General features: G+C 42.2%; 3 protein-coding genes across 9 annotated transcripts; 1 reads left to right on the top strand and 2 right to left on the bottom strand.

Annotated features, from left to right (window-relative positions):
• The first annotated feature begins 213 nt into the window (after positions 1-213).
• On the top strand, positions 214-58,912 carry MFSD2B (MFSD2 lysolipid transporter B, sphingolipid). Of its 2 annotated transcripts, XM_063442114.1 has the most exons (14): positions 214-280; positions 15,249-15,371; positions 16,450-16,574; positions 23,978-24,101; positions 26,919-26,997; positions 27,692-27,870; positions 43,331-43,421; positions 44,163-44,281; positions 47,211-47,300; positions 48,204-48,284; positions 49,758-49,867; positions 51,898-52,041; positions 55,368-55,544; positions 58,613-58,912. In XM_063442114.1, the coding sequence occupies exons 3-14, from the start codon at positions 16,567-16,569 to the stop codon at positions 58,647-58,649; spliced, it is 1,239 nt and encodes a 412-aa protein (XP_063298184.1). In that variant the 5' UTR covers positions 214-280; positions 15,249-15,371; positions 16,450-16,566; the 3' UTR covers positions 58,650-58,912. The 2 variants fall into 2 exon arrangements, with proteins under 2 accessions (XP_063298184.1, XP_063298183.1); XM_063442113.1 differs by lacking the exons at positions 214-280; positions 15,249-15,371; positions 16,450-16,574; positions 23,978-24,101 and having other exon boundaries at positions 26,951-27,005.
• A 3,275-nt stretch (positions 58,913-62,187) lies between these two features.
• WDCP (WD repeat and coiled coil containing) lies at positions 62,188-101,659 on the bottom strand. 6 transcript variants are annotated; one of them, XM_063442107.1, is made up of 7 exons: positions 101,565-101,657; positions 93,415-93,461; positions 91,102-91,190; positions 90,570-90,629; positions 83,834-85,742; positions 72,145-72,259; positions 62,188-62,939 (listed from the first exon to the last, which is right to left on the bottom strand). In XM_063442107.1, exons 4-7 carry the CDS (start codon positions 90,596-90,598, stop codon positions 62,773-62,775), a joined length of 2,220 nt encoding a protein of 739 aa, XP_063298177.1. In that variant the 5' UTR covers positions 90,599-90,629; positions 91,102-91,190; positions 93,415-93,461; positions 101,565-101,657; the 3' UTR covers positions 62,188-62,772. The 6 variants fall into 6 exon arrangements, with proteins under 6 accessions (XP_063298177.1, XP_063298175.1, XP_063298176.1 ...); XM_063442105.1 differs by lacking the exon at positions 93,415-93,461; XM_063442106.1 differs by lacking the exon at positions 101,565-101,657 and having other exon boundaries at positions 93,415-93,724.
• On the bottom strand, positions 98,739-99,977 carry LOC134586141 (uncharacterized protein DKFZp434B061-like). The gene has a single exon (XM_063441649.1). It carries the CDS (start codon positions 99,975-99,977, stop codon positions 98,739-98,741), a length of 1,239 nt encoding a protein of 412 aa, XP_063297719.1.
• Positions 101,660-121,896: the final 20,237 nt, after the last annotated feature.

The following is a 121,896-nucleotide window of genomic DNA, read 5'->3' as shown; positions in this document are numbered from 1 at the left end:
TATTATTAGTTACACTGTAATAGTGATACATGTTACACTGTGACAGTGAATATTATTACATGTTAGACTGTTATAGGGACACTGTGGTCAGTATAGCTTTGCTGGTGGCCCTCCTGTGCCACCAAGGCCACCCTCCCGTCCTCCCCAGCCCCGCCCCTGTGGTGGCAGCCCTGCCGGCTGGCCGCTCCCCGCACACACTGCCCCTGACATGGATCAGACAGTCCAGCTGAGCACAGTGACCGCCAACACCAAGAGGCAGCCTCAGCGCACGGTGCAGCAGGTAAGGAATGCCACTCACAGCACGCACCCCACATCATTACACCGGGATCACTTACTGTTTACGGATGGCTTTTAATACTGAGGACTACAACTCCTATTATTATTAGACCTCTTAGACTGGCTGACTGATGGGGGATGCAGTTCGAAGCAACCTGCTCTACAACTATAGCAAACTCCAACACAGCAATAAACCCCCATTAAAAAACAGTATATATAGTAGCTATCCATTCACATATAAGGAGACCCCTAACACCGCTATAAACCCCCATTATATACATTTACATAATATACCCATATTATAAACATATACATAGTATCTATCCATTCACATATAAGGAGACCCCTAACACAGCTATAACCCCCATTATATACATATATATATATATAGTATACATAGTATCCATCCATTCAGATATAAGGAGACCCCTAACACAGCTATACACCCCCATTATATACATAGTATCTATCCATTCAGATATAAGGGGGACCCCTAACACAGCTATAAACCCCCATTATATACATAGTATCTATCCATTCAGATATAAGGGGGACCCCTAACACAGCTATAAACCCCCATTATATACATAGTATCTATCCATTCAGATATAAGGGGGACCCCTAACACAGCTATAAACCCCCATTATATACATAGTATCTATCCATTCACATATAAAGGGACCATTAACACAGCTACAATCGCTCCACACACATATATATATATATATATATATATATATATATATATATATATATATATATATATATGTGTGTGTGTGTGTGTCTGTATATATGTAGAGAGAATATTTATTATATAAAGCCATCTCTCTGGTGACACTGTTACAGTAAGATAGTCTGTCCCATGTTAGATCCCTCTTGCTACATGTATCATATGATAATGGTTACAGAGTGACTTTCACTTTCTACCATAAAATGTTACTATGTCCTGGATGAACACTGAATCATTCATTAGTTTACATGTGGGAAGGGAAGCTTGTCACCCTGCGTTGTGTGTGCGACTCTGTGTGACATGTGTCACCTTGTGTGACGGGACTCTGCGTGATGTTTGTGATCCTGTGTGACATGTGAAGTCTGTGTGACATGTGTGGCTGTGTGTGACTTTGTGTGGCTGTGTCGTGTGTGACTTTGTGTGATGTGTGTGTGTGTGTGTGTGTGTGTGTGTCCCTGTGTGCTGTCTGTAACCCTGTGTAATGTGGGTTACTCTGTGTGATTTATGACGATGTGTCCCCCGTGTAATGTGTGATGGTGTATGAAATGCCTCCCGTGTGATGTGTCTCTCTCTGTGATCTGTCCCCCCTTGTGTGATGTGTGACTGTGTGTGATGTGTCCCCCGTGGAATATGTGTCACTCTGTGTGTGATGTCCTTTGTGAGATGTGTACTCAGGTAGTGAGTGAGGTCTGATAGTGCTGTTTGTACAGGTGAGTTTGTATTAAAGGATCGTGTTGTCTCAGCCATAGACCTGGGTACCAGTTACAACACACAGCTCACATGCTGGGCATTTAATGGATCTATTCTCAGTGTGAAATAATAAAGTAATACAATGTTTCAGTTATTTTAATTCATTGGTTGATTATAAGATGAGAAATCTTATTGCTGTTGGAGTGATTTAATATTTTTAGTCCATTAATGATTAAAACATTCAGCAGTCCATGGATAACATATTAAAGGTTTAACCAACCATGATCCATGTGGATACAAACATGCACACACACACTAACCATGACAGTACATACATGATCTACACATGCAGACATACCTGTTCCACAGCCAGTTTGTATTTATTGATTTAGCCTCTATTTATACAGATATTAAAATAATTATGGCCAACACAGCATGTTTTAGTAATCCATCCACCCCCCCCCCCCCCTTACAGGAGTGTCCATATGTTATGATGTAATGATGATGTCATGGGAACTACAGAATTTTCTGTATTCGTAATATTCCACAGGCTGGTCAGAGTTTTTAACCCATTCTTTATAGACCTTCAATAGTTCAAACTTTTTCCTCTTTGGCATAAACTTGGATCTGTTGTTGAATCCCATAAATCCTGGTCAATGATTGATTATGAAGAAATAATTTGAAAAACAGACTTTTATTGTATATGTGTCAATAGCTCACACACAATGCACAGTCACTTGGATTATATCAGCTCTCCACCTGCCAATAGGTTTCTAGTCAAACATTCCTCCATTGAGATTCTGGCTTTACTTAAAACCTGTATAGTTAAAAAGGTGGATACAGAGAGAGAGAGAGAAATATTGGTGCAAAGTTCTGAAAGTGGAATGGTTACCATGGAAACCATGGAATGTTCCTGCTGATTGATCTACTTTTAGAATGTTGACTCAGAATGGCTTTTAATACAGATGGATATAGTTGGTGATTTGCCAATGCGTGATTTGCTAAGAATTCAGATTACATTCAAAGTGAATTTCAAATTATAGACTAAAATTCCTGAATCTGAAAGATTCTTTTCATGTATTTCAGTATGGCTATATTTCCTAAAATTTAAAAAAGCTCTTTGAAATTGTAAAAATTAACACTTTGGGATTAATTCATTCAACCCTAAATTGTAAAGAGGTGAAAATTAAAATGTTGGCAAAAAGGATTAATCTTTTCAAGTCATTTCATTTCAAAGAAATGTTGCAAACTGGTTTTCAGTTCCATTTTCCAGTTTCATTTTACTAAACTAAGAAATGTGAATCCATCGTGAATTCTAAGTGAACTTCTAATTTAAGGCCAAACTAGCTGCTGACTAGGACAATTGTTTCCGGTCAGCTATTTTTGCCTTAAATTTTAAATTCTCTTTGACTTTGAATTCCTGATAATTCTCACTTTAGTGGATAACCCCGGTTGGTCTTTAGTGATAATAAACCACTTGCCTTAAAAATGACACAATTACTCTAATGTTTATGCAGTGCCACATCCATGTATATCCCACCCTTGTCACCCCGGGCTTACTGAGAACCAGTATGGAAAGATGGCGTGTAATAATGGGAGATAAGAGAAGTGGGTTCTTATCTCTTATATGCAGCTTCCCACTCCCTGACACAGGGAGAAAGTCGTCTCGATTAATAGAACGTCCCTTTATGTGACTGACAGATAAAGCTGTCAGTCTTTCAAAAAGCACTGAACTTAGCTGGTTTTCTCGAATTTAGAAGTTCTAGCAGAATTGAGATGAGTCATATAACCTTGTGCATTCTCTATTCAAACCTCACGCATTGCAGCCATTTCAGATGGGGGGGCATGCTTTAATAGGGCACTAAGAACCATTACATTACGGCTGTTTTGGGTGCAACCCTCCTTTTATTCCGGTATCTTAATTAACACTGCAGCAGTGGTAGGTGGGAGGTAGAGCATACCTCCCAGGATGGGGGGAGAATGGGGGGGGGGGGGCAGGCCTTCCAAGGGGACATCACATGACACAGATTGCGCCACTAGTGATTCCCCTAAATGAGTGAGCCTGGCCCGTAAAGTTGGTGAGTCCACCCACTGAATGGGCGTGTGTGCCTGGCGTCAAGCATGCTTGGCTCTCAGGTAGCCACCTGACCAGCCCCCTGCTTGTAGGACCATGAACAAAGCATTTCCTGCATGGTCCTAGTGCCTGCTGCAAGGAGCGAGCATGTCTAATGATACGCTCACACTGTGCTGCCCGGGAACAGATCCCTTTTTAATAAATGCATTTTTTTTTTTAGGGTAGTGGGGCCAAGTGGGTCAGGATTCAAGCTCCCGTCTCTCTGTGAGTCCCTGTGTATATAAGCCAGGAGCAAATAATATATCACATTACATTCTCCCTGCGGGAGCAGAAGTGGTGTTTCAATCTAGTCAGGGTCCTGCTTCGTTGCGATTGGTAATTGTCCAGTTTAGGGAGCACATAGCTAATAGACCTGCGGCTTGAGACTAAATTAACTCACTTCTTATGGAAAGCATATAAATTAATCTGTTAATAGCTTTCCCTCCCCACAAAAACCAAGTCTTCATTGGTAACTATACTAGTAACCTACTTTATCCCGTACATGAAATACATCTTACCCTTACATTTTGTGCCACGTTACCCCACACCCCCTAGAATGTAAGCTCATTAGAGCAGGGCCCTCAAAACCCTCTCTTCCTGTGCGTCCAACTCATCTTGATACAAATACGTGTCTGTTACTCCACCTATTGTACAGGGCCATGGAATTTGTTGGTGATTTATAAATAAATAATAACTCCAAATAGTAGTTGTGATGGAGCTCCCATACTCTGACCATGTACCTCTGCCCAGTCCTTTTAATAGGCGCTTTCAGGGACCCTGGAAATGCTCCAGGCCAGTAGCGGAAGCTTGACTAGGGTCTCTTAGGAACTCTTCCAGGACCAGGCTGCAGCTCTCCCCTTCTAGGAAGGTATTGTCCCCACTGCCTTCTTTTGGATCAATAGCAAAAACATATGTGAGGACGTCTGAACTTGATGGACGCAAGTCTCTTTTCAGCTATGGAACTATGTAACTGCCTTTGCCTCTACATTTCCTCTCCCAGACAGGTATCCGCACCTCTGCATGTACTGTGATCAGCTCCTGCCTTTACAAAGGCACTTGTGGCTCTCAAGCCTTACTCTTTTGAACAGACCAATCGCCCATCCGACAGGTCCGACGACTGTCTTAATGGGATCCTTAAATAAATCAGCCAGGACACACAGTTCCAAATGGAACTAACACACATAGCTTTATTTTTATTCAGGACTAGCCCATATACACATTATAACAAACTTACTGTGACAACCTCAATATAATATAAATAACCAAGTAATATGGGGAAACATGCAGGAACTCATAACAACACACTGAAATAATTATAAAGGTTTTTTGTATAAAATAACTAACAAGAAATATTTCACCTTCTTGCAGAATTCATCATATGCAAATCTACCGGAAAATGCTAATTAACAAACCTAGCTATTCAGGTAGTGCATATAGCTATTTCAGGACCCTTACAACCAACACATGGCACTGTATTGGCTTCACAGTAAAATCCACTTAGTTGGTTGAAAGCAACATCAGGAGAGTAGAGCGAGGTTGAAGGAGGAGCGAGGGTGAGAACAACGGAATTATCACTAGAGCAGATAAGCTTTAATCAGTGTGGGACGGAGGGAAGGCAGACAAGAGCTTCCCCATGCAAGCTCAGCCTACTAGGGAGGAGCTCTGACATCTGTCGGCAGTGGTGTAGTGAGCACTGACAACAGACCTTTTTATGTACAGAATTTACATTAGGTAGTCCGGACACAATTAAAAATATCTCCGGAAACACTGCACATACATACTCTTACCACCATAACAACTTCAAAAAACTGAAGTGGTTGTGCTGGTTGGAGTAACCCTTTAATTTGCAGTTTAGGAATGACCCTCATGGTGCACTCTGAGTCAGCCACTGTCGGTCAATCAGCAATGAAATAAAACCAGAAATACTGGGTTGTAAGTTGTCGTAGGTAGGTGAGCTTTCCACACTGGTTCGGACTTACAGGATACATGGTCACTAGACAAATAACACAGACTTGAGATATCTAGAAGCTAAAACGGACGGTAAACAGGAATAAGGCTTACAGTTAATGCAGGGTTTAGGACTCCGAATCCAGCAATTAAACTAGAATCAGATTACAGGAAGTCAGGTTTACAGTCAACAGGTGCTTAGATAGGTGATTCTTTTACATAGGACCAAGGAGAACAGACCAGCTTGTAACTGGACCAGCTGCAGGAGCAATAAGGAATAAAGCAAAGTGTCTCAGAGCAGCCAGCAAACAACAGAAACGTGACTAAGACATGGAATCCAGGAGCCTGTCCGTGAACCTCCCTCTGCTGGATTCCATTCTATCCGGAACACAGTGGTTGTAGTCGTATTCTACAGAATAGAATGCAATGGGATTGTATAAAGTCCATAATAAGGATTGGAAATAAGACAGTGTGAACTGCAAAGAATGACCCTGATTTAATAAGCTTCCCAAATGATTCAATAATGTTAGAACAACTTTAGAAATGGTTTATCTAACGGAATTGAATAATTTAGAAACATTAATAAATTGATGCTAAATTAAGTACAATAAAAATCACTGTTTAGGAATATTCCCCTATTGAAAACATGTATGTATTTAATCATGCATTTTTCATTGTATATCTAAATACAGTTTGCAAAAGCTGCAGATCTCTGGTCTGCAGCCAGGGCCGCCATCAGAAATTGTGGGGCCCCTAACATAGCTCAAGGTCTGGGCCCCCGGGTGCCCACCTCCAAGCCCCGCCTCCAAATCCTGCCCACAGGAATACACATACAGACACAAAAGGACACAGACACACAACAGACACAAATACTGAAACAGACATACACACATATAGACACATACACAGATACAGATACACACACACATACTCACATACTGACACACACATATACATACAGACATACATACTGACAAATTGACATACATACACATAAATACATACTGACATACATACATAATGGCATACATACACATACATACTGATATACATACATAATGGCATACATACACATACATACTGATATACATACATACACACACACACACACACACACACACACACACACAAACAGATACCTACTGACATACACACAGACAGACAACATGCATACTGACATACATACCGATAGATATATACATACACACATACATACTGACATACACACACACACAGACATACATACATACATATATACATACTGACATACACACCTACAGATAGATAGACACATACACACATACAGGCATACTGACATACACACACAGACATACATACTGACATACACACACACAGACATACATGCTTGCAGACATACATACTTGCAGACACATACACAGACATACATACATACTGACAAACAGATATATATAAATACTGACATACACACACACATACAGATAGACACATACACACAGACATACATGCACACATACATACTGACACAAACACAGACATATATACATACTGACATACACACAGACATACATACAGACATATATACATACTGACATACACACACATTCAGATAGACACATACACACATACATACAGACATACATACATGCATACTGACATACATACATACATATATACATAGTGACATACACACACACACAGACATACATGCATACTGACATACATACTGACACACACACAGACATACATACATACTGACATACACACAGACATACATACAGACATACACACAGACATATATATACATACTGACATACACACACACACAGATAGACACATACACACATGCATACACACAGACATACATGCATACTGACATACATACACACATACATACTGACACACACACAGACATATATACATACTAACATACACACAGACATACATACAGACATATATACATACTGACATACACACATACATACAGAGACATACATGCATACTGACATACATACTGACATACACACATACATACATACAGACATATATACATACTGGCATACATACACAGACATACACAGACATACATACACACATACATACTGACACACACACACAGACATATATACATAATAACATACACACATACATGCATACTGACATACATACACACAATCATACTGACACACACAGACATATATACATACTGACATACACACACACATACAGATAGACACATACACACATACATCCAGACATACATGCATACTGACATACACACAGACATACAGATAGACACATACAAACATACATACTGACATACATGCAGACACATACATATACACACACACTTCATTTAACAGCCACCCTCCTCTTACCTTTAAGTTACAGGAGGGTGGCTGGGGATGATGGGAGTGGATGCCTCTGGTGTCCTCTGCTCTCCCTCTGCTCTCCCTTTTCTCCGCTCTCCGCTCTCCCCCCGCGCGGAGTAAGCTGGGAGGAAGTGACCGGCTGTCACTTCCTCCCAGCAGCACTTGCGGTGTAGCCGCAATTTTTTTTAAAGGGGCCCGGTCGCGCTATTACGCGGCCACAGCGCTGACCGGGCCCCTGAAGATATAGGGCCCCTCGGGTGGCCCTAAATGCTCGGGCCACCTGATGGACCCCGGTGTAGATGCACCTGCGGCAGTTTAGATGCTCCATGTGGGGCCCGGATGGTCGGGCCCCCCAGGGCCGCTGGGCCTGTGACATCCACAGGGCCGGATTAAGAGCACACTGGGCCTGGTGCTGACAATTATGATGGGCCTAATTACGGAATCTTATCGACCAAAAACATTAAAACAATCATACCTCCCAAGCGTCATGTATCTGATGGAGATGGTGCTGGAGGGTAACTCATAGGATGCAGCTATAAAAAAACACATACTCTATGCAAATCTCTCTCTAATTTATATCTTTCATCTTTCAATTAAATCCATAACCCTTAACAGCAGTGTCCAGTGAAGCAGGCAGTCAATGGGCGGGGTAAAAGGGTGGCCACTGGTGCGACTCACGTGACCAGACCTGCCAAAAGGGGAGAACATGCCCAAAAAGGGGGCAAGTCTGTCCAAAGAATTTGAAGGACAGCCTGGCATGAATGCATGTCAGGCTGCCTGCCAATCATGCAGGCTGTCCAACTAAGGGCATACTATGCAGGCAGCACCCTGAGCTTGACATAAATGCGTCTAGTAATGCGCTCACTCAATGCTTTCTAAGGACTGTCCCCTAGCACTCGATGGTCAACTTGTCTCCTTACCTTCTTACTAGCAGGCAGAAGTTCCTGGTATATAGTCTGAGACAGATAAAAGGTGTATGTAGGGAGTGTAGATGAATGGGGACATGCCACAGAGTTAGAGAGACCAACATCTGCATTACCTAAACTAATTTTATTGTCAGCCAGTCCACACAAGTTTTGTTCCCATACATCCCTCTTAAGCTTCCAAACTTAAAGGGACACTATAGTCACCAGAACAACTACAGCTTATTGTATTTGTTCTGGTTAGTAGAATCATTCCATTCAGGCCTTTTACAGTAAACACTGTCTTTTCAGAGAAAATAACTCCACTGGCCACTCCTTAGATAGCTGCTAGAGGTGCTTCCTGGGGCAGTACTGCCTAGTGTGCAGCACTGCCATTCAGTGTCTCCACCCTCGGCATGCAGACACTGAACTTTCTTCATAGAGATGCATTGATTCAATTTATCTTTATGTGGAGATGCTGATTGGCCAGGGCTATGACTTGTGCTGGCTCTGCCCCTGATCTGCCTAGTTGACAGTCTCAGACAATCCTATTGGGAAGTATTGTAATTTGCTCAGACCACCACTTCTGATGATGTCAGCAGACAGTCAGTTCAGAGGCAGAGCCAGCAGCTGCAGACTTGAATACAAGTTATATTTTACTATACTTAGGGAGGCAAGAAGGGGGCAGGGTGGTGGTTTTAACATAATAGGGTCAGAAATACATGATTGTGTTCCTGACCCTATAGTGCTACTTTAAGCAAGAGTATGTGAAGAGTAGTTAAGGTTGCCACCTTTCTTGGAACAAAATACCAGCCTTAATCCTTTGTATAATCACAAGGAGTGACATCAGAGAAAATTCTGTAAAATCACCAACAAACTACTCACAGTTTTATTCTGCTGTATAGATGGATTGCTCCCAGTGTCTCAGTCTCGCAAATCACCCAGTGTCTCAGTGTCCCTATGTATCACAGTGTCAGTGTCCCCATGTTGCCCAGTCCCCTAGTCTCCCAGTGTCTCAGTGTCCCCATTTCTCCCAGTGTCTCAGTGTGTCCCCATGTCACTAGGACACTGAGAGACATGGGAACACTGAGAGACATGGGGACACTGAGACCTGGGGACACTGAGAGACCCGGGGACACTGGGAGACATGGGGACACAGACATTTAGGGAAACTGGGAGAAATGGGGACACAGACACTAGGGACACAGACACTGGGAGACATGGGGACATTGAAACATTTGGGGACACTAAGACACTAGGGACACAGAGACATGGGAACACAGGCACTGGGAGACTATGGGACACTGGGAGACTAGGGGACACTGGCTGGGAGACAGACACTTGGGGACACTGGGAGACATGGGGACAGTTGTGGACATAGACATGGTGACACTAGGCACACAGAGACATGGGGACACTGAGACACTAGCGACACTGGATGGGGGACACTGGGAGAAACAGCGTCCCCATGTGTCTCAGCATCCCCGTGTGTCTCAGTGTCCCCAAGTGTCTCAGTGTTCCCAGGTCTCCCAGTGTCTGTGTCCCCATGTGTCCTAGTGTCTGTGTCCCCATGTGTCTCCTAGTGTCTCAGTGTCCCCATGTGTCCCTACTGCCTTTCCCCCCCCCCCATCCCTCACTTATCTGAGCTGTAGAGCTGCTGTCTGGACTCTGTGCTGTGTTGCTGGTCCCCACGGATCAGTGAGTAGTACAGAGAGGCAGGGATATGCATAGACATAAAATACTAGACGCCGCATTGACTGCTACTTCCTATTGGCGCTGATGAGCCGCGGGGCCGCCATCTTGGATCGGTCACAGTGTGATCTGCAGCATAGACATATATAGAATATATATGTCTATGATCTGCAGAGCAAGGTCCTCAAAGTAAACATGGTTAGTCTTAAAATCCACCCGGAGGGTTTATAGATCCAGTAGCATGATGTTTAATCCTGGGATATTAAATAAAATTAACTGACATTTGCTGCTTTAAGACCTCTGTGGTTATTTACGTTATCGACTAAGTTTACTCAATACATTGAAATTATTTGAATTTCCAGATTGAAACTATGCGTTGCATTTGGATTTAGGGTTGCTAAAATTATAAGTTTAGTGAACTAACCCCACAATCTATCATCTTAATATACATTTTAAAGTGGGACTGGATCTTTGCCTGATTTGTAATGTATTTACTTTTCACCTATTTTTAACTAATAGTTATTGACTGATCTGAGCATCAGGCCAACTTTCCTAAGAACAAAAGTAAAGCAAAATAAATAAAAATAAAAGATGAATATTTTTCTCTTTAAATAGGACTAATATAATAATACTCTCTATTGTTAAGTAAATTCCAAATAACTTGGGTTATCACTGGTAGGACCAGATTTCTCTCCCACCTCTAGGCACAATTATTTTGAGCACTTCTTTAATTAATTAGTGGGTTAGTCATATGGACAGAGGAAAGATATGGAGGAGCCAAGGCAAAACATGTTCGCATTCATTGCGTTCTCCCATGGCCGAACCTGATAAAGGTTGTCCAAGTCCCTAGGCAGGATGTCATCTTGATGCTCCTTCCTAGAGCCCTGGGCTCTGTTCTGTGAGTGTTGTGTGTGGTGGCTGAGTGTTGTATGTGCCTTAAGGAGATTGTGTGTTGTGTGTGTGAGAGTGTGTGTAGTGGCTAAGTGTTGTGTGCGTATAGGAGGCTGAGAGCTGTATTAGGTTGTTTTTCTTTTGCCCCACTGCTTCCTACATTTTTTTGCAGGAAGGCGATGTTATCCCTTGTGGTCCAGTTGAGGCCATTTTAGACAGGATCCTTGGTGGTCCAGAGGTGAGCATTGTGGTCTGAACCAATATCAGATGCAGGTCATTTTAAGGGCCCCCTTGTGATCTGGAGCTCAGTCAGCACTGGATGTGACACTGTCTGAGTCATTGAGAAGAGCCTAGGGACCCTTTATAGCCAGAACTGGAGTTACAGGCTCAGACAGAAGTCCATTGGGCCTCCTTTTGAGCTTGGGCCCTAAGCGGCTGCCTTTGCAACCTTACAGTCAATCTGTTCCATGGCCTGAGTCATCTTCTTGTGCATTACAACAAGCCGTATGCCATTGATACATTGCACTAACTAATGTGTTATTATTGTACAGGTTTACTTGTGCAAAGCATACATTTAGAAATGTTTGATTACTGAGATAACTAGAATGGGAGCCGTGGCAGGTCACAATATTTTGTTGGCAAATACAGCTGGAATAGAGGGGCTGTTTAAGCATCGTCCAAACAGCAGAGACTGCAGCAATCCCCAAGGCTGCTCAGGTGCAGGTCAGTCTCAGGACAGCAGTTACTAATAGGTGTATTGTCTGTTTCAAAGTAAAATATTTGAGCAGTGCTTTCAGTGGGGAGAAGGGGTTTCAGCTGGGCACAGGATGGAATTGATGACAGTAAGATAATAGACTGGCTAAGGAGTGCAACTGCTACGTGGAACGGTAGACAGTACAGGAGTTCCGCTCAGTCGCTCTGCAACGTCAGAATGTTTAGTAAAAAATTCCTCATCTCTACGATATACAGGACATGACTGAAAACAAGAAAAATCTTAATGTATTTTGTAAATAAATAAAGTAAATGCATTTGTTTTTTTTTTTTTGTTTTTTTTTATTCTTTTTTTTTTGCAGTGCATATGAGGGTAACATACAGGCACGTGGTACCCCAAAGGCAATCCACATGCATATTTCAAAACAAAGAGTACAAAACATGGAGAGCATTATGGTATGGTAGTACAGTGCACTATATATATATATATATATATATATATATATATATATATATATATATATATGAACAAGCTTAAATCATGCTGTTTAGGCATTTTGTAGATTGAGATTTTATCAACATCAAGATAAAATACAGGAAGATAGCTTTGCAATAGAATTATCAGTCGCTGCCAACGTCAGGTTAAACAACACAATTTGTTTTTTTCTTTTAAAAAGACATGAAAACAACGGCGTGTGTATCATTAGCAGTTTACGTTAGGCATGCTAGGCTAGTAGTGAATATGTCAGATTTAGTTACGCTTAAGTGTGTGGTAAGCTCCATAGTATTGTTCTATATAGACAGGCTAATACAGTTTAATTATAAGCGGTACACAGGCTAAATGTAGAGAGTTCGCTTTAACACTATCACCTCCGCCGACCGGAGTCACCCCTTCAGCCTCTGCGGGGAGTTGACGTCTTGACGGTCCCGGCACCTCATACACAGGGGGAGTAGTAAATGCATTTCGTTCTTTCCCAAATGGCACCAAATGAAATTTGTTCGGTGTTCAATTGGACTATTTGACCAATATTCATTTTCAATCGAAATTAACAAACACCTCAATTCTAGTAAATATTTAGCTTCTTCTAAAAACAAATGAATAAGTTAATTTCCAAATCGTACAAGACACAGTATAGTGGTGGGGCTTTTGGTACGTTGAGCTCATTGTTTCTTTATCAAATCATTTGAAAATGGTTCTTGCACCATAACCAATGCAACATCTTTTAGAAATTATAAGCCTCACTGAAATGTTATGTACCTACGTCAGGTAGTACTTGGAAAATGTTCAATACATCTCTCTCTATCTAAACAAAATAGCTAAATACAATATCGGGATAGAAACTAGGACGGGAAACCCCTTTCAGTACTCTTGTAACTATGCTCTGTTTAGTACACATTTATGGATGGAATGTATATATCCTTGTAATCCAAACTATAATAACTGTCAAACATGTCATTATTGTTTTATATTTATAACCTTTTTTAATGTATTACTATATTCGTTCATTTCATTTGGGAATTGTGGGAAATTGGCTGAATAGCATAATAAAAAATAAAAATAATAATTTTCCATTCTATATATTTATCCTAAACTATTTGAGTCACTTGCGCACCAATAAAACCTTCAGTATATTATTGCCTGTAAACACACTATGTCAATAAATTGTGTGATGTGGTTTAAGAGCAATTCTTCTCAGCCAGTGAGCTGTACACAGGCTCTTGGAGTGTGGTAGGTAGATATTTTTAAAATACTTTTTTAAAATTGGTTGGGCCTATATCCATGTAATTTTCTGAATTATTCTCAAACTTTCCCAAGCTAAGCAATAATCACTGTTCCCCCAAGTGCTCAATTACTTCCATGCTTAAGATAAAACCTAGATCAGGGGTGGACAAAACTTAGATTAGAGTTGCTGCAGAAATGCAACACTTAAGGTTGGCAAAGCACTATGGGAATTTTCTTTCAATACAATATACACAACAAAATTGATAGTATCAATAGTTACAGTATCCTCAGACACTCACAGGGTTGTTAGTTAAAGGAACACTATAGTGTCAGGAATACAAGCATGAATTCCCCGACACTATAATTCTAATATCACTATTTAGCCACCTTTATTCCAGCACCGCGCGAGTCTGGTCGCAGCTGGCTCCGCTTCTGCTCGGCCTACTTGGCTGAGGTTATTAAATGTGACAATCTCAGCCAACTCAATTTCCCATAGGAAAGCATTAGAGGCTATTGCACATCTTCTCAAAGAGATGCATTCAATCCATGTATCTCTATGGGGAGCATTTAGTGTCATGCTGAACGTCAGTGCTGCACATTGTGCAGCACTGAGCCAGGAAGCGCCTCTAGTGACTGTCTGAGTTACTGCCACTACAGATGTTTCTAGGCAGTAATATGAACACTGCCTTTTTTTCTGAAAATACAATGTTTACATTAAAAAGCTTGCAAGACGGTCAGTAGACACTAGAACAACTACATAAAGCTGTAGTTGTTCTGGCGACCATAGTGTCCCTTTAACTATAACATATTGATTTTGACCATGATGGATTGCTTCCAATAAGGAAATAAATGGAAAGCACACAGTATAATTGAGGAAATTCAGACTTCAGTCTTTAGGTTTTCTCATTAAAAAAAATCCTTTTATTATCACTCTTCTTAAAAACACATATAAAAATTACCCCCCCCCAAAAAAAAAATCGGAAAAATGGGAAGTAAAGAGATCACCACATTTCAGGCATGTTACACGAACTTCATCGAGATCCAGCCTCATGGGAGTTGTAGTCTTGGAACATCTTTGGTCCTCTCTGCCTGCTGAGGACAGAATTGCCATAAAAGCAAGCTTTCCCTGTTTCCAAATATGTGATCCTAATTTCTTGCAAAATTCAAAATAATAATAAAAAAAACAATATGTAAATAGTATCATATTTTGTTTGTCTTTCAGGTGAACAATCACAAGCTTTCAGTGTTCAGCAAGGTGTGTTATGCCATTGGTGGAGCCCCCAATCAGGTGGCCGGAAGTGCATCCGCATTCTTTCTACAGATCTATTTGTTAGATGTGGCGCAGGTAAATGACATCATCACGCTCACGCATATACTTCAAGATATTTTAAAGGCATATCAAATAAAATGTTATGTAGCTCCTATGAAAGAGACAGCTATTATATCCCACTACAACAGTACTCTAAGCAGCTTTCTAATAATATATCTAGGGCCTTCATTCACCTCATGTCCTTGACAGCCTTGAAATTATGCTGATCAGCTATTTTGATTAACAATTATTTTCTGACAGCAATGTAATATATCTCCAAGTGTGGACCTGAACCATTGCCTATGGGCCTGCCCAGAGCTGCTGGTTTTCTAGGAAGTTTGGTGATCTACAATTTTGGGATTCTAAATCCTACTGGAGACAATCGTCATGTACTGGAGAAGGCCGAGGTGAAAAAACCAAAAGTCATGACCGGTTTACTTTGGCAGAATTCTCCCCACCCCCATAGCCAGTCTATATATTTACCATAGAGATAAATTATATAGTTAATCAAAAATTCTGATATATTAACTTCCTACCTCCTCTCTGATCCAACTTCACCACACCTGCTTGGACCTCCAGTTCACTTGCCCTTTGCCCATTTATTGATTTGATCTTACTTGCTTGGGAACATTCCCCACGACACTGTGCTGCATAATTAACTCCAATTATGGTGCATTGTCACAAATTATGTAATTGGAGAACGGATTTCTCACTTATTACAGGAGACTAACAATGACATGATGCCAAAATTAGAACTGTGGCCTTTCAGGATCCCACTCTGGGCTTTAGCCTCTGCCATCCCCTCTACCCCCTCCCCCCACCCTCCTCCCAGTAGCACCCCTGCATTAAGTTTTGACCATTATCATGTCATTATCATTATCAATGTAACATTGAGAGTATTATTTCCACAGTGATACTGTGTGTCAATGTTTTGTCTTTGTCTGTCTTGAATGAAGACATGTAAAAAGAAATAATCTAAAAATGCGTTGCTAGTACACAGAATATATAGTAAATCATTTTTCACATTTTTGTAAAACCCAACCATTTGTTTAAGTTTGTTTTATTGTAATGTAATTCTTTTTTCAATTGATCTTTTTTTCGTGTCTTCACCCAGATCACGCCATTTGAAGCCTCTCTTGTGCTGTCCATTGGCAAGACTTGGGGTGGGATTACAGATCCTGTTGTTGGATTTTTCATTAACAAAAGTAGATGGACGGGAATCGGACGGTTGATGCCATGGTAAGATGCATATCATTATATTTTGTGATGTTATTATTTTTTATAATACTTTTTTTTTTTTTACCAGAATGATCAGTGATATTATCACAGTTTATTATGTATATGTTCAGCTGTCGATTCCCTCTTTCTCATATAGTGAGCTCACCGTTATGATATCTTATTCCTCCTGACATTTCATCTAGGTACAGAGGAATATTTTAGTTTTATTGGTATGGCTGGAGATGGGGGAAAGGGGTGAAGGTATTCTGGACCATTTTAAAAGAATTTATAACCTACTGATTTGAAACTGAGAACGAACTGAAATGAACCATGCATTATATTAACGATTTTTTAATGGATCACTCTATTTTAAAAAAAATATATGTATATATATATATATATATATATATATATATATATATATATATATATATTAAAGATTTAGTAGGTTAATTTTTTACATGGGTTGCTCCATTTAAAAAAAATAAAAATTAAAGTTTTGGTAAATGGCATGATAATCAAGTTCAGAAAAGGCAAAGACAGGGCAAAGATTGAAAATATAGTTAAAATAATAATAAAAAAATCTTCAATTTCTCCTCTTCTTTGTATATTTTCTCTGTGCTGACTACCAGATGCAAGGAACCCAGCTGATTTAATTGATTGACAGGGAGCTAAGTGAAGTCACTCAGTTTTAGGATAAATATGTGTAGATTACTACATTTATTTTTTTACAACTCACAAATGCAGATGCAAAGAGCACAATAACTGCTACCATTTCCTGTAGGATATGAGGTATGGGTACAAAAGAATTTGCCCCTCCTGAATATTGAAATTGGTAATGGGAGGTGCAATGTACTGTTTTGCAAATAATTTGATTGTGAATTTATATCAAATATAAAAATATTTTCATTTGGGAAAAAAGTTTACAAGTTCTACCTCAGTCCCACATGCATGCCATTAATTATTCACCTCAAATAAATCCTATATACAGCACTGCATACACTATGGGTCTTTATAATTCTCTGCAAATTTATATACAGCTGTGCTCAAAAGTTTGCATACCCTGGCAGGACAGGAATTGTGACATTTTGGCATTTATTTACAAAATATGACAGATCATGCACAAAAATGACTTGTAATGAAGGATAGTGATCATATGAAGCCCTTTAATTATCCCATAGTCGTTTTGCTCTTTTAAAAATCATAATGAGAACAGAAATCTCCCAAATGGCCCGGATCAAAAGCTTACATACCCTTGAATGTTTGACCTTGTTACAGACACACAAGGGGACACACACAGGTTAAAATGACAATTAAAGGTAAACCTGTGGCTTGTTAAATTGCAATTAGTGTCAGTGTATAAATAGACAATGAGTTTGTTAGCTCTCACGTGGATGCACTGAGCAGGCTAGATACTGAGCCATGAGGAGCAGAAAAGAACTGTCAAAAGACCAAGGTAATGAACTTTATAAAGATGGAAAAGGATATAAAAAGATATCCAAAGCCTTGAAAATGCAAGGCAGTACTGTTCAATCCCTTATTACGAAGTGGAAAATTCAGGATCTCTTGATACCAACCAAGGTCAGGTAGACCAAGAAAGATTTCAGCCACAACTGCCAGAAGAATTGTTCAGGATACAAAGAAAAACCCACAGGTAACCTCAGGAGAAATACAGGCTGCTCTCGAAAAGACGGTGTGGTTGTTTCAAGGAGCACAATACGACAACACTTGAACAAAAATGAGCTGCATGGTTGAGTTGCCAGAAAGAAGCCTTTACTGCGCCAATGCCACAAAAAAGCACGGTTTCAATGTGCCCGACAACACCTTGACATGCTTCACAGCTTCTGGCACACTGTAATTTGGAGTGACGAGACCAAAATAGAGCTTTATGGTCACAACCATAAGCGCTATGTTTGGAGAGGGGTCATCAAGGCCTATAGTGAAAAGAATACCATCCCCATTGTGAAGCATGGTGGTGACTCACTGATCTTTGGGGGGGGGGGGGAAGGATGGGAGTGAGCTCTAAAGGCATGGGGAATCTTGTGAAAATTGATGGCAAGATGAATGCAGCATAATATTATAAAATACTGGCTGACAATTTGCATTCTTCTGCATGAAGGCTGTGCATGGGACACTCTTGGACTTTCCAGCATGACAATGACCCTAAGCACAATGCCAAGTTGACCCTCCCGTTGTTACAGCTGAAAAAGGTGTAGGTTCTAGAGTGGCCATCAGTCTCCGGACTTTAATATCATCGAGCCACGCTGGGGAGATCTCAAATGTGTGGTTCATGCAAGACGGCCAAAGACTTTGCATGACCTGGAGGCATTTTGCCAAGACGAATGGGCAGCTATACCACCTGCAAGAATTAGGGGCCTCATATACAACTATTACAAAAGACTGCATGCTGTCATTGATGCTAAAGGGGGCAATACACAGTATTTAGAACTAAGGGTATACAGACTTTTGAGCAGGCGTCATTTCATTTTTTCTTTGTTGCCATGTTTGATTTCATGACCTACAGTTGAATATAAATCCCATAAGAAATGTGTTTTTTTTTTGTCAATCTTTCTTTTATTGAGGCATGTGGTTATGGTGGTACAGAATAAAGAGAGGGAGACTTGCAGGGGTTATACAGGTTAGGATCATCATAACAAATTACAAAATCTCCTAGAATTATCAGCCTCAGTTTATATTTTGTAAACAAGCTTAGAACATTGAGTTGTGAAAACAGGTGGACTGTAATATATGTCTTGGTTATCAAGCTTAATTAATGTAACGTTGATACATCAATATAAATGTGAGTATATCCTGCAAACAAGCTTGGTTCATGCGTTAACTAGATCAGCAGCAACATAGATAATACCTACAATGCAGTAAAAACACTAGCGACCCCATTTAGCTAGTGCACCTGTACCTATGCGATGTCAAACAGTTCGTTCCTTCACTGTAACCTGCTAAGGTAGAGTTGCTTATTAGTATATAGTGGTTGCGCCTAAGGTTATAGATATTCTGTGCAGTGAGTTACAGGAGTGAATAATGACTGCCTTTTGGTACAGACTATGCGATGTAGTCTGGCACAGTCTCTACATTTGGGCCTATAGGGGTACAGTCAGTCTCTGGGTCGGTCCACCTCAGTCAGTCGATGCCGGCTCCGGAGGTTTGGCAGGTGGGTCTGGGACATTGGCAGGTGTTGTTCTTAACAGGTTTAGATTAATCAATCAGGTACAGTGGAGTGTTTCAGTATGTGTGTATAAAAAGGGCGTGTGTCAGGGTTATGGCGTGTGCTGAGCAGGCTAGGTACCAAATGTGATGTTTTGCCGTGCTTGGCGGTCCCATAGTGTGGCGTTAAGTGTGCTCATTAGTATTTAGGGGAGTAACATTGAGAGAGCTGCCCCTGGCTAGTGTTTAGTAAACAGTGTACATTCTTGACGTGATAGGCTTTCATGCCCTTTGTGATATTGCTTGGACAGAGTTATCTCCCAGGTCTAGTGAGTGTGTGCTACAACTGTGTTTGTCATGTTACCTGCGATGCAGGGTGGAAGACATGCATAACATTACGCTCAGTGTCCACAAGTGTGTCCAGACGCCCAGTAAATCTTGTGGTCTTTCTCTTATACTATGGAGTGGCTATCATTATGACAGTGTCCCATTGCAGTGAGTTCACTAGGCCCCATCAGAGTCGTTTACCCGATGCCTTCTTTGTAGAAGCTGAGTGTGTCCGGTGCTGGGTTTCTGCGTCCTGCCGCTGTGTGGGTGTCGATGAGGATGTCCTTCCAGCCCCAGGCTGGCATGCAGGCCTGCATCTTCTGGCCACAAACTCGGCTACCACTAGGGCCCGGGTTTCCTCCACGTGTGGGAGTTGCGGAGGAGCAGGTAGTTTTCTTTCTCTTGCCATGCTTATTCCTCTGCCCGTGTGGACGATGCTTCTGGGCTCCCTGCCCTTTGGCCTGCAGCCCGGGTGGGCTAGGTTGTGTGTGGGTGGGTGGTTGAGGCGACGTTATGCCCAAGGACTTTCCCTTTACTCCCCGCCATCCGCGGCTCCGCTCCCCCGCAGGTATCATGGGTCGGGCTGCTTGTTGCCGTTTCATGAGTGTGTCCCAGAAGCGGTTCAGTATCGCTTCTACACTCTGTAGGGGTTCATTCCGTGGCGTTGGTGTCTGTTTCGTGTTCGCCATGTAGCTTGCGGCGAACACGAAACGAACACGCCATGTAGCTTGCCGGCCGCCATTTTAGGTACTCCCTGTGAGGGCCTGCAGCTTTGCGCTTTAGGATTAATCTTGTGCTGCTGTCTCGGCTGGTTGCTATAGGAGTCAAGTGGGGACCGGGATGACCCCTGCCGGTCCGGGGGGGGGGGGGGGAAGGAGGCAAGTGCTTTGAGGGGTCTTTACTTGGCTTTACCATCCAGGAGAGCAGCCGTCTCTCCCTGGCTCGGTCATAGGTAGGCCATATATGCTTTGTACGGGTTCCCGGGCAGTGTAGGTCTCATTTGTGCGTTCATTCGATCCCCGTGGGTTTCCCCGACTCGTTGTGTGCCTTCCAGCTCGTGTACGTGTCTGTTTTCGGGGTATTTACCCCCAGTTTAGTTGCTTTTGTGCAGGAGCTGATTCACAGCACGTCTGACCTGCTCAGCAGTTAGGCTCCACCCCCCAAAACAAATGTGTTTTGCCTGCTCACTCACGTTTTCTTTAAAAATGGTACATATATTACCAATTCTCCAAGGGTATGCAAACATTTGAGCACAACTGTACATCACAGTATACAAACTGTCTGCTTCAAGTACATATAAACATAGCACTGCATATCTCCCTGTGATAATCTTCCTACACACAGCACTACATACAGTGGAGACCTGGAGACATGTTTTAACTGTACATTGTATATGATGCATACATGGTGCATGTTTATCTAATTAATTGCATACATAGCGCTGCGTACACTGGAGCTGTAACATAGCACTAAATACACTGCAGATGTACCAAAATACTTGTTATATACATCACTGCATGTTGCCAAAATGCTTTTTATATACAGCACTGCATACAATACAGGTGTACCAGTCCAGAATACATTTTATACACTGGAAGGAATACTCCTCGGGTGGCCCAGAACACCGCTTGTACACAACACTGCATATACTGTAGGTGTACCAGAATATGTTGCTCCACACTTTACATGTTTACAATAAGGAAATAAAACAAGTAACAAAAAGATATTTATATAAAAATGTATATTAGCATAGAGGTGTAGAGGAGCACTCCTCATATGCTTTGTAATCCTCCCACTTAGGAGAGGTGAAAAGTTATAGCAGGTTGCACGAGCAGTACACAGGTAGAGTCGCAAGGATAGCTAAGAATTAGAGTGCAAGTTTTCAAGACGACTTGTAACATTTCTAAAAAAAATGTATCTCTTTGAATCTGTTTACCTTGTCACACACGAAAAACGCCAGCAATAATGTCATTGAATCACTCTTCTCTAATATATTATAATTATTATTCTTTATTGTAATAATTATATCATTATTGTTTAAAACATATTTCACAAAGCTATTCACAAAATAGGTGGAAAAAAAACCCGAATCATTGTAACAAGACAAGTTAGACACAGAGGGACAGGATTATTTGTGAATACACGAACGTTCCCCTCCAGACACACACTGTATTTGTCGAATTTCCATGTTGCGTAATACTGCTATTATTCCAAACCAGGAAGTTACACATCACCTTGTCTGGGGCAGGCCGAGCTCAGGCAGACCTTGCTAGAACCGTCTGTTTCACTATCACTGCAGAATTAGTCGATGTAAACATCACAACATTGTCCATTATCCTGTTGAGTACCAAAGAACTGCACGAAAAGGTTCCAATTGTTCAATGGACCTATTGACCTACATTGTTCTTTTGTCATTTAAAGAGGATTTTTTAGTTTATTTTATTCAGATCACTATATCCAAAATAATCAGCTGCTCCAAGTAATTACAACACACAAAAAAGGGATTTATTATGGCTTTTAGACACCAATTAATGTTTGTTTTATTTGTGAGTAAAACCAAAGTTCATTTCTAGGCTACAAAATAGCAATGTTTTGTCTGTTGAAATAGGGGATGTAGTTGAGAGTTTGAGGGTTCCGTGTTAAAGGGACACTCTGTATCTAAGCCCCAATCCCTTGCCAGCTACTGAGATAATGCAAGAGTTTCAGTATTAGATTTGGACCACAATTGCATGCCAGCTGTGAGTTAAGGGTTTCCTTTTCTACTTTAACACATTAAAATTGTCATATTTGTTTTTGCAATTGCCTTAAAAGCTTGAGATTGGATGTTAGTGAACAGACTCACAGTTTAGCTGTCCAAAGATAATTTTACTCCCTGTTTAATCTTTAGTATATTCTTTCTAAACAAGACAACATGACACGGAGAGCGACATGGAGCAGCTGTAAGTAGGGAAAAAGTTCCTTAACGTCAATCAATGAGTTTGATTAATAAACTTTGGAGTGTGAAAAATGCCAATTTGTACCAAAATTGCTAAATTGAGGAAAATCCATACTCAAAAAATGTAAATGACATTATTAATTCTTCAACATTACTAAATTGTTAATAAATCCCCTGGATATATTTAGAAGCCGAGACACAACCTCCTGAAGGAAAACTATTGGGTGAAATAAAGCCCATTTCGCAATCTTTAATGGAACTTTTCAATATAGCCTTCTAAATGTATTTATTGGAATATAGTTTAGTAGTGTGATAGACAGGCAGACAGACCGACAGATAATACACAGACAGACTGACTGATGATAGGTAGACAGACAGAAAGACAGACAGACAGACAGACAGATAGATAGATAGATAAAAACTTTAATGGATGGACAGATAAGTAAAAAGGAATACAGATGGATGTTAGATGGATGAATAGACTGACAGATGGTTTAGAATGATTCATGGACAGACGGATGGATGGATGGAATGATTGATGGACAGACGGATGGATGGATGGATGGATGGATGGAATGATGGATGGACAGGCGGATGGATGGATGGAATGATTGATGGACAGACGGATGGATGTAAGGAATGATGGATGGACAGACGGATGGATGGAATGATGGATGGACAGATGGATGGACAGACAGATGTATGGATGTAAGGAATAATGGATGGAATGATGGATGGTTTGGGCAGACTTGATGGGCCGAATGGTTCTCTGCCATCATTTTCGATGTTTTGATGTTTCGATGTTTCGATGTCAGGAAGTCTGTGCTGTACACTACACATTGCAATAAGAAATAGAGTTTGGATTAAATAAACAGCATTGTGGCCCTTCTGATACTGAGAGTGCGGCTTCAGATACATTTTATTGACAGCAATGAACATATTTCGGAATCCCGACATATAAATCGTTGATGATACATGATTATTTGCACTCTCTTTCCAGGATGCTGGGCAGCACTCCTTTCCTGATATTATCTTATTTCTTCTTATGGTTCGTCCCTCCGTTCTTGACTGGAAGAGTCGTCTGGTACCTGGTGTTCTACTGTTCCTTCCAAGCGCTGAGTACAGTAAGTTTATTCGTTATTTTATAAATTACCCGATCTGTTATTTTACTTCTCATCAAGAAACTAAATTACTTTAAAATTGCTCAAATTGTTTAAAAAAAAACAAAAAAAAACCCAGCATGTACTTTTCAAGATATGTTCAATATTTTACTATTCTGTACCATTTTCTATCCAATGAATAGCTGTAAAGGTTCACTATCTGATCTATCACGTTAAGCGTAATGTTCTCTCATTGTCTATAAAGTGACCTCGGATTAGTTCTGCCAGTAAGGAGAGTGTATTGCAGGATACGAGCAGCAAGCTTTGTGGATTACTAAGTTTTACTGCCACCTAGTGGTGAATTAGCAGTACAGCTCATTGCGTACAGGTGTGTAAACTCTACATACCACTTTCTACCATTTGTGTTTACCAATTTCTATATGTAAAACAAGTATAACCAAGGGCACAGCAAAAGACTTTGTGGCAGCGTACATTTTGGGGGGATTCTCATATTTTGCTGTATTCCTGTGTGTGCACCCATTATCTACCTTCAGTGTGAATGGTAGTAGCAGGTGCCCATTCATAGCAATTGTGACCTGGCAAGGAATTAGGAAGTCTGTGTCCCATCAGGTATATATTCCATATCCCCCTTTATATGTGCCTCCCTTGTATTAGAGGGTTCTGTTACATGACATTAAATACAGCACTGCGTCATATGACAGCGCCTTATAATAACATAAAGAGTGGGAAACACTGAAGGAGAAACCGGTATCACACTCACACTCACCCAATAGATCTCCAAGACTAGAAATTTGTAGAACTCATGGGATGGATCAATATATATATATATATATATTTATTTATTTATTTTTTACCATGTGAGAAAAACTAGTATATGAAGCAATGATGCCTAATTCTAACAGGAAACTATTTGGTTACACTACTAGGTATAACGCACGCACAAGGCAAGCACTGTTATAACCCATGACAACTAGGGAAGCAGGTCCAGCTGACTAACAGAAAATAATTGTTTTAGTTAAAAAATGAAATGACAGAAGATGGAATATCGAAAACAAAACATTCATATTAAAGGCCTGGTGTTAGGAGTTTGCTATTGCACAGTACATACAAAGAGAGGGGGTTCTCCTGCACTCCCTGGGGCGGCAGTGATAGGCAGGTGGGAGAGTTAAGAGATCACCCTAACAGGCCTACAAGGAATATAGGGGACAGGTACATCCACCAATTTCTGTTAGTTTAACGTGGCTTTATCCTCCAGTTCAGTCTCCACACAAAACCTGTTTTTTGACTGGTGGTTCTATAGCGATACAGAGGTGGGGATTTAAAGTCATGTAGTCTCCTCTCCCCTTGTCAAAGTATTGATACAAGTTGCGTGGGACTTGAGTATGGAGGCTGCACAGAAAGAAAAGAGCCTGACTGAGAGATGACAGTTTGGGGAAAAAGAGACACAGTGGAGACTGTCTAGGAGGAAAGAGACACAATAGTGAGTGACCAGGGGGGGAGGGAGATACACAATGAAGGTGTCTGTGGAATGTGAGAGGAATAGGCAGACAGTTGGGGGCTGACTGTGGAGCAGGTGAGAGAGATAGACAAATAAATTGGATTTGTCTGGAGGCTGTCCTACAGTTGGCTGGGAAATTACCTTCACAAGCATCTGCAGGACCTAATCTTTAAATAAACTATATGTTAGTGAATTACAATTCCTGAGATGCTTAGCCATCCCATAAGCTTAGTTGGCCATCATGGAAATCGTAGATGACAAGCATGCAGTGCCTGATATTTTATAATGTGATCTACAGCAGGGCTCCAAAGTGTTCCGCTTTTGGCCGGGCAGTCCTTTTTTGGGGGTCTTGTCACATTGTCCTATTTAGTTCCCTGGTACCACCAACTAACTGTCCCCAGAGAACACAGTGTGAGCTTATCATTAGATGTGGGCACTAGAGCCCGTCCAGAGAGGACCGTCGGGCAGCCACTAGAGGAACCTGGGTTCAGCATTGCAAATATTGCTGGATTGACCTTCAGTGTCTCCACACTCTGTATGGAGATACCGAACACTCTCTATAGAGATGCATTGACTCAATGCATCTCTATGTGGAAATGCTGATTTTCACAACACAGCGATACTTCCCAATGCTTACCTGTGTGAAAGCATTGGATTGGCTGAGATCATCAGGATTGATGATCTCAGATGAGGAGGTGGAGGTGGAGCGACCAGGTGGAGGCCTGTTTGACGGGGAAATTAAGGTGAAGTAGATCCTTTTTTTTCCCATTTCATTTGGATGGGCAGCCATCTAATTATTTACTAGGTCACTTTAGCATTATGAATACATTGCTATTCCCAAAACCACTTGAGAAACTTACCTATTTCTGATTCAAGCCTCATACAGAATTGAAAAGAGATGAATCGAGCTAAACAGCACTGGAGTCAACACTTTGTAGGTTAAACCATTTGTTAATGGTTTAGCCCCTGAAGGTAAGCTGGCACCAGGGACCTCCTGGTACCATAACAACTTAATCCCAATGAAGTTGATATGATGCCCAGATTGTTCCTTTAATGCAGGGGTACCCAACCCAGTCCTCAAGTACCCCCTACCAGTCCAGGATTAAGGGATTATTCTGTTGTGTCTAAAGGGTTTTCTAACTAACGACACCATAGACACAACTTGGTAATCCCTAAATGATTGGTAGGGGGTACTAGATAATGCTGCTTCTTCATTACATCCAACGGAAAATTAATAACTTATTATTGATTTTTTTTAATGATATCTAACAAAAATTTGAATAAGTGGTAAGTAATAACATAATTTCTTGATTATCCCATAGGTATACCACGTCCCATACACGACCCTGACCATGTTCCTTAGTACAGACCAGATGGAGAGGGATTCAGCCACCGCGTACCGTAAGTAGGTCGGGACCTTTTGGTATTATTTATTGCATTAGTGGAGTTATTTACCAAACTGGGAATTATGGGGAGTTGACAATGGAATTTCCAATTTTAGGCCAACTTTTTTTTTTTTTTGTCAATTTGGCTATTTTGGCTTCAAATTCATTTTTTTGTCATTTCTCTACAATTCCCAGTTTAGTAAATAACCCTAAAAGACAGAGAACACTATCCAGACAAACATGTGAACATTTGCTGAGGCTTATTTTTGATCATATCTATTTAAAAAAAAAAAAAAAACATATTCGTAATAAGGCTATTTACAGGAAGCATTTATGGTGGTGAAAGGCTCTTCAAATTCCTCAGCAAGAAATCTTTTATGGCTGAGTGCCATTGCTGCCCTTCGGGCTGTTTTGATGTGAGGAATGTGGTTTACCAGAATCTGTTTTTCTCTTTACTTGCAATTTCAGATATGGCCACAAGGGGCATCTAACATAATTTTGGTAGCATCCAGTATTTCTAGCCCAGCTAGATAATGTTGTTTGCACTGCCCCTAAGGTGCCTATCCACTAAACAGCAAATTGCTGTAACCCGAGAACCAACCTGGTTGAGAGCTTCTATTATTTACAACTCTGTAGTTAAAATCTTGCTGTTTTTCATTGTTCTGCACTGGTGTTGAACGGTCTTAGTGATAGCCTTTGTGTCCACGTAGGAATGACAATGGAGGTCTTAGGGACCCTTATTGGAGCAGCATTGCAGGGCCAGATTGTAGCGAGCGCTCACACCGGACGCCACTGTATGGCGAACGAGACTTTGAACCTAACAGTCAATGCCACAGACTCCATAATGAACACCACCTTCCTGCCAGGAACACCCGATCTTCTTCATGCGGTAAGTACAGGTGGTCAACCACCTTATGTCCATGAACGTATCCATTCCTTTTTTTTTATTTTTCTTTCTTTATTTAAAGATTTTAGTGTAAAAAAATAATACATTGTAATGCAGATACAATAAAGTAACATTTTGTCATATTGACAGATATGCTTGAAATGAAGGGCTTATGCAATTTCAATAACGAACCTAGACATAAAGTGAGGCACAACAAAAGCCCCATAAAATAATGCAAAAATATACAAAGTCTATAAAATATAAAACGAGAGTACATGACAAGAAAACACACAAAAATAAAGAACATGACAATGTTACAGTGTGCCGGTTTAGTTCTCAAAGTTGTATATGTTTCACTGATTATAGGTTCCAATATTGCCTAGTATAATAAAATGAGATTGTCAGAGCTTTGCGTGCGGCCGACAAGCGGGGTGCATTTTGGTAACATAATAGAACTGGGGCATATCTGGAAAATACATAGTAATAACCTGTAAAGTGTTTTCTGCACACAGGGTCCACATAGGATAGGTAGGATTTATAATCCAATTAAGGGACGTGAACAGAAGAGGGGGGGCTAGGAAGGAGCGGGTGTGAATTAAGGAAGCGAGAAAGAAGAAGAAGAACCCCCAGGCCCAGTGAACTTTGGGAACTTTGCAAGCCAAGGGTTCCATACTTTGTGGAAAAGGTTTGTGGTAACGTGGACTAAGGCTGACAATCTATCCATTTCCATAATGTTTCCCACCGTACACAACACCTCTGTTAAAGTAGAAATGTTAATGCTCCCCCAATGTCCTGCTATAGCTCTTATGGTAGCCAATGCTATATTAGCTATGAGCTTGTTCTGAGCCCTAGTTATGTCACTGTGGGGTTTGGACAACTGCCAGATCAAGGGATTCATGAGTAGTTTAATATGCAAAATTCTGGAGGTGAGTTGAGAACCACAATGCCAGAGTTGGGAAATTGAGGCACATTGCCTCCAAAGGTGAAGATGTCTACCTTTATCTTCACACTTCTTCAAGTACAGGTCTGAGTCTGCTTGGCCCATTTGTTTTAGCCTGAGAGAGGTGAGACACCAGCGTAGCATAATCTTATATTCTTGTTCTTTGTGGTTCATGGCATGCATATGTTGACCAACACCGTGGTATCTCATATATCCTCCCAGTCCAAAGGGTCCTCCAGGGGACCAAAGTCCCTCTCACAAGCCAACACAGAAGAAAAAGCATGTGCAGGGGAGGTGGTGTTCATAAGGGAATAAATATGTTTCTATGCACATTTTCTCAAAAATGGTGTGGGTGGCTAGACCTCATCTGTTAATATATTTATAAATATTACGTTTTTCGTGAATAAAATTACATGTTCAACAAATGCAAGTTTGTGTTCAAATGTAATTGTAATTCAAATTTGAAAAAGAGAGAAGATAACCAAATCTAACATGTTTTGTTCTTTACATCTGCAACAAACCGTAAAACGTATGATTTTAATTCTTCATCATCACAGCTAGAGGGATTTGTCCTACCTCCCCTGTGCTTCCTACACCCATGGTTAAAACCTCTCCATAACAGACGACTTGTTAATGCAGCCATGTTGAAAGGATATTTGTCTAACCTCATGGAAGGAAAACATTTATATAAACTGGTTCTGCACAACAGGCCCAAGAGACTGCGACTGTTATCTATAATAAAGATGATCACAAGAGACTGTTAAGCAGGACACCTGTGTGGAATTTATCTAAAATTCCTACCTTCTTACAGAATATGCTGGTAACTAGTGATGTACCGAACTGTTCGCCAGCGAATAGTTCCCGGCGAACATAGCGTGTTCGCGTTCGCCACGGCGGGTGAACACATGCGCGGTTCGATCCACCCCCTATTCGTCATCATTGACTAAACTTTGAAACTGTGCCTCACAGTCAGCAGACACATTCCAGCCAATCAGCAGCAGACCCTCCCTTCCAGACCCTCCCACCTCCTGTACAGCATCCATTTTAGATTCATTCTGAAGCTGCATTCTTAGATAGAGGAGGGAAAGTGTAGCTGCTGCTCATTTGATAGGGAACTGTATAGCTTGGCTAGTGTATTCAGTGTCCAAGACAGTCCTGAAGGACTCATCTGATCTCTGCTGTAAGGACAGCATCCCAAAAAGCCCTTTTTAGGGCTAGAACATCAGTCTGCCTTTTTTTTTGTGTGTGTAATCTAATTGCAGTTGCCTGCCTGCCTGCCAGCTTCTGTGTCACGCTCACAGTGGATACTGTGCCCACTTGCCCAGTGCCACCACTCATATCTGGTGTCACAATAGCTTGCATTTAAAAACAATTTTTTTTTTCACTGTAATAGATTAATTGGCAGTTAGTTGTCTGCAAGCGTCTGTGTGTCAGGCCAACAGCGTGTACTCTGCCAGTGCACAGTGACACTCATATCTGGTGGCACAATAGCATGCATTTAAAAAAAACCCAAAATGTTTTTCACTGTAATAGATTGAATAGCATTTTAGTTGTCTGCAAGCGTCTGTGTGTCAGGCTCACAGTGGATACTGTGCCCACTTGCCCGGTGCCACCACTCATATCTGGTGTCACAATAGCTTGCATTTAAAAACAAAAAACGTTTTCACTGTTATAGATTGAATAGCAGTTAGTTGTCTTCAAGCAGGTGTGTCAGGCCTACAGCGTCTACTCTGCCAACCTCTGCCAGTGCACAGTGCCACTCATATCTGGTGGCACAATAGTGTGCATTTAAAAACAAAAACATTTTTTTCACTGTAATAGATTAATTAGCAGTTAGTTGTCTGCAAGCGTCTGTGTGTCAGGCCAACAGTGTGTACTCTGCCAACCTCTGCCAGTGCACATTGCCACTCATATCTGGTGTCACAATAGCGTGCATTTAAAAACAAAAAACGTTTTCACTGTTATAGATTGAATAGCAGTTAGTTGTCTTCAAGCGGGTGTGTCAGGCCTACAGCGTCTACTCTGCCAACCTCTGCCAGTGCACAGTGCCACTCATATCTGGTGTCACAATAGCGTGCATTTAAAAACCTCAAAACTTTTTTCACTGTTGTAGATTGAATAGCAGTTAGATGTCTTCAAGCGGGTGTGTAAGGCCTACAGCGTGTACTCTGCCAACCTCTGCCAGTGCACATTGCCACTCATATCTGGTGTCACAATAGCGTGCATTTAAAACCAAAAAACTTTTTTCACTGTTATAGATTGAATAGCAGTTAGTTGTCTTCAAGTGGGTGTGTCAGGCCTACAGCTTGTACTCTGCCAACCTCTGCAAGTGCACATTGCCACTCATATCTGGTCTCACAATAGCGTGCATTTAAAATCAAAAAACTTTTTTCACTGTTATAGATTGAATAGCAGTTAGTTGTCTTCAAGCGGGTGTGTCAGGCCTACAGCGTGTACTCTGCCAACCTCTGCCAGTGCACATTGCCACTCATATCTGGTCTCACAGTAGCTTGCATGCATAGTACCACTAATCCAAAAAAAAATGACAGGCAGAGGCAGGCCACCCCGCAGGGGCCGTCGTGGTCGTGGTGCTGTGATTCCCTTTTGCCCTAGAATAATGCCCAATTTTCAGAGGCCACGTACCCTGAACTTGAAAAGTTCTGAGGACATAGTTGACTGGCTAACACAGGACACCCAATCTTCTACAGCTTCCGCTCGGAACCTTGACGCACCATCCTCCTCCAGCTTAGCTTCGGGCACCTCTCAAGATACCACTCACCCGCCTGCCGCCACCACCAACACTAGCACCACAGCCGCTTCACTTTATCTGTCAGAGGAGTTATTTACACATCCGTTTGAATAAATGAGTGATGCGCAACCATTATTGCCAGAGGATGTAGATAACAGGGATATGTCTCAGTCAGGCAGCATTACACACATGGACGTACGGTGTGATGATGATGATGTTGTACCCGCTGCTGCTTCCTTTGCTGAGTTGTCAGATACAAATGAAGCGGTTGATGATGACGATGCGTCCATGGATGTCACGTGGGTGCCTGCTCGGCAAGAAGAAGAACAGGGCGAAAGTTCAGATGGGGAGACAGAGATGAGGAGGAGACGAGTTGGAAGCAGGGGGAGGTCGTCGCAAGGAGCTAGTGGCACAGTCAGACAGCATGTATCGGCACCCGGGGTCAGCCCGACAGCACGCCAATCAACGCATGCTGTGTCCACCACCAGAATGCCGTCATTGCGGAGCTCAGCAGTGTGGCATTTTTTTTGTGTGTCTGCCTCTGACAACAGCGATGCCATTTGCAACCTGTGCCAAAAGAAACTGAGTCGTGGGAAGTCCAACACCCACCTAGGTACAACTGCTTTGCGTAGGCACATGATCGCACATCACAAACGCCTATGGGATCAACACATGAGTACAAGCAGCACACAAACTCAAAGCCGCCATTCTCCTCCTGGTCCAGCATCTTCAGCCACGTCAACCACTGCTGTCCTCCTTGCCCCCTCTCAACCATCCGCCACTCGGTCTCTCGCCTTGAGCAGTTCCCGCTCATCTGCCCACAGTCATGTGTCTGTCAAGGACATGTTTGAGCGTAAGAAGCCAACCCCTAGCCCAGCGTCTGACAGCTGGCTTGTCTGAACTATTAGCCCGCCAGCTTTTACCATACAAGCTGGTGGAGTCTGAGGCGTTCAAAAAATTTGTGGCTATTGGGATACCGCAGTGGAAGGTACCCGGACGAAATTTCTTTGCACAAAAGGTAATCCCCAACCTGTACTCGATTGTGCAAAAGGAAGTAATGGCATGTCTGGCACACAGTGTTGGGGCAAGGGTCCATCTGACCACTGATACCTGGTCTACAAAGCATGGTCAGGGCAGGTATATCACCTACACTGCGCATTGGGTAAACCTGCTGACGGCTGCCAAGCATGGAATGCGTGGCTCTGCAGAGGAGTTGGTGACACCGCCACGACTTGCAGGCAGGCCTGCTGCCACCTCCTCTACTCCTCCTACTCCATCCTCTTCCATAGCCTCCTCGGCTGAGTCCTCTTCTGCTGCTGCGTCTTGCTCCACATCAACGGCACCCCCCCAGCTCCCCAGGTATTATTCCACATCCCGGATACGGCAGTGTCACGCCGTCTTGGGTTTGACTTGGTGAAAGCAGAGAGTCACACCGGACCAGCACTCCTGTCCGCCCTGAATGCACAGGTGGAAAAGTGGCTGACTCCGCAGCAACTGGATATCGGCAAAGTGGTTTGTGACAACGGAACAAATTTGTTGGCGGCATTGAAGTTGGGCAAGTTGACAAATGTGCCATGCCTGGCACATGTGTGTAATCTGATCGTACAACGCTTTGTGCATAGGTACACAGGCTTACAGGACGTCCTGAAGCAGACCAGGAAGGTGTGTGGCCATTTCAGGCGTTCCTACACGACCATGGCGCACTTTGCAGATATCGAGCGGCGAAACAACACGCCAGTAAGGTGCTTGATTTGCAACAGCCCGACACGTTGGAATTCAACACTCCTAATGTTCGATCGCCTGCTCCAACAAGAAAAAGCCGTTAATGAATATTTGTATGACCGGGGTGCTAGGACAGCCTCTGGGGAGCTGGGAATTTTTTTGCCACGTTACTGGACGCTCATGCGCAATGCCTGTAGGCTCATGCGTCCTTTTGAGGAGGTGACAAACCTAGTCAGTCGCACCGAAGGCACCATCAGCGACATCATACCATTTGTTTTCTTCCTGGAGCGTGCCCTGCGAAGAGTGCTGGATCAGGCCGTAGATGAGCGTGAAGAGGAAGAGGAAGAGTTGTGGTCACCATCACCACCAGAAACAGCCTTATCAGCATCGCTTGCTGGACCTGCGGCAATGCTGGAAGAGGATTGTGAGGAAGAGGAGTTAGAGGAGGAATGTGGCTTTGAGGAGGAGGAGGAAGACCAACCACAACAGGCATCCCAGGGTGCTCGTTGTCACCTATCTGGTACCCGTGGTGTTGTACGTGGCTGGGGGGAAGAACATACCTTCATTGAGATCACTGAGGAGGAGGAACGGGAAATGAGTAGCTTGGCATCCAACCTTGTGCAAATGGGGTCTTTCATGCTGTCGTGCCTGTTGAGGGACCCTCGTATAAAAAGGCTGAAGGAGAACGACCTGTGTGACGAAACCAATCTCGCCACATTGTATTGGAGGAGCCTGGTTGCCCGCCTGCTGCCTTTGGATTATGGACCGGCAGCTAAAGGGTTAATTTTACTGTGCAGAAGGATTTATTTCTCCCTTTCTGCACAGCAGTTCGGTAGATTTCATATACCGAACAAACAGCCGTTCACCAACCTCCCCAGAGCCGTGGGAAGCCGGCCGGCGTTGTTAATTGGCCACCCAGAAGCTGGAGTGTGCTGCCAATTTACCTCCCTGAAGCTGCGGTTAACCGCAGCTTAATTGCTTGTTAACTGTGTGGCCGCTGTTACACTTTGCGGCCGCTAGGTGGCGGTGTTCTGGAGCTCCCCGGGCAGCCAGCGCTTTTCTGCCCGGCTTTCATGCACCAAAATCGGACACTTTTACGTGCAGGCACCGCTGAACCTCCAGCCCCTGGTTCTAATTCGTATGAATTTGGTGAATGCAGGGAAATTCGGTAGTTTGTTTTATGTGAACTGTAGTAACCCAGATAGCCTGCCATGGAGCCTGTTCGTATAATTAAAGACTTTGGCTCCATGGCAATTAAAATGTATTTGTGTGGTCTGGGTGCCATTCACCTAATAATGTGTACCCAGACCTGAGCTATCTGGGGATATGTTACATGTCTGTGTTTTGTGTATAAAATGTGTCTGTATGTATTTTAAAGTGATAGTCTGTTTCTGTGTCACCATGTGCATAATGGAGTCTGGCCTTTGTCCTAGGAGATAATTGAATTACTTCATTAATTATCTCCAGGGCAGGGAGGAGGAAACCAAGATGCATTGTGGGAAAGTATTGTGGCTGTGTGTACGAAAATGATACATGTCTGTCTGCTGTTTCAGTCTTCCATCTGGTCCCCTAGGGGAGTGTCCACCAGGTGGGAGACCTGCATAAATACAGGGGCAGGTAGCCCTGAATAAACAGACCACTGCTTGACCTTCAACACGGAGCCTTGTCTCGTTCTTGGGGGGATTCACTGTATGCTGCTGGAGATTGACTGCTAGGAGTGTAAGCTGATGTCTGCTTTTCCTGTTCATCTGCTAGCAGCTATTCGTGAGGTTCCAGCTAGAGTGCTACCTTATTCCCTTGTATGCAGTTCGGGAGTTTGGTGCATTCATTTATATCCGAATTCGTGAGTTTTGGTGCTTTTACAGTAGCTGTGCCTTTTTGTGAAAAGGGGATTATCGCCTAAACGGATTTTTCCCCTTTTATGCTGAAACGGTCTGTAACAACCTGTACTGGGTGTCCACGCTACTAGACCCCCGGTATAAGCAGAAAGTGGCTGAAATGTTACCAAATTACAACAAGTCGGAAAGGATGCAGCATTTGCAAAATAAATTTAAAAGTATGCTTTACACAGCGTATAAGGGTGATGTCACAGCACAACGGGAATCTAACAGGGGAAGAGGTGAACGTAATCCTCCTCCTCCTACGACCACGACGGCAAGGACAGGACGCTTTAAAGACGTGTTGTTGATGGAGGACATGCGGAGCTTTTTAAGTCCTACGCATCGCCACAGCCCTTCGGGATCCACCCTCAGAGAACGACTCGACCGACAGGTAGCAGACTACCTCGCCTTAACTGCAGATATCGACACTCTGAGGAGCGATAAACCCCTTGACTACTGGGTGTGCAGGCTTGACCTGTGGCCTGAGCTATCCCAATTTGCGATAGAACTTCTTGCCTGCCCCGCTTCAAGTGTCCTGTCAGAAAGGACCTTCAGTGCAGCAGGAGGTATAGTCACTGAGAAGAGAAGTCGCCTAGGTCAAAAAAGTCTAGATTACCTCACCTTTATTAAGATGAATGAGGGATGGATCCCGAAGGGACTGACAGTGGGTGACACATTAGACTAAAAAAGGCCTGATGAGATGAGCTGCCTTGGGCTAAAAATGGTGACCCTATGTAGGAGGAACAGTCCCTATTCTGATCTGTGTCAGTGTGTATCAGGGTCCCTGAGGACAGGTGTCAATCCATATCTGCCAAGTGACCCTATGTAGGGGGAACAGTCCCTATTCTGCTCTGTGTCAGTGTGTATCAGGGTCTCTGAGGACAGGTGTCAATCCATATCTGCCAAGTGACCCTATGTAGGGGGAACAGTCCCTATTCTGCTTTGTGTCAGTGTGTATCAGGGTCTCTGAGGACAGGTGTCAATCCATATCTGCCAAGTGACCCTATGTAGGGGGAACAGTCCCTATTCTGCTCTCTGTCAGTGTGTATCAGGGTCTCTGAGGACAGGTGTCAATCCATATCTGCCAAGTGACCCTATGTAGGGGGAACAGTCCCTATTGTGCTCTGTGTCAGTGTGTATCAGGGTCCCTGAGGACAGGTGTCAATCCATATCTGCCAAGTGACCCTATGTAAGAGGAACAGTCCCTATTCTGCTCTGTGTCAGTGTGTATCAGGGATCATTAGGATAGGTGTCAATCCATATCTGCCAAGTGACCCTATGTAGGGGGAACAGTCCCTATTCTGCTCTGTGTCAGTGTGTATCAGGGTCTCTGAGGACAGGTGTCAATCCATATCTGCCAAGTGACCCTATGTAGGGGGAACAGTCCCTATTCTGCTCTGTGTCAGTGTGTATCAGGGTCTCTGAGGACAGGTGTCAATCCATATCTGCCAAGTGACCCTATGTAGGGGGAACAGTCCCTATTGTGCTCTGTGTCAGTGTGTATCAGGGTCCCTGAGGACAGGTGTCAATCCATATCTGCCAAGTGACCCTATGTAAGAGGAACAGTCCCTATTCTGCTCTGTGTCAGTGTGTATCAGGGATCATTAGGATAGGTGTCAATCCATATCTGCCAAGTGACCCTATGTAGGGGGAACAGTCCCTATTCTGCTCTGTGTCAGTGTGTATCGGGGTCTCTGAGGACAGGTGTCAATCCATATGTCAAGGTGTCAATATGTCATATGTCAGGTGTCAATCCATATCCATTGTGATTTAGGAATGTTAGGTGATTTATGCCCTTTATGGATTAAAACAAGACTCTGCATCAACTGTGTAATTTTCCATGGGAGTTTTGCCATGGATCCCCCTCCGGCATGCCACAGTCCAGGTGTTAGTCCCCTTGAAACAACTTTTCCATCACTATTGTGGCCAGAAAGAGTCCCTGTGGGTTTTAAAATTCGCCTCCCCATTGAAGTCTATGGCTGTTGGCCCGGTTCGCCGGTTCGCGAACGTTTGCGGAAGTTCACGTTCGCCATTCTCGAACCGAAAATTTCATGTTCGCAACATCACTACTGGTAACTCAAATTCACTTCCCAGATAATACATAATGATATGTGTAGTGCATTAGCTCAAAACACTTCATTTATAATATATCACAATACATACATTACATGAGAGAGAGAGCATAGCGACTTATATATAAAACATTGTATTACAGCAATATGCATATTATATACATTTATCAAAATCCCATGGTTCATGAAATATTTGTAACTAATTGTACTATTTAAATTGATAGTAGTAGAAACAGAATGCACTCTGGAAGAAGTGAGACCTTTAGTCTTATGTAACGAATAGACATACAGAGCTAATAATAAACAATTTGTAGAAAATCACAGATAATTGTTACTTGACATTTTATATGATATGAAGAATATTCGCTAAGCACGACGTTTATTGCCACAATAACTGAACAACCAAACTCGTAGTTTGGTTTATCACTATTTTTTTTGTAAGTCAGCTGTTATTTTACTAACAAATGAGGGAAAATGTTCTATTAGGAGGGAACCATGTGTTATATTTGTATTGTGTGGTCTAGGAAGGTACTGAGTCTTGGGGAGAAGGAGGGAACCATGTGTTCTATTTGTATTGTCTGGTCTAAGAAGGTACTGAGTCATGGGGAGAAGGAGGAAACCATGTGTTCTATTTGTATTGTCTGGTCTAGGAAGGTACTGAGTCATGGTGAGACGGAGGGAACCATGCATTCTATTTGTATTGTCTGGTCTAAGAAGGTACTGAGTCATGGGGAGAAGCAGGGAACCATGCGTTCTATTTGTATTGTCTGGTCTAAGAAGGTACTGAGTCATGGGGAGAAGGAGGGAACCATGCATTCTATTTGTATGTTCTGGTCTAAGAAGGTACTGAGTCTTGGGGAGAAGGAGGGATCCATGTGTTCTATTTGTATTGTCTCGTCTAGGAAGGTACTGAGTCATGGGGAGAAGGAGGGAACCATGCGTTCTATTTGTATTGTCTGGTCTAGGAAGGTACTGAGTCATGGGGAGACGGAGGGAACCATGCATTCTATTTGTATTGTCTGGTCTAAGAAGGTACTGAGTCATGGGGAGAAGGAGGGAACCATGCGTTCTATTTGTATTGTCTGGTCTAAGAAGGTACTGAGTCTTGGGGAGAAGAAGGGAAAGATGTGTTCTATTTGTATTATCTGGTCTAGGAAGGTGCTGAGTCATGGGGAGAAGGAGGGAACCATGCGTTCTATTTGTATTGTCTGGTCTAGGAAGGTACTGAGTAATGGGGAGAAGGAGGAAACCATGCGTTCTATTTGTATTGTCTGGTCTAGGAAGGTACTGAGTCTTGGGGAGAAGGAGGGAACCATGTGTTCTGTTTGTATTGTCTGGTCTAGGAAGGTACTGAGTCTTGGGGAGAAGGAGGGAACCATGCGTTCTATTTGTATTGTCTGGTCTAGGAAGGTACTGAGTCTTGGGGAGAAGGAGGGAACCATGCGTTCTATTTGTATTGTCTGGTCTAGGAAGGTACTGAGTCTTGGGGAGAAGGAGGGAACCATGTGTTCTATTTGTATTGTCTGGTCTAGGAAGGTACTGAGTCATGGGGAGAAGGAGGGAACCATGCATTCTATTTGTATTGTCTGGTCTAGGAAGGTACTGAGTCTTGGGGAGAAGGAGGGAACCATGTGTTCTGTTTGTATAGTTTGGTCTAAGAGTTATCTGAATCCTGGAGTGAGTGCACACAGCGCCATGTGTTCCTTTTTTTCCAGTTATATATATTTTTTTATCTCCTGCATTGCTGGGATTTTGCCGATATGTTATTTACATGTTATCAATAAATTAGCTGAATGAAATCTGTGAGAAATAAAGTAGTTTTCTTTCTGTACTGATGTAACAGGGTTGTTCTTTAACTCTTAGGGACCAATGGTAAAATTTGCTGACATGGCAGTCTGTTTTCAAAAGACGGTGTTGTAGCATGGACTGTTCTGTTTATTTAGCAATGACAGGGGTGCCTAATAGGTAGAATCCCAGATGTTCTGCATGCCTTCAGAATTACAAAGCATAATGGAAGCTGTAGTTTTAAAACATCTGGAGATCTACTTTTTGGGTACCTCTGGGTGATGACAGCTCAGTTATCTCAAAATGAGCTGGATATTTAGTAAAAGTATATCTAAATATCAAATTGTTGTGATGGCATAGGAAGTTATTGGTCCGTAAAGGGATAATTCAATATACTTTTTGCAGTAGGAACATTTGGATGTGTTGTGTGTAGTGTTATACCTGTCTTTAGTAAGTTTTTATTTTCTGATATCTACCTCCCATACCAACATAGACCTGCTGATGACATTAACATATCTTCCGAGATATATTAAATTTGAGTTTTCTGTCTAGTTGATTGATTGGATATATTTATTAAAATAATTGGTCTAAAAGAGTCCAGTACAAAATATGCTGGTATTTCAAATTCACTTCAGGGATAACACATGATATGTGTAATGCATGAGCTCGTAGCACTTAATTTATAATATATTACAATACATACATTGCATGAGAGAAAGAGCATAGTGACCCATACATAAAACATTGTATTACATCAATATGCATTTTATATACATTTATAAAAATCCCGTGATTCATTAATAATTTGAAAATAATTGTACAGTGTGGATTGATGGTTGTAACAGAAGACGCTGTAGATGAAGAGGGACCTTTAGTCTTATGTAAAGAATAGATATTCAAAGCAAATAATAAGCAGTTTGTAGAACATCACAGATAATTAGTAGTTGACATTTATGAAGATTAACTGATTGGAGATATTTATAAAAAATATTGGTCTAGACTGCTTTTTTTTGTTGAAAATGCAATTTTTATTGTTAATGCAAGATACAACTGACTTGTTGGTCTAGACTGCTTTTAACTAATAAAACGCTGCCACTAAACCCTCTGTCAAACATCTCAGCAATGCCCAATTCAATAAATTTAGGGTAGGTTTTCCAAACTTGCAGTACAGTTGCTTAGGAGATCTGTTCTCTACATATACTGTTCGCCCTGTTGGGGCCATGTACCAAGATGATGGAGGACAGGTGTTTTTTTTTTTTTTTTTTAATAATAATTTTTTGGGGGTCTTTCTATAAACAATAATTACTCTTCTCCATAAGTCCACCCTGTCGACTCCTTCTAACGTCTTACTGCAAATACAGTGCTGCATACGATGTCAAGCATTAGGGATCTGGGAGTCATAGTTCAACTCTTAGCTTTCAAAGGTAGAAAGGTGACAATTGAACTACAGGAAACAGAAACCCTTTCTATCCTCTAAAACACTGCTTGTCGGTAGGCTCGGTGTGATAGGTAGGAAGATGGATGACCATAAATAAAACATACTCTCCTTGATTTGGTGAGTTTGCATTACACTAGCTGCAATATTGAGTTTTGATGCAAATTCAGGAAGTTCAAAGAGAAGTATCTTTGTTTAAATTTTTTTAACCTATTTATATTCACTGAACAAAATTATAAACGCAACACTTTTTCTTTTCAATTCTTTATTTTCGACTCAGGTCATGGTCTCAGTTAAAACGTTACAGAAGAAAACCAACATTTGCATGTAATCAAACACATCCGATAGAGCATAACAGACAGCGTGTCTAGCATGGAGTGACATTGGACCAGGAGCTGAGGGAATTTAGTTTTGGGTAGTGGGAGACAGCGCGTGTTAGTGTGCCTAGTGCGCCCAGGTGTTTGGCCTTGGGGACTAAGGGTCCAGCATTGCGAAAGGCATTTAGGCTGAGTGTGCTTATAATACAATAAGAGTGTTATGGTCAGTGTGTCAGACTGGGTTGTTCGGGGAGCGTGTTCGCTATAGTGTGGGTCTTTAGACAGTGTGCTCCTGTTTGGAATGATACCCCTTAACCCCAGGGATAGAGGGGGGGGAGGAGAGGGGGAACATTTTTACAGTGCAATTATGCTGTATACTTGCAAACATAAACATCGGGGAGAGAGAAGTCCCGATAGCCACGGATAGAATGCCCGTGTAACAAGAGGGCTGTTAAGAAGTAGTTGTTAGTCCCAGGATTCTTCAGATCGTGGTCGCTGTGAAGGCTCCCACTCCAGCCCGTCGGGGGACGAACGTTGTCATCTTGGTAGGGTCCCCTATTGGTGGCTGTGCCGCTGGATGGTTTGGTCCCACAGTAGACAAAGAGTCCTGTTGCAGCCCCAGGGTTGGCAGGAGATTCGTGGCACCCTGCATATCTAGAATCCTGAATGATGTGTTGCTGTTGTGGATTAAGGACGCCAGAGGCTGCCTCCACTGGTATTTTTTTTTTGTGCAGGTGGAAGAGAGCCGTGAAGGGTTTCTTCAAGCGGCGCCAGGCCAGGGTCACCCCTGATAACTCAGCATAGAAGGAGAGCTGCATACTCTCAAACATGTATGGTGTTTCCGTTCTCGTCGCTTGAAGGACCGCTGATCTGTCCTCATGGCTCAGGAAATGCGCCAGGAGGTCTCTCGGTGCTGCGGCTGGGGGTTTTGCTGGTCATGGGAGGCAGAACATCCCCCCCAGGGTTGTTTGTTTGGCCTGTGTAGAGGGCAGGAGAGCGGACAGCAGGCGCCGGATGAATTGCGGTACCTCCGCCTCCGGTAACTCTTCACCGATGCCCCTGATCTTGAGGTTCAGGCCTCGTCTCTGATCCTCCAGGTCTATGAACCGCTGGTCCATTATGCAGTTCTGCTGTTGCAGGTCATGTATTTATTTTTGCAGCTGCGTCGTGTCTTGCGTGTTTCGGAGTCGGCTTCCAGTTTGCTCAGGACCATGCAGGTCTCCGCGGATCTGGGCCATGTCAGCTTGTATGGTGAGCTGAAGCCCCGCTAGCAGTTCCTTCATCACCGATGTGGTCACCGGAGAGGCATCTGCTTGTGGGTGAGTCTGGGGAGGAGCTGTCAAGACGGGTGAGTGGTGTATTTCAGCCCCACTTGTAAAGTCATCTGATATATCTGAGCAGTCGTCGGTGTAGTCGGCCATGTTTGTTCCCATGTTGTTGTTGGCCTGCCGCCATAGTTCTCCGATATTGAAGCTTAGCCGAGGTTTATCGGACTTGGCCTTTTACGCTTTCTGGCCCATTGCAGTAATTATTATAACTCTGTGTTAGTGAGCACTTCTGCTTTGCCGAGATAATCCATCCACCTCACAGGTGGGGCATATCAAGATGCTGATTAGACAGAATGATTATTGCAAACGTGTGCCTTAGGCTGGCCACAATAAAAGGCCACTCTAATATATGCAGTTTTATCACAAACATTGCCTCCATATTTCACTAATAAAAGAATTGGGCAGGTCCAACCTGAAATATCTCATTAATTGTTTGTATTGTCAACAAACTAGTCCATTGTTTTACTCCAGTTCTATGTTCTGAATTTGATTAGTGTCTGACCTACCTCTACTGCTCTTGGAAAAGGGAAGTAGTTCAATGTTCTGCTGTTGATATATTAACTTAAATAGAAGTGGACAGATTCAGTTAATTTATCTGCATGTATTTCTCCAAAGCAGAGAAGGATTAGGATCCCGCAGGACCCCTAGACCATTGACCTTAGGGTTGATTAATATACCAAGTATAGCCAGGTATCTTCATGGACCCTAGGCTTATGTTGAATTGTGGTTACTGCAATTCTGTTTGTAGCAAGGTGCAGACAGACAATCTCTGTGTAGGGGTAGTTAGTTAAATACCATATTCACAGCTGTTAACGGACTGTAACTCCCATAAACACTAGGCAAATAGGCACTTGCTGTGTTTTAGACTGGCTTAGGGTCAGATATAAGCAATTAAAAAAATATAGAACCCCCCACTAAATTACACGGTGAGCTGCGAGTATAGTGTGATATTTAATTAGAATTAAAAAAAATAACACATTTCAAAACCCAAGGCCGAATACCATTCTAATCAGGTTATAATGCTACAGGGACACTCTATGTATTAAAACCGCTACAGCTTCATGTTGTAGTTTTGGTGCAAATATGCTATGCAGAATAGAAGGAAAAGCTTCTAGGAACCACTTAAAAGGATCACAGGTAATCTAACTCCAAAGAGTAATTCAGCGCATTAATGTTTGTCCTTTTGGGTACATCATCTATAACACGTGTCTGATTCTTTATTTTTCTGTCTTTAGAGGAACGTTTACATGATTGCAGCGGGAGTAATAGGCTGTGTGTATCTGCTGTGCACAGTTATCCTATTCATCGGCGTTAAAGAACGACATGGTGAGAAGCTGTTATGTACATATCCAGATAATGAAACTTATACATACCTAAAAAAAATCATCAGCTATCTGTTTACATCACGAATAACCAGGGTTAACCTCTGTGATTATGGTTGGGAGGTACCTGTTGTGCTCCCAGATTTTCTGTGTCTTTTCTGTGTCTCTAGAAAGGTAAGTAAGTTTGAGTAGCATGTTCATTTTTGCCTATATCTGTTCATGGTCCACGCTCCAGTGCCACCCGGCACTTGGTCTGAGGTCTTTCTCATTTTCCACCCACGTACAATTTCACCATTGAGGACAGATGAGAATACTCACTGTATCAAGATCAACCAGACCTTCTTCCACACTGACCACTTACCTTTTTTCATTCTCATTGCTAGTATTAGAGAAATGGTTTAGTTTGCAAATCTCAAGGTTAAAGGGTTACTCCAAGCACCATGACATCTTCACTTGAAGTGGTCATAATGTTTGGGGTCTGTAAGTGCAGCGTTTAGCTTTGAAACCCTGCACATACTTATGGGAGGTGTCATCAGCCATTGAGGTGTCATCAGCAAGCCCAAAACTACAGTTCCCATCTGGCTACTGTCAATTCTGTGTAACTTTCGAGTCCTTGGCTCAACCAGAGTGTTCCTTTATTTCCAGGAGTATAACAGTGAAGTAGCAAACCGTATTACTCCAAGGATGGAATTACTGTGCAGTGGAAGTACTAACATGTACTGCTATCTATTCCTTTCATTGGCAGACCCGTTTTACTTTTCGGGGAAGGTGATTCCATTTTTACAAGGGTTCAAACTCTCTATGCAGCATGGACCATACCTAAATCTGATAGCAGCGTTCCTGCTTATCTCAGCTGCTGTTCAGGTAAGTGATAGATCATAGCTTGTTTGGAATAAAATAGGTTACTAGGGCCTTGTGGATTTTATATATTCAATACAGTTCCTGTCTTGAGAGAAGCTGAACTCCCAAAATAAAAGCTTATTTATAACAGTTGAAAGAGAAGAAAGATTTATTTTTATAAAACAAAATGTACACATATATACATATATTCTAAATCATGAAGAAATGTTTTTATACTCTTTCAGTAAATATTATACTGTTTATTGGAGACTTTACAAACTTAATCGGAAGGGATTCTTAATTTATTCGTGTACGGAAACCTAGTATATCCAATCCTCATTCGGTAGTTTCCTCCCGAACTGCCAGAGCATCAGAGATTATAGCTCTCCATTCGGTAGATGAAATAAACGAAATCCATACAAACACAATAGCTTTACAAGATAATTCCCTTAATAAAGCATACAAATCCCCAAACATCAGCCGAAGTCAAGAAGAAGGGTACAACAGAACTGGCTTTTAATGACCACACACTAGCTTTTATGCAAGTCCCCATGCAAGGGGACATCCCACAGGGTGGGACACAGTACAACCAATCAGTTACAGGAAAACCGTAAAACACACCCAGCACAAACATACAATTCCCTCCCCTAGTCCTGGAGATAATCAAGTAATAACTTGATTATCTCCAGGCAGAAAAGTTACAATTTTCCCCAATATTCAGAACACCCCTTTAGGCATGGGGTATCCCCACAAACAATATGTCCCCTGATAGCCCCGATCTGGGTGACCAACATATTAAAATTTAACCCAGATCGATTCAGGGGTTCTCAAAAAGTATGGAAGTCTTTTGTGACCGGCTAACCGCAAGGTGGCTGCCCAAAATAGTTCCAGGAGTTTGGGTGGATTTGCCAGTCTATTCAGTTAAGTGGTAAAAAACGGAATAATTCCACAAATGGATTCCCCTGGCTCTTAGCAGTGATTGTTCCCCTCATTCGAATGCACAAAAGTACCGAACAGCGCTCTTCTAGAGATCCAGCGTTCGCTTGTTGAGACCGTTGTTCGGGAAGTCGAGTGTCCGATTTTAGTTCCAGACACTCGACGACCAAGTCCCGCTGCCTTTGTTTGCATGAAAAAAGATGGCCGCCGTTTTCTCAGCCACGTGGCGTTCGGTAGTATGATAGAGGGTTCAATTGAGGCATTCTTTGAAGTTTAACGAGCCAGGGGGGTGGTCTCTCTTCGGTAGTTATATCTACCGAATGAATAGGGAAGAAATATTACACATAAAAGAGGGATTTTTTCACAATTCACAATTTGTTTCATGGATTAGGTGAACAATCACTACAATACGAGCATGTTGACTTTTAATATTTTTCATCTTGTCACATTTCTGGTTGAAATTTATATTTTCTTTAGAGCTCAGTGAGGTCTAATGATGGTTACAAATGGTTGTTTATTCGGAAAATGTATTTTGTTCACTGTATCACAGATGGCACACTGACAGGTCATTTTATTAAAGTACATGAAAGCAACCAGACATTTTATAAATGATTATCATCACACATTTCATAAGAAATGGAAAAGTTGGTAAAACGACATAATGTTGAAATTCACCAGTCTCCAATGTTAGATTGATACGTGCAAGTCCATCAATATAATATAGTTTTGGGTAGTGCTTTATTTAAATAGATGAAGTTCCAGTCTTCTTCATTACTGTGGGTAAGGGGTTCTGGTCCTCTTTCATTCTCTGTTTCATGTGAAGTTTGTACTCTGTGCTGGTCAGTAGCCGTAGAAGATAAACCCTAGTTCTTGGTATGTTGTGTTTTTCATATTATTACTTTGTGAATGTTTGTCAGTGAAAAGCATCTAGTGTATTGTTGAGGGTCCACTAATACATTAATACAACATTAATTAACCTCTGGACCAAATGATGACACAAACTACAAACATCCATTGTGGGTTTTTAAAAAATGGACGAGAGTGGTGTCTCAAAAATAATGGTCAGTTTTATAGTAGGGTTGTAATCCGACAACGTTACTTGAAAAGAAACATGGCCTCAATTTCATATTTTTGGATTAACTTTTCAAATGATCAAAATCTGTCATAAAAACTTTTCAAACGACTTATGTACAAATACCCATAGACTTTAACGATGACTTCTATAGATAAATCATTTGATTCGTTTTTCTAACAGATTGCGATAATTTGAAAAGCTTATAAAAGAGAATCCAATCGAGGTCAATGTTCTGAGAATAGAATGACGGGATGGGATCAAACTCTTTATTTGTTAATACATTAGTCTTGACACTAAGTGTATTTTCATTTTTGAAGATTGCAAATAACACATAACAGTGACACGATTCTTTGAGTCCAATGGTTTTTTGATTTTTATTTTGGTGGCCCATTAGGTCCAAAATCTTTTCTGGTTTTAACTACCTTCATATTTCACTACTATACTCATATTGTTGAGCCTCAAGCAGATTCTCTGGGTATCAACTGATGTATGTTGTCTACAGGAAAAGTAATTTTATACAAGTATAATAGTCACTGAACATTTAGCTTCTGTATATGTATATCCTCATTAGCCTCTCCACACTCGTTATTTAAAGTATTGATTTTACTCATGATTCGTTTCAACTTATTCATGTTAATTGGATATACTTTCAATGGAAAAAAGTGAGAGATCTTAAGATAAGTATCAAAGAGTTTCATCTTAGCTGTAGAAAACTCATATTTACTTAGATCTGCCCAATAAGAGTATTCATCATCGATTATTAATGTAAAACTGACAGACGTGGTGTGATCCTCCAACTCGGAGGACACCATGGAACGTGTTTGGTGTTTGGTGGGAGGGCCAGAAAAAAATTCCCGTCACCAACTTCAAAGGGAAGACTGGGTCCCGTGGTCCAACACATTTATTGCCTTCAAAGTTTAATTTCTCTTTTTGGTTTAATAGCTGCAACAGAGCAATTTTGTCCTTTTTTGCACGCATGCCGCTGCTGCAGATCTCCGGGATCATTTTCAGAATCTGGTTCTGACAATTCTGGTGAGTTGTTTGTTCGTCGTACATTTATTAGCCAAATCCAGTATCCATGGCCCTTTGCAGAGATTAGTAATTTTAAGTGTATCATTTCCAATCTAAGTGTAAAATTAAACAGACATCCCATACCCCTTACACACTTGAGCTTGCAGAATTGTTTTATGTGTGAAGTGTGTCCTCTTTTATTCATTTTACAAAAAAATCCAGATTTCATGTTTTCAATAGAAATTGTCACTTTTATAAATAAACCTTGTTACACCCCTTGGGTGTCAATCAGGCAACCGGTCCTGCTACTTTCTAGTTATTTAACTCAGTGGAGCTAAACTCAAGAGGCAGCAAATGCCCAGAGCACCTGCCTTGCAAAGACTTCCCATTGAGCTGTATTGGGAAGCCTGTGATTGGACGGCCACAGAAGGTCTGGGCGGAGTTAGAAGGGGAGGGCTTGTATAAGTTTCAAAATGTGCAGTTTTTGCAAGCTATTTTTAGATATACCACAATGAAAAAATGCATAATTAAATGCAAACATATTTTACTTGGGGGTTATATCTATTAGAAAGTGATTTTTCTGTTTGTTTGTTTGTATTTGGACAGTGAAGTGTCCCTTTAAGTCCCTTTAAGTGATCATATGTGCTGATATACTGCATTCACCTTAGTAGTTTTATCATTTTGCTTGTAGATGTATATGTATAGTGTATTTGAATGGATTTTAAATAAACTATTGTTGTGTTTAATTGATGCAAGGGCAGTACATTTCTGTTAATTATGAAATGCCATGTGATTACCTGTTGTAAATTATATTTGATGCAGATATGCTTATGTATAGAGTACAAGCATGCTAGACGAAGTACCTTGCAAGATATCTCAATGCAGACAAAATATTTAACACTAAAATTCATTTATATTCTTCAGGTCTCGGCGGTTCTTAGCATTCCATTTTGGCAATGGTTTTTGCAAAGATTTGGCAAGAAAATGGCTGCCTTTGGGATTTCAGTGAGTATCCACAAATTACTGAGAAGAGCATGATCTCTCCCTGTACCTAATGTCTGACAGATACATCCTTCCTTCCCTATCTTCATCCCTCTATCCCTCCATCCCTCACCCCCATGAGCACTCTGCCAGTCTCCCACCTGATGTCGAGGAGACGATTTCCCCAGGACCACTTGATAATCCGTGAAGATCTCACCATTGACTTTCCCCATATGCACACCTCATATTTGGAAATATATTGGTTAAATAGCGGGGTGGGTTGAATTGTTTGCCACATTCTATTCTGCTACATTCATTAACAGAGCAGCAGGAGATATCTACTCCTTGTTATTTGCCTCAGTACCTAGAGGTAAAGGTCAGAGTTTGCTTGCGGGCATCAATGGGATCAAGCCCAGGGGAGCAGTGCCAGGAAGATGCCAGATGCCCGATCTCGCTTATTCCATTAAATATATGTGAAGTTTGCCTCCCAACTATCTCAGAATGTCCGCACTGAATTGCCTTTAGCAAATTGCTGAGCTGTAGTTTTGCTATTTAGAATCAAAAAAAACCAAGCCATTCTTTATAAGTTTTTAGTAAAAGAAAAAGTAATTAATAGTTAGCAGTAACGAGGCTTCAATCTCTTTATGACATATATTAACTGATTATAAACCATGTACACTCGTCTGATATCGAAGGTTTAAACAGACACATGAATACTCTCTATGAGTTTACTGTCCATCTGTATTTTGCTGAGAATAGCGTGCCATGTTTTCTGGGAAGGTATAATGATTACTTAATATCCAGTGTATTAAATGGATAAATAGACTTTGGATACGTCCCAAAAAAGGTTTTATATTACAAATGGGCTTTATTGTAATGATTGAACCGCTGGTCTGGGAATATAATCCAGAAATACATAGCAATAGCTAAGAGATAGAAAATGTAAGACGCTTGTAAACTCTGAGGGGTTTATTCTCTAAATAGCAAATTGTAATGAAATGAGTGTCCCTTTAATAACATAAACCCACCCAATATAACTGTAACCTAACCTACATAGTGCACCTAACGTGTGTGGGAGCCTGGAGTGTCTATTTATTAATATAAACCCACCCATAATAACTAACTGTAACCTAACCTACACAGTGCATCTACCGTCTGTGGGAGCCTGCAGTGCCCCTATTAAAAGTATTAAATATTTAGATACATTGATTTATTTATATGTATAATACAGTTTTTGATATTTTAATATTTTTAAAAAAACTTCATTTTAAAAGCTTATCTAAAAACATTAAAACGAGACCACATTCAGAGATGTACATGATTAGAGAGATACGTCAGTTTGGCTGATATATAGAATATAGAATAAACAAGTGCTCTATAAAGTGATTGCATCTTATCTATATGTATTTGGTTTGCGATGCAGAACAGTAACTATCAAATAGTGGTGGGACTGTCATTGGTACAATATATTGACGCTATCTCCCTTTTTCCTTTCAGTGGATGATCCCCTTTGCCATCATGTTGGTGACCATTCCTAGCCTCATTGTGGCTTATGTGGTAGCAGTAACGTCTGGGTTCAGCATAGCAGCATCCCTTCTTTTACCATGGTCAGTGCGTGTTTCTAAAAGAACAGAATTAATGGAACCATTTTTTTTTTTAATGAACTCAACCATTTATTTATTTTTATAAACATAGTATTTACATATCAGATTTTCTGTTTGTACTGTGCAATCAACATTCATCTTGGAATCAGTTGGTCTTGGGACCATGTTGTTGATTCTACCAGGTATATACACAAAGTGAAGATATATTGGTGGGTTGAAAGGTTGCCAGGCCCACCTGTCTTTTTGTAGTTCCATAAATCAATAACACTGTTTATGTCGATGTCCTGTGAATTGTAGCATATTAATTATTAAAGCAGAGAAAATCATTTCCAGCTTTATTATAATTAGATATGTTCTATTCCGGTTACCTATCTATTATTCATGTTACCACTCATATAGTGCCATCTTCATCTGTGTCTTACTCCTGCTCCATCACCAGTTGCATGCCCTCTTGTACTCATCTCGTTCCTCTACTTAATAGGTATACTACACACCAAAATGCTCCTTGATTCATATTTTCCATACAATTCCCTTAAACAAACACTGCAATTAATGCCCGATTCTCTGTTGCCATCCGTTTTATGCACCCTGCCATCCATATTATATCATCATCCTCCTTATCTGACTTATGCCCCTTCTAATCTGTCTCACACCACTGCCATCCATTCCATACCCTCTGCTGCCCATCACATTTCTCATTCCTTGCCATCACATACCCCTTGACATCCACATAATCCTCTCCCCCAATATATGCCAACCTGTCGCAATATCACATCCATCCTGCCCATCTTTGGAGCCCTTCTACCTGTCATTTAATGCCCTTTTCCATCTTTGTCATATGAGTCTTTCTCAGCTGGCTCCAGCACCTCAAGCCTCCTACTGCTCATCCATCTTTCTTAAACCCTCTAACAGCCACAAAATAACAACCATTGCCAACTGGCCCCATCGCCTTTGTTCCTCCTATCCAACCTTATCTCCCGTAACCCTCTCTATCTCCTGGTTCTCCTGCACTCAGACTACATGCTGTGTTGCTCTACTAGACATCAATCAGGGGAGAGCAACTGAACAGCAATTAGCTGGCTGGGTGGAAACTGGAATAGGAGATGTATCTCAAACACCTGGATTAGCTCTGAAGCCATTTGCAAGTTCTATTACAAAGGAGAGAGTTGAGACTGTAACCCATAACCTAGCAACACATTGTAAATCAAGACCTTATCGTGAATTAAGATTTAATATATGTCGACCTACGGAGCCTGTTAAACAATACATGCTGAAATATATTGAAATCCTGGTCCAATACTGCACTTTAACAGGCATTTCTTTCCATCGGAATACTCAAACAAAAGTGTAGAAGTAGCATAAAACTCGGAGTCAGATATATGTGTAGTTTCCTGAACCTCTCAGGAAGGCTTGCAAGAAAAGTTACTAATAATTAATAGTCTACACCAGATATAGGTAACCTTCGGCACCCCAGATGTTGTGGACTACATCCCCCTTAATGCTCTTACACCCATAATGATGGCAAAGCATCATGGGAGTTGTAGTCCAAAACATCTGGAGTGCTGAAGGTTGCCTACGCCTGGCCTACACTAACTCTGCAATAAAGTAAGAACCAAAAGAACCAAAATAGACATCTTTGTACATGCATGATTGAATTTTTTTTGTTTGTTGTGAACAAGAAGCTTTGCTTTGTGATTGTTGATTTAATGAGTTAGCTAGTCAATCAGTTTACAGCGCATATTATACCTGCTTTATCCTTGCTTTATATTAGGTAATGAAAGAATTATGTGCAAATCATAAAAGTCAAATCATCTTGTTGTAATATTCTAATTCCTAATGGTGGAATAAATCCTGCTATTTAGATAATATTATGTTTTGTATTAACCCTTTGAGTGCCCACTGATTTGCACAATCGTCTGGCACTAAGATGCGCTAACATCGGAGCTGGCTCCCAGTGATGGTAGGATAAGTGATCGATATGATCTGCATATTATTTACCCAGTATGACTTGTCTCCCTATTCAATCTCCCAAGGTCCATGCTTCCCGATGTAGTGGATAATTTCCGCTTAATGAATCCTCAAGCCACGGGACTGGAAGCAATTTTCTACTCATCATTTGTCTTCTTCACTAAGCTGTCTGCTGGGATCGCACTCGGAATCTCCACAATGAGCCTCGAGTAAGTAGAATATGTTACCATCTGTCTACGTGATAACCTGGATACATCCGTCTGGTTGTGCTCCATTCCTCTTGAATTGTGCTGGCTGAGCATCCTGAGCAATGCAGTCCACACACACATGTCCACAGTGTCAAGGTTAGCCGTTAGGATTTGTGGAGACCAGGGGTTACTGGACAATTTCTGCGGTGTTCTCGGCTTTATCTATTTGTTCTTCTGCTTGTCTTGGCTGGATAAAAAATCTCATTCACCGAACATTCGATTTAACAGGACACTGCACATTTTAGACAATGATAGCTGAGCTTAGACAATGATAACTGAGATGGACAATTTTTCCGGTTTGGACGTTTTGTTTAAAATGTGCAATTCCAATTTATGACAAATGAATGGTTTCGTGGATAACCCTGAGATTGTCTTTTTTCAGGCAGATTTGCAACTCTCTAATCATAGGATTAGTTCTCTGTTACCTGACATTGACAGGACCCTGGCTGTTACTCTCATTAATATCTGTCATTTTACTGTCCTGCAGGTTATACATTGTTATAGACACTGTCCTTTCAGAATACATTGTAACAGATGCTGTCCTTTACATAATACATTGTAACAGACACTGTTCTTTATAGAACAGATTGTACCAGGCTTTATTCTTTAAGGAATACATTGTAACAGATGCTGTCCTCTACATAATACATTGTAACAGATGCAATCCTTTCAGGAATACATTGTTACAGACACTGCCCTTTCAGGAAAACATTGTTACAATCATTTGTCTTTCTCAATAAGTAGGATGCATGGTGTAAATCAAACTTTATGCAAAACTAAAAGTAAGGCACAAAATTGCCCCTAATGAGTGTCTTCTGGAACCAGACACACAGATACACAGACAGACATATAGACACATATACAAAAGATACATTTTTAGCCTACCTTTAGGGTGTAGGAGGATGGCTCACCTGGGGTCCAGCTGGCTGCCTAAGGCTGTTGGGATTCAGAGTTTATCCCAGCCCGCGCTCCCTTCGCTCTGCCTCCCGCGCGTGATGCTCAGTTTTAGCTGGGAGGAAGTGACTGGACAGGGGCCTGGTCAGCGCGGACATCATCACAGGGGCCCGGTCAGCACTGGAGATATCGTACAGGCCCATTTTACACTACAGATATTACAGGAGCCTGATCAGCATTGCAGAGATCACAGGGGCTCGGTCAGCACTGGAGATATCATACAGGCCGATTTAAAACCAAAGATATTACAGGAGCCCGATCAGCATTGCAGAGATCACAGGGGCCAGGTCAGCGCTGTTAAAGGGCTGCAAATCTGACTGGGCCCCTGAAAACACATTACCATCGGGTGACCCGAACTGAATGGGTCACCTGTTGCGCCCCCTCAGTGTGCGGGCCTGAACCGGCTGCACCGGCGGTAGTTCCGCTGCAGGATCATATATTGTAAGTAAACCTCCATCATTTTTGCCTAGGTTAGTTTTTTTTTTTTTTAACTATTACATTCTGTGAGCTTTGACATTGCTGTTTAGTGAATCAGTGAGTGTGCTGGATATTGTATGTTGTTATGGACCCACCACTGACATGTGACAATCTCAATGCTGTTTGAAAAATCTCTGATTACTGTAACAGTTGCACTGTGGTTCATATTTGCAGCTTTCAGAAGTGGTGTTAAACAGTAGAGTGGGGCACGACCAGTTTAATCTTTCTAGTGATGGTAGAAATCTAACCATGGACCACAAGATTTTATGAAACTCAGGCACCATGCAGAGCCCTTCAAATACATACTGACTGCATACCCCAGGCAAGCTTATTAAGTCATAGGGGAGAGAGGTCATGAGTAAGTTCCTCTCTCTTACATGTAGATGTATCAAAACTCCCAGTTACAACAATTGAAATTGTAATTTAAAGACAAATTACTGTCACAGTTATTCACTGCTGAATACATACATACAGGCAGACTGCTGAATACACACACAGACTGCTGAATACAGACACACAGACAGACTGCTGAATACAGACAGACAGATTGCTAAATACTCACACATATTGCTGAAAACACTTTATTAGACAGCTGAATACATACACAGACTTCTGAAAACATACACACTGTCAGACTGCTGAATACACACACAGACAGACTTCTGAATACATACACACTGACTGCAAAATACACATACGGCTGAATATGCACAGGCTGCTAAATACACACACAGACAGATGGCTGAATACACACAGACAGACGGCTGAATACACACAGACAAACTGCTGAATACACACAGACAGATTGCTAAATACACACACAGAGACTGCTGAATACATATGCACAGACTGTTAGATACATAAAGACTGATCAGAACCAACTCACAGACTGCTGAATACATACACAGACTGCTAAGTACTCACACAGAGACTGCTGAATACACACAGACAATTTGCTAAATAAACCCACAGACTGCTGAATTCATATGCACAGACTGTTAAATACATACAGACTGTTGAAAACACACTCACACACTGCTAAATACATACACACGGACTGCTAAATACACACATGGACTGCTAAATATGCAGACGGACTGCTAAATACACACAAATACTACTACATACACACACAGACTGCTGAACACACGCAGACAGGCTACTGAATACACACACTGTGTGGGGGGTGAGATGAAAGCAAAGCTGTATATATATATTTATTTATTTTTACATTCTTTACGTCCCCCTACAGCTGATTACACACACACAGATTGTGTGTGGGAGATGAGATGCGAGCAAATCTGTATATATTTTTATTTCAAAAAGAAAAAAAAGCTTTATGTCCCCCTAGTCTTCTTACCTTTTGCCAGGGAGGAAGGAAGGACATTGCACTGCCTGGTGATCTGGTGGTGTTACGTGAACTTTAGCCTGCAGCTCCTCTGGCTGCAGGCTGACTTTACTTCTCTCGCAAGGTGAGCGCTCTCAGTGCGTTGCCATGGTAATGTGCCGCAATGCTCCAAACTACCTGCTCGCAGGAGGAACACACAGACGGCAGATAACAAGGCTGGCTCGGCATAGGCCGGCAGGGGAGATGATAGGATCTCACCTGTAGGCCAATGACCAATGTGGTGGCACCACAATGCCCGTGAGGCACTGGGTAATTGCCCAGCGTGTCCATACGTATAAACAGGTCTGCTCTAGGAGGTGTGATGTGTATATGTATATTTATTTATTTATTCATACCATTTCTAAATAAGAGTTGGGTTAGTAATGCATGCATTGTGCTGACATTCTCTGTAAATTGATGATTGTAAGACTAGTCTGTACAGTCTTGTCTCCCCTCATGTACCTGACAGATTCGCTGGATATAGCAGTGCTGCGTGTAAACAGTCCAGCCATGTGGTGGTGACACTCCAAATACTGATCGGCGCGGTGCCTGCCATCCTTATTATTATTGGGCTACTCATCCTACTCTTCTACCCAATCACGGAGGACACAAGAAAGGAAACTGAACTAGCACTTGATGTCATGAGGTACGGGGGCAACAGATACCACTTATACATGGGATTATTATTATTATTGCCATTTATATAGCGCCAACAGATTCCGTAGCGCTTTACAATATTTTGAGAGGGGGGATGTAACAATAAATAAGACAATTACAAGAAAACTTACAGGAATAGTAGGTTGAAGAGGACCCTGCTCAAATGAGCTTACAGTCTATAGGAGGTGGGGTATTAGAAACATTAGGATAGGAAATATCAAGTAGGAGTGAAGCAGAGCTGGAGGAGAGAGCAAAGCACTATCCCATAGGAGAGCAAGAGACAGGTATGTAAGGGAGAGATTACTCTGGGAGGCCATACGCTTTCCTGAAGAGATGGGTTTTGAGGCCCTTCTTAAATGATTGAAGACTAGGGGAGAGTCTGATGGCAGTAGGCAAGTTATTCCATAGGAGAGGAGCTGCCCGTGAGAGGTCCTGCAAGCGTGAGTTGGCCGTACGGATGCGAGCAGCGGTCAGGAGGTGGTCGCGGGCAGAGCGGAGGGGACGAGGAGGGGCATACCTCTGGATCAGTGAAGAGATATAAGAGGGGCTGGAATTGTTCAGTGCTTTAAATGTATGGGTTAGCACTTTGAATTGACTCCTGTAGGATACAGGAAGCCAATGTAAGGACTGGCAGAGGGGCGAGGTGTGAGAGGACCGACTGGATAGGAAAATCAGTCTAGCTGCAGCATTCATTACAGACTGTAGCGGGGCAGTACGGCTTTTGGGGAGACCAATCAGGAGAGGGTTACAGTAATCCATGCAGGAAATTACTAGAGCATGGACAAGTTCCTTGGTAGCATCTTGCGTAAGAAAGGGGCGGATGCGGGCTATGTTTTTGAGTTGGAACCTACAGGACTTGGCAACAAACTGGATGTGAGACTCAAAGGTGAGACCAAGTATGACGCCAAGACAGCGCGCTTGTAGGGATGGACTTATGTGGATATCACTGACTTAAAGGGAGAGTGAGAGAGGAGGATCAGTATTAGGAGGAGGAAAGACAAGGAGTTCAGTTTTAGAGAGGTTAAGTTTGAGAAAGCGTGACGACATCCAGTCAGAGATGGAAGAGAGGCAAGCAGTGACACGTTGCAGGACGGCCGGGGAGAGGTCCGGTGAGGAGAGGTATATCTGAGTGTCATCAGCGTACAGGTGGTAGTTGAATCCAATAGAGGCAATAATTTTTCCAAGAGAGGCAGTATAAAGAGAAAATAGAAGGGGACCAAGGACAGAGCCTTGGGGAACTCCAACCGAGACAGGGCGAGGGGAGGAGGTATCCTTGGAAAAGGAGACACTAAATGAGCGTTGGGAGAGATAGGAGGAAAAACCAAGAGAGGACAGAGTCACAGAGACCGAGTGATTGAAGAGTTTGAAGGAGGAGAGCATGATCAACTGTGTCAAAGGCAGCAGAGAGGTCAAGGAGAATTAAGATGGAGTAGTAACCTTTGGATTTAGCGGAGATTAGGTCATTAGTCACTTTGATAAGAGCGGTCTCAGTAGAGTGGAGAGGGCGGAAGCCAGACTGAAGAGGGTCAAGGAGAGAGTTGGAATTAAGGAAGTGAGACACACGGGTAAAGACAAGTCTTTCCAAAAGCTTTGATGAGTAAGGGAGCAGGGATATGGGACGATAGTTAGAGGGGGAGGACGGGTCAAGAGATGGTTTTTTCAGGATAGGTATTACAGTGGCATGTTTAAGGTCAGCAGGAACAGTGCCAGAAGAGAGAGAGAGCAGTTAAAGATGGGATAGCAGATAGGTGTCAAACTCCTTACCTTAAAGGGTCACAGATGGGCTTTGGATGTCTAGATCTCCTTGCTTGAATGCAGGTGGATCAATCCAAAGACAGTTAGTCCCACTGGACTGTGGTCATTATGTGGTTGGTACAAATACATTATTTATTACAGCCAAGATAAAATCCAGAAATATTACAATCCTTATGTTTAGTCCCGTTTATCATCTTGTCTCATGCAATTTTGCATATATATTGCAAACCAAAATAAAAATGAGCTGGCATGCAGCTCAAACATGTTTAACCCCTTAAGGACCAAACTTCTGGAATAAAAGGGAATCGTGACATGTCACGTGTCCTTAAGGGGTTAAAGATACCCTATGATTAAAGGGACACTATTGTCACCAGAACAAGTACAGCTTAATGCAGTTGTTGTGGTGATTATAGTCTCTCTTTGCAGGCTTTTTAACGTAAACACTGCCTTTTCAAAGAAAAGTGTTTAAATTGCTCCCTAGGACACCTCCAGTGGCAGTAACTCAAACGGACACCAGACGTGCTTCCTGGGTCAATGCTGCTATGCTGAACATTCCTCATAGAGATGCATTGATTCAATGGGGAGATGCTGATTGGCTAGGATTGACCCGTAAATTCTTTTCTGCTACTACCATTGAGTACAGCATTATGCCATAGGTATATATTTCCAGATTTGGGAGCAATTTATAAAGTCATAATAGAGATGTGCCCTAATCTTTGCATGCCTCTTTTCTTAATTCCTAGATACGTTATGTGGTGGTGATCTGTGTCATCATACTGACCAGCACTTTGACACTTTTTTTAACACTCACTTAACGCTAACCGTAAGCCGACCCTTAGGTTGATTGCTCAACTTGGGATTCAATCACATAATGACATGCTTTAACTGACAGTTAATGCAGGTCATTTCTGTGATTGGTCAGCCGGGAGGCCAGTCAGGGACTACTGTAGGACTGCTTCGTTGTGAGGTAGCTGAGCAGTAGCCAACTGACAGCCCAGGACGTGTCACTTGTCAATCATGCCACAGGGCCGCTCTGACAATCACCAATATCGCGATGTTGTAATTCGTAATGGAGGTCCTGTAAGGAAGGTGGGCATGGCGACCTGCCTTGTGGGACCACCACACAACTATTTTATTAATGCTTCACAAGTGAGACACCCAGGAATAACAATATCTCTGCAATGGAGATATTAGGTTAATTTATTGTATAATAGAGCAGCAGCTTTCTTAATTATAAAGAGTATATACAATTTTAAATAATTATATTATTATATTATTCTAAATGAAATATTTATTTTGTAGGTTGCGGACCCGGCGTTCAACACTTATTGTTATCTGAGACTCTGCAAAATTCTGTTCTATACTTTATCATGAATCTGGATGCAAACTCACACATCATTGGCAATGCTGCCCTAGTGGCCCATCCACTGCGCAGTCAGAGCGTACACAGCGCCATCTAGGAGGCAGTAATATTTATTCATATATGGATCCCTTCATTGACCTGCACTCCGAGACCTGAATTTTGTTTGAGGCAGCTTTTCTTATAGCTGTGCAGAAGATCAAATGTAAATTGATTTCAGTAATTAAAAGCATTACTTTCATATGACATTTATATATATATATATATATACATACATTTTATTCAGATATTATACCGATTCCAGTTTGTACAATGGAGTCTTAATTTATTTAGGAGGCAAAACAGTTACAAAAACATTGTTTTATAGGTTTGTTTGATGTTATATTTTAATATGAATAAAAAAAAGTCTCTGTTTAAAACTCAGTTTTTTAGTTTTTGTAAAGTAGGAGGTTAGCAACTATTCTTTCCTATTGACAACTGGTACCTTCAATGACCTGGATGGGGAGTTATGATACAAAGCAGGGGGTTATGAGCAAGGTGCCCATCATTTATAATGTTCACATTTCATATTTATAGATTGAAAAAAAAAAAAAATTTGTGTGGAAATCTTACCATTTTATTCACACAAAATGTTTAGCACTTTGATGGCACGAAAAATAAATTAAATGCAAAATTGAAAATGATGTTTTTTCACCCATGAAGTCACCAGTACAACTGACTGAATGGTATTACTTTGCTATAATGAACACTTTGCAATGATGACATCCCCTTTATATTTCTATCAATCATTGTTTATAAAGGCATATGCTAAAGGGACACCATAGTCACCAGAACCACTACAACTAAATGTAGTTGTTCTGGTGAGTAGAATAATTCCCTTCAGGCTTTTTGCAGTAAACACTGTCTTTTCAAAAAACATCGCCCCCAAGGGACATCTCCAATAGCCACTCCTCAGACTGGCACCAGAGGTACTTCCTGGGGCAGTGCTGCATAGTGTAAAACACTGCCGTTCAGCGTCTCCACGGTCTGCAAAATCATAAATTCTGATGTCACCAAGGAGGTGGATCGGGGCCAGCGCCGGCAGACGCACATGACGCTGGAAATAAGGTAAGTTTTAACTCCTTCTCAGAAGGTTAAGAAACCACCTAAATGGTGGTTTTAACACTATAGGGTCAGGAATACATGGTTGTGTTCCTGGCCCTAAGATGTTGCTTTCAGAGAGCCAGTTGTAACCAATACAGCAACAGCGACGCCACTAGTTCACCTTACTAAGTTATCTGCTCGGATGTTTTCAGTCACTAGAAGAAGGGTAGAGAAATGTTTGTGGGTTTGATAACTTTGGAAGGTGCTGCTTTGGGAAAACAAAACAAACAAAGAAATCACATAAAATAAATTAAAATAAATTATGCTATATTAGAGTCACTGGGGTGTTTCTGAAACAAATATTTAGAGTTATGTGATTTTTTTAAACTCGCCAAGATTTAACTCCACATTCCTTGTTCAATTACAATTTCTAACATTCTCAATCAGCACTGACTATAGTTGGACAGCTACTGAAGCGAGCATTGAGCACTGGAACCATTTTTGGACTGCCAATCCGTGTACCCCCCACACGTCTGAGCATTCTATCTTTAAATCATCTACTGCCCATGACATTAATAGTGTTATTCACCAAGTGAGAATTCAAAGTGAATTTCTAATTTTAAGACAATGTAACTCAAACTAGAAATATAGCTTGGAATGTTTCCAATTTGGCAATTTTGTCCTTAAATTTGAAATTTACTTTGAATTCTCACTTTTATGAATTACCCTGTGACGACCACATAGTTGGAATGTTCCTGTATTAGAAACCTGATTGATCATTTCAATATGGAAACACCAGTTACCTCCTTGTCTCAGAAAATGATAAAATTTGACTTAAAATCTAGAGACTTGCAAGAGCTTAGAATGGCCCAGTTTGATCCTTCCTGTAAAGAGGAATATATTAAAAGATTATAGACTGTTTTAATGACTGGAGACCGTGGAATGTTTAGAGTGAAGACTTCATGCCAAGCTATTGCATTGATTGAGCATTGATAGTGTTGGCTTGAGACCAGTGCCAAATCTGTATAAATATTAACAATTAACTTATTTTTATTCACTCTTTCACACCTGTTCCCTTTTATTTTTATTTTACTACCCTTTCTCCCCATAGCTGTTTCAATCTTCCCATATTTTTCCTGCTTTCCTTACGGCATCTCAGTCCCTCTCCATCCATATCTATTTTATGTCCCCATGAAAGAGCTTTCCTCGAACCCCTCCATATTACAACCCTAATTATAGTAAATATTAGACACGTACATTCGTTTTCAGAAGAACCTCAAAATTACCAACATTTACATTTCTCCACCATTTAGTCAGAAAAAGAAAGGAAAATTGCTGTATTGATAATATTCAGACTGTCGTATGTGCTGCCAGGTTCTGAACCTACTGAGTGATGATATAACATGAAATCTTTCCTGTACAGACAATTTACAAGCCTAACATAGACCAGTAATAGGATTTCCCTGACCTTCTATTTTCAATCCAATTAAATGGCATCACAGGCAACCGCTGAGATCAAGTATAAGGGCTCAGCGAAAAGCTCTACTTTTTAATAGAGACTGCTATCAGTTTATACACAGCCAGGTTCACAGTTTTGGGATGCGACTTGTTGGCAGCAATTAGCTCAGACCAAGCAAGCGCACAGCTTTGGCTTGGATCTATCTGGGGAGTCCAAGGTGCGTGTATGGAGTGCTCATGTCACCTGGACAAAATAGATTTTTGGCATTCCAAAAAGCGAGAATTGCATCTGTCTGATTAACATCTCTGAGGACCTGAGCTTACATCAAGTTCAGGATACCACATCATCATCTGTGCAGTCGAGTTATTATTTATGGTGCTTAGAGCTACCCATTAACAGTTTAAACTCAGTGTTTGTAAAGCATTGCTGACTCCAAACTGGACACTTGGGAACTCTGAATTTGAACTAAAGACTCCACATTGGACAAATGTTTTCTGCGTAAAAGCAATCTTTTTTCTGTCAGGAGAGAAATTAGTATTCTCTCACAACCCTAGTACTTTTACACCCCCATTGAGCAAGTGCCTTCACTGTGTGGGCATGATTACCCCGGCAAGGTTATTTGCCAAATTGAGAATTCAACATTTAAGGCCAAATTAGATTAATGAAGCATAATTAACAGACACAAACATGCTCAGACTTTCCTTCTCTCCTCTCCCTGTTACCTCTGAATCCAGATGGAGATATGTTTTTAAAATGTGAATATTTTACATCCCAAACTCAGATTGAGGCTGGCTTTTTTGGTGTCCCTCAATTCCAACTTGTCACGAAACCTCCAGATTTTGTCATTGTTCCTGTAGAAACATGCAATCAAAAATATACATACACCTGCATGCATATTTACTTTAACATGTAGCTTTCTACACACAGAGAAAAGACACAGTACTCCCAAGTATCTCTAGATCTCAGCATGCCGAATGACATTGTTTATTACATATATATTATCTTTCTTTCACCAATACAATTATCAAATTTACAAATCAGAACAATCAGATAGGTAGCAGATCATTTTTACCCCATGAATATAGAACTGCACTTTGATTTGTACCCTCTCCCCAATAAAGCAATGCATCAGATTCCATAAACATATTACAATATGTATTCCTTTACCACGAGAAGGAATGACATTGCACTTTATTTACACGACATTCATAAAAACGATACCATTTTCTCTCTCGAAATCTCAATTCCCTGGTTGTTCTCGTCCTGTGTTTGTCAGTTGTATTAACACTATAGCAATCCAAGCTATCAGCTCTTCTGATGCCAATAACTTACAGATCACGTCCTTCCTGCAAATGCACCATCATTTCGTCAGTTAAGTATGTAAACAGAATACCGTATTATAGATGCCTTATTTCCAGAGGTATAAAACATGCCTTAATAAACAAAGATCGTTGCATATTGCAGAAAAAAAATGTAATTTGGTGCATGATGCAGCTGTCACATTAACAGGTATAAACAAGAAGCCCATGCAGCGCTTATGCACGGACTGCCCGCCGCGTTTTACGTTACGCTGCTGGAAGGATCTGCAGGACTGATGTGGTTTGTGCTCATGGGCGAATGAGCTGCAGAAATTCTTGCATCTCTGACGGTCAGTTCCTGATTAGCAATAAATGTTAATGGAATAAATCCTTCGCCGTCAGCTGTCAGGATAATCCAACATGAAGGACCTGAGGAAAAGAAAAGAATGTTTTTGGAAATTAAACTTAAAAGCAAGCTAAGTGGATATAAAAAAAAAAAAAAAAAAAAAAAATAAGTGCAGAAGGGTATGTATGAAAAGCTATTTGGGGGGTTCTGGCTTTAAAGTTTGAGAAATTATATAGAACATCTCTTTGGTTTCCAATATTATCACATACTTCCCAACAGTGGGTATGAATGCAGGACAGAAGGTGAGGTAGGCACAAGTGTGTGGCCTGTGATGTGATGTGTGTGGCCTGTGATGTGATGTGTGTGGCCTGTGATGTGATGTGTGTGGCTTGTGATGTGATGTGTGTGGCTTGTGATGTGATGTGTGTGGCTTGTGATGTGATGTGTGTGGCTTGTGATGTGATGTGTGTGGCCTGTGATGTGATGTGATGTGTGTGGCCTGTGATGTGATGTGATGTGTGTGGCCTGTGATGTGATGTGTGTGGCCTGTGATGTGATGTGTGTGGCCTGTGATGTGATGTGTGTGGCCTGTGATGTGATGTGTGTGGCCTGTGATGTGATTTGTGTGGCCTGTGATGTGATGTGATTTGTGTGGCCTGTGATGTGATTTGTGTGGCCTGTGATGTGATTTGTGTGGCCTGTGATGTGATTTGTGTGGCCTGTGATGTGATGTGTGTGGCCTGTGATGTGATGTGATGTGTGTGGCCTGTGATGTGATGTGATTTGTGTGGCCTGTGATGTGATGTGTGTGGCCTGTGATGTGATGTGTGTGGCCTGTGATGTGATGTGTGTGGCCTGTGATGTGATTTGTGTGGCCTGTGATGTGATGTGATTTGTGTGGCCTGTGATGTGATGTGATTTGTGTGGCCTGTGATGTGATTTGTGTGGCCTGTGATGTGATTTGTGTGGCCTGTGATGTGATGTGTGTGGCCTGTGATGTGATGTGATGTGTGTGGCCTGTGATGTGATGTGTGTGGCCTGTGATGTGATGTGTGTGGCCTGTGATGTGATGTGTGTGGCCTGTGATGTGATGTGTGTGGCCTGTGATGTGATGTGTGTGGCCTGTGATGTGATGTGTGTGGCCTGTGATGTGATGTGTGTGGCCTGTGATGTGATGAAGCTGCAAACTAGGACTGTCAATGCTAAAATCAGAACTGTTGGGAAGTATGGATCACTTTACACTTGAAGCTGCTCAGTCACCTTCCGTGGTCTTTGCATATTTTGCAATATGCAACGATCTCTAAATGTAAAGATTGTGAATGCTTGCAATCTAGGCCAGTTTCAGAGCACATGCCTTGGAAAAAACTACCGTCATAACGAAATTGCAATTAAAACGTTTGCTTAGCATTTTGGATGAAACAATGGAATGGCACTAGAATTCACACTCCCTGGTTGATTCAAGCTGTGAGAAAATTCAGATCTACTGCAAACAGCAAAATAGAAAGTCATAGTTTTACTTACACAGCTGAAAATCTAGGACATGCTGTCACGCTTGGCAATCTATGCCAACCCAACGCGCTCCATGCAATGTTCTCTAAATTCACTCCCACAGTTAGAGAGTGAGCCTAGATTCATAAATGAGGTCACTCAGCTAGGAACTCATATTACAATTATATATAACACACAGACATATCTCAGGAGGAAGCTCTAGATTTAACCCTTAGCTGCTGGGTTACTCCATTGTTTCCAATAAGTGGCATCTCTGTTTAACGTATAAGCTGGACTAGGCTTCTTAAAATCTCTGCACTACAAATTCACGAATTTTCACTCCAAACTCAAGACTTAATGGGTTACTCCAAGGAGCCTAAGCACAAGCACTGAAGGGTTACTCCAAGTATCATAACCACTACAATGGCCCCATTTTCCAGTAATGAGGCAAACCGTTTTGAAAAGGTTTGGCTCTTAGCCGAGTCCCTGCTGGGCGCTGAGGGTTATCTATAGTTAGTAACACGCATCCGACAGCTTTTGTAGAAGTAAAATGATGATCCAGCCAGCTATTAATTGCCCGAGAGCATCAACGGACCACTCTCAGCCAATGAATTAATCGCTATGAATAGAAATATGCAGATTTGACATTAGCCAACCCTGATCTCTTGTTCCGGACTGGCTAATGCCACCCCAATAACACAGCTGAAGGCGGGCTCCACTTTCAGTGACAAAGGGATGTGTAACATTGCATATAAAGACTCCAGGCACATATTTGGGAAGCCAATTCCAAAACCTCCATCTGTGTAACGATGCAAGAACAGGCATATAAGACGATGATGAGGTGGTATATTACTCCGGTCCAACTTTATCATATGAAAAGATCACCCACAGATCTCTGTTGGCATAACTGCGGAGAAAAAGGGACTTATGCACACATGTGGTGGTTCTGTCCCACAATCAAAATATTCTGGAAAAATATCCAGCAGCTTATATCAGGGATTCTACACAGACCGATAGGCCTAAACCCTTGGACCTTCCTCCTGGCCAGACCCCTAGACGACTTACCCAGATCAGAACAACAATTACTCAACAAGATTGCCTTAGCTGCTAGAAAGGCTCTAGCCCAAACTTGGCTGCAGCCTATTCCCCCCCCATTATCCACAGTGCTCAACAAAATCAAAGAGTGCCATCTCATGGACAAACTAACGGCCCAATTGAGAGGCACTATGACAACATTCACGAAGGTATGGGAACCATGGGATAACTACACCGACGACTGATTAGCCACAGGTAACGTCCAGGACCGTCCCCCTTCCCCCCCCCCCCCCACCCCCTCCTTTCTACACCCAGTTTTCCGCTACCCCCTTTCCTTGATTATAGGCAGAGTTTACCGGTAACCCGGCCTATAGGTTCGACACACTAAAACCACGGCAACAAAACTGCAACTTTGTTATTTGATCTAAAGTTACATGTTAAGTTATATATGTTTCTAAGTGTTGATCTTTTCACATTATTGAAAAACGATGACAGACTGATATTTTATACAATGGATGTAAACGGCTTGTCATGCAATTCTCTAATACTTTACTTCGGCTTCTGCGCAAGCCACGTAACTGCACTATTCATTTATGTCTGTCATTGAAAAATAAAGAATTAAAAAAAAAAAAAAAAAAAAAGACTCCAGGCACCATGACCTTTTTTTTAAATCACTGAAGTGATCATGGTGCTTGGAGTAGCCCTTTAAAGAGACACTGCACACACTTCATCCTCTTACCGAGGAGATGGACGTGCAAGACGAGTCATACACCCCTTATTCCATTGTGTACGGTTCTGCTCACAATTACAGATTGGAAACTTACTCTTGCCCTGCATGGGACCTGCGTTTCTCCTTATCTACTTGCGAAGAACGGCTTTTCTCAAATATATTATGCTTCGTCAAATCCTTCTCTTCACGTACCAGCGCATACTATGCTATCCTGTTATGGTTTACGTATTCTGTAACCTCTTACACTGAAATAATAACAGATATTTACAACAACCTGGCTGTCAAACATGACAGGCAAGAGGGCTTTGAAAGGCTGTCCAAGCGAAACAATCCTGGTTATTATAATCACTGCAGACTCTGTATGTGACCACATACATGACAAAACTATTATTGCAGTTGAAATAATCTTGAACAGGTGGGGACCCAGATAAGAGGGCAGTGCCAATCTTGGTACTGGTGGGGACCCAGATAAGAGGGGAGTGCCAGTCTTGAACAGGTGGAGACCCAGATAAGAGGGCAGTGCCAGTCTTGAACAGGTGGGGACCCAGATAAGAGGACAGAGCCAGTCTTGAACAGGTGGAGACCCAGATAAGAGGACAGTACCAGTCTTGGACAGGTGGGGACCCACATAAGAGGACAGTACCAGTTTTGGACAGGTGGGGACCCAGATAAGAGAGCAGTTCCAGCCTTAAACAGGTACTGCCCTGGACAGTAGGGACCCAGATAAGAGTGCAGTGCCAGTCTTGAACAGGTGGAGACCCAGATAAGAGAGCAGTTCCAGTCTAACAGGTAGGGACCCAGATAAGAGGGCAGTGCCAGTCTGTAACAGGTGAGGACCCAGATAAGAGGGCAGTGCCAGTCTGTAACAGATGGGGACCCAGATAAGAGGGCAGTGCCAGTCTGTAACAGATGGGGACCCAGATGTGAGGGCAGTACCAGTCTTGGACAGGTGGGGACCCAGATCAGAGGTTAGTGCCAATCTTGGACAGGTGGGGACTCAGATAAGACCAGTCACACTTGCAGAAAATGTTTCTGTAATTACTATACACTAACACACATATTCATCTTATTTATACATCTTCTCAAACGGGATTGAAAACATGGTCAGTTTGATCGCAGCTTTGTAGTTTTTTTTGTTTTTTTAATAAGCAGATCATATCTTACATTTTCACCCTAATACAGATACTTTTCATGCCACTTAGTATTAAAGTAGATTAGGAAGATAAATGATGTTATATAAACAGTAAAGTGGTGGGAACCAGTATGATAAAGTTTTTTGTTAAAGCACTGTAATAAGACAACTTTCGTAATTCGTATAAAGGACATGCGTTCACAATAATTATATTTTGTGAACATTCTCTGTATTGATTTTCTCTGATTGCTCACAGGTAAACAGTTGAGAGACTGCTGTAATAAATCAGTGTCCTCTGATTGTTCCTGCAGTGAGACCTCCTTGGAGGATTTGGAGTGAAACAGAGGGTCCCTCACTGAAGAAAAAGCAGTTAATGAGAAAATACCAAGAACACTTTAGCTTAATGCTGACTGGATCCAGATGGTGAAGAACAATCGTTTATAACCTAAAAAGTAAGAAATTATTTCTCAAAACTAAGGGCTCGCTAGAAATACTATTATTAATATAATGAACAACAAAATAAAAAAATGGAGGCAATGTTCAAATGAACTAGTTTAAAAGTCGAACTCGCTTGAACATATGTGTGCTATAAAACTGCATCTATACAGTGTCCCAGCCAAATTGTTATAAAATGTATATTCGATTATTAACAAAAATAATTTAATATAAATTTTGCCTATTTATAAATCCATAGTACAGTCACACCTTTAATATACTGTGCATCTGTTCTAAAGAAGGATCTAATGGCACTAGAAAAAGTGCTGAGGCGAACCACAAAATTAATAAGGGGAATAGAAGATTTTAGTAATGAGGAACGGCTAACAAATGTACATCTGGTTTAGTTTACAAAAAAATAGCGCCTCAGTGGTGATATGAAAGCATTATACAAATATATTTGGGGCCGATACAAACCATTCACAAAATTGTAAAGAGCTTCAAACTGGGTTATTTGTCTTCTTTTGGATCAACGGCAGAAACAGATGTGAAATAGGCTGTACTTGATGGGTGCAGGTCTTTTTTCAGCCTATGCAACTAAGTAATATTGATATAATCAGGGCTTAAACATTAATGTCCTTCACTTCTAGCCTGGGCTTAAAAGTTATTAGTTACTGCAAGTCTAAAGTGGCCATGACACACTCACCAGGGGTGAATTTCTACTCATCAAGGCTACATTTTCACTTGCCACTAGCTACAAGAAAGTGAAAATTTTGAGTCTTGATATAATATTATATTATAGTAAGACCTGCATAGGAGCGTGATTATCACACCTGCAAACTATAGTTTTATATTCCTATGCACAGACTCGCTTTCACTGGCGAGAAACAGGGTTAGTTAATGCTCTTAGCCAGTGATTGGCCGGAGGGATCAACTTCTGCAGAAGTCATCAATGGCCACAGGAGGATCCATGGCGCCAGATGGGGATCCAGATAAGAGGGCAAACCGTTGCAAAACATTCCATGCATAGGCGTGCGCAGCCTATTGCATTAGGGTGTGCACCCTTAAGCACAAACACACGCCGCGTGTGTATTTATGTAATATATATATATATATATATATATATATATATATATATATATATATATATATATATATATATAGGAAACATGGGGGGATGGTTGCACTCACCTAAACATGCTTAAATGGGGTGCTGCTGGGGGCCATATTATACAATAAATACACAAGATCCAGCGCACTCTCCTATCTACTAAACAGCAACTTCAATGTTGACAGATTTTATTAGTTTGTAAAAGTTTTTTTTTAAAAACACCTAATCTAGGCAAAAAAATGGGGATTTAGTTACATTATATGATCATACATTGCATAAGCCTGCCACAACGTCAATGCACCCCATCTTATCTTATATATCTTTATATATATATACACACACATACACTGCTGTGTGTGCTGCTAGTGTGCTGCGAGGGTGCTGTTAGTGTGTGATGTGGGTGCTGTTAGTGTGTGTGTGAGGGTGCTGTTAGTGTGATGTGTGTGTGAGGGTGCTGGCAGTGTGCTATGTGGGTGAGGGTGTTTGTGTGGGTGCTGTTTTTGTGTGAGGGTGCTGGTAGTGTGCTGTGTGTGAGGGTGTTTGTCTGTTTGTTAGGGTCCTGTTACTGTGCTGTGTGAGGGTGCTGTGTATGTGTGAGGGTGCTGTGTGTGTGGGTGTTTGTGAGGGTGCTGTTAGTGTGCTGTCTGTGAGGGTGTTGTGTGTTTGTAAAGGTGCTGTGTGTATTTGTGAGGGTGCGGTTAGTGTATGGTGTGTGTGAGCGTGCTGTATGTGTCTAGGTGCTGTGTGTGTGTGGGCTGTATGTTTGGAGGGATTGTGGAGGTGAGGGCAGATTAGTAAATATCCCCCCTCCCTACCTTATGTAGGGAGGGGGTATCCTTGCTGCCATGTGCCATCCCTTGTGGTCCAGTGGAGAGTGAACTCTAGCCTGCGGAGCTAGAGTTAACTCTCACGAGATCTGAGTGTTGCCTTGGCAATGCTCAGATCTCGTGAGAGGAACCTGGCAGAGCTGCTGTCTAGAGCTCCCCTGGTCCTCTCCTGCCTCCCTCCATGTTGCTGTGGGTTGGTGAGGTAGATCTTTGATCTCCCCGCCAGCCCATGAAGGCTAAGAGCAGAGCCGGCACTCAGATAGTGCCGCTTCTGCGTGAGCCGACAGGGGAGATCCGGAGATCTCTGGAGAAGTCCTGGGGAATAAAGTGTAGGAACTCTTTTCCCACCCCCCCAAAAAAATAATATACGTGTGTGTGTGTGTGTGTGTGTGTGTGTGTGTGTGTATATATATATATATATATATATACTGACACACATACACAGACACACACATATATATATACGCGTGCACACACATACTCCCACACACTCACAGACACACACACAATTACAGACACACACCCATACACTCACAGACACGCACATACATTCACAGACACACATACAGACACACACACACACACACATTCACAGACACACACACACACATTCACAGACACACACACACACAGACAGACACGCACATTCACAGACACACACACATACACAGACACACTTACAGACACACACACACTCAGACACACACACATACATTCACAGGCACACACTCAGACACACACACATACATTCACAGACACACTTACAGACACACACTCAGACACACATACATTCACAGACATTCACAGATACACACACATACATTCACAGACACACTTACAGACACACACATACATTAACAGACACACACACAGACATACAAATTTTTTATTTTTTTTTATTAAAAAAATGTCCACCCAGCCTTCCTACCTGGAGTGCTGGCGTGGACTTGTCCCTGGGGTCCAGTGGGTCGGGTGCCAGTCTTCATCTCAGCCGCGGCGAGGGAGCTGTGTGCTCTCTGCTCCCTCTCACCGCGCGGGCTGTGTGCTGTAGCTGGGAGCCGGAATATGACGTCATATTCCGGCTCCGGCATCAGCAAGCGGCGCGCGGCCAGAGGGAGCAGAGAGCACACAGCTCCCTCGCCTGCTCAAATAAAAGTGCAGAAACGCTGTTCCTGCAGGACTCAATACATAGGCGTGCCACGGGGATTAGGGTGTGCCCAGGCACACCCGACACACCCCGTGCGCACGCCTATGATTCCATGAAAGCAAACAACATTTCCACCTATATGTAAATCAAGTAGGTATAATCTAGATTTAATGTTTACATATATAAAAAATTAATAAAAAAAAATTTAATCACAAGTTAATACTGTAATTAAACAAATGAAATAATAAATAAACAATTCAAGCTCACACTCACAATACATAGAGCCAAACATTCCTCTCTCTAATTAAGTAATTAAGCCGACTATGTATATGCAAAACAGGTGTCTTAAGCACACATGATGCAACTAATCAAGGGCTTCATTAGTTGCACTGTGTTTGAGCTGCAACACTTGAAATACCTGAACTGGCTTGGGGTTTGTTGAGTGTCACATTTGATTACATGTTAGAAATATGGCTAAGTCAAAAGAATGGTCTACAAAGTTAAGAAAATAGTTTATCGTCATTCACAAACAAGGAACAGGATACAAAATATCGCAAAAGGCACTGAATGTTTCTAAAGCCACTGTTGGAAGCATATTTCGCAAGTTCAAAGTTGAAGGAACAGTGGTTACACTACCTGAACAGGGCAGAAAAAGGAAGATTTCTGAGAAGGCAAGTTGAGGTTTTAGTGAGCACCTTAAGGCACACACTAAAACACAGAAGGTTTCCATGCCAGAAACGTACACCACTACTGACCCTAAAGCACAAGAAAAGTCAGCTTCTATATGCTCAAAATATTATAAATAAGCCACAGAAGTTTTGGAATTGTGTTGAAAATTTTGATTACTACTGTATAGAACTGGCTTTGAGCATACCAGTGCTGAACTATTTTAGGGTAGCATTCCCAAAACCATAGGAAACAGGAGCTAGACATCCAAGCAACAGGACATAAAATCGCAATGAAGTTAACCCCTTAAGGACACATGACATGTGTGACATGTCATGATTCCCTTTTATTACAGAAGTTTGGTCCTTAAGGGGTTAAACAAAAATGTCAAAGAACATTTACCATACAAATACATATAAGTTCTGTTTTGCCAGCCAGGTCTTTGTCAATCTTTCTCAATTGACATTGCGCTGAAGAGCAGAACCGGAGTCCTGTGCACCCCAATTAAGTCATTGTGAGTAGCTAATATTGTGTCAATGATGATTGATGGTTACTATACTATATTTCTTTCCGCACTGTGGAATATGTTGCTCCTTTCTAAATAACATTCAGTAAGCACAAGGTATAGATGGAATGAAATCCACATGAAGTCCCACCATGTACTCATTGTATAACACACACAGGGTGAAATTAAATAGTTTAATAGCTCCTGCTTACCTAGTTGCATTTCTACCAGAGATAAGCTGAATAGCTCCTGGATGGTATTTAGCCGCAGCTTGTTCTCATAAAGCAGGACACACTTCCTCACAGCAGGCCCATCTGAATGACTCGTCTTCAAAAATAAGGAAAATACAAAGTGGGAAATATAAAAAGAAGTTTCAAACAGTGTGTAGCAAAGACTTTCTACTCAGATAGACTATTAATCATAAAACCAGCTTAAACTTTTAGACAGACTGCAGTAAAACACTACTCTTTTTAGGAGATGATAATTAACGAAGCACTGTCACACAGTCTGGGGACTTTGCATGATTTGTAAAGACGTCTGATGGCGACATCGCTGCTGGTGGTCTGGTGGCTGGGAAGAGGCGAGATTTACTTACCTTATCCTCCTATCTCTCGTGGGCACCATCATCTTCTGCCAGCCGGACCTCTCCTGCTCCTGCCGCTTCAGCCAGCAGCCAACGTCCGTGCTTTACTCTCATACAGTATTTAGGACTATGGAGCATCCCACAAGACCGTGGGATCCTCCACAGACATAAATCTCTGCAGCTATTACTGGTGATGGTGGTAGCTCTGCCCACTGTCAAGAAGTGTCAGGTGTAGGAAAAGAAGGTAAAATATTGTTCTTTGCAAACACTTGTAAACAGAGAACAGAAATGAAAAGGGAAGATTTCTATCCTTTTGCAACACCAATACCCATAGGCTTGCACACCCGCTGTCTCCCAGTGATGGAAGGCATATTTTAGGATACAATTTAAGATCCTGGCACTCCCCCTGGAAGTGATCCATCATCGTGCTTTAATCACCTCCACTAAAGCCACTTTGGCCCTTTCACTATTGAAGTGAATACTCCCTGATCCCTTTTATTTTGCTCAAATTGTATTACACCATGCCAAGTTTCTTTTACCATTAGGTTTCCACTGTATTTCCCACCTTATTCATTAAGGTGTATTTTATATTTACAATTATATTTTGCACTTTTTTGGTGTTCACATTTCATTTCCGGATACCTACACTTTTGTACGTTTGAGGTCTTTTGTGGGAACACAGTTTAGTAGGTTTTTTTTTTTATACATTATCTGCATATAGAGGTTTTATTTATTTGTTTAATCACTTGAGACTTACTGTGGTTCAGATCAGCACATATACATGTGGTATAAAATACGTCATGTCATTAACAATGACTTTGAAGTGTAGTAACATCCTTAATCTCTTTATACAGTAATCTGAAAAGGGCTGCACTTATTGCAGGATCAGTGACTACCTCTCTTGAACCCAGGATGCATGTGGCTGCATGGAGTAACATAACAGGTACCTAGCTTTCTCAACCAGTTGAATTTTAACTTCACTCTGGATTCTTAAAAATTTACACTTTGCGAATAAGCCAGCATGGGTATTAAATGCACAGCATGGGTGTCATGCTTTGGGGACTGCATGTCATGTCTGTTGTACCGAGGGTGCCACAGGTGTTGCATGTCAGGTGGGTGTACAAATTCACTGTTTAAATCTAGCAATGCTAAACTCAAAGTCTAGCACGGGCCACATAAACAAGGTTTAAGTTTATGTGGGCCGAAAAAAAAAAAAATAACTTACATTTTCATAGAAATTTAGATTTTAAAAAACAGCATCCCCCTCTGCTAAACCACAGCACCCCCCTCTACAGTAGCACCCCCCTCTAGTGAACCACAGCACCCCCTCTAACACCCTGTGCCAAATAAGATCCTCTTGCTACTTCTTGAAACCCTGTAAAGTTGGAGCACGTCAATATCACGTGGCGTTGCATGCCTCCATGCACCTCCAGGTACTCCACTGTCCAGTCGCAGCCAGTACAACACTGACCAACACACACACTCACAGACAGACACAGACAAACACATACTCACTGAGACACACACACAGACACACATACTCACTGACAGACAGACACACACACATTTAAACATTCTTGCACTTATATAATTTAATTTATTGATCCCTACCTTTGGGAGCTTGTGTGGGGATCTTCTGTCTGAAGATCTCCTTCTTGCTCCTCACTGCTCCCTCGCGCAGTTTAGTGACGCTGGGTGCCAGTTATGATGTCATATTCCGGCGCCCGGCTTCACTACAGACGGCACGCGCGAGGGAGCACTGAGCTCCCTCGCTGGCCCTCCTCCCGGGTCGGGTAAGTGTTAGAGTAGGCACCTGCAATGTGGGGAAAGCAGGCGAGTACTCTGCTATAACACCAGCACGTACTCGCGGCTTGCCGGGCTGCAAAGACGGTCAATCATGAGTTTGACATACTTGGTTTTAATCGTATGATTGCTCCTGCCCCCCACAATTCATGCAAATTGCCTGGGATGTTGGATATGTAACCAGTAATCTTACACTTTAAGACTTTGCATGAATGATTGATGCATAATGTTCTTGCAGATTAGGCAGAGCGTTGACACAGTGCTGAGGGACATCAGCGCTGGAATTGGGTGAGTAAATAAAGTTTTCTTTTCACCCTTAATTCGTCTGGAGGGGGGGTACCAGAGGGCTCTATAGAATTAGGAATACAGCTTTATATTCCTAACACTATAAAATCCCTTTAACATCATGTTCATATATATCCAATCGCTTTTGGTCTTCTAAAACAGAGATGCTTTGAACAAAAAAAAGGCAGCTCCTTCTACAAGGGTTCACAGATGGAAATTCCTCAAATTAAAGCTTGACAATCTGCACATTATCCTCTTAGTCATGGATTCATTTAAAATGCAATTTGTTAGAAAACAGAGCCAAAACAGAATGCACTTGTATGATAGATATATTGGATAGATAGGATAGACTGGATAGATAGGCAAACATACATGATAGTTATGCTGCCTGTAGTGTCAATTTACCAATCTATGTTCCACACATAGGAAAGATGCAGAACAAGAATGAGATAAATAAAAACCGCAGGTAAAAAAATAAAGTGATAACAATTTGAGATAGAAGATGGACACACAGCGATAAGCAGGAAGGAAAAAAAAAAAATAAGAAGTGAAATGACCACATATTGTTTTCTGTTACTCTCAGTCATTTTTATAGTTTACTGTTTCTGCGTCTGTCTTCATTGTTCGATCTTAAATCTGTCTCTTGAAGTCGGAGAGACAGATCCAGAGACACAGTGGTTAGCTAGAAAAATAAACAAACACAAGAAAAAAAAACGACACAAAAAAAAAGATGGGAAATGGACCGCACAACTTACAGAGATAGGATGAAAAAAAGATAAAGAAAACCCAGCACACGACAGCACTATGGAGTTGTTCGTTAAGAGTGGCTGTGATTATAAACCCACGAGGAGCCCAATGAGTAATTTCTTGTAAATTTTGATTTGTGACATATTAATTTGACACCCCTAAACTAAAAACTCAGCTCAGTTCTATTATTTATACATTGCTTTCAGTAAGTACCAAGAGGATAATTGCAAAACAATTTTATTTCGTTACCGGTTCTATTTGATCATACACGAAGGACTGAGAGTTTTTGTAGTCTACACACTATTCACTGCAGGTTACATTTTTTGCAAGCTTATAATATTGTATTTGTGTAACATTTTGATTATTTCATTCAGGAAGTTGTATTAAAGGGACACTATAGTCATCAGAACAATTACTGCTTAATGTAGTTGGTCTGGAGTCTATAGTCTGACCCTGCAGGCTTACTACTGTAAACACTACCTTTTAAGAGAAAATGTGGTGTTGACATTACTTCCTAGTAACACCTCTAGTGGCAGTCACTCAGACAGCCACTAGAGGTGCTTCCTGTGTCAGTGCTGCACAGTGTGCTCTGCTTGGAGATGCTGAATGCTACATATAGAGATGCATTGGTTTAATGCATCTTTATGAGGAGTTGCTGATTGGCACAGAAAAGCATTTTGCAGCGCGTGCGCAATAGCCTCCTAATGTTTTCCTATGGGACAGCATTGGATTGGCTGAATTCATCAAATTTGATCATCTCAGCCATGGAGGGTGAACAAAGCGGGGCAAGCCACGGTAAAACCAGCACAACACTGAAAAAAAAGGAGAGCAGAAAACCTTTTCAAAGGGAGGCAAGGGGGAACCGGAAACCTAAATAGTGATTTCACCACTGTAGTGTCCGGAATACATGTTCATGTTCCTGAAAGCATAGTGTTCTTTTAAGGTTTACTAGAGTGCACACTGTGATAATTATTATTGCTTATTCAATAAAGAAATGTATTTTTCCCCAGTTTGACTATTAATCTTCAGTCTGCAGGTCTATGTTAGTCTATACCAGGGATATGCAACCTTCGGCACTCCAGATGTTTTGGACTACATCTCCCATAATCCTCTTACAGCCATAATGCTGGCAAAGCATCATGGAACATGTAGAGTCCATCTAGAGTCCTGAAGATTGCCTATCCCTGGTCTATACACAAACCAGGTATGTCTGTCTTAGCAATTAGAAGTAAAAAAAAAATACCACCATCTATAACAAAAGGAAATGGTTATACATTGTGGAGCACAAAATAAATATCAACACATTATATATAACAAGTAAAGGTGGCTGTTACGGTTGCCTCCAGGCTGGCTGGAAGTTGGACCGTAGAAAAGATGCTCCTAGCGCTCACCAAAGGATCATCAGCACCATAGACACCATAACTACTGCGTAGCCACCATAAGTACTGCAGACTCTACGAACCACCGCTGCTGGGCTGGTATCGCGCCGTCTGCTCTGCGTCCTGGACCTACGACCAGGCTCCAGTAGGTGAACCTCTTCCTTCTGTAGAGCGAAGCAGGATCAGGAACAAGAGCTCTTACAAGAGCTCAGTAGCTAAGGGAGTATGAAGAGCATAGCAATCCCTGTAGTGATTATAGCTGTCCCCTACAAACATGACTCAAGGCTGCAAGTTAGAGGGTCAGAAGAGGTCTGAGGTGCTGGAACACCCAGCCTGGTTTTTATTACGGTTGTGCACATACAGGACACACCCAGGGGGAGGCATAAAATAACCAATCAAGTAACAGTACAACCCACACATCCCCTCCCCTCAGATAAGCAGTTAACATAATTATTACAGAGAGTAAAAATACAGTTTTTACACATACACTGTAACTTTAAAACCATACATTCAATCTCCATATTTAAACTCAGCATACATCAAACATAAACACTTCCAAAAATCAGCCAAATCCCTCCAGTGGATCAAAAGTTAGCTGGAGGTCCCTTTATGACCGACCGCAAGCACAATTTCCTGCCCAAAACAGTTCCATAGATTTGGGCTGTGCGGTTGGTCAATTTCATGCAGAAAAACGACTAAGTCCCATCTTCGAACGGGACTTAGTCTCTGGAGCTGCAAGTTCAGTATGGAAGAAGGTAAGGGTCAGCGGTGTTCGTGTATTTGCGCATCCGATTTTAGTTCCACAGAATCTTTAGCATACACCGCTGACCGCGTTCGAATGAACTAAGATGGCCGCCGCCACGTGTTCGGCTGTCGAATGGCGGCCACCCAGCGCTCGGCAATTAACCGGCAGTAACCTCACAGCCTGGGAGGTAAATTGCCTGCATACTTTAGCTTCTGGGTGGTCTGCCTGTGTGGTACTTGGTTCAGTAAGCCCTATTTACTGAACCAAGTGGGAGAAAGCCAGGGACAAGTTATTTTACAGGTCTGGGGACATAGTCTTAAAGGAGCATTGTTCACCAAAGTCACAATATGTCCCCAGACGGTTCTTAAAGGGCCATACACACCCAATAAAAGTTAATACGTTTTCAGGGGCACAATCTTCCAGGGGCCATAGTCATGAGGCAGGAGGCTGGCAAATAGGCTTCTCCACAATCCAGGGAAGCAGGGCAATTTTCAATTTAAAGGGCCAGTTACAAATAGCAGTTTGTAACAGTGGCAAAACATTTTTTTATGTATATTATGTGTATTTTTTTTTCTATCTCTATCTATCTATACACATACAAACACACACGAAAATAAATGAAAAAATAAACTAAAAATATATATATATTTGTATACACACACACGCACACACACGCACACATTTTAAAATGTATTTTAAATAACCTAATTTTTCAAACAGAAAAAAACATTTTGCTTTTGACTACCTTCAGATAACATTTTTGGAAAATATTTTTAAAATGGCTATATGACTCCTGCCATTATAATCTTCATCCTCTCACTTTCTTCTTCATAATGTAAGCCGATTAGTGGATAGACATGACCGACATCCCTAACCTCCAATCACTTTACTGCATTATTTTTCACAGTCATAATTTCTACATCCGTGGTTTACACTGATACACACATTATACATACATAAACACACCTATTTAACTTTACTGGCATTGCCCAATTTATATGTAGAAAACATTTCAAGTACATTTGATATAACAGAAAAGTACAAGATTTTTTTTTAATAAATAACATGAGAGAGAAAAGTTAGGTATAAAATAGTATCTTTGATAAAAGAAGCACACATCATGGACAAACTCACAGCTCAACTCAGAGACACGTACCCCTCCTTTCTCAAAACATGGGAACGCTGGGAAGACTATACTGACCATTAGACGACACAACACCGACTCGCACACACAAGCAAGAGCATTACACGCATTTACAGACAAATAGCTCAAGCTCCAACTGCAAAGTGTAAGTCCGTCCCGCTCCTCCCCCTTCATGCTTCTCCCCATCCCCCACCTCTCTTTCTTTCTCTCTCCTTGTCTTTCACTACCTCATACTGCTTTTCACCTCTACTAAAATAAAGGAAAACTCATGCCTCAACCTCAGCACTCTCGATCGAGGCATTAGTACTAAAAGTACAAACTACGGATAGGGAACGACACTAATACGCAACGATGAGATACAATGGCCAGGTACTGGCGAAAGTACCACCAACAGCAAACAGAAGAACTGAATGTGTATATCATGTGGGGTGCCTCTGGCGGGTGTCGGGGTGGGAACGAGTGGCCGATTGGGCGTGGCCGTCTTGGCGGCTGTGCATGGCCATCTTTGATGTCTCTGTGTGGCCGCCTGGATGTCCGCGCATGGAGGCTGTGGCTATGGTACACAAACGTAATGATACATGTATATAACCACTGTGAAGGCTTTCTGTAACCACCCTATTGAATGTAAATAGACAGCTTACAATGAATAAGTGACCATCTTGGCATCCCTATGGGCATGGCTAACTCGGCATCTTTACTAGACCTTCTCAGAGTCTAAGCAAAATCGATTGAATATGTTTCCCTATGTATATGTCAACATGAGCAATGTGCTCACTTTTGTACCCAGTATGTGCATGACCTGACAAATAAAGAATAAAAAAAAAAAAAAATAGTATCTTTGTATCTGTAAAAGCTTCAATGGCAAAATATGTCAATGCCCTATTCTTCCCTAAGAGATATTTATTTCACTCCAGATAAATGTTGATGCCCCAAGTCAAGCATTCCTGTGCTCATGTGGCAATCTCGACTCACATGTAGTTTAAGGAGACATGGCATAGACAATTGATATGGACTGCAGCAGTCAAGTCAAACTGAGTCAATTCTGTGTTGCTGGCATTTAAAAAATAAAGAGGACCTAAGGGGCTTATTCACCAAACTGCGAGTTGTGTAGAACTGTTAAGGGGATTTCAATTTTAGGACAAAACATCTTAAAGGGAATCTGTTAGTACTTACCTGATACTATACCCCCCACCACCACCGTCTCCTTACAGAGGTGGTCTCTGGTCCGCACACACTCTTCATGTGGTCTTCACTGGTTTGCCTTGTTTGGGGACACTTGCCCAAGCAGGGCAAACTTCCTCCATGATGCAGACATGCTGGTTTCTTTGCCAACATGTCAGTGCCTGAATGAAGACATGCAATGGTCAACTGTCCTCAATTACCTGTTAATCTGGTTAAACTTTGAGTTATGGCAAACTGAAAGCCAAACGTTAACATTTAAAAGAAATTCTAACTTTAAAAATATATTCATTTTAAAGTCAGGTGCGTTCCTTTATATATTTTCATTACAGGCTCATCTTTGTTTAAAAAAAAGAAAGAAAAATCAACCCCTCCCCCAAAAAACATCAAAGGGACATTGACTGTTAAAATATAGAACAACCCCCTTTTGTCTATAATAAACCCTCTTGGTAACAACTCCCAGCTGTCAACCAGACTGCAAACATGAGTGTTTCGCGTAGTGATTTGTTGGTTTTAATGCTTTTAGCAGTTCACTATTGCTGCACGTGTGCCCTCTGCCCCAACACATCTCATGAAGAAGCATTGGATTAGCTGGGAGATCATCACTAGAAAACACACTCTGCACAAGTACTAGATATAAGAATAACTTCCTCTTGTGAAGTCACTGAAGTGGTAAACTTTTAGCTGCAACAATTTCTGAATATTGGGAGACAATGACTCGAGAGTTCCTTTTATAAACCAGTAATAGCTCATCTTTGCAATTTAGAGGTTTGTAAGCCTCAGCCAGCCTAAAGGTCAGATATGTTTTACATTCATCTGGGGTGCAATAGTTATAAAGTGTTTTAAGCATACTACTTACCTTTTCTGCAGTCTGTTTCTTCACCCACAACGTCATCCTGGGTTCTGGTACAATCCAATGCTCCCCAAAGAGGAGCACTGGGGATGAAATGCACATCCAATCAAATGCTGCTCATCCGAAAGCACTGGATTTAATAATTTCTTATGAACTGCCTTTGATGACGTGCAACGTCCTTATGGACGTCTAATGTCACATGATGGAATTTCATTTAGTTGCAAAATGGCAATGTTTTACATTGAAGGGTTAAAACTACAGGGCTACTGCATTTAGTGGTTCTTTAAATGGGCACTATAGACTACATAAACATATAATCTCATTGTTATAGAGCCTGGAGTCCCATGGTGCCAACCTACTGTACAGGGTATAATGGTTTAACATACAGTCTGGCCCCTTTCCACTGGTAGGGCCAATGTTTCTATACTGGCCCAGGCAGCCATGGGTGGCAGTGATAGGTTTAACCCCTTAAGGACACATGACATGTGTGACATGTCATGATTCCCTTTTATTCCAGAAGTTTGGTCCTTAAGGGGTTAAAGCGTCAGGAGAGCGCTCTCAGCCTATCACTGTCATTCATCCATGGTAAGAATTGGTATGGTTAATGCAGAGTTATACTCCTCAGCCAAACCTCCAGTGGGGTGAAGGCACTGGCTCCCAGGGACCCTTATTCAGTAATAAACTACACAAAAATAGTTTACTATGTGATGGCTTTCCAGGCACCATAAACACTTCAATGAGATGAGATTGATATGGAGCTTAGAGTGTTACTTTAACACAGCATTGTAATTTTTAGATTTTAATAGACAGAAACGTAAAAATAACATGATGTCACCATGAGACAAAGTGATGACCTTTCTCTTCTTCCTCTATGTGCTACTATGTAAGCAGGTGTAGTCAAATTGTAGGACCCCGGATGTTGTAGAACTGCAATTTCTAAGATGTTTTGCCATTCTAAAGTCTGGAAAAGCATCATGGTAGTTGTAATTCTACTCTTTGCAAGAAAATGCAAGGATCCCCAAAAGAAACATTTAGACATTAAACAAAAGTAGTATCTAGTAGGGATGCACCGAAATGAAAATTCTGGACCGAAACCGAAAATTCAGAATGTCCTTGGCCGAAAACCGAAACCACAATGAGTTTTTTCCTATAATTTTATTAATATTGGACTTTGTATAAATTCTTCCCTTTGGGGATTTAGCAAACGCAGGATGTCCTACTGCACACCGTGAGGACGTCCAGCATCAGTTAGGCAACTTTTGGTTGCCTAACCACCCGGAAGCCCCTCTGTTAGACTAGAAGTGGAGTTAACCCCGCAAGGTAATTATTGCAGTTTCCGGGAAACTGCAATAATTACACTTGCCGGGTTAAAGGACCGCTATAGTGTTTTCCTGGCACTATAGTGCCCTGAGGGTGCCCCCACCCTCAGGGAACCCCTCCCGCCGGGCTCTGGGGGAGGAAGGGGTTAAACTTACCTCTTTCTCCAGCGCCGGGCGTGGAGCTCTCCTCCTACTCTCCTCCCTCTTCTTCCTTCACCGGCTGAATGCGCATGCGCGGCAAGAGCCGCGCGTGCATTCAGCCAGTCCATAGGAAAGCACGGAAGCCCTCTAGCGGCTGTCAATGAGACAGCCACTAGAGGCTGGATTAACCCTAACGTAAACATAGCAGTTTCTCTGAAACTGCTATGTTTATTAAAAAAAAAAAAAAAGGGTTAAACCTAGCTGGACCTGGCACCCAGTTCACATCAATGAGCTGAAGTGGTCTGGGTACCTATAGTGTCACTTTAAAGGAACACAGTAGGCACCCAGATCACCTCAGCTCGTTGATGTGGTCTGGGTGCAGTGTCCCTTTTGCACCTAATGCTGCAATGTTAAACATTACAGTCCCAGAGAACTGCAATGTTTACATTGCAGCACTAAGTCTGTCCTCAGTGGCTGTCTGCCAGACAGCCACTGGGGGCGCTTCCGGAATCGTAACAGACTTTTGGTCTGTTATCCGACGCTGGACGTCCTCACGCTCTGCAGGAGGACCTCCATTGTCAGATTTTCCCCCATAGGAAAGCATTGATTCAATGCTTCCCTATGGTGAGGTCTAATGCGTGCACGGCATTTGCATTAGACCCCGCTTATCGCAGGGACATCTGCGCTGGGATACGGCAAGTAAATAAAGGGTTTTTAACCCACTATTTACCGGGGAGGCAGAGGGATCGGTAGTGCCAGGAATACAGATTTGTATCCCTGGCACAACAGTATCCCTTTAAGCACACCCTCTGACAGACACACACACATTCACTGACAGACACACACTGACAGTCTCTCTCTCTCACACACACACACAATGACAAACACAGACGTCACTGACAGACACAGTCTCGCTGATTTGACACACACACACACATTCACTGACACACTCACTCATTAACAGACACAAAAACACTGACAGACACATGGATAGTCACATATACACACAATGATAAACAGACTCTCATAGACACACAAATACACTCATACACACACACTCACAAAAATTATTATAATTATAATTAAATGAAATTAACATTTTCCTCCCAGCCTCCCTACCTGGAGAGCTGGCATGGATCTCCCTGCTCTGCTCCCTCCCGCCCAGTCTACTGATGTCGGTGTGCGAGGGAGAAAAGCAGGGGGATCACAGCTACCTCGCCGCCTCTGATTGAAACACAGCCGCATGCCTCCCAGCAGCCCCACTGAACCCCGGGGAGAGGGGGAACACCAGGTAAGTTGGAGTGGGCAGATGGGGGCTGCATTTTTTGCCGCCCCATGGTTAGTGCCATCCAAGGCAAATGCCTACTTTGCCTTGGGCTAATTACACCTTCCCCCGCGTGCGTTACAGCGATTTGCGGTACCGTACGAGGGGGAAGGGGTGTAATTTTCTGCAGATTTGACACTTTTACGGCCGAAATGGGATAGGCCCATTTTCGGCTGAAAATTTCAGAGCATCCCTAGTATCTAGTTATTTTAACACACTTTAGCTCTTTGGGGTACAAATTATAGACCTAGCGACACGTGCATCACTAATGATTAGATATCAATTACTATGCCATACAGTCAATGGGTGCCTGGTGACAGGTCTAACTGCCAAGAGGAAGATAAATTAACATAAAAACCATGTTTTTTTTTTTTTTAAATAAAATGGTCAGCTATTTACCTGGAAGCACAGAGTGACAAATGGAGCATCCTTTGAAGATGGGTATGTTAATAACGTCTTTTTGCCATTCCTAGTGAAGTCAGCTAGATCTGTAATACGTTGCTGCAGGTTTGCAAAGTTGCAGCACAGTCTGTCCAGATTTCTAGATATGTGAAGGAGGTCTTGTTCTGTGGCACTGTTTCTTGAAAAGTTGTGAGGTCGGGTTAATCCATGGCTCTCTAATTTTGGCGAGATTGGCCTAGTGAAAGGTTTCTGTGTCTCCAGGCCTAAAGTCACAGAACGATTTTTTGGTTCATTCTCCAAGTTGTGCACAATGAGAGTGTTCTTTTTGTCTTCAAAATCACTTGCACTTGATGACGGGCTTCGGTCTCCACCATAATTTCTAATTTCCTCTATTAACTGCTTTTTGCTAAGAACGTGAGGGCCAGTTGTATTTGGAAGTAATAGCTCACGGGAAGCAAGGTTATCATCCCTGTAAAGATGATCGAAATATTTCTTTTTTCTTTGATAGCTCACAGTAGAATCATAGTTTGACGGTACACTAGGTATACCTCCGAAAGATGTAGGAGAGTCTTCATCAAATGATACCTCTTTTACCATCAAGCGGATTATATATTTATCAGAACTAGAAGAAGGTAGAAAAGCTGGGTCACTTGCTTTCTGTCTTCCGACTAATACCAGCAACATTTTTTCGGTCAGGAAACACAAGCCTTTTGGTCTCTCATTCTTCTCCAGTTGAATTTGCTGGATGTTGGGCATGCTGGAAGAGGTTAACGAGTAGACTAAAACACTGCTGTATGTGTTTGAAGCTACAGCTACGACATGGGCTCTTGGATCAAATGCAAGAATATCAGGAACTAGGATTCCAGGGATATTTACTTTCCGGGTAGTTGTCACCTTCTTCTCAAAGCTGACAAGGATCAAATGTGATGAATCCTGCCCAGTTCCTGTCAGAAGGTCCTTCTTTTTTAGATTAAGAAGAGAATTCAGGTCAGCGTTTGAGTGATTTACGAGAATGTGGGTGAGGTCAATCGTGCCAGGTGAAGTTACTGGAGAATCTGTTGTAAGAGACGTTCCAGAATCTGTTGACCTTCGTCCAGCATCCATAGAGAACTCTTCATCCATAAGCAATAAACCTGGCTGGGGAGAAATGGATATTTCGGCACTGGCTGGGACATCAAAAGCAATGCCCGCATTTAATGCACATATCCTGTCTAGGGGAAGTTCGGTGGCAACTGCAACTTGGGAATCAATAGTGGACTCAATAGCACATATGTATCCTCCAACATCAAATATAGGGCAAAAAGTGCAAGTATTTAACACTTTGTGCTTGGCATCCCATATATAGGAGTGGAGTGAACTTCCAATAGCTACAACCAAACGGCTGCCATCTTTAGTCCAGCATGCACAGTGAATGATGCCATTGCTTTTAATATCCGCTTTCACGTTAGAATTATCAGAACGTACTGCATGCAAGAGGAAGACATCACGCTTTGTCAGAATAACTAAGATATCTTTGCTTGGATGCCACACGCAACCCTGAGGGAGTACAGGGAGGGGATCCCCAATCTCACAAGTCTGGGACACAACCAGCTTGTTCTTTTCTGAAGCATTGTAATATAATTGCCAGATAGTGACATGTTTCTTGTGTTGAACAGCCAACAGAGCCGGGATGTCATTGGCCAAAACTGGTCCCCAGTAAAGACCATGCACATGTTCAAACTGCCCAATGACTACAGAGTTGCCAAACTTGGGTTCCTCGTTATCAAGATGCAAGGCAGTCAATACAACTTGTCTGCCGTCTGTCCAGGCTAAGCCATGCAAGGGATGGATTGCTTGATAGAGGGCGTTGAGTCCTGTTCTCAAGAGTTTACCTTTTCCTAACTCCATTCTTCCAGTCACTGGGCATCTAAAGAAAGAAAATAAAATATAAGAACAAGAGAAGACACACACATATATCTACATCAAATAGTAATAATTAAAAGGTACACTCCAGACCCCTAAAGCACTTTTTAACTTGCTGAGATGCTTTATGTGAAAAGTTTGTCAACTTTTTAGAGATTTAAATAGAAATGGCACTTTTATAAATTAAACCTTGTTACACCCCCACCTCACTTTTTTTTTTTTTAAAACAAGGTTTTTTTAGATATACCTACAAATAAAAACCGCAAAAAAAAATCATGAGAGAGTTTATTGTCTGTGATGCAAGATTATATGTTTAACTTGTATTGGAGCTTGTAAAATAATCAGAAGAAATTTTAGGTAATTTGTGTTTTCTGAAATTCCATTTTTGGTTTGGAGTGATTGATTATAACTAATCTGATGAAGGCAGAGCTGTGGGATGCATATTAAACACATCTGAATAAAGTCAGCCTGGGAAGAAACAAGTTAACCTGGCTTTAGCATATGATGCTTGTACCGTTTCAGAAATTCTGTATCCACTCTCTCATTCTTATATTTCTAGTCTTACATTGTGTTAATATTAGCCAGACATATCTGTTGCATTTACTTAGTGCTTTTAACCAGGTCTCTATTGATACTTAGTCTTTTTTTGCTTATGTTTAAAATACCTCTATGTCAACACCATTCATTCATTCCTACTTTAACACACCACACTATCCTGTACTAGAAAGTTATTGCTGGTATATCTCGACTATTTAAGAAGTAAAAAGAAACACCCCACGTGCCATAATCACAACACCTGTAAGGGTTATGGCGTCATGGGAAACCTGGCGCCCTCCAAGAGTAAGTAGTGAAACTGTTAAAGAATGGTTTGACAAGTTACCGGAGTTCTGCTGGACACCCATCGCTGGAACTTACCTGCTGGGCACCTATAACCACTGCCAAGAGCCCCTCCGAGAACCTTCTATACGCTCCACTGAGGACTGCCACTGTCAACTGAGAGCTTTCTAGCAAAAAGCACATCTACGTAAAGCTACGCGTAGCCCAGTGACAGAGCTTCCGGCAGCAGTGAAGGAAGAAGGGTGTGGGCATCTGCCAGGGCACAGGGAAGTTGTCAACTATTCTTAAAAGGTTTGAGTACTTTTCCAGGGGGTGCCATACCACCACAGTGGTTATAGATTTGTATTTTAGTGTTTAGTTCCCTAATGCTATAACATGGACCCGAGCCTAGTTCTTGCAACATGGACTACACTTATGTTCTTAGAATAAACTTCTTTTGTTGATGGATTTCAATATTTCCATAATTTTTATTCTATTTTAGGACACTGTAAGCGGCCTCTAAATCTGAATTAAAAAACAACACGTCAATGTTATAAATAAAAGTAACCAACACCCCAACCACTTCAAATACTCAAGTGCCTGCGGCATATAGAGCTTTGATTGTGCTTGATCAGAAGTTGCCACATAAATGTTTTGAATAAAAAAAAATTTCAAAAAGGGATTTGATTCTAAGGTTAGAGTATTAATTGAATAATATTGTCTAGAGAACCTACACATATTCAGTTTGTTACTTCTTTCACTAGCTAATCGGCACATCAGCAACTAATGGTCACTATGTTCTGTGTGACACTGCCACGGAGAGCACATCAGCAGCTGATCAATACATGACTTATACCATTAGCTGCTCATGTAGCACATTGACTATAAATCTGCCAATTGATTTGAAATGTTGTAATACCCATCATTTCCAGGTAATAAAGACAGCTTGAATATCCAACTTTGACCCTCCCATAGTTTTTTTTGTACTTCCTATAATTCTATACCAGCCAAATTTGGGAAATGTAGTCACTGCTAGCTTGATTGTCAAACTTGCAATGTATTACTATCTTGCTCACGTTAACAGGGTTATCCACTAAAGACATACGACTAACTTATTAAATCCTAAAAAAAATAGATGATTTGAAAAAAGAAAAAAAAAAAATCTCCAACTCTATACTATATTCACAGCAGGGCTATTTATCATGAATTTTGCCTTTTGGATTTAATTTTTTAAAATGTGACTAACCCTAAACACAATCATGGAAACCACATCAGTAACTTCACAATTATACCGTGTACCTCCTGGAAAACTCAGAGCATCCAACAGGGTATATGTTATAGCTAAAGTAAAAAAATTGATCTCCCTTTACGGAATTTGCAAGAATGCATCACTCACACTATTTTTGACTTGAATTGGATACTACGTAATTTTGCATAATCTTTAAAATGTTTTTATAAAACCTTTCTTTGGTAGATTATCCAGTTCGATTCCAGGTCCATGAAAGCCTGCTGCAGTTGGCAGCCTGGATAACCGCCATTTGCAAGCATTGCGCCAGGTTCTTTACATGTTGTACAGTAAGAGAAGCAGTTCGTTTCTTTCTTCGGTTTGATCTTGTGATTTGTGGGTGTTCCAACTGAGTTCCAAAGTCACTTCCATGAAACTATTATTTCAGCACTTGGCAAAGCAGCCATAAATCACAGTTGTAAGGATTAGAAGAAATGCTCACCCAGGCCTCGTCACAGTTGGACAAGCTGTGTCTTTTCTTTCAGCTTGGATCTAGCTATTGTCTGATTGCATTATTCATCATATTCAGAAAATATTAATTTAAAAGGCAAGTAGTCATTTACAGCATACGTTTTGTGTTTATCTACTTCACAGAATTTTTTTTTTTTTTTGTATTAGCTGTTCTAATGCAAATAAGATGTTCTCTGCCCCCATCCACCCACAGCCTCCTACCTCCTGCCACTGACTGAAGCTGGTAAGAACACAATGAATGCCACAAATGGAGACCTATAAGGCAGCCCTGTGTTCTGTTCTGTGAAGCAGGGGAGGGCCTGAAAAGACTGACAGAACCTAGTTGCCATAGCGGCACAGCGTGATAATTATGGAGTGTGTGTGTGTGTGTGTTTGTAAGGATCTATATACTTGATCTTTGTGTTCTTTCAACATACAGCATTGTTGGTGACTTATTGCATGGTGATTGCAACTGACACTGTGCAAGGCAGGACCTCCAAGATCAGGGACAGTCATTTCCCAGTCTGCCTGAGGTTGGTGGGAGTTACAATCACTTTGCAGTTGCCTCTCTTAAAGTGTCACTCTGAAAACAGTAACAATTTTGCATCACTGAAAGAGTAAGTGAATTGTGCCAAATTTCGCTCCAGATAAGGTAATAGCTTATAACTGTAGCAAGCTGTAAAACCGGTGACAATTATAAAGCACTGGAGAATAAAAATATAACAAAAATGAAATGGAGAATTTACAATTTAGACCAACCAGAGAGTAAGTAACAGAAATATAGTTATCAAAACATGGGGGTGCATAGGTGCAAATTCATCACTAACGAATACATTTTAAAAAAGGGCCACAAAATGTAATCTTTGCAAAGCCGAGCGTTGGGCACACTTCTGGCATTCAGAAGGTTAAAAGTAAAGCAAACACCAGACTCCTGGGATCTATTCTGCATTGATTCTAAAAATAGTACTGTCACTTGTGTGGGGGGATCACTGCATTTTTAGCAAAGCCCACCCAATGGAGACATGTCTGCCGGCGGGAGGGGAGGAGTTGATATATATTTATGCAAATTTATTAGCGTTTGGTGCTTCCATATTCTGGTGTGGCCCTATCTTTAGCTCCTGGCAGATGATCCTATAAGATGCTTTGTCACTGCTCTACTTTTGTCCATGGACAAGAATACAGAATGGGGATTTATGGAATGTCCTGCGAGGGGATTTGAGGAGGTTCTCACAAAACCTTTCAGAAATCCCTAACTTGTACTCTCGCCCATGTGTAGAGATGCCAGACATCCATTGTATACCCCACCTGGAAATGGCTGTTACTTGATGGGGAATGGTTACTTATGGCTGCGGGAGCAGTTTCAAGCTCCACTTTGTTTTACAAGTCAACAAACTCGGCTTGTGAATTAGACAAAGAGGTTTATTTACTATACACAGTACTGTATCAAATTGAAATCCAATCGGCAACAAAAACACTACAATAGCCTAACTGTGACTTTAGCTAATAGCTGGTGAAAGTTGATGTTTAGTGAATACATCCCCAAAGCAGTCCCTACTTTGTCTCAAGACACCTTTTAATTGCGTTGGAAATGTAATGCTGCCCGGTCTATACAGGGTACTCATAAAGATTCTATTCAAAAATGACAGTCCTACTTTAAATTATATATATTTTTTTATATACTTTAGAGATATTCGTAAATAAAATAGCGGAGGTCTACGGCAACTGCAACGACGTTTTAAGCAACTGCATTACTTTTCTTGCAATTAAAATATTTACATCCAGGAAGTCACAACTATCTCAGTCGTCGACACACAGCTTGTTATTGTGCTGACGAGTTTGTCATTAGATTGGAATCGAGAGCCTGCCTGTGACTAATTTATAGGAGAGAACAATGCAGTTTTCCAGTTACTCTGGCAGTAGAGTGTACAAAGCACGGACATGTGATTCTACAGCTTATTTAACACATTCGTGCAATCTGCTAACTACTATGTGATAAACAGCATTTGGCCATTTAATTTCCTCGAGCATCACCTTATAATGTAAGAAGCCTATTTTAACAGGACATTTATGGTTTTTTTCCAGTGTCTGAATAATCCCCTTACAATATTAAATTGCAGCACTCAAATCATTGGCAAGGAGAGAGGCAGATGAGATGTTAAAACACAGATAGCGATGGGAACAAGAACACAAAGGGAAAAGGCAGAAAAGACAAACCCAAGACATCTTGGATAAGTTAAGATTAGAGAAGGGGAATAGTAAATACCAAAATATTTTCCTTACCCAATACTAGTGGTAGCTTTCCATAGCATGTGTCAGTCCTGTCTGATGGTCCTCTTGTTACTATACAGAGAGACATGCAGGTCAGTTATCAAAGCAAGTGATAATGCAAATGGACTTATCACCCAGCAAGGAAACACACTAAGCTCTTTAAACCATCTGGGGATTTTGTGGTTAGGGGAGGGAAGGTGACACAACCAATTCTACATCCAAACCAGGGTAACCAGATCACAACGCTATTTATTTCTGGTGGAACCTTTACGGAGTCTATGACATTCATGAAAGTGCGGCATGATGTATGTGATATCCATATTCCCGAGACGTGAAATTAATGAATTCATCAGGATGGTTCTCTGAAATGCAGCATTTAGTTAACAGATTTCATACTGGAAGCAAACAGCAGCCCTTTCAAGCTATGTCTAACAGAATGTAGAATACATAAGGGTCCTAAAAAATAAATAAAAAAAATGTAAATATATTTTATATATAAATTTAAATGATATATGTGTAGATGTACATGTATACAGATATTTACATATTTTTGGGGTTTCTGTCCAACTGGCACCCAGTTTTTTTTCTATTTTTCTTCGTGGAACAAGTCTGTCTAATCCAACCCTGAGCTGTCTGAAAAAACAAAAAGAAAACATAGCATGACGTCAAGATTTAAATGGCTTCTGTGCTGTTTTAACTAGTTGTTTCTTAAAGGGCCAGTAACTGTTTTGGTTAAAACTTCTTAATATATTCCAAAAGCAAACATTACAAACATCGAGGTGGCAAAACGTCATTGTGAAGCATGCAGCTTGCCACAGTCACAATTACTGCTTTTTGCAACAATAGACTATTAAGGGACCCAATACCCCCAGAGAAAACTCTATGTTCCCAATGATACGTAAAATCAAGGGTCTCTCAGTGCTGTCATGGAGGAGATCCCTTAGTTGGCAAGCAGATACTTTGTAACTTTAGCTGTTGATTGGCTGGGATTTATCTAGAGAGGTTCGTGTAAAATATAAGGTTTTCTTAGATGCCAACAATATTTGTTACCATATAGCTAAACGCTACAAAATAAATGTAGTTATCAACCGTTTCCTTTGGGGTCCATGGCAAACTGGCTCTAGATTAGAACATAGAAATGTGTAATCCTTAAGTAAACTGAAAGTTAATGCTGTTGGACCTACTACAGTTGACCTTTATTTTTGGTAGACCTGAAGCATAGGCTGAAGATAGCAGGAGTCAATCAGTACACCCATTTACCGACCTATTATTTTAATTTTACTTTAGTTTAATGAAATACAAAAGAAAGGATATACTACATTTCTGGCAGTTTCAACCAATCATTGTCCTACACTTTATTCTCTGTTAAAATAGACAATTTTACTTTTTTCAAACAAATAAACTCAGAGTGCACCTTATCATGGGAACGTAACTTAGATGTAGCTTTAAAAAAACCAAAAACAGAAATCTGAGCTACACACGTGCATGCAAAATGCTTACTAGCAGGAAAAACAACCTCTATGATCTTCACTGCAAAATAGATTGATTTACCTTAACCTTATTTTTAATCCAAAATGAAAAGTAGGTCTATCTTTTTCTGGCGACTTGAAACCTTCGCAATTAACATCATTCAGTGGTGTAAAATCTCAGAAGACAAGAATCTAACTGGCTTACCAATAACCTGCTCTCGCTTAGATCACGTAATATATGTTAAGTGAAATAAGAACTTGCAGGATGGAGTTTAGCAGATAATTGGATACGGAATTGAAGCACAAAGCTTGTACAAGCTCATGGCTGTATCTAGGATTTTAGATAGCTTACAAGTGACCTTTAGCCATAGCCATTAATGCAGCAGGTTGACTGCAATATTACAGAGACATCCCAAGCATCAACATGAATTTTACAGATTTTATATCTTTATAGCTCATGAATTAGATGTATTTTTTCCCATTCTAAATTTTGTATAGTTTTGCAATAAATAATGTTTGAGAGCTTTCTCATTGCTGCTGTAGTAGTTATGGTGTCAGGAGTGCCCTAGCACCCTACTTGTCTAAGTAGCAAAACAGTTTGTGAATGGTTTGAAAATTTATCTGCGGTCCGCCTGACTCCAGCACTGAAGACTTACAGCATACATGTGGCTATCGGTTTATGGTTCACGGTGACCATTTGTTGCTCATAAAAATAGCACTGAATCCAATACTGAGAAGTATTAGCAGCGCTCTGTGTCACCAAGGTGTAAGGTCTTAATGAGGAATGCTCCTCTAGGTGGCTGTCTATCTGAAAGTCACTAGAGACGTATTTTCGGCAAAATATAAACATTGCAGTTTCTCGGAAAAAGCAATGTTTTATGTGGCCAAACAAAAAAGGGGACAGAATTCACTATACAAAACCACTTCATTAAGCCCCATGGCTTGTGGTCCAAAAGTTCAGAACCCAGAGACCAGAATAAGTGGCGCCTGAATGATCAAGCTACTTCCTGGAACAGGGAAAGTTTAACCTGTATGATGAAATGCGTGGGGGTTTGCACAAATTGATATCCTGAAATACATAACTAATCAAAAAGTAAAGACTGAAATTAAATAAATGAGACCACAGATGAATTGGTGGAGTAGAAGCATTTTCTGATCACAAAAGCTTTTAAGAGTAATTATCTCCAGATTTTATTTTGCAAATAATCACAGACTGAACGGGTTAAGCAGCTGGATCTATGGCCACAATTCTAATCATGCAACATCTCCAAATAACTAAATGTTATCAGTGGTACTGATGTGTAATAGGAGAATAAAAGGAGCAAGCTTACATCAATAAAAATGTGTTTCACCTTTATGAAATGGCATATATAAAAAAGCAATTTTACCTGTGCTCTCCCCCTTCTGAAGGGTTTTACAGCAATCTTGTAAAGCGCTTAGGAAGGAGGATAAGAGAAAATTAATAATAAAATGTTCAGTAGGAGGAAAGTATATACGAGAAAATTACTTTCCTTTCAAGAGACGTCCAGTTTCATATTCCTCCAATGTAGGACATGCACTAAAATCAATATTACATCCTTCAAAAGAAGCTATTAGATACATGGCAATGGTGTGAAACAGCTTACATCACACATCAAGCATAAAATAGGGAAAATAAAAACAATAAATTAGGATTCTCTAGCATTATTAAAAGTACAAAGTCAGCTACCACTAGAATTGTATACAGTTGGTAACTATATAACTACACTAAACACTATGATATAATAATATGTATCCCTGCACGCTGGCCATCAACAAGACCCAGCACACAGAACCATACGGATCAGACTGGCACACTAATTTCATGGTTGGTTAAGGGGCACTGTGATCACAATAAAGAATCCTGATTTATACGTCAGCAAATTTCCCAGCACACGATAGCATGTGTAAGGAGACATACACATATTAAACTGAAATATTCAAACTTGGTTACTCAAGCTATTTCTCACAGTTGTTCCAATGCCCAGGTGGCAACACGTAAACGCTACATATTGCAATGCTTTATTGGTTAAAATGCAGTCTCTTGTTCATATCTGATTCAACATAACCTTAAAGTACGAATGTTTTATAAGCATGTCTGAAACAGAAGTAGGGTACCCATTAAACTGTCCTTTGTTAGATTTTCTTATGAAGAAAAGTTAGCTATGGTTTGTGCATTTTTAAAAATACTTTATTTTAAATGTACACAACCAGCGTTGCATATAAATGAATTTATCCACAACATTCTGTGTGTCAGACAGCCACATACTGGCATGTACTGCTTCTGTAGAGGCCAATGCATAGCAGATGGACCATGGAGCAATCACGTCACCCTGGACATGGGGAAAAATCAAAACCTTCCACCCCAGTAAGCACATAAACATCTATAGTTTACTGGGCTGAAAAAATGACTAGTCACTCCTAATGTGTCCCTTTACAGGAAGGTAGGATATACTTATTATATTATGTCCACCAAGCCCTCCACACCCAAAAAAAGCTATACTCACACAATACCTCTTTAACCCTTAACCCTCCTAACCACAGCTCTTAAAAACACAGCACCTACTCTCCTACTAATGTTCTCACTTCTATTTTTCACTTTCTCTCTCACTTCCCTCATCATTAAAATCTCTCTATCATTTCACTCACCTGTTCCTGCGAACACCATCTTCATTGCTCCCTCCCTGCTCCCCTCATCTCTGTATTCATCACATGCACTTTACTCATATTTATCCAGCCTTTCTCCACACACCCCTCCTAAATCCCTTAAATACAAGCTCTCATCCCCAACATTTAAATCTTACTCGCACATTCTCTTCCTTTCCATCCTACTACTCCTAGCAGCAGGTGATGTCTCTCCAAACCCTGGTCCCTCCACTACTCAGCCACCTGGTTCAAACACCAGAAACCACTACAACCTAATACCCATTCCATGTAATTCTCACTATAATTCCTTTTTTAAAGCTGCCCTCTGGAATGCACGCTCTGTGTGCAGCACCTTTAAATCTACTTCCATCCATGACCTATTTATCTCACACTCCCTAAACCTACTTGCACTAACAGAAACATGGCTCTCTCCCTCGGATACTGCTACCCCTGCCTCACTGTCCTTTGGTGGTCTTCACTTTACCCACAATCCAAGACAAGTGGAGATTAAAGGTGGCGGTGTAGGTTTTCTTCTCTCACCCCACTGCTCCTTTAAAACCCTGCCCACCCCCCCTTCCATCTCTTTCCCATCATTCGAAATTCATTCAATTCGCCTTTTCAAACCCTTCTCTGCTAACATTGCCGTCATCTATCGTCCCCCTGGTTCCCCTCTCCTCTTCCTTGACCACTTTGCTGCCTGGCTACCCTACTTCCTCTCTTCCAACATTCCATCCCTAATTCTTGGAGACTTCAATATTCCCATTAACCCACCTTTAACCCCAGCAGCCTCTAAACTACTTTCAATTACTTCCTCCCTTGGACTATTGCAGTGGGCTAATTCTCCCACTCATGTAGCTGGCAATACCCTCGACCTTATTTTCTCCTATTCATGTACATTATCTAATATCTGCAATACTCCATTTCCTCTCTCTGATCACCACCTCTTATCGTTTGCTCTCAATTACCCCCTCACCCAACAACCTCAGCCTAACCCCCCTCAGCTCAGGAGGAACCTTAACTCTATTGACCTCCAGCAGCTGTCGGCTGACATTGATTCACAACTGCTATCCATCCCTTCCCTCTCCTGTCCCTCACTGGCCATCTCCACATATAACACTACCCTCACATCTGCCTTGAACACTGCAGCCCCACTCCAAACATGCACCACGAGGAGAACACGACCCCAACCTTGGCATAATAAATCAAAACGCTATCTGCAGAGTTGCTCCCGCTGTGCTGAACGCTCCTGGAGGAAGTCCCGCACCCAGGCAGACTATCTTCATTATAGATTCATGTTGCTTTCGTACAGCGCAGCCCTTGCCCTCGCCAAACAGTCCTACTTTTCCTCTCTCATTAGTTCATGCTCCCGCAATCCCAGACGTCTCTTTGACACTTTTAATTCCCTTCTCCGCCCTGCTGTGGCCACCCCCCAAACTAACCTTACAGCTGATAGCTTTGCATATTACTTTACTGACAAGATTGAACAGCTAAGGAAACAATTCTCCCCTCCTTGCCGTTCTCTTTCTCAACCACACATAAATCATGCTTTCCCTACCCTTCAGACTTTCTCCCCAGCTACTGAACAAGAGGTGGCTGCACTTCTCCATTCCTCTCGCCCCACCACTTGCCCACTTGATCCTGTCCCATCTCACCTCATCAGATCTCTCTCCCCTTGTCTTGTGCCTATCCTAACACACATCTTTAACTGCTCTCTCTCTTCTGGCACTGTTCCTGCTGACCTTAAACATGCCACTGTAATACCTATCCTGAAAAAACCATCTCTTGACCCGTCCTTCCCCTCGAACTATCGTCCCATATCCCTGCTCCCTTACTCATCAAAGCTTTTGGAAAGACTTGTCTTTACCCGTGTGTCTCACTTCCTTAATTCCAACTCTCTCCTTGACCCTCTTCAGTCTGGCTTCCGCCCTCTCCACTCTACTGAGACCGCTCTTATCAAAGTGACTAATGACCTAATCTCCGCTAAATCCAAAGGTCACTACTCCATATTAATTCTCCTTGACCTCTCTGCTGCCTTTGACACAGTTGATCATTCTCTCCTCCTTCAAACTCTTCAATCACTCGGTCTCTGTGACTCTGTCCTCTCTTGGTTTTCCTCCTCTCTCTCCCAACGCTCATTCAGTGTCTCCTTTTCCAAGGATACCTCCTCCCCTCGCCCTGTCTCGGTTGGAGTTCCCCAAGGCTCTGTCCTTGGTCCCCTTCTATTTTCTCTTTATACTGCCTCTCTTGGAAAACGTATTGCCTCTTTTGGATTCAACTACCACCTGTACGCTGATGACACTCAGATATACCTCTCCTCACCGGACCTCTCCCCGGCCGTCCTGCAACGTGTCACTGCTTGCCTCTCTTCCATCTCTGACTGGATGTCGTCACGCTTTCTCAAACTTAACCTCTCTAAAACTGAACTCCTTGTCTTTCCTCCTCCTAATACTGATCCTCCTCTCTCACTCTCCCTTCAAGTCAGTGATATCCACATAAGTCCATCCCTACAAGCGCGCTGTCTTGGCGTCATACTTGACTCTGGTCTCACCTTTGAGTCTCACATCCAGTTTGTTGCCAAGTCCTGTAGGTTCCAACTCAAAAACATAGCCCGCATCCGCCCCTTTCTTACGCAAGATGCTACCAAGGAGCTTGTCCATGCTCTAGTAATTTCCCGCATGGATTACTGTAACCCTCTCCTGATTGGTCTCCCCAAAAGCCGTACTGCCCCGCTACAGTCTGTAATGAATGCTGCAGCTAGACTGATTTTCCTATCCAGTCGGTCCTCTCACACCTCGCCCCTCTGCCAGTCCTTACATTGGCTCCCTGTATCCTATAGGAGTCAATTCAAAGTGCTAACCCATACATTTAAAGCACTGAACAATTCCAGCCCCTCTTATATCTCTTCACTGATCCAGAGGTATGCCCCTCCTCGTACCCTCCGCTCTGCCCGCGACCACCTCCTGACCGCTGCTCGCACCCGTACGGCCAACTCACGCTTGCAGGACTTCTCACGGGCGGCTCCTCTCCTATGGAATAACTTGCCTACTGCCATCAGACTCTCCCCTAGTCTTCAATCATTTAAGAAGGACCTTAAATCCCATCTCTTCAGGAAAGCGTATGGCCTCCCAGAGTAATCTCTCCCTTACATACCTGTCCCTATGGGATAGTGCTTTGCTCTCTCCTCCAGCTCTGCTTCACTCCTACTTGATATTTCCTATCCTAATGTTTCTAATACCCCACTTCCTATAGACTGTAAGCTCATTTGAGCAGGGTCCTCTTCAACCTATTATTCCTGTAAGTTTTCTTGTAATTGTCTTATTTATTGTTACATCCCCCCCCCCTCTCAAAATATTGTAAAGCGCTACGGAATCTGTTGGCGCTATATAAATGTCAATAATAATAATAATAATAATACTTGAAAACAATGTGTACATCCTGGTAAAATATTTTATAAATAAATAAATGTCTCTTTCTAGCAGCAGATAGAGGGAAGTGCCATTGTACAGAACACTGGTGAGACCTCACTTGGAGTATTGTACGCAGTACTGGAGACCGTATCTCCAGACGGATATTGATACCTTAGAGAGAGTTCAGAGAAGGGCTACTAAACTGGTTCATGGATTGCAGGATAAAACTTACCAGGAAAGGTTAAAGGATCTTAACATGTATAGCTTGGAGGAAAGACGAGACAGGGGGATATGATAGAAACATTTAAATACATAAAGGGAATCAACACAGTAAAGGAGGAGACTATATTTTAAATAAGAAAAACTACCACAACAATTGGACATTGTCTTAAATTAGAGGGGCAAAGGTTTAAAAATAATATAAGGAAGTATTACTTTACTGAGAGGGTAGTGGATGCATGGAATAGCCTTCCAGCTGAAGTGGTAGAGTGTTAACACAGTGAAGGTGTTTAAGCATGTGTGGGATAGGCATAAGGTATAAGATAAGGCCAGGGACTAATGAAAGTATTTAGAAAATTGGGCAGACTAGATGGGCCGAATGGTTCTTATCTGCCGTCACGTTATATGTTTTGTGGGTTATGCTATAACCCACAAAAACAGGGTAGGACATATGTCCCTTTACTGGGAAGTAGGATATCTGTCGCTTTACTGGGAAGTAGGATATCTGTCGCTTTACTGGGAAGTAGGATAGCTGTCGCTTTACTGGGAAGTAGGATAGCTGTCGCTTTACTGGGAAGTAGGATAGCTGTCGCTTTACTGGGAAGTAGGATAGCTGTCGCTTTACTGGGAAGTAGGATAGCTGTCGCTTTACTGGGAAGTAGGATAGCTGTCGCTTTACTGGGAAGTAGGATAGCTGTCGCTTTACTGGGAAGTAGGATAGCTGTCGCTTTACTGGGAAGTAGGATAGCTGTCGCTTTACTGGGAAGTAGGATAGCTGTCGCTTTACTGGGAAGTAGGATAGCTGTCGCTTTACTGGGAAGTAGGATAGCTGTCGCTTTACTGGGAAGTAGGATAGCTGTCGCTTTACTGGGAAGTAGGATAGCTGTCGCTTTACTGGGAAGTAGGATAGCTGTCGCTTTACTGGGAAGTAGGATAGCTGTCGCTTTACTGGGAAGTAGGATAGCTGTCGCTTTACTGGGAAGTAGGATAGCTGTCGCTTTACTGGGAAGTAGGATAGCTGTCGCTTTACTGGGAAGTAGGATAGCTGTCGCTTTACTGGGAAGTAGGATAGCTGTCGCTTTACTGGGAAGTAGGATAGCTGTCGCTTTACTGGGAAGTAGGATAGCTGTCGCTTTACTGGGAAGTAGGATAGCGGTCGCTTTACTGGGAAGTAGGATAGCTGTCGCTTTACTGGGAAGTAGGATAGCTGTCGCTTTACTGGGAAGTAGGATAGCTGTCGCTTTACTGGGAAGTAGGATAGCTGTCGCTTTACTGGGAAGTAGGATATCTGTCGCTTTACTGGGAAGTAGGATATCTGTCGCTTTACTGGGAAGTAGGATATCTGTCGCTTTACTGGGAAGTAGGATATCTGTCGCTTTACTGGGAAGTAGGATATCTGTCGCTTTACTGGGAAGTAGGATATCTGTCGCTTTACTGGGAAGTAGGATATCTGTCACTTTACTGGGAAGTAGGATATCTGTCGCTTTACTGAGAAGTAGGATATCTGTCGCTTTACTGAGAAGTAGGATATCTGTCGCTTTACTGAGAAGTAGGATATCTGTCGCTTTACTGAGAAGTAGGATATCTGTCGCTTTTTTGTGGGTTAGGCCATGTGTCCTTTCCCTGGTGGAGTAAAAGTGTATTTTAGCGTATTTTATCATTTGCTGTTTCGTTCAGGTGTGATTTAAGCTAAATAACTGACTCATATAGTATTTGTCTTACCTAGAATGTGGGGGTAAAAGGGTATTTTAGCATATTGTATTATTTGGAGTTAGTAATTTTGCTTATTGTGCCACTTACTCACACCTGAACGAAATGGCAAATAAAAAAATACACAAAAATACACTTTTACACCTTGGGAATAGGATATATGTTCCTTTAATGTAGAGGGTAAGATATATGGCACTTAATTGGGGGGATAGGATATATGTCGCTTTACTGGAGAGGGTAAGATATATGCCTCGTTATTGTGGGTTAGGGTATATGTCCCCTTACTAGAGAGGGTAGGACTTATGTCACTTTGTTGTGGGTTACGATATGTATCCCTTTAATGGGGGGCAGGATATTTGTCCCTTTAGACTGGTGGTAGGATATTTGTCCCTTTATTGTGGGTTAGAATATATGTCCCTTTACTGGGGGGCAGGATATTTGTCACTTTTTTGTGGGTTAGGATATATCCCTTTATTGTGGGTTAGAATATATGTCCCTTTACTGGGAGGCAGGATATGTGTCCATTTAACGAGGGATAAGATATATATCCCTTTATTGTGGGTTAGGATATATATTGTTTTATTGTGGGTTAGGATATATGTCACTTTATTGTGGGTTAGGATATATGTCACTTTATTGTGGGTTAGGATATATATCCATTTATAGTGGTGGGTTGCCAATTACTGAAGGTCAGGGGATATGTCCCTATACTGGTGGCAATATGTCCTCACTGTGAGCATGATCTGTGCCCCCCACACAGCCTCCTTACACAATAATAATATTACTAATAGTGGGATGAGCGGCAGTGACTGTGATGGACAGTTATAGGATGAGTCCCCTGTGGCCACTCATTATGGATTATTGTAGATATTCAGGTTAATAATAATAGTGGGGTGACTGTGATGGACAGTTATAGGATGAGTCCCCTGTGGCCGCTCATTATGGGTTATTGTGGATATTCAGGTTAATAATAATAATACTAATAGTGGGGTGAGCTGTAGTGACTGTGATGGACAATTAGAGGATGAGTCCCCTGTGGCCGCTCATTATGGATTATTGGGGATATTCAGGTAATAATAATAGTGGGGTGACTGTGATGGACAGTTAGAGGGTGAGTCCCCTGTGGCCGCTCATTATGGATTATTGAGGAAATTCAGGTAATAATACTAATAGTGGGGTGAGCTGTAGTGACTGTGATGGACAGTTAAAGGGGGAGTCCCCTGTGGACGCTCATTATGGATTATTGGGGATATTCAGGTAATAATAATAATAGTGGGGTGAGCTGTAGTGACTGTAATGGACAGTTAGAGGGTGAGTCCCCTGTGGCCGCTCATCATGGATTATTGGGCATATTCAGGTAATAATAATAGTGTGGTTACTGGGATGGACAGTTATAGGATGTGTCCCCTGTGGCCGCTCATTCTGGGTTATTGTGGATATTCAGGTTAATAACAAGCGGCCCCCCTTGCGTTTTACCATTACCAATAATAAACAATGAGATTAAAGCCATTTACACGGAACATTCCGGCAGCTCTTACCCAGCCTACACTCCGTCCATCCAGTCTGCGGCTCCTTCCCGGGCATGGAGGACACGGAACGCAGCTCCAACCCTGATTGGCTGACTGTCCGGCTCCGCCCACTCGATGTCCGTAAACAGCGTGCTTTCACTTACCGTAGCAACAACAGCTTCGGTCCACTCGCAGAGTGCTGAGCCCTAGAGCACCGCGTGTAAATATGTCTACCACAACGGACGTCTCTAGCGCTTTGAACTCTGTAGCCAGCTTCCCAGTAAAGGCAGGGGTGTCAACCAGCTTTATTAACAAGTCTGCTCTCAGACAGGTTTTGATGTGCAGTCTCAGTAAAATAATGCACTACTGATATAGAGTAACACATTATTTATCTGAGTGCATGCAACATTTTCTAATGGTTCAGGGCTTACTCCACATTATTTATCTGAGTGCATGCAACCTTTTCTAATGGTTCAGGGCTTACTCCAGGAAAAGCTTCCTGACATCCCTCACTAGCAAGGCTGCCAAGCCCACCATCTAGTGTGGAAGTGGGATTCTATTAAAGGGGGAATTATAGTCCCCAGAACAACTGCAGCTTAATGTAGTGGCTGTGGTGTCTACTGTCTTTCTCTGCCGGCTTTTTAATGTAAACACTACCTTTTCTCATAAAAGGCAGTGTTTACATTATTGCCTAGTAACACCTCTAGTGACAGTCACTCAGCTAGCCACTAGAGGTGCTTCCTGGTTCGGTGCTGCACAGTGTGCTGTACATGGAGACACTAACTCTCCCCATAGAGATGCATTGATTTTTTTTTTTTTTTGCTACGCATGCACAATAGCCTCCCAATGTTTTCCTATGATAAATCATTGGAATGGCTGAGATCGTCGGGGCTGGCCAGATGCGACAGGACCGCATGGCGCTTGAAATAGGGTGAATTTAACACCTTTTTAATAGGGGTCAAGGGGGGGGGGGGGGGGGGACAGGCACCTAATCAGCTCATCTAGAACTATAGTGTCAGAAATATATGTTTGTATTCCTGACACTATAGTATTTCTTTAATCAAGGAGGTATCTGAAAATAGACTTGTGCATATATTATTTTCAGATGGTACAAACGAAGCAAATTCCTTCCAGGATTTACCTGTGGATTCAATGAAAAAATGTAAATGGGTGACGGATCTAGGGCTGCCACCTTTCTTGGAAAACAATACCGTCCATAATTAATTATATATTAATGACATCAGAGGACATGATGTACCGGACTTTGCGTGACATCACAGGGAATGATAACGGAGAAATGCATTTGCATGCATCCCTACCTGCCTCTTTCAGTCTGAGATTTAACGGTACAGTTGATTACAGTAGAGGCAGCTAAGCTTTTTGTGTGATGAAGCCATCTTGCTATTGACTCACAACATTGATTATTCTTTGCTGACTAGACCTCCTCTCTTTTATTTAATATGTCACGCAATATAGTAGTAAAGTCTCTGTTTATGAAGACTGACTGGAACACAACCAGCAGATGAGACTGTTGACTGTGTTAACCTGTCTGTATATGGACTACAATCTGTCTCAATTAATCACACTGTTTCACTGTACCTGGATAAAGAAACATCTGGTAGCACTTAGAAGTTCATGTATTCTTTGTTTTGTATCCAATGTCACTATAGGATAGTTAACCACAAACTGTAAACTATACACACACTATGAACAGTTTACTAATGTTCGGTAGAAGTGATCATTTAATGTTTATTTTTGTCAAAGAGATATTCATTTGCTTATTATAAGATATTTGTAAAAATCCTAAATCACTTGTATCAGCATGGGCTAATGTGAATGTCTAGGTCACAACTGGTGATGACATATTCACACAAGAACTTTATGAGGAATATCAGGGATTGTCCCAGGTTTAAAAGTTCTCTCATTTTTGTCTTTTTTGCAAATTGGAAGGTTAGCTGGGTTCTATCATTGCAAATTAAAATGTATGTCCTGCAAAAATTGGTTACAGTACACCTGCTGCGACTTTGTTAGAATCTCCCTGATCAGAAAAGTTAGCCTGCTGTGCGGCCAATATTGTTACTGATTTGAAGACGACTTTACTAGAGGTAAGAAAAAAAGAGCTACAAGAAGGATATCAACAGACTTTTGTCTTCCAATTCCGGGTATTACCAATATTGGCTTTGATCTAATATATCGCATTAGCTGTTCAAAGGATTTACTAATTTTGGATGAAAAACAAATAAAGGAGAATTTGTTGCATTTGTTCTTAAAATACTTTGACAAGCTCTGCTAGCCAACCAGACCAGTAAGTAGATAGTTTGAAATAAAACGAGTCAAGGATAGTATTATAACAGACTGAAATTAGTTTTGGTACTGTAGGTAGTTTCCCTATCCAGTTTGCTAGGGCCGTACTTGGCTCCCGAACCAATAAAGAATACACTGAAGCCAACCCAGTACTTTACTAAATATTCATAAAAATCATGGAAATCGGAATCTAAACTTCACTTGGAGGTTGGAGAAAGGTTAAATTTAGTTTGGGTTTAGAAGTTAATTAACAATATACCAACCATTTGAATCCCACTTAGTAATATCCAGTTATAAAGTGGAGAGTCAAAATTGGAGCCACAAAAGCCTGTGTTTGTGAATAGATCACAATAAGATAGGATAAATTTGTATAACACTATAAAGGGTTCAAATGAAAATGTGAGGGAAACAAATGTTACTTGAGAGAAAAATTCTCCCAGGCTGTCTCCAAGACCATTACAAAAAGTTGCCAAACTGATAAGCTTCCTATAAAATAACATGTCCTGGTCCTACCCCTAACCTAGCCCCAACCCTACCTCTACCCTTAACACTACTAGGGTTCTGCACCTTCTCAATTCGGTTTGGTTCGGTACTTCTGAAATTCGGGACTTTGGCAATTCAGCACTTTGGTTATTCCCTAAGCCTAAGCCTAACCCTAACCCTACCCCTAACCTAACCCCTAACCATACCCCTAAACCAGTGATGGCGAACCTATGGCACGCGTGCCACAGGTGGCACGCCGAGCCCCCTCTGTGGGCACGCAGCCACAGGTCGCCGGAGGGAGGGAGGGTGCGCTCTGCCGGCGCATCCATAAGGCGGCACAAGTGGCCGCCTTAGGGTGCACCGGCTCGGCGGGCGCAAAACCGGAGTGACCGGCAGGAGGTGAGCGCATAGCGCTCCCTCCTGCCAGGCACTCTGTCTAGCATGGCCGAGCGTGCCGCGGTACAGGAACTTATGTTTCCTGTACCCGGGCGGACGGAAATGGAGTGCTCACAGAGAGAGCACTTCCTGTTCGGCTTGGTACAGGAAACTGAGCTCCGCAGTGCGCTCGGCCACGCTACAAAGTAGGAGATCAAGGACAAGTGTGTGTGGGGGGAATGAAAACTAAGGGAGGGATGGGAGGTAGAAAGAAAATTGAAGGGGGAAAAAAACTGAGGGAGAGATGGGGGGAGAAAGCTGAGGGAGAGATGGGGGGGAGAAACTGAGGGAGAGATGGGGGAGAAAGCTGAGGGAGAGATGGGGGAGAAAACTGAGTGTGGGATGGGGGAGAAAACTGAGTGTGGGATGGGGGGAGAAAACTGAGTGTGGGATGGGGAAAGAAAACTAAGAGAGGGATGGGAGGTAGAAAGAAAATTGAAGGGGGAAGAAAACTGAGGGAGAGATGGGGGGGAGAAAGCTGAGGGAGAGATGGGGGAGAAAGCTGAGGGAGAGATGGGGGAGAAAACTGAGGGAGAGATGGGGGAGAAAACTGAGGGAGGGATGAGGGGGAGAAAACTGAGGGAGGGATGGGGGGAGAAAGCTGAGGGAGAGATGGGGGGGAGAAACTGAGGGAGAGATGGGGGAGAAAGCTGAGGGAGAGATGGGGGAGAAAACTGAGTGTGGGATGGGGGAGAAAACTGAGTGTGGGATGGGGGGAGAAAACTGAGTGTGGGATGGGGAAAGAAAACTAAGAGAGGGATGGGAGGTAGAAAGAAAATTGAAGGGGGAAGAAAACTGAGGGAGAGATGGGGGGGAGAAAGCTGAGGGAGAGATGGGGGAGAAAGCTGAGGGAGAGATGGGGGAGAAAACTGAGGGAGAGATGGGGGAGAAAACTGAGGGAGGGATGAGGGGGAGAAAACTGAGGGAGGGATGGGGGGAGAAAACTGAGTGTGGGATGGGGGAAAGAAAACTGAGGGAGGGATGGGGGGAAAGAAAACTGGGGGGGGAGGGGGGACGACATACACACAGCACCCCTGCCCTACACATATCACCCCACACAAACACACACCCCCCCCCCCCCCCCCCACACACACACATCACCCCACCCACACACCACACACACACACACACCACCACACATCACCCCACACACACACACACCCCCCACACATACACATCACCCTACACACAAACACATCACCCCACACACAAACACATACACTGTATCCCTCAATGCAGTGTGTGTACACTCAGCAGTCTGTCCGTGTGTGTACACTCAGCAGTCTGTCCGTGTGTGTACACTCAGCAGTCTGTCCGTGTGTGTACACTCAGCAGTCTGTCCGTGTGTGTACACTCAGCAGTCTGTGTGTGTGTACACTCAGCAGTCTGTGTGTGTGTGTACACTCAGCAGTCTGTGTGTGTGTACACTCAGCAGTCTGTGTGTGTGTGTGTACACTCAGCAGTCTGTGTGTGTGTACACTCAGCAGTCTGTGTGTGTGTACACTCAGCAGTCTGTGTGTGTGTACACTCAGCAGTCTCTGTGTGTGTGTACATTCAGCAGTCTGTGTGTGTGTGTGTACACTCAGCAGTCTGTGTGTGTGTGTGTGTGTGTACACTCAGCAGTCTGTGTGTGTGTACTCAGCAGTCTGTGTGTGTGTATTCAGCAGACTGTGTGCTCAGCAGTCTGTGTGTGTATTCAGCAGTCTGCTAAATACAGACAGACTGCTAAATACACATACAGACAGACTGCTTAATACACATACAGACAGACTGCCGAGCACACACACAAACTGCTTAATACACACACAGAGATGTTAATTAGTTCGGACAACTGTATGAGTTGTTTTTTCTAAACTTAAACCTCAGTATTCAGGTTTAATTGCCGTTTTGGCACTTTGAGGGAAATCAAATTGGCATGTATTGCGGTCTGGGCACTTGGGCTCAAAAAGGTTCGCCATCACTGCCCTAAACTAACCCCAACCCTACCCCTAACACTACCCCTAACCCTACCCCTAACCTAACCCCTAACCCCAACCCAACCCCTAACCCTAACCCTACTAGGGTTTAATCCCTGCTCACACGAGGGAGTTCCAGGTATCAGTGAATACCTGGGGCTCCCCTTTATCAGCTGGGGCCATTGTTAGTGGCCCCGACTTTTTGATAAGCTACATGTTGTGCTGGAAGTCAGCAAGACATGTAACTCCATGAATAGGCATGTAAATGCCTGCTCATTAGAAACCTGGGGCTCCATTGTTAGTGGCCCCAGACTGACAGGTGAACTGCATGCAATGCTCAAAATGAGAGCAGTATGCAGCTATTTCAATGGGGATTTAGGCTCCTCCCTGTTAGCTGGGGTCATTTTTAGTGGTCCCAGACTTTTTGATGAGCTGCATGCAGTGCTGAATGTCATGCACTGCATGTAGCCCTTTAACTCCATAGGCAACACTGCAGCTGAGAAATCAAGCCCAGCTACAGCCATTCTATTAATTGGATAGGTGCTTGGGAAAACTCCAGGATCTAAACAGCAAGGGAATTCTTCTGCTGACACCAGCAGAGTGAATCCTTCTAACACTATTGGGATTACGATTAGGATCAAGGTTTTATATATAGGGTTAGACATGTGATTAGGATTGGGTGAGGTTGATGGTTAGATTTGGGATTAGGATTTTGTTTAGAATTAGGGTTTGGTTTAGGATTAGGGATTTAGAATTAGATTAAGATTAAGATTGCTACATACGAAAGGGTATATACATAACATATAGGGTATTGTTTAACTCAGGAGATGTTGCTGAGTACAGCTATGATAATTATATTACAGTGGGTTACACCAGAATAAAAAAGTAATTATCAAAAATACTATGTGTATGTAAAGATTGAAAAATAAAAATGAATATCACAAACTGTCACTTTAATAAAACTTAAAATATATTATATGAGCGTCTCCATGGTGTCCACTTTTGTAAACGGTATGGAGTATGGTGTAATTTAAATATATGAGTACCAAAGACCCATCTTAAATTTGCCATTTTTTCAAAAACTATAACTGAACGGATATAATTACAGCCCTGTATTTTCACAAAAACCTGACAAAGGTGTGCAAATGGGTCATTCTGTACTCAGGAAATAAAGCTGAGCATAATTTAGTGATTTTGATTACAGTAGCATATATCAAGTCCAAAATACACTGCTAAATTGCAATGTGTGTGTAAAAAAATGACAAAAAGAAAAGATAAAATTTTAATTAAATTGGTGCTTAAATGGCTGTTTATATTAAGGCTCAAAATATACCATATAAAATACCCGGTGTTGTCTTCTTTCACAAATGGTATGCATTTATGGGGTAATTTTAACTGCCAAACTGCTTTAATGCCCCAAAATGAGACACAGACCCATCAAATTCATATATCAAAATTCTAATTGTAAAAACTGTCATAGTCAGGACACTGTTATGGCACTGGAGCTTGTAGATAGTGACAAAGGTATACATTGGGGTTATAATTTTACAATATGGGATATTTGACAGGAACAAATGCCAATACAGTGATTATAGCCCACCTTCCCAAGCACTAGATGACACTTCAAAAGAAGAAGAACAACCTTTATTGAAAACAACACATCTATTTATGCCCCCACGGCCTCATTTACATACAATAGGGTTACAGTGGTACCCAATAGCAGTATCGACTTGGCATAGTAACCAAATACACTAGATATCCTAAGCCAACCAATAGCAGAGCAGTATGGACTTGGGATAGCAACGAATAAACTACAAAGCTTACAACTAGTGTGAATGGAGGTCTATAATTACCAGGAATGGTGGGCACAGACAATAACAATGGTTGAGAACCACATAGGGAATTTAAAGTAGTGACAGAGCAGCTGTTTTGAACAACGCCCTTCTGGGAGAACAATAAGGCAGGAAAAGGTGGGAAAAGGAAAGGAACAAACAACCTGGACCTGGACAATGTAGCGTTACTTACCTTGTCCGGGGGCCGGCCGTGGTCCTCTGTTCTCGGCGCGCTCAGAGCGCCGATGACGGCGGGCGCTGACCGCGGAATGCGGTCATGTGTCCCGCCTAGCTTTGAGAGCGTGCCGCGCGTCACAAGCACGCTCTTAAAGGGGAAGTGGGAGCCGAAAATCAAAACGGTCTCCCATTGGCCCCTGTCACCCCACACTCCCAATACTCTCACATATTGGGGGCGTGGGTATGACAGGGGCCAATCAAGAATAAGTTGAAAGTATTTAAACTTACCTCTCCCTTTACTCCCTGCCCTATCGTGGTTTCTGTTTCAGTTCCCTTTAGCGCTTGTTGTGTTCAGTTGTGTTCCTTCGTATTGACCTTGGCTTTGTTTCTGACTACGTTATCTCTTTATCCTTATCTCTTCTGTTTGCTGGCTTGCTGTTTACTGTGTACCAGACCCCGGCTAGTCCTAGTTTATGCTGTCTCTCTGTGCCCTTAACCTCGGATCGTTCCTGACTCTGTCTCCTCTCATATACGTCGAGTCCGGCCTTTCTAAGGTCCGGTAGAGGTATCTCTCCTCTGTGTTGTCTTTTGTCGAGTTGAATCCTGCGAGTTGGGGTATATTTTCGTTACAGACCATCAATATATTTAATTTAATACCTAGGACCAAATCATATGCGGAAACATATAGGGACTCATAAGAACCTATATAAAACAACAGGCAAAGGGTCTCTGGGCATGGGGATTCTGTTGTAATACAACTAGCATTCGGGACCCCTCACCTACAGGGACAACTTACCCTTTTAGGGGCTCTTGGGACCAGGCCCATAGTCTGTGGGCAGGAGGCTAGCCTTTATGCCTCTCCAGAAGGCTATGGCATTGGAGCTTCCGTCACAGGGGATATGGGAATAACGTTGTCCTTTTTATCAGCTTTTCACTCACAAACCAGTAGAGCTGCTAAGGTGACAATCAATCCCTGAAACAGTATTTACACTGCTTCCTTTATACAGGTACTCCTCAATTACCGACCGGGTTCCATTCCCACGACCCTGTCATAGAATGAATTGGTTGGTAAGTGAGGAGTTAAGGGATTCCCTGCTCTGGTGCGCTTTTCTATGTTCGGGAAAATTTCCCCAAACATAGACGAACGCACCAGAGAAGAGAATCTCTCTAATCTATATTCGGGCAAATTTCCCCAAACATAGATTTAAGGTATTCCCTGCTCTGGTGCGTTCATCTCTGTTTGGTGAAATCCCTCTAAATTACCACCAGTCATACACTGCGAGCCATCGTAAAACAGGTCTGTAGTAAAACAAGGACCACCTGCACTCCGCAGGACAATTCAACCCTTCTTCCCTAGGCTGAGTTTGTATGCACAGTCCTTTCTTCTGCAAATTATGGCTGTCCATGCCATTCTGCAGAGTATAGTGCTTTCCGTGCCATATGGCATGGAAAGCACTATACCCCAGAAACATTCTGTCTTCAGTCTGTAACAAATGCTGCAGACAGGCTCATCTTTCTGACTGATCACTACTCCCAAACCTCAATCCATTACATTGGATTCCTGTACCCTTTAGAATCCAATTCAAACTGCTAACACTAACCTACAAAGCCCTCACTAACTCCACCCCTCACTACGTTTCCTCTTTACTCAACAAACACTCCCCTTCTCGTTTCCTTCTCTCTGCAAAGGACCTTCTAACATCTGCTCATTCCTGCACTGCAAACTCTTATCTGCAGGATTTTTCAAGAGTTGCCCCGTTCCTTTGGAATTCTCTAACTCGTGCCATCAGACTCTCCCCTCGCCTCCAGTTCCTTGAGTCACTGAAAACACACCTCATTAGGAAAGAAATCATCTCCCTAGGTGACGCTTCTCTCATTTTACTGCCCTCATCAGTCCCCTTGCCTGGATAGCCCAGCACACTCTCTCTTCACTGTTTCGCTTGTCCCGCACACGACTTTTACAAGCCTATTTCTAAATAGTCATTATTTCTCTTGTGTGTCTTTACCCCTTCCTCACATATTGTAAGCTTATTTCAGCAGGGCATTCTTCACCTCTAGCCTCTGTTGCATTCTGTAGGTAAATGACTTCTTGTCAAATATACCCATTCTATAAACGTAACGCGCTGCGAAATATGTTGGCGCTATATAAATGCTTGTACCGATAATAATAGTAACTCTAGCAGGTTTAGAACATTATACATGTGAGAAATATGTCTGAGTTTTAGTTGTCACTGTATCGGATACCTAGAGTTTAGTAAATCGACTCTATAAGGTAAGTGCTTTTATACTGAGAATAATCTGAGCAGGGACCATGGGATATGTGCTTACACTGAACTGCTAAATATTATGTTTCTAATGATTCCATTTGCTCAGAATTGCTATTGTACAATGCACCATAGCAGATTTAATTTGCACTTTGAAGTGATCAAATGTAGCCTTTCGGTAGTTTAACATGTGAAATGTCACACTTTAATGGTTTAGACAGACAGACTGATAGCATTTTAGAATAGACGTGTTTAGCCACAGAGACAGACAAATGAGTAATTAGGAGTCTGCATTTTATAAATTAATATGCTAAAAGACAGAGGCTTGCCTGGTGTGATATTATGTAACCAATGCTGTGTTCTCTGTTCGTACAAAAATAAAATCTTCATTATACTTAAAGAGACTGTTTGGAGGCTACAAGAAATACAAGGCATTAACAGATCTGTAAATTGTTCTGATGGAAAAAAAATATAGGACTTGGTCCTTATTCATTACTGCTGCATTGCAAACAAAATTCATGTTAATGTTACCCTAAATGGGAGTTAATGAAAACAAGTTGTTAATATTGGGATTTTTTTTATTATTATATAAACCTTGCTTACAATTTTCATGTATGCAATATGTACCCAGATCAAGCACACCTATGTGTTTTTAATAAATATGCTGGGTAGCTCGCCTTCTCAGTTCTTAGGAGTCAGGTTAAGGTGGCACAAAAGAATAGAAGAAACTGGCTGATTGGAGAATACATCATCATGGTTAAGAGATGAACTCCCAAGATTTCATATGGCACCATGGGAACACTTTTGTTTTAAGGGGAGCATGTGGACACATGGCAAGGTGGCAATCAGTGCATTTCTGAGATTTTCTAGGACAGGGGTAGGGAATCTTTGGCAACCCAAATGTTGTGGTAGTCCTCTGATGGTTTACCGGCATTATGGCTGTAAGAGCATTATGCATACCTTCCAACTCGGGGAGACTGTGACACGATCGTATCACTATCTTTGCCCTAAAGCGGCAGGCTCACCACGATCAGGCATAGAAAAGCATTGAATCAATGACCTCCCCATAGGAAAGCATTGAATCAATGACCTCCCCATAGGAAAGCATTGAATCAATGACCTCCCCATAGGAAAGCATTGAATCGATGACCTCCCCCTAGGAAAGCATTGAATCGATGGCCTCCCCATAGGAAAGCATCAAACTGATGACCTCCCCATAGGAAAGCATCGAATCGATGACCTCCCCCTAGGAAAGCATCGAGTCGATGACCTCCCTATAGGAAAGCATTGAATCAATGACCTCCCCATAGGAAAGCATTGAATCGATGACCTCCCCATAGGAAAGCATTGAATCAATGACCTCCCTATAAGAAAGCATCGAATCCATGACCTCCTCATAGGAAAGCATTGAATCCATGACCTCCACATAGGAAAGCATTGAATCGATGACCTCCCTATAGGAAAGCATCGAATCCATGACCTCCCCATAAGAAAGCATCGAATAGATGACCTCCCCCTAGGAAAGCATTGAATCCATGACCTCCCCATAGGAAAGCATCGAATCCATGACCTCCCCATAGGAAAGCATTGAATCAATGACCTCCCCATAGGAAAGCATTGAGTCGATGACCTCCCCCTAGGAAAGCATTGAATCGATGACCTCCCCCTAGGAAAGCATTGAATCGATGACCTCCCCATAGGAAAGCATTGAATCAATGACCTCCCCATAGGAAAGCATTGAATCAATGACCTCCCCATAGGAAAGCATCAAACTGATGACCTCCCCATAGGAAAGCATCGAATCGATGAACTCCCCATAGGAAAGCATCAAATCGATGACCTCCCCCTAGGAAAGCATCGAGTCGATGACCTCCCTATAGGAAAGCATTGAATCAATGACCTCCCCATAGGAAAGCATTGAATCGATGACCTCCCCATAGGAAAGCATTGAATCAATGACCTCCCTATAAGAAAGCATCGAATCCATGACCTCCTCATAGGAAAGCATTGAATCCATGACCTCCCCATAGGAAAGCATTGAATCGATGACCTCCCTATAGGAAAGCATCGAATCCATGACCTCCCCATAAGAAAGCATCGAATAGATGACCTCCCCCTAGGAAAGCATTGAATCCATGACCTCCCCATAGGAAAGCATTGAATCAATGACCTCCCCATAGGAAAGCATTGAATCAATGACCTCCCCATAGGAAAGCATTGAGTCGATGACCTCCCCCTAGGAAAGCATTGAATCGATGACCTCCCCCTAGGAAAGCATTGAATCGATGACCTCCCCATAGGAAAGCATTGAATCAATGACCTCCCCATAGGAAAGCATTGAATCAATGACCTCTGATTGATTCATTTGTTTTGGATCACAGAAAACTTTGATTATTTGTCTATCTACACCTTCCAAATTGATTGATGAATGCGTGCACGCTTTCCCTAGAAGTAATTCACACCGGAGACAAAGTTTCTGATCAGTGAAATACTAAGGAATGCTTTATTCCCCAGAGGGGGGTCTCCTTCTTAAAGCAAAAATACGTCACAGTTTAAACATACAATATCAATTCAACAATTGGTTAACAGTCAAAAAGGGTCCCACCCTACAGGATGTGATGTCATCATTACAGAGCTCTTCCCCCCATATTCCAGCTCTGGCTTGGATACATGAAGAAAGGGGAAGTGAGTAGTTTCTTTGTTACTTTAACAGTGATTCTCCATTTTGTTGCACGTGGAATTGGCACAAAGGAAGTGGGGGAGGAGTTAGCAAAGGAGGCTACCTATTAACACAAGAATGTGTAACAGAATGTGTAACAAGAAACTTGCAGAGGAAATAATGACTGAACCATAAAGGGGGAAGGGAATATTTACTCTAGCAGCCAGTTTTAACATAGTGAACACAGAATAAATAGACATTAGTAAATAGCCATTTTGGTTTAATTCTTCTGTCCACAACACATTGCTTTCCTATTGGGAAAAATCTGGCCCCAAATAAACTTGTTTGAGCACTAGCAGACATAACATTACAAACATCTTCCCTCAGTTTACTAGTGACTCTTCGTTAATCAATTAAAGACTAACAATTAAAGAGACACTCTAAGCACCAGAATCACTAGAACTGAATGTAGTGGTTTTGGTATAAAGAGACTGTTCCTGCAGTCTCTCATTTGTAAACGCTGCCTTTAGAGGTACTGTCTTCCTATTATAGGTCTGTAATATTTGCAGGAATGAAGTTCAGCTGCATTAGAATGCACCCAGCATGAAGATACCGAATGCTCTGCATAGACCATTACAATGACTTGGCCAGCCGCACAGCCGCACAGCCGCACAGAGCGCCGTGGCAACAGGGGCGCTAGGCAGACAACAGAGCCTGCACATGCTTGGACACTAGGGCTTGTTAATCCTTCCCTTGCTCCCTCTGTGGCACTCAGGAGGTTAATATGGAGGAAAGTTCTGGGGGAGTAACCAGGCTGAAGCAGCACACAGATCACAGACATTCCTTGACTCAGTGAACTCCCAGCTCCTCATAGGCATGCAGTTTAAAAGGAGCTGTGAGTGGCTGCAGAGCTAAGGAGGAGGAGTCAGTAAGGGAGCAGACACTCACTCTCCAGTCTTACAGCCACCTGTGCTTACTCATCCAGTACCACTAAGAATGCTCCTCCAGCCCCCTCCCTCCTGTCCTTGACAGGTAGTCACTTGCCGGCATTTTACAGCACTGGCCTCTTTCATGGTTTCTGTGCTGCCTGTAGATTCCCCTCGGAGGAGTGTCAGCACCTCACACCCTTCCTTCCCCTGCTGCTGTGTGACACCCTGTAGATCAGCTAATCCTGTCTGGGAGCATGGCTGAAGATGGAGCTATAGGCTGCTGAAGGCAGTACCTGGTATATATATATTAACTGTCTGTTAGTGCCCCATCTCTCTCAGTGTTGCCAGTTTCCAACCATTACAATCCTGTAGGATCTAATATCTCTGTAAACCACACAGTGGACATATGCATTTGTAAACTGTTGTATGCCTGTGTCTGTGTGTGTCATTAGGTGCCACTCTGAGTGTCTGTGTGACAGTGTTTATGCCAAGGTCTGTGCTAGTATGTGTATGTGTGTGTGTGTGTTTCAGTTCGTGCTTATTATAGTAAATGCCTGTGGCGGTGAGTTTTTGTGTCAGTGTGTGTTAGTGTGGTGGAATCTCGGTAAAAATAAATTTAGTAGGCCGAGATTACCACGTGGCATGTGTACGTGCATATGCTGACGTATCGATCAGTTGGTTGCACGAGGCAAGATACGATCAGTAGTGTACGGAGCATGTGCAAGAATACAGGATATAGTATTCCCCCTCCTCCATTGTGCTGGACAAGCCATGCGGTCAAACAGGAAGTTAATTCTTATTTGTGTTGATTGGTTAAGAGAATGTGCGGGTGGAGCTTAATATGGGAGGAGTTATATGCCTATATAAGGAGCCTGCACTATTGTCCGGGGCTCAGACTTTGCTGTATTTTGGTGACGCTAGTCCCTCTGAGTCCCGATCGGTGATCCAATAAAGAATCTCTTCCTTCCTGAAGAAACCTGTGTCCATCTCTCTGTGCTTGGCTTCCGTCAGTTTCTCCGGTATCATTTGGTGCATTGGCCGGGAAGCTCATCGTTCAACGGTAGCTGAGAGGCAGAGGCGTGAGACGGTCTATCTTTGCCCACGTTCTCTACGGCTGCACCCCTGAACTTCTGCGTGGACCTCCCTTCGTCTCGGCGCCACTGGTCTGTTGTCCAGGAGATCATCGGCCTCTACGTGAGAAGTGCTGGGGTGTCCCCGTCGATGAGTGTGAACTCAGGTTCAGGAACGAGGAGGTAAGACAACTGCTGTTTTAGACGGCAGGACCCGCTAGGGGTATACCGATTGTGCGGTAGGCCCAAAGGGGTTTTTGAATCTGTATCTGCCCCCTCTGTCGGAGGGAAGGAGCGAAGGCGCACCGCTCGATCGAACGCTCTTTAGTCAGACCGTTTGATTTGGTTAGTCAGGCAGGGCGCTCTGGTGTAAAATAAGCCCTAGCCGGACACCGGTGTCTTGTCTAGACTAGCGTTCTAGGGTGTATATTTTGTTCGCTAGGTCGGAGGGACCGGGAGACTAAGCGGCGTCTGTGTAAATCCGGTTCGCTAGTTCTCATCCTATCTGGGCTAAGTGGGAAGGCGTGTAAATTTGGAACCCACTAGACTTTTGATAGTACGACTAAGAGGCGTCTGTGTAAATTCGGTCCTCTAGCTCGTTGTATAGTGCGACTAAGAGGCGTCTGTGTAAATTCGGTTCTCTAGCTCGCTATATATGTGGTGATTGGGCAGTGTGGCTAACCAAAACGTATGTAGATTGTTTTTAGGTAGTCCATTCAAGGTACTGGCCAATAGTTTAGTTGGGAATTGTAAATGTGTTAACGATTGTTTTAGTAAAGTGTATATCTTGTTAGATAGCGCGAGCTCAGCCTCTAGCGAGAGTGTTAATAGTGTGTTGCTGTATTATAGTGCACGGTACCATAACCCTGTATATTTACTGACACTGTATAATAAGTACTAATCATTGTCGTCCATTGCATGTTTAACACCATAACCACTAATAATTGTATTGTGACCTTAACTTGTGCTTTGACCTATGCTAACCGTACTGTAACCGCTATTTGTAAAAGACGATGTTACTGGGGTGTGTTATAGACGGGTAATTCATATATAGAGAATTATAGCGTGGGTGACTGTACAGTTACGCCAAAGGGCATAATATTGATTATATAGTGACTGGTGTAACAGCTGTGTGTGTACGGGAATTCCCTGAGTGTTTATTGTTATTGTGTACGTTTCACTTGGTAACCGTACCACGTGGTGCTGTTGCCAGAGGAAACGGGTGTGACTGTTGAATAGTACGCGTGTATAGTATTCGTTGTCGACGACGTTCCATTGTTAAGTATGGGTGCGTCGCAGTCAACGATTCCGGATCCCTTAGGATGTATGGTTAAGAATTTTAAAAAGGGATTCAAAGTTTGTGATTTTGGGGTAAAGATGTCTCCTGTACGTTTGGTCACTTTGTGTACTAGGGAGTGGCCTACTTTGGTTGCGGCATGGCCGCCACGTGGCAGTTTGGATCCAACTCTGGTACAGCGCTTACACGTGGCTGTATCAGGTAGGCCTGAACTTTACGGCCAGTTTCCTTATATTGACTGTTGGAGACAGGCCGTAAATGACTCGCCAAAATGGCTCCGGACATGCCACGAGGAGCAGTGTCGCCTCATGGTAGCTAGGACTTGTTCGTCCACTAGGACTGGTGTTAGGCCCATTTTGGACACGCCCCCTGAGTCCGAGATCCCTTTGCCGCCCCCTTACTTTCCGTTAAGAAGAAGTGACGCAAACGCAGGAAGCCCTGCACCCCTCCCCTCATTACCCTCATCCACTTCCGCTTCCTCCTCCAGTACAGGATCCACCCCCCCTCGTACTAAATCTCCCCTTCCGGAACCAGAACCCACCCCCATTAAAAACGAATATCCTGATTTGGCGCCACTTCAGACTTCCGGTCAAGCTTCATCTAGCTCGGCCCGAAGTGTTCTATTTACCACCTTTTCCCAAAACCAACCTCCCACATCCCCATACCCTATCTCTCCCCGACCGGAACCCATGACTGACGCCTCTCTATGTAGCCCCATCCAAACCCGACAGTTGACTGGTGCCCAACAATTAAAGCACTATCAGATGCCTCTTCGCCTAAATCCCGGGTCAGCTTATCTCGATGCCGCAGGTCAAATGGCACACGCTGACCCAGTCTTCGTATATGTCCCATTTACCACTACCGACCTTTTAAACTGGAAGACCCATAATTCCTCGTATACTGAGAAACCACAAGCCATGACTGATCTGTTCACCTCAATAGTACAGACGCATAATCCGACATGGGCTGATTGCCAGCAGTTACTAATGACTTTATTTAATAATGAGGAAAGGACAAGAATAAATCAAGCAGCCATTAAAGCATTAGAAGATAGAGCCCGTGCTTTGAACCAAGCTAATCCAGCAGCATGGGCCGCAACACACTATCCCAACACTGATCCCGATTGGAACGTAAATGGTGCTGATATGGTTCAACTCAGAGCCTATAGAGACGCTATAATTGCTGGCATGAAAGCCGGAGGAAAGAAAGCCATTAACATGTCGAAGACAGTTGAGGTGATCCAGAAAAGCGATGAAGCGCCTAGTGTCTTTTATGACCGATTATTGGAGGCGTACCGCTTGTACACCCCCTTTAATCCGGAAGACGCAGACAATTCCCGAATGGTTAACTCCGCCTTTGTCAGCCAAGCATACGGAGATATTAAGCGCAAGCTACAAAAGTTAGAAGGGTTTGCAGGTATGTCAATCTCCCAACTAATGGAGGTAGCAAATAAGGTTTACATGAACAGGGATACAGAAAACAAGAAAGAGGAAGAGCGCAAGATGCGTAAAAAGGCTGATATGCTAGCGGTAGCGATCGCAGGCGTAGATAGACGGGGCCCAGATAGAGGCGATAGTAAGTGGAATGAGGAACCTCTAAGTAGAAATCAGTGCGCTTACTGTAGGGAAGAAGGGCATTGGAGAAATGAGTGTCCGCGAAGAGAACAGTCTGAGAGAGACAGACCTAGGACAGGTTACGGAAACTTTAGAGGCAGAGCGAGAGGTAGAGGAGGCCCCGGAGGGAGTAATGGTTATAGAGGGAGTAATGGGAATAGAGGAAGTGTTAGGGAAGACAGGTATATTCCAGCAGCGCAAAGGTCCCGCGATAGAGAAGGTAGGGACTTCGTAGGATTGGCTGACACGGTCATGGAGGACTATTGATACCGACCGGGCTCCATCCCCCTTGGTCGAGCGGAGCCTATGGTCGATGTATCAATAGGGGGGAAAAGGAGTGCGTTCATGATCGACACTGGTGCTGAACATTCAGTGGTGACTAATCTAGTTGCTCCTCCATCTGGAAGGACTATTACTGTGATAGGAGCAACTGGAAGAAGTGCTGAAAAACCGGTTCTTAAAAGTCGACTCTGTACATTGGGAGGCCACGTAGTAAAACACCAATTCCTTTATATGCCTGAATGTCCAGTCCAATTGCTGGGACGTGATATGCTATCAAAATTACAAGCGCAGATTACGTTCCTACCAAATGGAACAACATCTTTAAAGTTTAATGGACCTTCAGGTATTATGACTTTATCCGTACCAAAGGAAGAAGAGTGGCGACTTTATACAGTGTTGACTAGCCAAAACCCTAGGAGTGATGAGACATTGTTTAACATACCAGGAGTTTGGGCAGAGAACAACCCACCAGGACTGGCCCGCAATATTCCACCAATAAAAATTGAACTGAAACATGGGGTTTATCCAGTGAGCCTAAGACAATATCACATTCCGCAGAAGGCTAAGAAGAACATCGAATCCTATCTGGATAAGTTCATACGGTATGGTATCCTAAAATTCTGTACTTCCCCCTGGAACACCCCATTGCTGCCTGTTCAAAAGCCCGGTACAGATGAGTATCGACCTGTGCAGGACTTAAGAGCAGTCAATGATGCGGTTGTTAGCATACATCCAGTTGTACCCAATCCATATAACCTGCTTGCTTTAATTCCGGGCGGGGCTACTTACTTTACAGTCTTAGACCTCAAAGATGCCTTCTTTTGCCTCTGAATTGCCGCAGAAAGTCAATGTATTTTCGCTTTCCAATGGGAGAACGCTGTAACAGGCTCAAAACGCCAAATGACTTGGACAAGACTGCCCCAAGGGTTTAAAAATTCACCTACCCTATTTGGTTCAGCCCTAAGTCAAGATCTACTGGATTTCGAGTCTATCCCAGGAGAGTGTGTATTGTTACAATATGTAGATGACTTGTTGATAGCAGCAGTTACAAAAGAAAAATGTCAGCAAGCAACGCACGATCTACTACACATTCTCTGGAAGGCAGGATACAAGGTGTCTAGAAAGAAGGCTCAGTTGTGTTTGCCAACTGTCAAGTATCTGGGATTCCATATCTCTGAAGGTCAAAGGATTATGGGGCCAGAGAGAAAAGAAGCTGTCTGCCAAATACCAATACCCAAGAATAGAAGACAAGTGCGAGAATTCTTGGGGGCAGCAGGCTTCTGTAGGATATGGATTCCCAGCTATGCGATACTAGCAAAACCTCTGTACGCAGCCATCAAAGGTACAGAGCACGACCCCTTCTTATGGACCCAAGAACAGCAAACGGCATTTGAAGATGTGAAGAAGGCTTTGATGAGTGCCCCAGCATTAGGTCTACCTGATCACACACGACCATTCTACTTATATGTACACGAGCAAAGAAGAATGGCTGTGGGAGTATTGACACAGTACTTGGGATCATGGCAAAGACCTGTTGCATACATGTCTAAGCAATTGGATGCAGTGGCCAGCGGACTTCCACCTTGTCTAAGAGCCGTAGCTGCAGCCGCCCTGCTAGTAGCTGAAGCCGATAAACTCACTCTGGGTCAAGAACTTTATGTACGAGTCCCACATGCAGTACAGACGTTGTTGGATTACAAAGGAAATCATTGGTTTAGTAACAGCCGTATGACCAAGTATCAAGCAATGTTGTGTGAAAACCCAAGAGTGCATTTAGAGACTGTAAACACCTTAAATCCGGCTACCCTTTTGCCACAACCTACTGAAAGTCAACATGATTGTTTGGAAGTAATGGATGAAGTATTTTCAAGTAGACCAGATCTTCGTGATTTTCCCATCCAGAACCCCGATGTTCAATATTACACCGACGGCAGTAGTTATGTGAAAGAAGGGATCCGCTATGCAGGATATGCAGTAACAACAATAGACAAGGTGATAGAAGCTCGGCCACTGGCGAAAGGAACATCAGCACAAAAGGCAGAATTAATAGCACTAACACGAGCGTTACAATTGGCTGAAGGTTTAAGAGTGAATATCTATACGGACTCTAAGTATGCGTTTTTAACCACTCATGCCCACGGAGCTTTGTATAAAGAAAGAGGACTACTGAATTCAGAAGGCAAAGAAATCAAGTACGCAGCTGAAATCCTACAACTATTGGAAGCAGTGTGGGAGCCGAAAGAAGTCGGTATCATACATTGTCGAGCGCATCTGAGAGGAGATGGTGATGTAACCAAGGGAAATCGGATGGCAGATAGTGCAGCTAAGCGTGCTGCTGAATCAGGAAGACAGGAGTATGTGGGGCATATAGCTGCTCTAATACCAACCCCACTGTCTCAATGGACTCCAGTTTATACAGCTCAAGAAGAGGAGTGGTTAAAGACTGAACCGGGAAAGTATCTGGAGAATAAGTGGTATCAGCTAGAAGATGGAAGAATAGTTATACCAGCATCGCTAGCGGTAGAAATTGTCCAAAATTATCACAACGGGACACATTCTGGGAGAGACAGTACTGAAGAATCTCTTAGAAAACATTTCTACATACCAAGATTGTCCAACTTGACTCAGGCCATTGTACGTAGATGTGTAACGTGTGCTAAGAATAATGCAAGACAAGGACCAGTAAAGCCACCAGGAGTCCAGTTTATGGGGGGACTCCCCATGTCCGATCTACAAATAGACTTTACAGTGATGCCTAAATCGGGTGGACATCGTTACCTGCTGGTAATTGTGTGCACCTATTCAGGCTGGGTAGAAGCATGTCCTACTCGTACAGAGAAAGCAGGAGAAGTTGTGAGATTCCTGCTACGAGAAATAATACCCCGATATGGACTACCCTGTTCTATAGGATCGGACAATGGTCCAGCTTTTGTTCACCAGTGCCTACAACAACTGACTCATATGCTTGGTATAAAGTGGAGGCTTCATACTGCATATAGACCCCAGAGTTCTGGTAAGGTAGAGAGAATGAATAGAACTATAAAGAACCAGTTGGCTAAAAT

This window comes from Pelobates fuscus, chromosome 2 (assembly GCF_036172605.1).
Source record: "Pelobates fuscus isolate aPelFus1 chromosome 2, aPelFus1.pri, whole genome shotgun sequence".
NCBI classification, from domain to species: domain Eukaryota; kingdom Metazoa; phylum Chordata; class Amphibia; order Anura; family Pelobatidae; genus Pelobates; species Pelobates fuscus.
Note: the sequence above shows the minus strand (reverse complement) of the source record. Positions and strands in the feature narration are given on the sequence as shown.

What these genes read in the sequence shown, in the direction of transcription:
- MFSD2B (XM_063442114.1), top strand. An exon ending in CACCCGATCTTCTTCATGCG is followed by an intron (nt 27,871 to 43,330) that starts GTAAGTACAGGT and finishes TTCTGTCTTTAG; the next exon opens with AGGAACGTTTACATGATTGC. An exon ending in TTATCTCAGCTGCTGTTCAG is followed by an intron (nt 44,282 to 47,210) that starts GTAAGTGATAGA and finishes TTGGTTTAATAG; the next exon opens with CTGCAACAGAGCAATTTTGT.
- LOC134586141 (XM_063441649.1), bottom strand. Translation starts at nt 99,977, where the DNA reads ATGATAAAATACGCTAAAATACACTTTTACTCCACCAGGGAAAGGACA.
- WDCP (XM_063442107.1), bottom strand. Translation starts at nt 90,598, where the DNA reads ATGCTATGGAAAGCTACCACTAGTATTGG. An exon ending in AAAGCTACCACTAGTATTGG is followed by an intron (nt 85,743 to 90,569) that starts GTAAGGAAAATA and finishes TTCTTTCTTTAG; the next exon opens with ATGCCCAGTGACTGGAAGAA. An exon ending in TCTGGTAGAAATGCAACTAG is followed by an intron (nt 62,940 to 72,144) that starts GTAAGCAGGAGC and finishes TCTTTTCCTCAG; the next exon opens with GTCCTTCATGTTGGATTATC.